The sequence below is a fragment of the Eurosta solidaginis genome, chromosome 1, assembly GCF_040869045.1.
Source record: "Eurosta solidaginis isolate ZX-2024a chromosome 1, ASM4086904v1, whole genome shotgun sequence".
In the NCBI taxonomy this organism is placed as follows: Eukaryota; Metazoa; Arthropoda; class Insecta; order Diptera; family Tephritidae; genus Eurosta; species Eurosta solidaginis.
The window spans coordinates 9,691,713-9,813,608 of NC_090319.1; the positions used below are offsets into that span (position 1 = coordinate 9,691,713).

At 37.5% G+C, this 121,896-nt stretch overlaps 3 protein-coding genes across 3 annotated transcripts; 2 read left to right on the forward strand and 1 right to left on the reverse strand.

Annotated features, from left to right (window-relative positions):
• Positions 1-32,162: 32,162 nt before the first annotated feature.
• Positions 32,163-34,978, forward strand: pch2 (pachytene checkpoint 2 protein). Its single transcript, XM_067763890.1, has 4 exons — positions 32,163-32,324; positions 32,382-32,565; positions 33,741-33,947; positions 34,013-34,978. Exons 1-4 carry the CDS (start codon positions 32,263-32,265, stop codon positions 34,832-34,834), a joined length of 1,275 nt encoding a protein of 424 aa, XP_067619991.1. The 5' UTR covers positions 32,163-32,262; the 3' UTR covers positions 34,835-34,978.
• A 3,965-nt stretch (positions 34,979-38,943) lies between these two features.
• On the reverse strand, positions 38,944-39,972 carry mRpS18A (mitochondrial ribosomal protein S18A). The gene is made up of 2 exons (XM_067779454.1): positions 39,781-39,972; positions 38,944-39,709 (listed from the first exon to the last, which is right to left on the reverse strand). The coding sequence occupies exons 1-2, from the start codon at positions 39,878-39,880 to the stop codon at positions 39,339-39,341; spliced, it is 471 nt and encodes a 156-aa protein (XP_067635555.1). The 5' UTR covers positions 39,881-39,972; the 3' UTR covers positions 38,944-39,338.
• A 3,065-nt stretch (positions 39,973-43,037) lies between these two features.
• kra (basic leucine zipper and W2 domain-containing protein kra) lies at positions 43,038-121,131 on the forward strand. The gene is made up of 10 exons (XM_067779458.1): positions 43,038-43,218; positions 59,173-59,244; positions 59,313-59,489; positions 59,575-59,675; positions 60,441-60,579; positions 61,014-61,179; positions 118,486-118,729; positions 118,802-119,021; positions 119,098-119,220; positions 119,720-121,131. The coding sequence occupies exons 2-10, from the start codon at positions 59,184-59,186 to the stop codon at positions 119,764-119,766; spliced, it is 1,278 nt and encodes a 425-aa protein (XP_067635559.1). The 5' UTR covers positions 43,038-43,218; positions 59,173-59,183; the 3' UTR covers positions 119,767-121,131.
• The last annotated feature ends 765 nt before the right edge of the window (positions 121,132-121,896 follow it).

The following is a 121,896-nucleotide window of genomic DNA, read 5'->3' on the forward strand; positions in this document are numbered from 1 at the left end:
CGTTGAGGGATGCTACAAAAAAAAAGGTCAATAGACCTTTTTCTTGCCTCGTCCAGCATAGTTGCAATATTATGGTGCAGGCATTCATGGTATGTCTTTCCTAATTTTTCATAGGAAGAGCCCTAATCCAAGTTTGTTGCATCATCTATAGGTGCGTAGGCTTTACTACGATAATTATATCCAAGGTCCTACTTTCCTTCTGCTTTGCTCGGTCCTTAGTGCTTCCTATAGGGTGGGGATACCAGCCTTTGCTATCATGACGACATCAACCCATGTCAATGCCAAATTAATATTTATTTATTTATTTATTTATTTAATTATTTAAAGTCAACTAACAAGAGTGGTCGACTAACAAAATACAAAGGAAAGTAACATAAAAAAGAGATAGCGTAAAAATATATACAAGTATAGAATTAAAAATGGAATAAATTAAAAATTTACAATTTCTTTTAACATTGAACAAGAACTAAAATTAAACTATCATTACAAATTAAACAAATAAACTTTAAGATATCAGTTGAGACTGAAAAGTATACCATTGCGTAAGGCAACAAACGAACATTCGATACTAATGCAATTATACAAGTCGTTATAGTACGAGCACCAAACACGTATAGGATCATTTTTGCCAAAATTTCTACGACAGAGGGGTAAATGGAAGGGCACGTAGTGTCTGGACGTCCTAGCAGGAACTGCAAAGCTCAATCGACTTAGCAGCTCAGAGGAGTCAACCTCACCTAGAATTAGCTTATGCAGGAACATTACCCCGAGTAATATTCTACGATTTTCCAGAGTTGGCAAATTAATGAGAAGAAGTCTACTTCTATAAGACGGAAGATGAAGATTTGAGTCCCAGTTAAAGGCCCGTAGAGCAAAAATTAAAAATTGTTTCTGCACAGACTCAATACGCTTTATATGAGTAATATATAATGGACACCAAACACACGAGCAATACTCAAGTATTGGGCGGACCAGCGAAGTGGACTTTGGTCAGATACGGATCCTTGAACTCCTTAGCCCAGCGTTTCACAAAACCAAGGGTACCCATTGCTTTATTAGTAATAGCTGAAATACGTGAGTTGAAGCTCAGTTTCGAGTCAAACAGAACCCCTAAATCGTTAATCGAAGATATACGCTCCATAAGAGTGCCATAAAGTGCATAAGACGACAGGACAGGCTTCACGCGATGAAATGTCATGAACTTACATTTGGAACAGTTTAGAACTAATGCATTTATTGTACACCAGCGTTGAAATGAGTCCAAATCAACCTGAAGTAGATTTGAGCGAGTTAACTCCGAAGGCAAGCATGTATAGCAAATTTTTACATCATCGGCATACATTAGAGCTCGTGAATGATTCAAAATCTGTGGCAGATCATTTATAAAAAGAGTAAAAAGCAATGGGCCTAAATGACTGCCCTGAGGTACACCAGAGGTAACATGAATTGATTTTGAAATAATATTTTTATAAAGCACCTTTTGGGTTCTATTAGAAAGATAGCTTGAGAGCCATGAAGTCAGACTCTTCGGAAAGCCCAGTAAATCAAGCTTCAGAATCAGAAGTTCGTGATTCACTGAATCAAAAGCTTTACTAAAATCCATATAAATCACATCAGTTTGCTTGCAAGCCAAAAAACCATCCCGAACTAAAGAGGTAAACTCAAGTAGGTTTGTGGTGGTTGACCTACATCTCACAAACCCATGCTGAAAGGGTGATAATATGGAAGTACACGAATGTTGACGCTGACAGGTAATTATTTGTTCAAAGGTTTTAGGAATAGCTGAAAGCTTAGCAATTCCCCTTATAATTCTCAATATTAGATCTACTACCCTTCTTGGGCAGAGGTATGATAAATGACTGTTTCCAAATTGATGGAAATGACGCCGATTGCAAAGATAAATTGAACAATTTTACGATCGGTTCTGTTAAGTTCACAGCACAGAACTTATGCATACAGCCAGGAATACCATCGGGCCCTGGAGAAAAAATCGGTTTCAGAGCTAAAAAACTCTGAAGTACAGTGGCACTATCAATGACTGGATTGAGAATACAGTTAGAACTAACTATCTCGAACGGATAACTACCGGTTTGGGTACAGGTTGACGAATAGGTCGATTTGAAAAAGTCTGCGAATAAGTCGGCAATATCATGGTCAAGGCTAGCATTCTCGCCACCCAAAGACAAAGATGATGGAAATCCCGAAGATCTGCGCTTTGAATTAACAAACCCGTAAAATTTTTTAGGATTGTTAAAAAACTCAATTTTGCATCTTGTTAAATACGAATTGTAGCAGTTTTGATTCAGGCGTTGGAAATTGGAACGGGCAACTAAATATTTAGAAAAATCTTCAGAAGAACCAGATCTTTTAAAACGCTTATAGAGCCTCGATTTAATATTGTTCAGGTTAGCAAGTTGCCTCGAGAACCAAGGTGGTTTACTACTCTTAGCCTTAACAAAATAAACCGGAACGCAACGATTAATAAAGTCACTTAGGTAACTATAAAAAATAGACGTGGCAGCCTCAACATCAGTACAAGCATAAAGGTCAGACCAATCGTGGGAAGCTAACAGTTGATTAAGCAAATCAAAGTTAGCCTTTTTAAAACATCTCGAACGAGAACGACATAACACTTCCATGAAATTAATCGTAGGCAGTAAATTGTCCAGTGTAACCTCAAGTGTAGGGTGCAAGGGATCTTCAGGCAGGGATAAGGCAGGGATTCGACTGAGTCCAGTACCTATTGAACTATCACCAAAAACTAAATCTAACAACTTATTTTTAGAGTTCACCACGTTATTAATCTGAACTAGCGGCAATTCCATAAGCGAACCAATGAAGTCATGCTGAGTAACAGGAGTCAAAAAGTTTGAATCATCGTTGCCAATCCAACTAACGTATGGTAAATTAAAGTCGCCAAGAACCACTAGGCGATCGTTATCACGCAAACGAGAATGTAGGCTGTGGATAACTGCTTTATGGCAATCATAAACGTACATATCTGACCGAGGCGGTATGTAGGAACAAGAAATATATAAGAAAAAATTCGGGAAAAAGAGCTTTACAGCTGTAAATTCAATGTCAAGCGCGTCCTCAAAGCTCAACAATTCAGTAGAAATACTGGACAATACAGCTATCAGGACCCCGCCTGCTCTCGATTGACGATCACACCGAAAAACAACGTAGTCATTTGAAAATAACTCTGAATTTAAATTATCAGGTTTTAGCCAAGTCTCTGTGAAAGCAATCACTTCCGCAGTAAAAGTAAAACTGTTAAGGTAAAATGCATTTAATTTAGAACGTAAACCACGAACATTCTGATAGTGAATAGTTACTTTTGAATCGTATTTGCAGGGCTGGTAATCAAGTTTTTTGAAACTATACGTGCGCGAGGCTCAACCTTCGACTTTGTGGTGTACAAATGTACCACCGAATGTATAGGCCAAAAAGATTTGTCAAGAACCATATCAAAATATACATCTGGAACTGATATTTTAAATGAAGAAAAATCCCTCACATACTTAAAAACAAATTTATGTGCACTAATGTTAATAGAACCTGTATTATTAATCTTAGCTAAGATATAATTAACGACATCAGACTCCGTCAGAGATGGATGCAATCTTGATACGAAAATTGCCCGTAAAACAAAAATGCTCGCTGGGTAATCTCATCCTTATCCACTCTAGTTGGCTAGGCGCTTCTCATCACTTGCATCGCTTGTAGCTGGTCGGTACGTAGATCTTTTTAGTATTTTATAACAGTTAGTGGACTTGTGTATTACGTTGTCGAATGCAGTGAGTCTTTGGTCCTTTCAAGCTATTGCTGCTGCCGCTGCAGATGGCAATCTAAGTGAATATCCACTCATGTAGTCATCGCACAATTCAATGTGTTGTTTCTAGAAATAGAAGGAAGTACAGGCAATAATCGAAATCAGCTTGCAACTCGGCAAACTCATAATGGTTGCCCCATTTTCCGGCTTCCTGTTTGTTTTTTTCTAACTACTTATACGTTTTTCATATTTGTGTTTTATACTATTTTTATGCGTATTTTCTTTGGCAATCGTTTTAATTCGAAGGTAGTATCATTCAAATGTTCCTTTCCTCTTCCGCAACTTTTTCTCCGCCAACTTTTATATTTACTTGAGCAAAAACATAAGTTGCACAAAATTGCGGCTACCATTTAAAATATGTTGCGAATGAGTGGAGTTGTTTTTGTTTTATTTAAGGTTTCCAAAAATGATATGCTCAATTTGGATTTTTTAGAATTTTTTATTGTGCTCTGCAATCTTTGAACAAATCGATTTTGGTCCTCAACTTCCGCGTATCAATTCGAAGTCAAGCGATTCTAGGTAGGTTGAAGATTGACTTGCTTTTAAAAAAATTGTGGTAACGATTTCAAATCAAATGGACTTAAGCTAAAGGGTGTCGCTTTTTTGACCGCCAATTCACATATTGCTCTGCTGATCCCTGTTGGTGATCTTGTGTTATCGCTAACTGATCACCGGACTTAATGGTGGAGTGGCAGCCCCTTATCCAACAAAATTTTTCTCGATCCGGCAGCCTATAATCTTCATTTATTATTTCTTCTCCTCGTCTTACCACCCATAAGGTTTCAATCCACCTTATTTCTACATCGGCTGCACCCTGCCAGTGGGTCTCAACCACCCAGTTCAATGGCTGTGGACGAACTAAGGGAAGAGAGTCTGTGTGCGCACCGTTCTCAAAACTATTAGCCCTATAAAGCCAGAACACCATATAGGTAACATGCCACAGCAACTCAGACACCGTCCCTCAATCATATTAGGTAATGATGAGATCCGTCAATACGAAGTACAGCGGTTTGGCTCACCAATATACCAATAGGCTGGAGTGACAGCCAATATTTTTGTCAGTCTTGTCCATTTGTTGTTCTACGTTTGTTAAATGTTATGCCACCTACTGAAAAAACCGTGCCCATCAATCAGACCGCATTTGGTTTGGGCAATGAATAAAATTTTGATACTTTTTTGAGGTCCGAAAGTACGAATCTGCCAAGAGGTTTAGCCCTCATGTAGATTAGAGCTAGATACACACACAGAAAGCGCGATCGTTTGTACGAATTTTTGTGTCGAAACCGCACTTTGTGGTATTGTTCTATATAAAACCCAAAATAGTTTGAATTTCGTTCGCAAGAAGTGCTGAAAAAAATATTGTAAACATAGAACTTAAGCTATAGAAAAAAAAAAATTTGGATATTGTTTCGACGGGGACTTGAAATATTTCCAATTAAAACGGAAACAAAACCAGTAAGGAAGGCTAAGTTCGGGTGTAACCGAACATTACATACTCAGCTGAGAGCTTTGGAGACAAAATAAGGGAAAATAACCACGTAGGGTGAACCTAGGGTAACCCTGGAATGTGTTTGTATGACATGGGTATAAAATGGAAGGTATTAAAGAGTATTTTAAAAGGGAGTGGTCCATAGTTCTATAGGTGGACGCCATTTCGGGATATCGCCACAAAGGTGGACCAGGGGTAACTTTAGAATATGTTTGTACGATATGGGTATCAAATTAAAGGTATTAATGAGGGTCTTAAAAGGGAGAGGCCCTTAGTTGTATATGTGAAGGCGTTTTCAAGATATCAACCAAAATGTGGACCAGGGTGGCCCAGAATGCCATCTGTCGGGTACCGCTAATTTATTTATATATGTAATACCACGAACAGTATTCCAAAGGCTTTTAATTTCGCCCTGCAGAACTTTTTCATTTTCTTCTACTCATGGGTCTCACACCCATATTACAAAGTTTTTTCTAAAGTTATATTTTGCGTCAAAAAACCAATCCAATCACCATTTTTTATCTCTTTTTCGTATTTTGTATAAAGTTATGGTATTTTTTTCATTTTTCGATATCGAAAAAGTGGGCGTGGTCATAGTCGGATTTCGCCCATTTTTAATACCAAGATAAAGTGAGTTCAGATAAGTACGTGAACTAAGTTTAGTAAAGATATATCGATTTTTGCTCAAGTAATCGTGTTAACGGCAGAGCGGAAGGACAGACGGTCGACTGTGTATAAAACCTGGGCGTGGCTTCAACTGATTTCGCCCATTTTCACAGAAAACAGTTATCGTCATTGAATATATGCCCCTACCAAATTTCACCCGGATTGGTAAATTTTTGTTCGACTTATGGTATTAAAAGTATTCTAGACAAATGAAATTAAAGCCACGCCCATTTTGAAAAAGTTTCTTTTATTATACTCAGATGAGCAGAGCTCACAGAGTATATTAACTTTGATTGCATAACGGTTGGTTGTACAGGTATAAAGAAATCGAGATAGATATAGACTTCCATATATCAAAATCATCAGTATCGAAAAAAAATTTGATTGAGCCATGTCCGTCCGTCCGTCCGATAACACGATAACTTGAGTAAATTTTGAGGTATCTTGATGAAATTTGGTATTTAGGTTCCTGGGCACTCCTCTCAGATCTCTATTTAAAATGAACGATATCGGACTATAACCACGCCCACTTTTTCGAAATCGAAAATTTCGAAAAATCGAAAAAGTGCGATAATTCATTACCAAAGACGGGTAAAGCGATGAAACTTGGTGGGTGAGTTGAAGTTATGACGCAGAATAAAAAATTTGTAAAATTTTGGACAATGGGCGTAACACCGCCCACTTTTAAAAGAAGGTACTTTAGAAGTTTTGCAAGCTGTAATTTGCCAGTCGTTGAAGATATCATGATGAAATTTGGCAGGAACGTTACTGCTATTTCTATATGTATGCCTAATAAAAATTAGCAAAATCGGAGAACGACCACGACCACTTAAAAAAAAATGTTTAAGTCAAATTTAAAAAAAAAAGTTAATATCTTTACAGCATATAAGTAAATTATGTCAAAATTCAACTCCAGTAATAATATGATGCAACAAAATACAAAAATAAAAGAAATTTTGAAAATGGGCGTGGCTCCGCCCTCTTTCATTTAATTTGTCTAGGATACTTTTAATGCCATAAGTCGAACAAAAATTTACCAATCCTTGTGAAATTTGGTAGGAGATTAGATTCTAGGACGATAACGGTTTTCTGTGAAAAAGGGCGAAATCGGTTGAAGCCACGCCCAGCTTTTATACACAGTCGACCGTCTGTCCTTCCGCTCGGCCTTTAACACGATAACTTGAGCAAAAATCGATATATCTTTACTAAACTCAGTTCAAGTAATTATCTGAGCTCACTTTGTATTGGTATAAAAAATGGCCGAAATCCGACTATGACCACGCCCACTTTTTCGATATCGAAAATTACGAAAAATGAAAAAATGCCATAATTCTATACCAAATACGAAAAAATGGATGAAACATGGTAATTGGATTGGTTTATTGACGCAAAATATAACTTTAGAAAAAAACTTTGTAAAATGGGTGTGGCGCCTTCCATATTAAGTAAAATAAAATGAAAAAATTCTGCAGGGCGCGATCAAAAGCCCTTGGAATATTGGCAGGAATACTGTTCGTGGTATTACATATATAAATAAATTAGCGCTACCCGACAGATGATGGTCTGGGTCACCCTGGTCCACATTTTGGTCGATATCTCGAAAACGCCTTCACATATACAACTACCACCACTCCCTTTTAAAACCCTCATTAATACTTTAATTTGATACCCATATCGTACAAACACATTATAGAGTCACCCCTGGTCCACCTTTATGGCGATATCTCGAAAATTGGTCCACCTATAGAACTAAGGCCCACTCTCTTTTAAAATACTCATTATCACCTTTCGTTTGATACCCATATTGTACCAACGCATTCTAAAGTCAACCCTGGTCCGCCTTTATAACGATATCCCGAAAAGGCATCCCTTTTAAAATTCTCATTAACACCTTTCATTTGATACCCATATCGTACAAACACATTCTAAAATCACCCCTGGTCTACCTTTATGGCGATATCTCGAAAAGGCGTCCACCTATAGAACCAAGACTCATTCCCTTTTAAAACCCTCATTAATACTTTAATTTGATACCCATATCGCACAAACAAATTCTAGAGTCACCCCTGGTCCACCTTTATGGCGATATCTCGAAAAGGCGTCCACCTATAGAACTAAGGCCCACTCCCTTTTAAAATAATCATTAACACCTTTCATTTGATACCCATAGAGTACAAACAAATTCTAGAGTCACCCCTGGTCCACCTTTATGGAGATATCTCGAAAAGGCGTCCATAGAACTAAGGCCCGCTCCATTTTAAAATACTCATTAACACCTTTCGCTTGATACCCATATTGTACAAACGCATTCTAGACTCACCCTGGTCCACCTTTATGGCAATATCTCGAAAAGGCGTCCACCTATAAAACTAAGACCCACTCCCTTCTAAAATACTCATTAACACCTTTCATTTGGTACCCATATCGTACAAACAAATTCTAGAGTCACCCCTGGTCCACCTTTATGGCGATATCTCGAAAAGAAGTCCACCTATAGAGCTAAGGCCCACTCCCTTTTAAGATACTCATTAACACCTTTCATTTGATACCCATATCGTACAAACAAATTCTATAGTCACCCCTGGTCCACCTTTATGGCGATATCTCGAAAAGGCGTCCACCTATAGAAATAAGGCCCACGCCCTTTTAAAATACTCATAAACACCTTTGATTTGATACCCATATCGTACAAACAAATTCTAGAGTCAGCCCTGGTCCACCTTTATGGCGATATCCCTAAATGGCGTCCACCTATATAACCATGGCCCTCCATTTCATACACATGTCATACAAACACATTCCAGGGTACCCTAGGTTCATTTTCCTACATAGTGATTTTCCCTTACTTTGTCTCCATAACTCTCAACTGAGTATGTAATGTTCGGTTACACCCGAACTTAGCCTTCCTTACTTGTTTTGTATTTTGTTGCACCATATCATTACTGGAGTTGAATGTTGACATAATTTACTTATATACTGTAAAGATATTAACTTTTTTTTTTTAAATTTGACTTAAAAATTTTTTTTTTTAAGTAATCGTGGTCGTTCTCCGATTTTGCTAATTTTTATTAGGCATATATATAGAAATAGCAGTAACGTTCCTGCCAAATTTCATCATGATATCTTCAACGACTGGCAAATTACAGCTTGCAAAACTTCTAAATTACCTTCTTTTAAAAGTGGGCGGTGTTACGCCCATTGTCCAAAATTTTACTAATTTTCCATTCTGCGTCATAAGGTCAACTCACCTACCAAGTTTCATCGCGTTATCCGTCTTTGGTAATGAATTATCGCCCTTTTTCGGTTTTTCGAAATTTTCGATATCGAAAAAGTGGGCGTAGTTATAGTCCGATTTCGTTCATTTTAAATAGCGATGAGATGAATGCCCAGGAACCTACATACCAATCATCAAGATATATCAAAATTTACTCAAGTTATCGTGTTAACGGACAGACAGACGGACGGACGGACGGACATGGCTCAGTAAAATTTTTTTTTCAATACTGATGATTTTGATATATGGAAGTCTATATCTATCTCGATTCCTTTATACCTGTACAACCAACCGTTATCCAATCAAAGTTAATATACTCTGTGTGCAAAGCACGCTGAGTATAATTAAAAAAATTAAATTTGCACGGCAGTGTATTCAAAAGAGAAGGAAACAAACATATCTTACTTGTAAACCTATACAATGTACAGTACCAGCAACCGCACATGCCCAAGGAGCATTAGGCCCTGGATCCTTAACGTCATTGCTTAAACTTCCCGTATTTAATTACGAAGCTTGCGACTCGCAGTCTGATCCTGTATTGGTCGGAATACCCTCCCAGGCTTTCAAATCAACCTGACTTGGTAGATACCTTTTGCAGTCGAACAAATTATTATAGCTCGTAACTAATATAACAATAACAACTTTCAACATAGCTACGACTCATAAAGGGTCAGGCACATTATACGACGCGACATGTAGTGACACGTTCCGACATAATATTCGCGGCATTATTTTCTCTCATATTTCTCTCATTTCTCATTGGACGAGTCCGCCCATGGCGGAACTAGGGTGAGGTGGCAGCCAGCCTTCTCTACAAACATAAAAATTTGTTTTTGTAAATTCGATGACAAATGTCAAAATTGTACTAAGAATACATGCAAAGAATATTTTGTCGCGTCGTACTTATAATGTGCATGAACCTTAAAATTTAAAAAATTTAAAAAAATGTTTCCCATCTATTTAGTCAGAATTCGATATTCTTAAGGCTATTTATGTTCATATAGTACATACATTCACTTAAGTGAATATTCTATTACAACGGAAGCTGTAATGCATTGTTTGTGAAAAATGTGAGCTTAAACTTGATTGAAGGATTTTCTAACACAAACATTCACTTCCAAAAATAAATGTGTTGCAATTTGGACGCGAGATTTCAGAACTTTTTTACTGCTTGAAAATGTTTCTTTTATAACAACCTCTTTTAACGTACTCAAGTTGCATGTACATTAGGGTGCACCTTATTAAGGTGGGGAGAACAAAGCAATCGTAGACTGAAAGTTTGATGGGATTTCGAGTAATGCAAGTCCCCCCCCCCCCCCCTGGTTAACATGTATCTCATATGGTCGGGCCACCATCGAGTATTAGCCCGACTGTGGAGTAGATACGACATGGTCACATATTGTTGTTATTGTAAGCAGTCCCGAAGGTTTATAGTGGTGTAACGTATGTGGGCAGTCCTTTTGCAGGATATGAAACTGGTACGCTTCGGTACTATCATCTTCTGGTACCAGCCCGACTACCGCGTGAACGTCCTTTGGTCCCTTCAGTATTTAAAAAACAGGTTTTCTAGGCGGGGTCCGAAAGCTTTTCTGCCATGAACAACTTCTTGGGGAAATGTATCTGCCTTGCAGTCGCCGTTCAGAGTCGGCAGAAAAGATATGCCTCCCGTCCCGCCAATTTATAAGAAAAATTGAGATGCAGCTCGGCACGACTACCTTGCAAAGTAAGGTGCAGCCTAAAGTGTAAAGCATCCATACATATGTATCGACGTCCAACGCAACAAACGAAAATCACATCGAGCCACTTACGCTTATCCGCCTACTTCTGTACCATAGCATGTATGTATGTATTTTTTTGTCATCCCCAAGAGTAAACAGAGATGCTACTGAAGAACTAGTGAATTCATCTCATTTTTCTCTACCTTCTGTCGTAAGAGGCAACTAAAATACGCAAGGGATACAAGGGGTTGTGTGAAGCGCAACCTTCAAGTGGTTGCGAGCGCTATTTATAGCTTCTCCAACCCAATTATCAACCTCATCTAGCCGTGGTGAATCCTAGCAGCTAAGGCTCTGGCGACCCGAAGTTCCTAATACAACTAGCGAGCGGGGGGGAATGGCCTACAAGGTTTAATGTGATCATATTAAATCGCTTGTAGGATGGTCGGATTTGTACCTTAATGGTGCTTGATCCGGGCCGTCCTGACTCTATATCCGGCAAAAGATCATCAACATCGATAACACTGCCGAAAACCTTGCATAACATTCTGTTTTGTTTGAGAGCAAAAAAAAACAAGTAAGGAAGGCTAAGTTCGGGACGTAAGCGAACATTGCGTTCCTCAGCTGCCAAATTACAGCTTGCCAAACTTTTAAATTACTTTCTTCTAAAAGTGGGCGGTGTCACGCCCATTGTCCAAAATGTTACTAATTTTCTATTCTGCGTCATAAGGTCAACCCACCTACCAAGCTTCATGGCTTTATCCGTCTTTGGTAAGGAATTATCGCACTTTTTCGGTTTTTCGAAATTTTGATTTCGAAAAAATGGGCGTGGTTATAGTCCGATTTCGTTCATTTTAAATAGCGATATGAGATGAGTGCCCAGGAACTTACATACCAAATTTCATTAAGATATCTTAAAATTTACTCAAGTTCTCGTGTTTACGGACAGACGGACGAACGAGCGGACATGGCTAAATGAATTTCTTTTTTCACCCAGATCATTTTGATATATAGAAGTCTATATCTATCTTGATTAGTTTATGCCGTTACGGGGTACCGCTATGCGAACAAAATTACTTTACTCTATGAGCGCAGCTGAGCTGTGTTTTTCTTTTACATCTATAGACGTTTACGCTTAAACTTTATATGGACTGCTAAGGCCCGGTTTATCAGCGGTTGGTTAAGCTAAGCTTAAACTAGCTTGCTTAAACTCTAGTCAAATTTAAACTCCAGTTAAACTACTAGCATTTTTTTAGTCACAGCAGTAACAGTTTAAGGCCGCGTTTGGGGTATGCTGTTTTGTGCTGCAACATTGTTTTTTTAATATCTATATAATTTGTAGATACGGCAACAGCTGTATTTTGTTTACCCAACAAACATGGAAAATAATTCTCCGGCGAAATATATATCGAGTTCCGGAAGTGATATCCAACATCATTATTTAATTATTCTTAAACCAGATAGTTCTCGAGTTGATATCCAACTTCATTCTCTAGTCACTATCCAACTTTTGAGAAATTTTGTAAAATTAAAAGTTTTCCAGTTGATCTCCAACGTCATTAATATTTTCCAATTATTATCCTAATTTCTAGAGATTTTAAGAAATGTACATTTCTCAAATGAATATTCAACCCATTTTTCCAGTTGATATCTTACATTATATATCGAGTTGAGGTGGAGTTGAAAAAAATCTCCAAGGTGGTACCACCAAAACCAACAGTTGTTTATTGTGAGAAATAAACACCTGGTTGATAGCAGTAATTAATCCAGAATAAAATATATAGGCGGCCGCCGTGGTGTGATGGTAGCGTGCTCGGCCTGCCACACCGAAGATCCTACATCAACATCATTGAACCGCAAGTTGTTAATTACATTTTTTCAACTTAAGTAATAGCACTTTTTGCTTTACAAAAAGTTCCCTCTTTTGCTGAGTACACTATGATTCTCGAGTTGATCCACTGTTTCGAAACAACTTTTGAGATTTTAGAAGTATGCCTAGTTATCAACATAAGCTCTAATTTTACCAAGCCCAAATGCTTGTTGGTTTTATTCGACGCCATTTCGTACGAACGCAAATAACTGATAGGTTAACTAGAGTTTAACCCTGGTAGATCGGCAGCTAAAGCTTAGCTTAAACTTCGGTTAAAGTAGATTGAAAAACTGCAGAATAAGTTTAAGCGTAGTTTAACTGCCAAACTGAGTTGAGCTTGTACTGAAAAACCGGGCCTTAGCGTCAAACTTTAAATACTCCTCTGAAATTGCTGCGCATAGAATTAGTACTACTAAATTTCCATACGCATTATACTCAGATGTAACTGAAATATGTGTCTACGTTTCACCTCTACACTAATTCTATGTATCACCTCCACAAATGACGTGTGTGCACAATTCATCGCAACTGATTCGGCTATATGTTATACACTATGGCCATCAGAGGGTTGTGTCTCCGATTTTCGGTACACCCTGTGTTGTAGCTAGTTGTTTAACCACTGCCGCTAGATGGGTATCCTAAGCATTATCTAAGCGAGGATAAGCGTTTTTTTTACGCGCAAACGTATATGTAAACAAGTAAGGAAGGCTAAGTTCGGGTCTAACCGAACATTACAACTCAGTTGAGAGCTATGGAGAAAAAGTAAGGGAAAATCACCATGTAGGAAAATGAACTTAGGGTAACCCTGGAATGTGTTTGTATGACATGTGTATCAAATGGAAGGTATTAAGGAGTATTTTAAGAGGGCTATAGTTCTATAGGTGGACGCCATTTAGGTATATCGACATAAAGGTGGACCAGGGCTGACTCTAGAATTTGGTTGTACGATATGGGTATCAAATGAAAGGTTTTAATGAATTTTTTAAAAGGGCGTGGGCCTTAGTTCTATAGGTGGACGCCTTTTCGAGATATCGCCATAAAGGTGGACCAGGGTTGACTCTAGAATGCATTTGTACAATATGGGTATCAAACGAAAGGTGATAATGAGTTCTATAGGTGGACGCCTTTTCAAGATATCGCCATAAAGGTGGACCAGGGGTGACTCTATAATGTGTTTGTACGATATGGGTATCAAACTAAAGGTATTAATGAGTGGTTTAAAAGGGCGTTTTCGAGATATCGACCAAAATGTGGACCAGGGTGACCCAGACCATCATCTGTCGGGTATCGCTAATTTATTTATATATGTAATACCACGAACAGTATTCCTGCCAAGATTCCAAGGGCTTTTGATTTCGCCCTGCAGAACTTTTTCATTTTCTTCTACTTAATATGGTAGGTGTCACACCCATTTTACAAAGTTTTTTTCTAAAGTTATATTTTGCGTCAATAAACCAATCCAATTACCATGTTTCATCCCTTTTTTCTTATTTGGTATAGAATTATGGCATTTTTTTCGTTTTTCGTAACTTTCGAAGGACAGACGGTCGACTGTGTATAAAAACTGTGCGTGGCTTCAACCGATTTCGCCCTTTTTCACAGAAAACAGTTATCGTCCCAGAATCTAAGCCCCTACCAAATTTCACAAGGATTGGTAAATTTTTGTTCGACTTATGGCATTAAAAGTATCATAGACAAATTAAATGAAAAAGGGCGGAGCCGCGCCCATTTTGAAATTTTATTTTATTTTTATATTTTTTTCCACCATATCATTACTGGAGTTGAATGTTGACATAATTTACTTATATACTGTAAAGATATTAATTTTTTTTTTAAATTTGACTTTAAAAAAATTTTTTTTTTTAAGTGGGCGTGGTCGTTCTCCGATTTCGCTAATTTTTATTAAGCATACATTTAGTAATAGGAGTAACGTTCCTGCCAATTTTCATTATGATATCTTCAACGACTGCCAAATTACAGCTTGCAAACTTCTAAATTACCTTCTTTTAAAAGTGGGCGATGCCACGCCCATTGTCCAAAATTTTACTAATTTTATATTCTGCGTCATAATTTGAACTCACCAACCAAGTTTCATCACTTTATCCGTCTTTGGTAATGAATTATCGCACTTTTTCGATTTTTCGAAATTTTCAATATCGAAAAAGTGGGCGTGGTCCGATATCGTTCATTTCAAATAGCGATCTGAGATGAGTGCCCAGGAACCTACATACCTAATTTCATCAAGATACCTCAAAGTTTACTCAAGTTATCGTGTGTAACGAAGCTTTTTTCCTGCCCGGTGCTTCTTCAATAAGTGCTTGGGGTATACTCGCCGTGTCCAAGGTTCACTTACAATAAATTTGTAATTCGGGACACCTTGCAAATCGCTTTCATATAAAATTCACTTTATTTCTTTAACTCTGTATATTTCATAACTATAATGAAAATAATGTAATAAAAGAAAGATGTATTTGTATTCTTCACTTCGCTTTGTGCTGTTCTATGGTTAGTGGGGGGCTAACGGTCCTCGTGTCCCGTTAGGATCGTCCCGTTAGGACGCCTTGCTGGTCCTTGCCTGGGTGTGTGTAAATGTATTTCTGTGACGCCCTGCGTCGGCGTTTCTCTCGTACGGCTAGCGACTGCGCTGTCTCTGCTGCGGCTGTGTGTAACTCTAGTATGGTTGACGTCGTGTATTTGCGTAACTCTGCTGCAGTTAACGTAGTATTCCTGCGTAGCGCTGTTGCGGCCAGCGTCGTAGGTTAGCGTGACTCTGCTGTGGCCCACCTGGTATGTTTGCGTCGCGCTGTTTTGGCCAGCGGCGTATGTTAGCGTAGTGCGGTTGCGTAGCGCTGTTGCGGCCAGCGTCGTAGGTTATCGTGACTCTGCTGTGGCCAACGTAGTACAATTGCGTGGTGTGTTTACGTAGCGCTGTTGTGGCCCGCGTCGTATGTTGGCGTAGTGCTGGGGCCAACGTAGTGTGTAGTGTGTTCGCTATTGCGGCCAGCGTCGTCGCAGGCGTGCGGACGTCGCCTGTACACTCTGCCGGATTTTTCTTCTGCCGTGGTGGGGGCTGTGCCCGTCCCCAGGTTGACTTCGTCAAACAATGCCCCTGGTAGTCGCGGCTGCTGTCCTTGTACGAGGAAAGCTGGACTGTATCCGTTGGACGCGGTCACACTGGTGTTGATGGCCAGCTCGATCTCTGGGAGAAAGTCGTCCCATCTGTTGTGCTGTGATCTGGTGAGTTGCGCTATGATCCTCTTGACTATTCTGTTCGCCCGTTCCGTTGGGTTTTTTTGCGGTGTGTAGGGCACCGTGAATTATTGTCGTATGCCCATTTCCCTGAGGTAACGCTGCCACATTGTGCTGGTGAACTGAACGCCGTTGTCCGATATCAGTATCTTGGGAGCACCAAACCTTGCGAGGGTGCGTTCTCTGAACGCGCGGCGAAGGCCCTTTGCTGTAGCACGCCTCATGGGGACCAATTCCACCCATTTGCTGAAGCGGTCGAAAAATACTAATAGCATCGTGTTCCCGTGTGTGGATATTGGGAGTGGTCTGACGAAATCGACGCATATCGTGGCGAATGGTTCTTGGGCCACCTCTGTGAGCATCTTTCCAGCTGGCTTTTGCTGCGCTTCCTTGTATTTCTGGCAAAACTCGCACCGTCGTACATATCGACTGATGTCCCGAAACATGCCGGGCCAGTAATACTGGTTGGCAATCCGCGCTACCGTCCGGCGGATGCCCATGTGTCCAGCGCTTGGGATGTCGTAGTTTTCTTCTAATACTTGTTGTCGCAGTGGTGTGGGTACACAAAATTTCCAAGGGACCGCTTCTTCATCGTGTGATCGGCAGGGAATATGGCGGTACAGTTGTCCATCTTGTATTATGAAGTCGGCGTATTTTTCCGGGTTGGTGCGTACTTCGCCCACGCGCTTGTGCCACCACTTGCATTGTGGCTCTGTTTTCGTTGGCAGTCATAGGGTCTCCAGTGGCTGTCGTGATAGTGCGTCCGCTACCAGCTTCAGCTTCCCTTTCCTGTACTCGATGTCGAAAGTGTGTTGCTGAAGTTCCAAGGCCCATCGTGCTATACGGCCTGAGGGGATTTCGATGGAGTTTAGCCACTTTAGAGACATATGGTCCGTGATTACCTTGAACCGGTATCCTTCCAAGTAGGGCCTCATCTTGCATATTCCCCAGACTATCGCGAGGCATTCCTTCTCGGTGGGTGAGTAGTTGGTTTCCGCCTTGTTGAGTTTCCTACTGGCGTAGGCGATCACGCGTTCTCCACTCTCCAAGTCCTGTGTCGATACGGCGCCCAGCCCGAAATTGCTTGCGTCCGTTTGTAAGGCGAAGGTTGTTCGGCCCCCCACTTTCGGTGTTTGCCCTTTTTCTGCAGGGTTGTGAGTGGCTGGCTGATCGTGGCGAAGTCGGGTACGAACCGTACCAAGATGCTATACCTAGGTATTGACGCACCTCTTTCACATTCCTTGGTGGTTTCAGGTCTTTGATGGCTGCAACTTTCTCGGGGTCGGTGTGAATTCCCCTGTCGCTTACTACGTGTCCTAGGTATCGGATTTCCTTCTTGAAAAATTCGCACTTCTCCGGATTTATTCTGAGGTTGGCGCGCTGCAGTCGTAGCATTACTTCTTTCAAGTTGCGAATGTGCTCCTCCAAGGTGGATCCTATGACGATTATGTCATCGAGGTATGCGAAAGCGTAGGGTTCCATCTCCGGTCCAATAACCTGATCTAGTGCTCTTTGAAATGTTGCAGGTGCGGAGTGTAGGCCGAACGGCATAACGCGCCACTGGTATAACCCGCGTCCCGGTACCGTGAAAGCTGTGTAGGGACGGCTCTGGGGCTCCAGCGGTATTTGCCAGTAGCCATTTTTCAAGTCCAAGCTGCTGATGTACTTCGGTCGTCGTAGCTTGTCCAGCATATGTTGTATTCTGGGTAGGGGGTATGCATCGGGTACGGATCGGGCGTTGAGCTGCCGATAGTCCACGCATAACCTCCACTTCCCGTTTTTCTTCTTGGCTAGCACGATCGGTGCGCTGTGTGGGCTACGGGACGGCTCGATGCATCCTTTCTGGAGTAACTCGTCGACTTCGTTGTTGATGATGGTCTGCATAGCTGGGTTGCGTGGGAAGTTGCTTGATAGGGCGGTCGTCCGTGAGGATAATCTTGTGCTCGGCTATTGTCGTCACCCCACTCATGCTCTCGAATTTCCGGAGATCTTTTGCCAGAAAACCGCGCACTCGCTCCGCCTCGTCCTCATCGTAGGCCGCGTTGATCCTGTTGATCCTATCATCAATGTTGTTGTGCTTGTGGTTACTACTGCTCGGTGGTGTTACCCTCTGAATGGTTCCTGACGTGGCTCCAGGGGCGTCGTACCTGGCATTACTCGTAATCGCTGGAGTTATACTCTGAATAGTTCCAGGGGTGTCGTACCTGGCGTTACTCGTTCTCGCTGGTGTTATACTCTGAATATTCCCAGGGGTGTCGTACCTGGCGTTCCTCGTACTCGTTCTCGCTGGTGTTATACTCTGAATAGTTCCAGGGGTGTCGTACCTTGCGTTCCTCGTACTCGTTCTGGCTGGTGTTATACTCTGAATAGTTTCTGACGTGGCTCCAGGATGCGGTGTGTGCTGAGCAAGGGGTCTGGTTAGCACGAGGTGGCCCTCTCCACATGATATGGTGGCTCCCATGCTTCCTAGCGTATCCAGGCCCAGTATGATGTCGTCAATCGCCTCGGGCATGACGTGTAAAACTGTGTGGAATGACGCTTCTCCGAGGCGTACCTCAGTCCTTATGGCGTCGAAGATTGTGGTGCGAGTCCCGTTTGCCATCGTTTTTTTGATGGCCACTCTCACCATTTCTCCGTTTCCAGAGTTTACTACATGTTTTGCAAGGCTGCTTGAAACGAAGCTTCTCGATGCCCCTGTGTCGATGACCGCCTCGGCTGATTCCGCACCGAGCCTGGCTACGGCGTAAAGGCGCCCATGCTCTTGGTAAATTACCACTGCCGATTCGTCGCTGGGTTCTTTGGGCTCACTGCGCCCTTTTCTTCGTGAAGCCCTCTGTCGTTTCCCTGTCGTCGACGGCAGCATTCGAATGTGCGTATATCACTGCGGCCACACTCCCAGCAAAAAATTGTCCGTGGGTTTCGGCATCTATTGGCGTAGTGTCCTTGTTCGCCGCACCTCCTGCATACGTTGTTGGGTTCGAACCCCTGATTGCCGGGAGGCGTATGGTGCGGTATGTTCGGTGGTGGTGGGGGTGGTGGTGCAGGTTTAGGTGGTGATACCAGGGTCGTGTCACTTGCGATGTGTAGCGTAACTTCACGGTGGTGCCCGCCTGATGGTCTTCGATAGTCCTCACGTATGCTCTCGTATTCCTCGGCAAGGGTTAAGAGTTCCGCGAGATTGGTAAAGTCCCTCCGGCGGATGTAAAGTTGGTAATCGGGGTGGCTGTTACGGAAGATTCGTTCCAATCGCTGTTCGCTGCTGTATTCTGCGTGTCTCATCAAGCTCTGTATCGCTAGGACGTAGTCCTTATACTTCTCCTTGTAATGCTGCCTTCGTTGGCGTATGTCGTCCTCGAGACGCTCGAAATACCTGACTGGTAGGAAGAACCGTAAAAAATCCTTTTTGATGCTTGTCCACCTTTCCCAGTGTGCATTGTTATTGCGATACCACTGCAGCGCGGGCCCCCTAGTAGTTCGGGCATGGTTTTTGGTAGGAGATCCACGTTTAGCGCGTTCACTTCCGCTAACTCCTCCACCCGTTCGATGAACGCTAACGGGTCCCGTCCACCTTCATATTTTACCGACCATTTTCTTACCTGGTCGATGATAGGTGCGAATATAACGGTCGGTGCCTGAGATGTACCGTTGGATGGTACCGCTTTTGCTGACGATAAGTACTGTTGTGGGGGTGCTGGACTCCTGGGAGGGAACGCGAACTGGTCTTGCTCTGCTGGTCTATCGGCGATGTTCATGGTGCCTCCTCCGTTCGATGGAATCGGTGTCTTAACCTCATTTAAATCACTCGTGTCTGTAGTTTCCTTATAAGTGGCTTCTAGGGATAGAAATTTTTCGCGTATTTCCGGGTCCACGTTTGCTCTCGAAGCCAGTGCTGCTATGCGCTTTGGGATTTCTCGTGTGGTAGCAGTCTGCTCAATACCCAATTCCTGTGTGATGGATATCAGCTACTCCTTTGGAATGTTGTCTAACCACGTGGTATCAATCTGGTCGGCCATTTTATGGTTAGGTTGCTAGTCAGGAATGTTCCTTCTGACGTTGGACGATTTGCGGGGTCCATGCTCGGGCGCCAATTATAACGAAGCTTTTTTCCTACCCCGGTGCTTCTTCAATAAGTGCTTGGGGTATACTCGATGTGTCCAAGTTTCACTTACAATAAATTTGTAATTCGGGACACCTTGCAAATCGTTTTCATATAAAATCCACTTTATTTCTTTAACTCTATATATTTTATAACTATAATGAAAATAATGTAATAAAGGAAAGATGTATTTGTATTCTTCACTTCGCTTTGTGCTGCTCTATGGTTAGTGGTAGGCTAAAGGTCCTCGTGTCCCGTTAGGATCGTCCCGTTAGGATCGTCCCGTTAGGACGCCTTACTGGTCGTTGCCTGAATGCGTGTAAATGTATTTCTGTGATGCCCTGCGTCGGCGTGTCTATCGTACGGCTAGCGACTGCGCTGTCTGCTGCGGCTTATGTCGATGCGTCTGCGTGCGTGTGTGTAACTCTAGTATGGTTGACGTCGTGTATTTGCGTAACTCTACTGCGGTCAACGTAGTATGCCTGCGTAGCGCTGTTGCGGCCAGCGTCGTAGGTTAGCGTGACTCTGCCGTGGCCCACGTGGTATGTTTGCGTCGCGCTGTTGTGGCCAGCGTCGTATGTTAGCGTAGTGCGGTTGCGTAGCGCTATTGCGGCCAGCGTAGGTTATTGTGACTCTGCTGTGGCCAACGTAGTACGTTTTCGTAGTGCTGTTGCGGCCAGCGTAGTGTGTTTACCTAGAGCTGTTGTGGCCCGCGTCGTATGTTGACGTAGTGCTGGGGCCAACGTAGTGTGTTCGCTATTGCGGCCAGCGTCGTCGCAGGCGGGCGGACGTCGCCTGTTCGCGGATGCGCGTTACTGCGGTGGGGCCGTTGCTTACGAAGTCTCAAGCGGTGTTTGGTGGTATAACCGACACATTCACCACTTGAGGCCACGACTCACTCCTATGAAACGACCTCTCCTGGTGGTATAACCGACACATCCGAGGGACGCTTCACTGGTAGCTCCGGTCACGACCACATAGAGTTGAGTCGTTTCGTTCTGAACTTGTTCAATTGACCGGGTCTCTCAACTGAACAAGTGAACTAGATCTTTGATTTCGGTTCTATTTGTTCTTTTAGTTCATTTGTTCTTTTAGTTCGTTTTATCTAATGCTATTATTTCTCACATCTCGTTCGCGAACATACATACGTAAATACATACATACATACGCAGAAATTCACAGAGAGCACGAATGTCGATGATGCCACTTACACTAAACATACATATGTGTGGTCATCGTTGTGTGTGGCACTGCTACAACAATATATGTATGGACTATTTATGAAAAACATGTTTTGTAAGAAACTAATTATTACATTTATTAAACTTGAAAAGTTCATATTTACAATTTGTGTATGTACTCTTTAAATTTCCTGGATCTTCCGAAATTTGTAATTTTTTTTTTTTTTTGAAGTTAATTATACATATATATATATTAACTTATTTATTCATAACACATTTAAATATACCTACACAAAGCATTGCTGCATACACACCCCAATCTATACTTGTTGGCTTTTCCGCGGGGGCGGGCAGCAGTGAACAAATTTGCTTGAAAAAAAAAGAACAAATGAACAAAAAGAACAACTTGTTCGTTCATCAGAAAAAGAACGAATGATTCGAATCTCTGAAATGAACGAAAAAGTACAACTCTACGACCACAGCTCCGTGCTAACTAACTGCTATACTGCTGTGTCGCTCTTTTTATAGCTGTTGTGTTTGGTGTTGCTAGCTCAAATGGTTGCGTTGCCATGGTTACCGTGTTGCTATTAAATGTTGCGAACGCTCGTTGTGTTGCTGAGACTTGTTAGTTTGTTGTGTTGCTATTAAGTGTTGTGATTGCCAGTCGTGTTGCTGAGACTTGTTGGTTTGTCGTGTTGCTAGGGCCTTTTGTGACTGGCTGTTGTTTTAAAGCTGTGTTGAATATGTTGTGGGGCGTTTTGTGTGGGTCAAATTGATGGTGTTTTATTTGGTCCTCACACGTGTTAACGGACGGACGGACGGACGGACATGGCTCAATCAAATTTTTTTTCGATACTGATGATTTTGATATATGGAAGTCTATATCTATCTCGATTACTTTATACCTGTACAACCAACCGTTATCCAATCAAAGTTAATCAGGCCTGTTCTGAATTCCGACTCGTTTTGAAAAGTAAAACGAGGCTGATTCCGAGTCGATTTCTTTTCGGTGTTCTCAATTCCGATTGAAACAAATCGATTCGAAGTCGATTTCGAATCGTTTCCATTTCGAGTCGATAATCAAGCCAAACAGCTGTTTTTATTTATTTTGGAATTGTGCAAAAATTTGAACAAAGTGCCAGAACCATGGTTTTCGGAAATGCAGAGGCAAGAAGACATGCAATTGTGCAAAAAAATCGCAAAAATCGATCAATCGAAATTGAGAACACGTCGGTTTCCTTTCGACCAGAATCGCCTTGTTTAGCTTGGAAACTTTTTGATAGGAATTTTCAAATTAAGATTTGTTATACTAAATAAACAAATAGTTAAGCAAAAAGTTGTTATAAATCTTTCAAATAAAATGAATAATTTAATGAAACTTATTTGTGAGAAAAATAATGTAATTGTCTGTGCTTAATAGGCTTATTACTTTCCATTCCGACTGTTCAGAGGCAAAACTTTTCAAATCGACCAAGTCTGGTCGGAATCGATATTCAGAACACCAATCCATTTCGATTCCGAATAAATTGGTCGGAATCGAAATTCAGAACAGGCCCGAATATACTCTGTGAGCTCTGCTCAACTGAGTATAAAAAAAGCACGGCTAATGATAAAATTGTTATGCGTGCCCCTGTTGTATTCACGTGGATATACTTATGTACATTTGGACGTTCATGTTGGTGCAAATAAAAGCATTTTTTTTTTTTTTTGTTTTTATGTAACTAACGCCAAAAAGAAACTAGCCGGAAGTCCTTGCTGTATAATCCAAATCAAGTCTCTTAAAAAAAACCAACGAAATGGTAATCAGCTTAAAAATAACAGATTTCCTCAATTGCATTGAGCACATGTACATACATACAATACTTGATAACATATTTCTCCCGCCATTCAATATTCTTTATTTTTTGAAACCCTAAGGCCCGGTTTATCAGTGGTTGGATAAGCTAAGCTTAAACTAAGTTTGCTTAAACTCCAGTTAAACTACTGAGCAGTTTTTCAGTCACAGCTTAAGGCCGCATTTGGGGGTATGCTGTTTTGTGCGGCAACATTGGTTTTTTATTATCTAGATAATTTGTAGATACGGCAACAGCTAAATTTTGTTTACCAACAAACATGGAAAAAAAATTTCCGGCGAAATATGTATCTAGTTCCGGAAGTGATATCCCATATCATTATTTAATTATTCTTAAACCAGATAGTTCTCGAGTTGATATCCAACTTCATTTTCCAGTCACTATCCAACATTTGATAAAATTTGTAAAATTAAAAGTTTACCAGTTCATCTCCAACATCATTAATATTTTCCAATTATTATCCTAATTTCGAGAGATTTGGAGAAATGTACAGTTCTCAAATGAATATTGAACCCATTTCTCCAGTGATATCTTACATTGCATATCGAGTTGAGGTCGAGTTGAAAAAATCTCCAAGGTGGTACCACCAAAACCAACAGCTTTTTACTGTAAGAAATAAACACCTGGTTAATAGAAGTAATGAAGCGTAATTAATCAAAAATAAATTATATAGGCGGTCGCCGTGGTGTGATGGTGGCGTGCTCCGCCTACCACATCGAAGATCCTACATCAACATCATTGAATCTTACATTTGAGTCCAGTTAGAGAACCACAAGTTGTTAATTACATTTTTAAACGATTTTATTTAGGTTGACTTGACAGGCTGGCTGGTTGGATGGCTGGCACGAATTTTGTAATTGAAATTTAAGTAACTTCCTGATAAGCTATAAGCTTGAAACTTGGAATATAGTTCAGAACCCGATAACAATGCAATAATAAGAAAAAAATGGCGCTAGGTGGCGCAAAGATCCAGGTGTTCACAAAAATCGTATTTGTGGTCCGATTTGGCTCATATTTGGAACACATAATACATACGAGAATAGAAAGCGACCTATAAAAAAATTGGCGGTGGGTGGCGCAAAGATCGAGATATTCACAAAAATTGTATTTGTGGTCCGATTTGGCTGATATTTGGAACACATAATAAATACGATAATAGAAAGCGACCTATGGAAAAAATCGCCGATAGGTGGTGCAAGGATCGAGATATTCACAAAAATCTTATTTGTGGTCCGATTTGGCTCATATTTGGAACACATAATACATACGAGAATAGAAAGCGACCTATAAAAAAATTGGCGCTAGGTGGCGCAAAGATCGAGATATTCAAAAAAGTCGTATTTGTGGTCCGATTTGGTCCATATTTGGAACACACAATACATACATGAATAGAAAGCGCCTATGATGTCCGATTTGGCTCATATTACGAACAAATATTACATACAGTCCGGTAGAAATGACATCAAAATATCTTGGAGTTGGAGGAGGGACAAGCATACGTGGCGCAGAGTCGAGTAAAGTCTTTGGAAGGATTATGTATTGAGAAATTATATTGTAACAAATTGTCAGGAAAGTCCTTGGAGTAATGAGTCACTAAATGAACTAAATAGATAGAAAAATAATAGGCCATTAAATAAAGACTAAAAACTTGAAATAAAAATAACTAAAACAAGAAAGGAAGGCTAAGTTCGGGTGTAACCGAACATTAAATACTCAGCTGAGAGCTATGGAGACAAAACAAGGGGAAATCACCATGTAGGAAAATGAACCTAGGGTAACCCTGGAATAGGTTTGTATGACATGTGTATCAAATGGAAGGTATTAAAAGTATTTTAAGAGGGAGTGGGCCATAGTTCTATAGGTGGACGCCATTTAGGGATATCGCCAAAAAGGTGGACGAGGGCTGACTCTAGAATTTGTTTGTACGATATGAGTATCAAATGAAAGATATCAATGAGAATTTTAAAAGGCGTGGGCCTGTTTCTATAGGCGGACGCCTTTTCGAGATATCGCCATAAAGGTGGACCAGGGGTGACTCTAGAGATTGTTTGTACGATATGGGTATCAAATGAAAGGTATTAATGAGTATTTTAAAAGGGAGTGGGCCTTAGTTCTATAGGTGGACGCCTTTTCGGGATATCGCCATAAAGGTGGACCAGAGGTGACTCTAGAATTTGTTTGTACGATATGGGTATCAAATGAATGGTGATAACGAGTATTTTAAAAGGGAGTGGGCCTTAGTTCTATAGGCGGACGCCTTTTCGGGATATCGCCATAAAGGTGGACCAGAGGTGACTCTAGAATTTGTTTGTACGATATGAGTATCAAATGAATGGTGATAACGAGTATTTTAAAAGGGAGTGGGCCTTAGTTCTATAGGTGGACGCCTTTTCCAGATATCGCCAAAAAGGTGGACGAGGGCTGACTCTAGAATTTGTTTGTACGATATGAGTATCAAATGAAAGATATCAATGAGAATTTTAAAAGGCGTGGGCCTGCTTCTATAGGCGGACGCCTTTTCGAGATATCGCCATAAAGGTGGTCCAGGGGTGACTCTAGAATGTGTTTGTACGATATGGGTATCAAATTAAAGGTATTAATGAGGGTTTTAAAAGGGAGTGGTGGTAGTTGTATATGTGAAGACGTTCGAGACATCTACCAAAATGTGGACCAGGGTGACCCAGAACATCATCTTTCGGGTACCACTAATTTATTTATATATATAATACCACGAACAGTATTCATGCCATCATTCCAAGGGCTTTCAATTTCGCCCGCAGAACTTTTTCATTTTCTTCTACTTAATATGGTAGGTGGTACACCCATTTTACAAAGTTTTTTCTAAAGTTATATTTTGCGTCAATAAACCAATCCAATTACAGTGTTTTATCCCTTTTTTCGTATTTGGTATAGAATTATGGCATTTTTTTAGTGTTTCGTAATTTTCGAAATCGAAAAAGTGGGCGTGGTCATAGTCGGATTTCGGCCATTTTTTATACCAATACAAAGTGAGTTCAGATAAGCACGTGAACTGAGTTTAGTAAAGGTATATCGATTTTTGTTCAAGTTATCGTGTTAACGGCCGAGCGGAAGGTCAGACGGTCGACTGTGTATAAAAGCTGAGCGTGGCTTCAACCGATTTCGCCCTTTTTCACAGAAAACCGTTATCGTCCTAGAATCTGAGCCCCTACCAAATTTCACAAGGATTGTTAAATATTTGTTCGACTTATGGCATTAAAAGTATCCTAGACAAATTAAATGAAAAAGGGCGGAGCCACGCCCATTTTGAAATTTTTTTTATTTTTGTATTTTGTTGCACGATATCATTACTGGAGTTGAATGTTGACATAATTTACTTATATATTGTAAAGATATTAAATTTTTTGTTAAAATTTGCTTTAAAAAAAAATTTCTTTAAAGTGGACGTGGTCGTTCTCCGATTTTGTTAATTTATACATATAGCAAAAGTAGTAACGTTCCTGCCAAATTTCATAATGATATCTTCAACGACTGCCAAATTACAGCTTGCTAAACTTTTAAATTACTCTCTTTTAAAAGTGGGCGGTGCCACGCCCATTGTTCAACTCACCAACCAAGTTTCATCGCTTTATCCGTCTTTGGTAATGAATTATCGCACTTTTTGTGTTTTTTGGAAATTTGCGATATCGAAAAAGTGGGCGTGGTTATATTTCGATTTCGTTCATTTTAAATAGCGATCTGAGATGTGTGCCCAGGAACCTACATACCAAATTTCATCAAGATACCTCAAAAGTTACTCAAGCTATCGTGTTAACGACCGTACGGCCGGACGGACATGGCTCAATCAAATTTTTTTTCGATACTGATGAATTTGATATATGGAAGTCTATATCTATCTCGATTACTTTATACCTGTACAACCAACCGTTATCCAATCAAAGTTATTATACTCTGTGAGCTCTGCTCAACTGAGTATTAAAAATGTTTAAGTTAAACAGTTTTATTGAAAACAATACTTACATGAAGTAATATTAATACTAAAAGCTAGAAAATAATTAGGTAGGTCCTAGGTACTAGTCATCACACTCCTCATTAATCTAGGGCGTTGATCAGACAATTAAATAAAAGCGTTGGACGCATCAAATTTCTATTGATAGTCATAAGTAAGACCAATTGACCTTAATCAGGTTGTGCTACGCTCCAATTTTAGAAATTCCACGCGCCCAACGCTTTGGTTGATTGCCTGATCTACGCCCTGGATTGATGAGGAGTGTGATGACTAGTACCTAGGACCTACCTAATTATTTTATAGCTTTTAGTATTATTATTACTTCATGTAAGTATTGTTTTCAATAAAACCGTTTAACTTAATTTTTTTTATTTCCACTTAAGTAATAGCATATTTTGCTTTATAAAAGGTTCCTTCCTTGGCTGAGTACGCTATGATTCTCGAGTTGAGCCACTGTTTCGAAACAACTCTTGAGATTTTAGATGTATGCTATTAATCAACATGAGCTCTAATGGTCCTCAAGCCCAAATGCTTGTTGGGTATATTCGTCGCCATTTCGTACGAACGCAAATAACTGATAGGTTAACTAGAGTTTAACCCTGGCAGATCGGCCGCTTAAGCTTAGCTTAAGCTTCAGTTAAAGTAGACTGAAAAACTGCAGAATAAGTTTAAGCGCAGTTTAACTGACAAACTGAGTTGAACTTGTACTGAAAAACCGGGCTTAAGATGCATATATACATCGGGGTTGTTCCTAAAGGCCGCGGCACAATGACATTTTTCATATAGATGCGTTTAACACATGCGTATGCATTCCAATAACATCGCCACAATCAACCAAGATGTTGCGTTTGTAAATATGTATGAACTTCAGACTTGGCAATTGAAGTTTTTTACGCCTTGCCCATTCGTATACAAAATTTCGCGAAGCACTGTTATAAACTTTCTCCCTATACAACAAAAATACTTGCTGACATATTTTGTGTCGTATTCGATTGTTATATTGCAATTTTTAATTGCGAAAAATGTTAGAAAATTTACCAACCAGTCGGAAAAATAATTTCACTTGCAAAGTGTGCCAACAACCTTAGCCAAAGCAAATGTCAAATTCTTCTTCTTATGATTTGCTTGCAAAAAATTTTGAGAGTTGGCTACTTTTCAATATCAGATGGCGCCAGTGTCGCTCCTTCTACCGTTCTCCATAAAAATACGTGCAATCTAATCATAATGCATAAGATTGTGTTAAACTCATCTATATGAAAAACTGCCTATGTGTCGAGGCTTTAAAACTCGAATGACCGATTTGGTTCAGTCTCAACCTTTGGCGAGTGTTACACGTTCAGGAAATACTATGATATTCGGATCGTTATTCACACTGAAAATATATATTGAACTGATGAAACGTTTATAAGTTGCTAAACTCTTTTCTAAATTTTGATGTTGCTTTGTCCGGTAGTTGAACCCAGGACCCCACGTATGGTATGGTCGGCCAAATACTGACAGTATTTACAAAACCAACAAAAGAAACAAACAATTATTTTCTTCTGTATTTTTATTTCTTATTCCACCAAATATCCTAAATAATTATTGACCGTATTGGTCATTAAATTGCTTGCAAAAAGCTGAATGAAATCCATTATATTTGCAATATTTTGCATCCATTTCATCAAATACTACTGATGGATTGCAGAGGTGCTACTCTTTCAATAAATATTCTCAATATTGGGGTCCATATTGACAGAGAACAAAATTTCTGGCTATTTGCGATCACAATCCATAAATATTCCTACTATACGTTCCATAGGTATTATGATCAAAAAAATAATGACAGTATTTTCTGAACGTGTAACATCCGCCTTTCAAACGATAATTATTTCAAAGCGTAAAACGAAAAAATATTTTTTTTTTATTTTCGGCGGCCACCCTAATATGCAATTATGAAATCTATATCGTGACTCGAGACTCCTCCTAGCAAGTTTTGGCTGAGCTTCTCTTCCAATTAGCGTCGAGCTCTTTTTTGATTTTCCTTAAAATTTGCAGGACGGGGCCTACATGTGTTATGACGACTCCAAACAGCATCTGCATAGCATATGAATTATCATTGAGAAGCTTTTCATGGCTCAAGCAGATTGTGAACTGTGCGAGTTAAGTCAAAACCTGATGTTTTGAAGCGATGCACACTACCAATATGGTAGTACTACTTCCGCGCTTCCCAAGGCAGCCGGTTCTATGTACCGGATCGACCCGGGAGTTTTCCCGACCAAGGGCTGTGACTTCAGTGTAACAATGCAGCTCCTGCCTTGGACGGTGGCACTTTCCGAGATGTTCTGATCTCAGCGACGGCAACTCGCCGAACCCGCGCCATGCTGCCAGACCGCAAACCCAACAACACCTTGTACTCCAATGTTTACCCAGGGACGTCCAGTCCCAGTGCCACAACAGCACTTGCGTCTGGCATCCCTCAACACAGGCGTAGTCACCCGTCACTTACCCCCAGAGTGACGACGTCTCCCCCGTTGCACTTAAGAATACTGCAGTTAAACTGTAATGGGTTAACTGGGAAGATCACGGAGATAGTTGATTTTATAAAGCGGCATAACATCCGCATTGCTGCGATCCAAGAGACGAAACTCACGGCAACATCTGCTTTGCAGACCTGCTCTGGGTATAACGTCCACAGAAAAGATCGCGAGAGCGGAAATTTAAACGGCCTCGCGTTTATCACCCACCACTCAGGGCAATATAATATATTTGATCCCGACATCGTCCGCAGGGACAGTGTCCTGGAACGTCAAGCCATATCTGTCCGGTCGGGCGATGTAAATTTCGAAATCATCAACAGCTACATCCTTCGTGTCACCTGTTGCCACCAGCTACCCATACCCCTTGAATCTATTTGGTATTTTAGTTGCCTCTTACGACAGGCATACCTACCGCGGGTATATTCTAACCCCCTAACCCGCTGGGGGTCATTCACGCTGGTAGTTTACGCCTCCTCAGGATATACTAACGCTGTTTACATACGGCAACTCGATCTTGGCAACACATTTTTCTTTTGCCGATTAAATGGCAAGAGGGTAGCGAATTTTCCGTAGTCTTCTCCCTTGTACTTCTCTCGCCCATCAAAGGTTAGAAGAGAAATTTGTTGTATTTGCAGTATTCTTAAGTGTTGGCGACAATTTCTATCCATGTGTGAACAGCAACCTCCAAAAACCTTTTGTCCACATGGTAGCACTACCTACAAGAATAACATGCTTGCTTGGGTACGTCCCGCTTTGTTTCTGAACATTTTTGCTTTTTTCGTCATAGGACCGGTTTTTCAGTACAAGTTCCACTCAGTTTGTCAGTTAAATTACGCTTAAACTTATTCTGCAGTTTTTCAGTTTACTTTAACTGAAGTTTAAGCTAAGCTTAAGCGGCCGATCTGCCAGTGTTAAACTCTAGTTAACCTATCAGTTATTTGCGTTCGTACGAAATGGCGTCGAATATACCCAACGAGCATTTGAGTACCATTAGAGCTCATGTTGATAACTAGGCATTCTTCTAAAATCTCAAAAGTTGTTTCGAAACAGTGGCTCAACTCGAGAATCAGTAGTTGGTTAAGCTAAGCTTAAACTAAGTTTGCTTAAACTCTAGTAAAATTTAAACTCCAGTTAAAGTACTGAGCATTTTTCAGTCACAGTTTAAGAATGCCTTTGGGGTAAAATTCCCCAGCAAAATATCTAGTTCCGGAAGTGATATCCAACATCGTTATTTCATTATTCTCAAACCAGATCCAACTTCATTCTCCAATCACTATCCAACCTTTGAGAAATTTTGTAAAATTTAAAGCTTTCGAGTTTATCTCCATATTAATTAATAGTTTCCAATTATTCTAATTTCGAGAGATTTTGAGAAATGTACAGTTCTCAACTGAATATTCAACACATGTTTCCAGTTGATATCTTACATTGCATATCGAGTTGAGGTAGAGTAGAAAAAAATCTCCAAGGTGGTACCACCAAAACCAACAGCTGTCTATTGTGAGAAATAAACACCTGATTGATAGCAGTAATGAAGCGTAATAATAAATAAAATAAATTATATAGGCGACTGCTGTGGTGTGATGGTATCGAGCTTCGCCTACCACACCGAAGATCCTAGGTTCACGCCCCGGGCAAAGCAACATGAAAGTTTTAGAAACAAGGTCTTTCAATTAGCATACAATTTTTCTAAGCTGGGTCACCCCTAGGCAGTGTTTGGCAAGCATTCCGATCGTATTTCTGCCATGAAAAGCTATCAGTGAAAACTCATCTGTAGGTCCCGTCCCTCTAATTTGTAAGAAAAATTAAAAGGTGCACGACGCAAATTGGAAGGCAAGCTCCGCCTAAAATCTCTTCGGAGGTTATCGCGCCTCACATTCATTTATTTTTTAAAAATATATATATTTCATTTTATACTCGTGAATATACTGTAGTATGGAATCTTACATTTCAGTCCAGTTAGAGAATCACAAGTTGATAATCAAATTTTTTCAACTTAAATAATAGCATTTTTTGCTTTATTAAAAGAAATTCTTCTTTTGCTGAGTACGCTATGATTCTGGAGTTGAGCCACTGTTTCGAAACAACTCTTGAGGTTTTAGAAGCAAGCCTAGTTATCAACATGAGCTCTAATGGTACTCAAGCCCAAATGTTTGTTGGGAATATTCAACGCCATTTCGAACGAACGCAAATCAGTGATGGGTTAACTCGAGTTTAACCCTGCAGATTGGCCGCTTAAGCTCAGCTTAAACTTCAGTTAAAGGGAACTGAAAAACAGCAGAATAAGTTTAAGCGTAGTTTAACTGACAAGCTGAGTTGAACTTTCACTGAAAAACAGGGCGTAAGTGAATGTAGCGTAAAGTCTACAATCATAATTAATTTTAGCAATATGGTAAGCCTGAACAAGAGTTGCATCTAACAACTCTGACGTTTGCCGAATGGTTTGCCGCATTCGCAAAATTTGTTTGAATTTTGTATAAACTGTTTAAATAGAGGACGAATAAATAAATAAAAAATTTAAGAAAGAAATATGAATTTATTAAGTGCCAAATGTACCATACATGTGGAAATATGCCTTAAACCAAGTGAAAAGTAAGATTATGATGTAAATATTACTGAAGAAATTAGCTAATTGCACTCTCTTAACAGCCGTCTAGAGATGTTGGAAAAATTGCTCGATGTCGCTGTGCGCGAGTATATTGCATTGGCAAAAGTACCCATTGGCGAGTCTGTAAAAATGGACACCAAAACGGTTGAAAGTAATGATGTACTTAAAGATCTTCAATTGGTGGAATCACTAATTCTAGAAAGTGAAGCCAAACGCAGTGGAGAGGTAAAGGCAGTGAAGCGGGTTAAACGATTTCTATTTTATCACATATTTACTGTAACTATGAGTCGCCTTCATCTAGTAAGCATGCCTACTTCGATACATAGTAGCTCGAAATCCATAAATCTGGATTAAATTTATTAAAACACAGAACCCCATCTACACAGTGAGACGAGACTACTCCCAATTAGGAAGAGAAATTAAATATTAAACTCGCAGAAAAGAACAGCATTCTCGCTACTGAGACGCGAGTCACTCTAGCTCGACTTCGATCTGGATACTGTAACAGGATAAACTCTTACATATCCAAAATCAACCCCGACATACCTAATGTACATATGTCCTGCATTCAACGTGTCCCCCCATGACTCCAACCATCTTTTCAAATGCAATGTGGAACCTACGGCTCTGTTGAAACTGTGAGTGGTCACAACTATTGGTGGAGGCGAAGCACTGCTACAACAACAGCAACACAAGAAAATGGCTCTAAAAAGCTCTTGAAAAGACCCGTTTCGATCTTCAATTTTAGAATACGGAAGCGAAAATTAAAAATGTTATTTCTGTCAAAACACATAAGCAAACAATCGGCTCAAATTTTCATGCGGTTGTTGTACTTTGGTCATAACCGTTTAAACGGTTAAGCGCCAATTTAGTAAGTGTTGTACTTTGCCAGATTTTTTGTATACACACACATTAATGCAGAAAATTGTCCTGCGCGGCTATAAATTTGATCCTTAAACCGGTGTTGAACCCATCTAGCATTATTTTTTTTTTATCGCGGCCAAAGGCCGCCAACACAAAGATGTTCTGTGCCAAAAAACTATGGATCGGGCACCCGACTTCGGACCCTCTCGAAGTCATTATCTGGTTTTTTGTAAATATCTTTCCACAGAAATTAAATTTTTGATTTCCGGATTCTAAAAACGAGGTCGAATCGCGTCTTTTTATCGCTCTTTTATAATTTTTCATTAAAATTAGGTGAGGCACCGTCTTGAAAAACATTACCAAAGGTCGTACATGTTGTTGATCTCGTAGGTGCAAAGACAGACCCCAAAGATTTATTAGCTTATTCACTTTATCCAAATAAAATGTGATAATATAGAAAATCGAAAGCCGTAAAATTAAAATTGTGATATGCGTAATATTAAAATTGTGATATGCTCCATTAACTCTGTTTGCAGTTCCTCAACGCAGTAGATTTAAAAAATGTGATACTACACTTCTATAGCCCACAGCGACGCCTAATGGAGCTCGAAACATTTGATGGTGATTCGGGTGAGGGGGAAGATGACGATGCAGTACCAGCATCAAGTCATTGGCTGTTGCCATCACATAGTTTTTTGCATTTATGGGAAAATTTAATTTATGAAGATGGTTTAAAAGAAAAGGTTTGATTTTTTATAAGTATATAATACTACCCAATGCCGTCATCACAAATTTTGCTTTATTGCAGCTCTTGAAATTCGCACTTTCTGCCTTAATATTCTCTCAGCATAGCGTTAATCCACATATAATATCCTGCAATCGTTTGATCTTACTACACGGTCCACCAGGCACTGGTAAGACGAGTCTGTGCAAAGCTTTAGCACAAAAATTGGCCATACGAGTACGTCGTACATTTCGTCATACACATCTGATCGAAATTAATAGTCACAGTTTATTTTCAAAATGGTTTTCAGAGAGTGGTAAACTAGTTATGCGTTTATTTGCGAAAATACGTGAAATTGTTATAGATCCACATAATCTCGTTTGTGTGCTAATCGATGAAGTTGAATCGCTGGCCTACGCACGCGATTGTATGTCAGGCCAAGAACCAAAAGATGCTATGCGTGTAGTTAACGCATTATTAACGCAATTAGATGCTATTAAGGAGCATCCAAATGTGTTGATATTGGCCACATCTAATTTAGCAGATACTATTGATTTGGCGTTTTTAGATCGTGCAGATATTAAACAATATATTGGACTACCAAGTTCTATTGCCATTAAACGCATTTACACGACAATGTTAATGGAAATGATGCGTATAGGCATAATAACGGAGCAGTCGCTTAGAGATGATGACCGTCATGAGGGTTTGTTGTCAGCGCTTGCTGAACATAGCATTGGTCTAAGTGGTCGTGCTTTACGAAAACTACCGTTTTTAGCGCATGCAGTACATACAGCGAGTTCAGATTTTGATTTAAATGGAAAAATTGGATTATGTGATTTTTTGGACGCTATGTTGGCGGCACTCGAGCAACATCACACCGATAAAAAGCTGATAAAGAAATAGAACTAAAGTTTTGAAATGTATGCCCAATAATTATGCCTTCTATTAAGCTGTCCGCGGCCGCGGGTGTTTTTTTTTTTTTCTAATACTAATTCTAACTGCAAGATTCAATGTAATTTTGATATATTCCTACATAAACGGTGAAAATATCCATGTTTGGATTTACAAAAGGGAAAACTGCAGGTGTCTCATACTACAGCTTAGCTGGTGTGTAATAGGCTGGAAGCCGTACTTTAAAATGCTGACGATGTTTGTCATTTGGTACAGTCGTTTCGAAGATATAGGATTCAACTGCATACACAAAAAGTTTTGTTAATAAGGACGTTTCTCAGACATTTTGATGATAAGGCCGTATTTGAGTGATGTCGTTAATAAAGTCTTATCTCAGGAGACCAGTTAAAAAACTTGTAACCAAACAAGGCTACAGGAAGGCTAAGTTCAGGTGTAACCGAACATTACATACATAGCTGAGAGCTTTGGAGACAAATGTTGGAGTTGAATGTTGATATAATTTACTTATATACTGTAAAGATATTCAATTTTTTGTTAAAATTTGACTCTAAACATTTTTTTTAAGTGGGCGTGTCTGTCATCCGATTTTGCTAATTTTTATTTAGAACACTACAGTAATAAGAGTAACGTTCCTGCCAAATTGCATCATGATATCTTCAACGACTGCCAAATTACAGCTTGCAAAACTTTTCAATTACCTTCTTTTAAAAGTGGGCGGTGCCACGCCCATTGTCCAAAATTTTACTAAATTTCTATTCTACGTCATAAGGTCAACCCACCTACCAAGTTTCATCGCTTCATCCGTATTTAGTAATGAAAAATCGCACTTTTTCGGCTTTCAAAATTTTCGATATCGAAAAAGTGGGCGTGGTTATAGTCCGATTTCGTTCATTTTAAATAGCGATCTAAGATGAGTGCCCAGGAACTTACATACCAAATTTCATTAAGATACCTCAAAACTTACGCAAGTTATACAGCCCAATTCTAAACGAAAATTCCGTGCAAGTTTTTTATTTGTACAAATTTGTGCTAAATATGTATTTACATTCTACCACAATATTCTCACTGTTAATACAACAACAACCACAATATTCTTTATTTTAAGTCGAAAAATATATCATAAGCAACGGAAGAGCTCTTCGCATATTTGATGCAGCCATCCAGAAATTGCGCAAGGATTTTTTAAGAAGGCTTAAATAGATTTTGGCTTATGGCGGAAGGCGTACTCAACTCGACTTGGCCGCCAGAAAATTGCTTTGCAAAATGAATGCAGGCAACTCCGGCGGATTTGTGTTATCCCGCCGGTCTTCTTCTTATGCTCCTCTGTTGATGTTGCTGTGGCACCAATTCATTACTCATTTCAGTGAATACCATATGAAATGCAATAATGTGCATTGTTTATACCTTATTTCTTAATTTCAAACAAATTGGCAACAATAATTAAACTTTACAATTTTTTAAACAAAATAAGAAATGCGCAACGAAATTTCAATTGACAAAACAGCTGACTTCGAAAATTGGAAATTCCTATTCCCCAATTATTCTTCTGCCTAGGAGAAAAGAATTGGAGGAATTTTTCCGCGGGAATAAAAAAATCCGCGAGAACAAAATTCCGCGAGAATATTTAGAATTGGTCTGATAGTGTTTGTGGACAGAGGGACAGACATGGCTAAATGAATTTCTTTTTTCGCCCAGATCATTTTGATATATATACAAAATTAATATACTCTGAGGTCTGCTCAGTTGAGTATAAAAAGTTATTTTGTTGTGAAAAAGCTTCGAAGGGCAGAGTCAGACGGAAAAAGCTTATTAAAATGTATGCAGATTCGACAAATTTAGGCAGGACAACGTCTGCCGGGTCTTCTAGTGAAATTATATAAATAAATTTGATACATCAAATGCCGGCGCATTACGATTTTGATATTAGTCCATCGATTTAGAAAAAAAGAGTACATGGAACTTTCATTTATGTTTCTAGGTATGTCACCGCGCTGTCACCTTGTGTGGTTCCGCCATGCATTCATCATATTCAGAGTACTGGCTATTCGAGTACCGAAGAAGATTTAATGATGAGCTGTACGAGATATACGCAGACATCAACATAGTCCAGCGAATTAAACCGCAGCTGCTGCGCTAGCTAGGCCATGTTATGCGAATGAAAGATGGCTCCGGCCAAGAAAGTGTTTCTTTCGGAACCCGCCTATGGAAGCAGAGGTAGAGGGCGGCCCCCAATCCGTTGGAAGGATCAGGTGGAAAACGATGGCGCCGGTTGGCGGAGCGAAGGAGCGACTGGCGCGCCTTGTTCGACGGCCATAACCGTTTAGACGGTAAGCGCCAATTAAGTAAGGCTATTCAAAAATAAAAAAAACGATGTCGTAGACATGATCTTTAGTCCAAACAAATTTTAAACATTTCCATATAATTACATTCAGCCGCCAATATTCGTATTAGAGGTTTACGCCGATCACTTTATCGGCGGCGGCGGCGTAGGTTATATTATATACCGGCGGCGTTGGCGGCGCGCAGGCGTACGCCGGTGTTCTTACTTTAAAAAGCTAAAAAAATAATATTTACAAAAGGTTTTGTTTGTATGTATTTAAGGAAATCAACGTGTTGGCCATTTCGAAAGGTTCGTAGTTTTTGCCTCAAGATCACGCAGACCGTCCAAAAATGTTCAGGCGCAGCTCCTTGCGGAGGGATTGTCCCACGTTCACTTACTCCAGAGAGGCTTCGAACCTAACCCCGGTCTTTGGAATTGGTACTGCTGCGTCTTCAGAAAAGAAATAGATATACATAAAATATGCACACTTTTGTCTGTATATCTCGTGCAAAGCGTAGTTTCACCTAGTGTTAACTCCTAATAATTGTCGCGAACACAATTTCTCTAAATCATTTGTGGCTCCTTGGCGGTCACGCACAAAGGCGACTTACGGTTGCTATTAATGGTCTATTAATACTCAATGACTCTCGTGGCACAGGGCGCCTCCAGTTTTTTCGGCTGTTTTTAAGAGCTACAATTCCCGATGTGCGAACAGTAGCAATCGATCACCAGTCGCTACCACGCCTCCTGACCCTCACACCATATGCCAGCACAGAAGCTATAGGACTGCGACTTCGAACTCATACCTTCGTCGCCGTCACTTTCCTAGAAGCTCTAGGTGTAGCTCCGAAGACTTTCCAACGAATGCTTTTGTCGCGCTATGCTGCCGAGCTACACCTTGAAACGTTAGGGAGTGACTATTCGGCCAAGGATGCAGCCCTCGAAATGATAAGCAGTCTAAGTGGATGTCATTGCGTAATGGGTGAAAATCGCATAACCCTCGGCACATCTACATAATTAAAATTTTACAAGGACCCTGCATAAAATTTTTAAAATTTAGACCAAAGTTTGCAGACGTTTGTATTCACAACATTGATTTCAATAGTCTTCGTTAAATCAAAACGATATTTTTTTGAAAGTCGACCGATTTTAACTTGAAAGATGTTAACTGCTGTTTTCCGGCCTTATGATATAAGAGCCCGTTATGGATGACCGCGTAGCTTCAGTTTTCAGACTAGTTCGACTGTCCACTACGTTAGGGTAGTAGCACACACGGTCATTAGTTCGACTGTCTTGGGAAAGCTTTTGCTTCACCAGGTAAATATATGTGCCTACGTATTCACATTTGCAAAAGGAGTCGTAACGTGCAGGTGATATTTAAACTTGGTTGATAGGCCATAATCAATGTGATTCACTCCAAGGGACTAGTTTTGGATAGGGCCGCCAACTTTAGGAAATGTCAAAGCGGGAGACTTGGGTGTTGAAGGATGAAGTGTGAAAATCAAAATTAACATTTCAGACGCTATTGTATAGTTTCGCAAATGAACAACAGATGTTTGAATGTAAACCCAAGTGATTTTTCAAACCCTTCTCATACGTACATAAATCATCAACTTAAGTATGAGGTAGGAATCATTTCAAAGGAGTGTTTATGCCCCTAGAACCTAGTAAAGAATTTGGCATCACCGATTTCGCTTATTCTTTCAGCCAATCGCAATGTAAAATTTAAAAAAATCGGCACCTTTTTGTGTAATTTGGTTTAGGGCAATTTGAAAACATGTTCGCCTTGGGTAATTTTATTTGAATTGATTGTTCATTATTAATTTTTTGAAAAAAATATCTAAATTTATAATCTAACTCTTCTTTTAGTGTTTTGTGTCTGTGTTAAGCTAGCATTGAAAGTGTCAGTTTTTTTAAATAACTTTTGAAAATTTAGAAAGAGTTAAATTTCGCAATTAGTTTCTTATAACTGGCAGCGATGCGCATCCGTTGATACACTTTCGGCCATATCCGACCAATTTTCGACATGAACAATAAATGGCCAGTCTTAAATAAGTAGAACATATAGTACCGCGCCGATATATTTAACATTCGGCGGCGGCGTGCGAAAAAATACCTAAATCGGCGGCGTATATCTCTAATTCGTATATGTAGGAATATTAATTAATTAGACTATTAGTACCTAATAGTCTCTTCTAAAAAGTATTTATTATATTTTTTCCATCCAAAGCGCTTTTTGGGATCTTTCTTACTTTTGGCTGGTGTCAAATTGGGCATCAAACCGGCCTTTTGTGCCATAGTAACCAATGCACCTATACGCTTTTGTTGCCTTGAGCATAATCCTGTTATACGTTTAGGGAGCATGCAACCGTCGGAACGCACATATTGTGACAGGATAAGCACATCGGTATGTTTAATGTCCAAACCAACCGTGCATTCTGGGCAGAATCGTTCACTGCAAGCTTCTTTTAGCATGCGGTCGGCGCGTGGTGATGGGAGTTGTACAGCCTGAACGACAAGAGTACTTTTATCCGTCTTTTCCTGAACTGCAATTTAAGTGTAGAAGGTTATGAAACAATGGTAATACATATACATAGAAGGCATGTGCATGGCTCACTTTCTTTGACGAATGACTGATTAGTTGTTGCTATGCTGCGATGGATTGGTATAGTATTCCGGCTAATAGAATTACACACAAATCTTATTAAATTCGCCATTTATTACCACAAAAGAAATTCCTTTTATTTACAAAAACATCTGATAAGCATTTGGTTTAACAGCTGTCACCTTGGTTTTTGACAGTCAACGGAAGCTAAATAAACACTTCTGCTGTTCAGCGATGCCATAGTGAGTTTTATCGATTTTTTAAATATTAAAAACATTGGCCCGTAATCATAGTCCCTGACTAAAATTACTCTTTATTTAAAATCTTGCCTAAATTAAAAATGGGATTTAAAATTTTGGTCTGTCATATACGTTTTAAAAACAGTTTTCCGCTAAAATATGCATGGACAGGGTATCCGCATGAAAAAAAGGTATTGATTGGCGCTATGAAGAAATTTTAAAAGTTCACCCTGTTCCTTATAAACGTGGTTACCCTACAAGAAACGCTAATAGTTTTACTAATCCACTCACACTTGTAATTGATAATGCTGATCCTGCGATGGCGTAAACATTGATACCCAAATTTATGTATGTTCCTTTGTTCGCTCACGCATGTCCGCATGTCCCCAACGACAGCCTATAATCATGAAAAAGGACTCAAACTGTGAAAGCTTCGGACACCTGGTGCAGAACAAAAGAACATAAAGCAGATACCATTATGCATGTGAGACAGATACATAATTGTCAGCGGAATTTTATGTATGCGAGAACAGTTTATCCGATTTAATCATGCTGTCACTACTGACTGTCATATGACAATCAAATGATTATCACGGTTGTTTTGTTATTTTTTAAATTCCGCCATTTTCAACCGACGAAAACCATATAAAAATAAGTTTAAAAAATGAAAAAGAGAGCATTTGAAAGCTCCATGCTAAAAGAAAAAAAATCGAAAATAATATTAAAAAATACCAAAAGCTGTCGGAATGTGTGGGGCGCACTCAAAAAATTGATACGCGAAAAATAATAGTGGTTAGTGGTGATTCATTTTTAATGTGTTTCCGCATGAGGAAAGCGCTCTTCTGTTGTTTTGTTGTTTTCTGAATTTAAATTGAACATTCTGAACTCGAATTTTTATAAAACTATTTATTTTAAACAAATAAGAAACACGTATGCTTTTATCACGTACAAAATTAAAAACTTAATGAAATAAAGTAAATAAAAAGCAAAAAGCATTGTTTCAGTTTTGGCGGAATATAACAATGGTCATTTATGATAGTATAACAGTTTGTATGAGGCGCTGATCGTTAGGTTGACATTGCTGACAATCAGATGATAGTCAGTATTCTTGTAGGGTAATGGACCTTTTACCATAACACAAAAATTTTGTCAAAGGACTAACTGAAAACGCAATTTGATCATAATCCGGTGGTGGATAATTATCATTCAATTCTATTTAAAAGTTATTAGCAAACGTTTTGTAAAAATTCGCTGTTTTTTATCAGCCGTCAATTTAAAATTGAGTGCACAATCTTCTAATTGAATATGAACATACTTATTTAAAGAAAATTTGCTTAATTTCGTTGTTAAAAACTTATTTAAATCCCGCAACATAAACGAATAAGTAGTTAAAGCGGATTTTGGCTCCTTAAAGCAAAGGAAGCAACCAGGCTATCCACTCATACACTCGTATTCATGTTGAATAATTTATATAGTTTGTAAGAATGTTGTAAAGAAAAGTTGTTTTCATTAAGACAGATGTGACGGCCAAAATAATGCAAACCTTATATATTAGGTGGCCCTAACCGTTAAAGCCGTTTAATTTAATATACCCGAACCCGAATAGGGATATCTCTACCCTCGATACTAATAAATATGCAGGACATTCAATAATAATCAGGTGAAATCAAATTTGGGTTTGTCTTCGCAAAGTCAGCATAAATAAAGGGAGTTTAGTATAGTTTTCCATAGGAAAGAAGTGACCTAGAATGTTGAGCCATTGCACATAGACCTGCAAAGTGTAAGTCCCTTTTACATTGCAAAATCATTTAACTCAGATCGATCATGACATAGGCTAAGAGGGTGATAAAGGGGGGAAGTAGTTCAGCAGAGCCCGTACCAAGCAATTCTTAAAATTTTTGTTGCTAATTCTTGTTGTAGTCCGTGTTTTATTTCACGCTTTCTTTTAAGAGGAATAGGCAAATATAAAGAGGAATAGAAGACACAAAAGGAAATGCCAACAGGATTGAATTCAATAATTCTGTAAAGTAATTCAATAATTAGAAGTCGGAAATAAGAAATTGTTCTTTTATTTATAGATATTCACAAAAAACGGAATAATTACCCTCAAACGGCTGCGAAACTGTTGAAAATTGTATCAGCGCAAAACGCCTTTTTAGTTAATTATTTTCTGTGTACAACAACATCACCAAAATTACATCAACCACATGAAAGTTTTACACTTTTTTTTTGCAAAAATGTCTTGACAGAGTAGAGGTATTACTTTGCCGCCATCGAATTATTGCTTCCGAAATTAAAACGCGTCATTTGACACCTCTTCCGAAATTTTTGACATGTATTAAAAATCGACGCCTGTGGTAAATAATTCCTTCCATTGAATATTTATTTCTAAATTTAATGCCAAAATCAGTATAGGCTGTTACTTTTTCCTCAAAAGATGCTAAAATATCAAAACTCACAAATATCTTTGATTGCGGAATAGTCTTAATTAAAGATTTCGCATATGTGGAGCTAAGTCCCACATTTTAAGATTGTGTAATTATCGTCACAAACATATTAATACGCATTCTAGGTATAATAAATTAGCTCCTGACGTATATTTGTTTGTCGGGGAAGCCTTTTTAACTTCCATTTATTTTCATCGCCTTTAAATAGCAAATCGTTTAATTTCTCGCAACTTTGGACAGCAGATCACCAACTTAAAACCTATTTTAAAAAAATTAAAATGGGCTTATGTCATTTTAAATTTAAAATACTTTTTTAGAGATAAAATAATGTTTAAGTAGACTATAACAGACTTAAAATGATATTTAATTTAGAACCATGTTTAATTAAACCAATAAAACTATTATTTCGACCATGATTACGGGCCATTGTATTTTAAATAATTGCATGGCAGCCCTCGAAACTCATTAAACACAGCTTGAAACGGTTTGAATCTTTGTTCACATTCAAATGACTGTCTAAGGTTGACTCGCTCTTACACACATTTTTTTAGATATTTCGTCTCGAGTTTACAATCATCTCTTCTGACAACTTTCCTAGTACGAACAGTACGAAGTCAAGCAGTAATAAAGTAAAAAATTTTTCGTGAAATTTCACTTCCCGTTCTGCATTAAACCAAAGTAGTGGTGTGTGTTAATAATCCAGATTAGATTTAAAAGTTTTATTACATTTTCTCGGCCGAGCTAAATTTTTTTTTGTTTTAATTGTAAGTATAATATACGTAATTGATATATAAATGAGTACGCTTTTTATCAAGATCTTGCACTTTGCGTAAAAGATAAAGAGCTGATTCACCAAGATGGAGGTCGAAGTGTGTCCATATAGGGTGCGAGTGTGTATGTGATAAAAACTTGTAGCAGTATGTCTTGGATGGCAAACTGAGTATCGATATAAAAAGAAAGGTTGTAAACGAAAGAGATTTTAATCAATTGGGGAAAAGATTGTAAGTTAATTACTGGTCCTAGGGTGGTTTGGTTGTACAGTGTTGAACTGGTTGAGACCGAGGGCCACGTTTTGGAGCCTACGCAAATGCAACGTTGCGTATTGGATTCGCACATTGAAAATGGCGGTGTGAAGCACGAATACAATCGGTTCATTTTCGAATATCGCAGGAGCTGCCAAATCTGTTTTCAGAGATAAATTCAAGGTGGCAGCATTCAAACGTTAGTGAAAATTCCATGTACTTTGTTATCAGCCGATTTCCCGCAGTTATTTCTTCCTGGCTCTTCCATGTATACATTTTGAGTTTATCAATGTTAATACGTATATTTTACAGAATTTCGGTTTAATTTTAAGGTAATAGTCTAGTTGAGGGGTCGACTGCTAATACGCTACCAAAAATATCGAGAGAGGTGTCAAAATACGCGTATTAACCTCGAGAACAATAATCCGAAGGCGGAAAAGAAATTTTATCTGTTGGGAGATATTTGCAGTTGAAGTTGGCGATTTTCATGTGATTGTTGTTATGTTACTACCCACAAACGAAAGGGTAATTGTGCAGTTTAGGGGCCTCACCCTAAAATTGGGCCTTTTTCTTTGAGTGAGATATCAAAAGACGCGTATTCACGTCTAGATCAGGAATCCGAAAGCGGAAGTTAACTTTATTTACCCGTTCAAAAGATATTAACGAAAAACCGAAAAAAGACCCGGGGGTGGGATCCATAGTATTTTTTCGCGGAACACCGTTTTGCGTTGGCGGCCTTGGGCTGCGTTTATAAAAAATAACCCTGGGCTACGCCATGCCAAGTCCGGGTGTGTGGTATAACCGTGGCTACCGCCACTGTGATGCACAATTTTTTATGTGGGTACAACCATATATATAAATAATAGTTACGTTCCATTGAGACTTGAGCGAGATACGGATAGAAATTTAACATGCAAATGCAACAACAACGTTGTGATCCTGATATTTATCTGGTTCAATTTCTGATCCGTATAGCAGTTCTGTTCGTTTCGTTTTCTGTAGTAGATTTTTTGACAGCTAACCACTTTTGAGTTGGTAGCACTCATAGCTCAACTATATGGTTGGCTCATCTCTACAGCAATAACATACCTTTGTTCCCATTGCCAAAATTAGCGTGTTGGTGTTAGACGAATGGAATGGAATGAAAACATAAAACTTAGCAGAATTTGTAAGTAGTAAGAAAATGTAAATTCGTTTGTTTCTTTTTAAGTTTGCCATCTCCTTCTGACAATCCCTACTCCAGTGAAATGAAAAAAATAAAATCAGCTGGTGAGATGAGCCAACCATATAGTTGAGTCATTGTAGCACTGAACTAAATACGTGTACATCTGTGAATACATAAAAGATCTCGCCATATTTAAAAGCAAAAACACTGAAAGAGTAAACAACTTGAAGATGATGTAAACAAAATAAATAGTTTGCTTACGTGCGAAACTATTTAAATGTTAATAATTCTATCAGTATCTTAAAAATTTTTTTACGTTTCTTCTTATTTTCTACAAAACAGATGTTTTATATTAGTGCTGCCAGCTCTCATAAAGTTGATCCAGATCGTTCCAATGAGATTTGAGCCAGAGCCAGAGCTCGATAAACCAATGGAACGGCCCAAATATTTCTATATAACTACTACTGAACTGTGCAGCCTGTCAAACATTACAGTACAGATATACAACGAGAGAAAAGACAAAATCTCAAGGCTGTCGTTAAATTTTTGTAAACAAGGGGTTTAAATATATGTATATTTCAGCAAGCCATCTTGCTTCTATCAATAGATATTGTATATTAGGCTATTTCGTTCTCAAAGGTTAGCAAATGTTTATGTTAATACGATGTTGGGATTGTCTGTATATGTGGACAATGTTGTTCGTTATATTGCTGGCTATGTTGTTTGGAAGGTACAAAAGAAAATAAAATGTTCCACATGTCTAGGGCAATTGATAGGTGAAGAAATGCCTTTACTTTCATCGCACAAAAATAAAGGTCCGTTTGTCGCACCATCTGTGAACGTATGTAATATTTGTATAGTGTCAGATAAAGCTTTAAGACAAGTTCTCAAGGCATGCCCAATGCAAAATTAAGTTTAATAAATAAATTTTTCAAAATACAAGAGATGCATTCTCCAATAGTATTATGGACGATCACATAGCCATCGAAAATTTATTTAACAATGACATCTCTAATAATCACCGGACACAGCTGTGTAAGGAAGTAATAAGTTTTTATTTGGATATTCGTTTGTGTTTTGAAACGAAAAAAGCACGGACGAAAAAGAGGTTGTTAGAAAAGAATTTACAGAATTGATATTATTTCAACACCAATAGCAGCCATCCCATGACTCATATTTTGTTTACTTCATCAAAAATTTACTTTATTAAAAAACTCAAAATAAGTAAAATTTTAAAAACGTTTATATATCGTTTGTTCAAGCTAATTCACTTTAAATTATTTTTGAAAACATTTAAAGAAATGCTTCTTGGGATGTATGTATAAGTATATTTTTATACATGTATATTTGAAATTTTTTCATTTCAAAAATATGAATTCTTCGCCTTGTTTTTTTTTTTTTTTTACTATTTGTGTAAATAATGTACTTTGTATGGCTGCAGCCCATGTTTAAATAATAAATACATCAAGCCTTGCAATGAATTTGTGGCCTTTTCATTGTTTAATCGACTAAACTGAGATTTATAACAGTATGCAGAAGTTGGGTAAAGGGGATAGTGACCCGTTGTAACCCCTTTAATACTTTTTTTTACACACGCTATTACAATTCACTAACTAACAAATCCCGAGCATGCGCAGAACATGCATTTGCACAGTTTCAGCAAATAATGATTGACAGAAAATTTGCACATTAGGAAGATAGGAAGGTTTTGATATAGAAGTATTATATATATGGTACAAACACAACAACAACCACATGAAAATCGCCAACTTCAACTGCAAATATCTCCGGACAGAAATAAAAATTTTCTTTTCCGCCTTCGGGTTATTGTTCTCGAGATTAATACGCGTCTTTGGATACCTCACTCGAAAATCTTAGCCCAACTTTAGGTTGGGGCCCCTAAACTGCACTACTACCAAAAAAAGTGTGCATCACCGTGCCGGTAGCCACAGTGGTAATAGTCTAGTTGAGGGATCGACTGCTAATACGCTACCAAAAATATCGAGAGAGGTGTCAGTATTAATAATCCAAAGGCGGAAAATAAAAATTTTAACTCGTTCAAAAGATATTAACGAAAAACCGAGAAAAGCCCGTGGGTACCTCCGAAACCGGGGATGGGACAACAACCACATGAAAATCGCCAACTTCAACTGCAAATATCTCCGGACAGAGATAAAATTTTTCTTTTCCGCCTTCATATTATTGTTCTCGAGATTAATACGCGTCTTTTGACACCTCTCCCGATATTTTTAGTAGCGTATTAGCAGTCGACCCCTCAACTAGACTATTACCGCCACGGATATACCACACACCCGGACTTGGCATGGCGTAGCCCAGGGTTATTTTTTTATAAGCGCGGCCGAAGGCCGCCAACGCAGAAAGGTGTTCTGCGCAAAAATACTATGGATCCCACCCCCGGTTTCGGAGGACCCGCGTGTCTTTTTTCGGTTTTTCGTTAATATCTTTTGAAGGAGTTAAAATTTTTATTTTCCGCCTTCGGATTATTAATACTGACGTCAAGACGCGTCGTTTGACACCTCTCTCGATATAGCGTATTAGCAGTCGACCCCTCAACTAGACTATTACCAATTTTAAGCTCTGGACTGATATTGGGTGGGATATAAATTAAGGGACCATTTGGTTTTATTCGTAAACCAAAGGGGTTTAACCTTTTATAACTCGCTGAAGATAGCATGCCTTTTGAACCGCCATAGTGAACATTTGTCAAAGCGCGAAAATCAGCCATCTTGAACATCCTTTAAGGCAGTTGACGGATAAGATCCCTGCAAAAATCGCGAGTACTCCAAGCATGCATGTATGGAGTACTCGCTATGGACCAAGCGAGTGCTCCAAAATTAACCACAATTCATACAAAAAATATGGTCCAAATAACATTGCGATGTCCTAGGACCGGACCATATACTCCAGCTCCGCATTACGTCAGAGTAATCCATGGAGTACCCACAGTCCAATAAACATCGTGTAGTGATTACAAACGTTAAAAACGAGCAATGATCGGCTTACAACATGTTCGTGTAGAAACATGAGTTGGTCCATCGCTGCATTACAGTGGAGTAGAATGGTAAGTACTCCAGTGGACCAGATGGTCCAACGATTTTTGCAGGGATATGAAACGTGTTTTGTCCACAATGACCAAAATTTCTATCACTCAACTGTCTTCATCTTTGACTGACTTCTTGCACACGTGTGTGTGATTTGTGGACTTCTTGTACCATACTACAGGTCTACAAGTAGGATTATGTAGCAGCACGCTCACCTGATAAAATGCTTGTTCGTTTTTTTTTGTGGATGCTATTTCGCACTGTTGTACTTAGGTCCAAGTAAAGTTTAGTAGCTGGTAACGAAAACTGCGTAAAATTTTTATTGTAAAATTACAAAGAAATATCCTTATTTACTTTCAAACGAGCACTTAATTACATCTCTCTTTAAAATCCATATTAACGTAATGGTAGCACCAAAGGGTGATTGAATTTTGAATGACCAGACTATAAAGTCAAAAAAAATCTTAACCCTTTCAGCAAATTTTTCAACATAGGTACTTTAATTTAAAATTTCTGGAAGATTTTTAAATCAAACATACTCATTTGCGATAAGAACATGGCAGTAGGGTACACGTACACTTAATAATAGTATTTCGCAGCTTACAAGCCCATCTTGTTGTAGTGATAAAGACACCCCGACGGTTTTGGGCACTGCTACTATATCAACATTCAAGTTGATATTTTAAAAAAATCTTTTATTTTGATTTTAAGTATAAAAATTTATTTTTGTTTATTTTTGAGTTTAGATATTTTCCAACTAATTAGAATTTTCTTTTTTTGAAGTTATTCAAAATTTTAAGTTAACACGAAAACTCAATTAAAATTATTTTAAAAATTAAAGTAAAGAGTACAAAGTAGTTAACAATATATCAACATTCAAGTTGATATTTTAAAAAAATCTTTTATTTTGATTTTAAGTATAAAAATTTATTTTTGAGTTTAGATATTTTCCAACTAATTAGAATTTTCTTTTTTTGAAGTTATTCAAAATTTTAAGTTAACACGAAAACTCAATTAAAATTATTTTAAAAATTAAAGTAAAGAGTACAAAGTAGTTAACACTATATTTACTCCCCCTCCAAGAAAATTTAAAACAAACAAATTATTAATTAATATTAAATGTAACCTTTTTTTGTTTTTTGTTGTTTAATGTATTTGTATTTAAATTAGTGTTAATAAGTATGTTTGCTGGTTTAAGTAAATCAATTGAAATATTTTTAATAGTATTTTTGTATTGAATTGTAAATGCTTTATGTTTCTTAGAGATAACTTTAAAAGGTCCTTCATAAGGTGATTCTAAATTAGATTTACGAAGAACTTTAACAAAAACATACTCACAATTTTCTAATTGTTTAGGAACGAAAAAATTTTCTTTATTATGATGAAAAACTTTAGAACGAACAAGCGAAAAATATTCTCTTATTTTATGAAGAGCGTCATTAGAAAAATCATGTTCTTTATTACTATTTGAAATAATTAATTCACCAGGTACTCTAAGTGTTTGGCCATAAACAAGTTCAGCAGATGAACATTTTAAATCTTCTTTAATAGAAGTTCGTAAACCAAGTAGAATGAATGGTAAAATGTCAGACCAATGAACCGAGTCGTTTGATGCTATAATTGCTGCTTTTAAAGTTCGATGAAATCTCTCTATCATGCCATTTGCTTGGGGATGGTAAGGAGATGTATGAATTTTATGAGAACCTAAAAGTTTAGTTAATTCTGTAAAAAATTTTGAGGTGAATTGTGAACCTTGATCTACTGTAATATTTAATGGTATACCAAATCGTGGTATATAATTTTGAATAAAAGCTTTTACTATAGTATTTGTTGAAATATCTTTAAGCGGATAAGCTTCAGGCCAACGTGAAAATCTGTCAATAATTGTTAAAATATAACAATTTCCATTTGAAACTGGAAGAGGTCCAACAATATCCATATGAATATGTTCAAAACGGCCTGATGGTATTTGAATTTTTTGGATAGGAGATTTAGTATGTCTTGAAATTTTGGATTTTTGACAATTGATGCAAGATGAAGTCCAATCGTTAATCTCTTTACGCATGTTAGGCCAATAATATTTATTTTGAATTAATTTTCTAGTTGTTCTTATACTTGGATGAGATAATGAGTGAATTTTGTCAAATATAATTCTTCTCATAGAATGTGGAACATAAGGTCGAAAAAGGTTGTAAAGAAGCATCACACCATATATTTAAATTAATAACTGGAATATGAATTTCTTTTAAATTATTTTTAGAATTTTGATCAGAAATGGTTTTTTTGTAAAAATGTATCAGTTTGCTGTTCTTTATATAAAGTTTCTAAATTTATATCTTGAGTTGAAATTGTATTTATTTCTGGAATACGGGAAAGTGTGTCGGCAACTATGTTGTCTTTTCCACGTATATATTGAATATCATTTGTAAATTGAGCAATATATTCAAGATGACGTAGTTGACGAGGAGATCTATCTACTTTAGAATTTAGAACATGAATTAAAGGTTTATGATCAGTATAAATTGTAAAAGTTCTACCTTCAAGAAAATGTTTAATTGAATTATAAATTGCCAAAAGTTCACGATCAAATGTTGAATATTTAGTTTCTGTTGTAGTTAATTTTCTTGAAAAATAAGCTAAGGGTTCTAGTATATTATTGCTAGTTTGTTGAAGAACTGCTCCAATAGCAACATTTGATGCATCTACTGCTAATGATAAAGTACCATTTTTGTCGAAATGTGTAAGTAAAGTATTTTTAGCAAAAAGTTTTTTAACATTTTCGAAAGCTGTTGTGGTTTCATTTGTCCAATTTAATTGTTTGAGTTTGTTTTTAATTGCATGTGTTAACATTTCATGCAGAGGACTAAGTTCTGTTGCTAACATTTTAATATATCTGTGATAGTAATTTATCATACCTAAAAATTTTTGTAACTTATTTATACAAATTGGTTTTTCAAAATTTGTTATAATTTCAATTCTATCTAAAGATGGTTTAATACCTTCGCCTGAAATTTCGTAACTTAAAAAATTTAATTTATTTACACCGAGAGTACATTTTGAAGGTTTGATATTTAAATTATATTCTTCAAGTCTTTTGAAAATTGATTTTAAATGATTTATATGTTGATCTTCATTATCACTGGCAATAAGAATGTCATCAATGTATGTAAATACAAAATCGAAATCAGAAAATACTTCATTAATAAAGCGTTGGAAAGTTTGAGCACTGTTTCGTAAACCGAAAGGCATTCTTACGAATTCAAACATTCCAAAAGGGGTAGTTATTGCAGTTTTATGAATGTCTTCTTCTGCCATTGGAATTTGGTGGTAAGCACGCACAAGATCAATTTTGGAAAAAAATTATTTGTTTTTTAAATCAATTGTTAAATCGTGAATATGTGGTAAAGGATACCGATCTGGTGTAGTAATAAAATTAAGTCTTCGATAGTCTCCAATCATTTGGTTCTTTTTTAGGAACGAGATGAAGTGGAGATGCAATAGGAGAATTTGAGGGTCTGCATATACCCGTTTTAACTAAAAATTCAAATTCAGCTTTAGCAATCTTAAGTTTGATTGGATCAAGACGTCTGGGTTTCGAAAATGGTAAAATACCTTTTGTTTCTATCCTGTGAACTGTATGGTGTTTAACTTTTTTAGTATAATCTGGTTCACACGTAATAGATGGAAATTCATTAAGTAATTTTGAAAACTTATTTTCGACAATAGGAATTTCGAGTGAGAAAATATCAGAAAATCCAGAAGATCCAGTAACTTTAATTTTTGTAGTAGAATCCATTATTTCTTTATTTTTAATATTGACAATAATTCCGAATTTTTCTAAAAAGTTTGCTCCTAAAATTGGTGTATCAATATTCGCAATAATGAATGGAAATTCAAAATCTCTTCTTAAACCTAAATCAATTTTAAGTAGTTTTGTACCGAAAGTTTCAATTGAAGAACCGTTTGCTGCGGTCAAAGTAAGATCCGAATTTCTTTTATAAATTTTAAATTTAGAAAAAGGAATAACTGATACAACTGCGCCGGTATCGATAAGAAAATTGAGTTTATTGAATTTATCAAATATGAATAGGCGACGAGTAGGTTTAATAATAGTTCCATTATCCGTCACCGTCATAATGGATCGTTTCAGTTTAAATTTTGTTCGCAATTTGAATTATGATTTTGATTAAAATTGCATGGGGGTATACATTTAAGAGCGTTATTCTTAAATTTTTTGTGATACCAACAAATAGTTGTTTGTGAATTAAATTTACGATTGTTTGAAAAATTTCTTGATCTTGAAAAATTTCGAGATTTAGATCTATCTCTATCTTTAGATCTTGAACGGATTTGTAATTGATTAATATCATTAGAAATTTTATTTAAATTTTGATAAATAGCCGTAGTTAATTCAGTTAAATTTTTAACGCATTGTTCTAAAATATTATTATTTATACTTGAGACTACAGGAGATTTGGAAGAATGAGGTTTATTGATTAAATCAAAAAGTTTGTCAGCTAAAATAATAATTTCATCTCTGTTTTGATTATTATTGGAAGTCAAATGAATTTGTATTTCTTGTGGTAATTTACGAATCCACAATTTAAAGAGTAATTCTTGGCTAACTATGGAGTCAGAACCTATAAGTGATTTCATAAATCTGAATAATTCAGATGGTGAACGATCACCAAGTTCAGTTTTTGAAAATAATTGTTCTAATCGTTTTTCTTCGCTAAGAGAAAATCTTTCACATAAATTTTTTTTGATTGTATCATATTTATTGAAAAGAGGAGGAGGGTTAATAACGTCAAAAATTTTAGAAATAGTATCTCGTTGAAGGGTAACTAGAACATTTTGAAATTTTAAATTATCATCAGTGATATTATTAATTTCAAATTGTCCTGTAAAAACCAGGCATCAGGAGAATCTTGCCAAAATTGTGGTAATTTAATAGATTTAGTAGAAGGAAAATTTGTAAAGTTATCTTGTCTTGAAGTATCTTGTGTTATATTAGAGATGTTGTTTTGTGTTGTATTAATGTTAGAATTTTGAGTTGTATTGTGAGTCATTGTGTTATTTGTATAATTGTTGTTTTGATTTTCCGAATTTGTAAACTTACGGGTTCGTATTGGTGAACGTAGAACCATATGAAAAAAAAAAAAAAAAATTAAATGAAAAATTTGAAAATTAGGAAATATTTAAGATTTTTTTTTTTTTTTTTGAAAGGGAGTTAACAATTTAAATAAAATATTTAATTTTATATAAAAAATAAGTAAATTTAAATAATTTATATTAAAATTGTTAAAATATAAAAATAATCTTAAAATAAATTTGAAAGTTAAAAGGTTTAAAATTTTAATTTAAATTATAATTGAAAAATTTTAAATTTAATATTAAAATAAAAATTATACTTACATAAAATTAAATTTAATAAAAAAATATTAAAATTAATAAGTAGTTGATTGATGATTGTTTAAAAATTTCTTGAAATTAATATCTGTATTGTTTGATATCGTAAAGCTTTTAAAATATGCAATGGCTTTGTTGTTTTCTTTGTAAATCTCTTAATTTTCATCGTGATGTCTTCATTTTTAATCTGTTCTTGTGTGTATTGCGTGCAAAATTGTTGTTGTGGCTTGGATAACCCAATCGTTGTAAATGTTTTTATTTTGTTTACACACACGTTTTTAGAGTTCTTTATTAATTAACAAATCGTAAACAAATTTTATTTTGTATTTTGTTTATGTTGCATAAAATTCATAGAATGCTTACTAGTAAATTTCTGTTATACGTACTTTTATGTTTTTAATTTGATTTTCAACACTTATTCTTTGTTTTAATGTTTCGTATATATAATTTACAGCGACTGTTATATGAAATTTGCACAGAATGTTGTTGTATTGCTTCCTGTTCACAAATGTATAGGGAACACAAACATAGTTAAATTATATACACAAGAATTTCAATAGTGCTATTTATTAAATTTTTTATTCAGTTAATTTTTCAGCGCGTACTGCATTATGATCACGTTACTATATATTGCGAAATCACATAAAAGCAAAATAAATTCGTCTATGATCCAAGTTGATTTTGGTTTTAAAGTTCGTTTAAAAGTTGTAGGATCATTGGTAGGATCGCCAATATATCAACATTCAAGTTGATATTTTAAAAAAATCTTTTATTTTGATTTTAAGTATAAAAATTTATTTTTGTTTATTTTTGAGTTTAGATATTTTCCAACTAATTAGAATTTTCTTTTTTTGAAGTTATTCAAAATTTTAAGTTAACACGAAAACTCAATTAAAATTATTTTAAAAATTAAAGTAAAGAGTACAAAGTAGTTAACACTATAGCTACAACAACAATAACGGTTTTGTGGAGTTTTTTCGAAGTTTATGGTCCTTTTCCGAACATAGATCCAGTTCGTTGCGGTAATAATCTGCATTAGGGTACAAGCCCGAACATTACGGAACGATTTAATATGACCACTTTGAACCTTTTAAACAATCCCACCCCTAGGTTCCTGGTGAGGTTGACGATTGGGTTGCTGGGGCCGTAAAGCTATACAGTTTTTCATTGCGCTTATTAACATATCCTCTTACAACTCCATTTAGATCATAAAAGGTAGAAATATGAAACATCACAAGGTGGGAAGATTGCGGGGCGTGTTACAGCAGCGAGACAGGAAAGTAGTCCGATGTTTTTTTAAAACGCAGCTTGTGGACAAAGACGGAAGCCATTTTCCCCGTATTCTCATAAATATTGCTGTCACTCAAGCTAAAATGCAAAAAATAAACAAGTGATAAAATGCTACATGCACCACATAGGGTTAATTCGTTTCTTTGACATAATAGTCTCCTACAAGAAAATCATATTCAACTGTCAATCACCATGATAAAAACACGACATATAACTAGAGTTGGGATTCTACCGGGTATTTACCATTTTTATAGGTAAATACCAGGAAAATACCCGGAATATTCCTCTTTTGTATCGTTTTTTAGGCATTTAAAAATCATTTGAATCGAGGCTGCTTAGAATTACAAATCAGCAATTAAATTCATTCATTTGAAATTAAAAAAATTTTCGTTTTGATTTTAAACAAACAACCCAGCAAACACTCGGAGTCAACAATTAGTATGAAAGGAGTCCAAACGTTCGATCGTTTGCACTCGTTATGAACTCAAGTCTTAGACAGGCCTTCCGACATCATATATGTATATATGAGCCTTATGGGCCTAATGTACTGCTAATTTTAAGTTCTTTAATGGCACTATTTCAGGACTTTTAGGAAGAATTTTTGACACATATCCGAAGCGGAAAACATAGAGGAGAAAATTGTTGTGATAAAACTCCCATGAGAATAAAATAGAAATGAAATAAGTATTCGTTTTTGTTCCGGAGCTGCCTAGTTTACTGATTTTAATATTTTTCGTTTGTTCATAATTTCATCAAATTGGAGTTGTTGTTGTTGGGAGCGGGATAGGGGATCAGAATATACCCGCGGTAGGTATGCCTGTCGTAAGAAGCGACTAAAATACCAGATTCAAGGGGCTGTGTCGCGCAATCCTTCAGGTTGCCAGCGCAATATATAGCTTCTCCAAACCCAATTGTCAACCTATCCGCGGCGAATCCTGTTTCACTAACAGACGATGCTCTGGCGACCTCAAGCTTCTCGTGGAACTTGGGGGTAGGGAGGGTGGGAATGGCCTGAAGGTTTAGTGTGGCCACATAAATCGTTCCCGAGATGGTCCGGCTAGCACCTTAATGGTGCTATGGTACCGGAGCGTACCGGATCTGTATCCGGCAAAGGACCATCACATCGATAACACTCCCCAAAGCCTTCGGGGAGCAACCTTATCGCTACAACAACAACAACAACCCCGCACCCACTCCCACAACCCCAACCCCCTCCCCGTGTATCCTTAATGTGTAGTCTGAAATGTGAAAGAACTGTTAGCCGAAAAAATATGTTCAGCGAATGTAGCGGAACAAATTTGTGCTCAGTTATTTGACGTAAAATCCCAACCAAAAATACTCAACGGTCCATTCAGAAAACATCACTCAACAATTGATCAACACCTACATACATATGTTCGCTGAAAGCACCCCATTTAAAGCACGGGTACTATAGGATAGAAATAATAAGACGTCAGTTCGTACTTTTTGCGAAATACATTTGTAATGTCCCATTTTCGCGCTAATTTTAATTTGCTGGTGGTTGGCGGACATACGTTTTTGGAATTTAACCTCGTCATTTAGCTGTGTTATAACCACTAAAGCGCTCCCAGAGCAAAAATCTTATATTCGATTAAAATTTATAAAGAGCGGATCTAGCCTGTATAATTTCGATGGGTAAAAACTCCACTTTTTTAGTGGTACCCTAATATATAAGTATGGAGGCACATTCCTATGCTATTAATTGTCGCTTTTGTGTGGAAACGTTGACCTCGTTTGTCTTTGCACATATTGTTTTCGTTTTATCATTTTATAAATTTTATTCAACACTCAGATTGCGAATTCGGTACAAAGATTAATAAATTGAAATGAGAATGGTGACAAATAACTCACAACAACATCATAGTCATATCGCTAAAGCAGCTTAGTGAGGTTAACTTGCATTTCTAACTAACTGCAGTATCATTTTGGGTTGGTGTAAAAATCACAGTTGGTAAAAATACTTGTTAAAATCTTGTGAAAGTATGTATTTTTGTTCTTGTGAATAAAGTTTGATTACTTTCACCTTGACGCTTAGCTATTCCGATTATAGCTATAACTATAGCTAAGCTAACTTAACCAAACTGAAGTGGGGTGAAGTGGAAACAGGTTTTCTCGCCGCATGTGTAGCTGCTGCGAAAAAAAAACAGCATTGCTCATATAAAGGCTTGGTTTTTCAGTGCGAGTTTGAGTTTAAACTCCCGTTAAAGTTGACTAGAGTTTAAACTTGCCACTGTTCGATCCCTGCAAAAATCGCGAGTACTCCATGCATGCATGTATAGAGTACTCGCTATGGACCAACCGAGTGCTCCAAAATTACCCACAATCCATACAAAAAATATGGTCCAATTAACATTGCGATGTCCTAGGACGGGACTATATACTCCAGCTCCGCATTACATCAGAGTAATCCATGGAGTACCTGCAGTCCAATAAACATCGTGTAGCGATTACAATCGTTAAAAACGAGCAATGATAGGCTAACAATATGTTCGTGTAGAAACATAATTTGGTCCATTGCTGCATTACAGTGGAGTATTATGGTAAGTACTCCAGTGGACCACATGATCCAACGATTTGTGCAGGGTAGTGATCGTTAAAAACGAGCAATGATCGGCTTACAATATGTTCGTGTAGAAACATGAGTTGGTCCATTGCTACATTACAGTGGAGTATAATGGTAAGTACTCCAGTGGACCACATGGTCCAACGATTTTTGCAGGGATAACATAAAATTTTGCTGCCCATCTCAGCCTAAGCGGCCGAAGTGGCAGGGTTAAACTTCAGTCAACTTTAACTGGAGTTTAAACTCGCACTGAAAAACAGGGCTTTAATATTAACTTCTTGGTTACATTCCATTATATATATAACAAGTAAAGGTGTCTAAGTTCGGGTGTAACCAAACATTATATACTCAACGTGAGCTTCAATTGTACATTTCAGATAAATTACTTTCCTACATAACACCTGGCACCGCCCGTTTAAAAGAAAAATGTCTCCCCATTTCCTCTTACAGTAAAACTTGGTAAGTGAAATATCATTCATTCAAAACTATTTTTTGACATGGCTCAATCAAATTTTTTTCGATACTGATGATTTTGATATTGAAAGTCTATATCTATCTCCATTCCTTTATACCTGTACAACCAACCGTTATCCAATCAAAGTTAATATACTCTATGTGCAAAGCACGCTGAGTATAAAAAACGGTAATTTACAAATGACTGCTGATTAATTTTGCATGTAATATTGTAACAAAAGTCAGCAACCGGACAGTTTTTACTTATGGCGTTTTCTGTTCTAAATATGTTCCCCTGTCAATTGTTCTCGGTTCTCAGAAGTATGTGTGTTCATTTCACGTAGTATTTTCATCTGAATAAGAAAAACATCACTTACCTACAATCCTAGCAGAGCGCCAAGTAACCCAATTCAAAAGTGAGGGTAACACCAGTGTAACACTTTTTCCAGAAAAGAAAACTCCATTAGATAAAACAAAAAACTAAATACCAAATTTATTCAAGGGGTTGTGAAGCGCAACACCCTTTCAAAGTGTTGCTAGCGCAAAATGTAGGTTCTCCAACCCAATTGTCAACCTCACGTACCCGTAGCGAATCCTGTTACTTTAACGGCCGGGGCTCTGGCGACTCCAAGTTCCTCATGGATCTAGGAGGTTGTTGTTGTTATAGCGTTAAGGACACTCCCTGAAGGCCTTGGGGAGTGGTAGGGCGGGATGGCTTTGAAGGTTTCATGTGGTCATACTAAATCGTTCCCGAGATGGTCGGGCTGGTGCCTTAATGGTGCTTGTTACCGGAACGTACCAGATCTGCAGCCGACAAAGGACCATCAACATCGATAACACTCCCCAAGGCATTCGGGGATAGTCCTTATCGCTACAACAACAACAACAACAACATTAAACCTTCTAGGCCGTTACTCCGCTCCACCTCCTAGTTCCATGGCAGACTTATGGTCGCCAGGACCTCGCCTGCTAATACATCATATTTTTAGTAGGATTCCCCTCGCGTAGGTGAGGTTAACAATTGGGTTGCGGAAGCTTTAGCTATAAAGCTTTGTATTGCGCTTATCAAACCCTTGAATCCCCAAATACTTAGATAAGAGCTTCTATCGTAACTTTTAAATGAGTGGAAAGAGTTAAATTTCGCAATTGGATTCTTATAACTGGCAGTTATGCGCATCCATTGATACACCTTTCGACCATATCGGACCAATTTTCGACATGAACAATAAATGGCCTAGACAGTCTTAAATTAGTAGAAAATATAGTAAAGCGCCGAACGCCGCCGCGCCGATACCCTATTATGGAATTACATATGCTTATCTCGATTACTTGTTGCCGTTGCGATCTACCGCTTTTTTATCTACCATTTTTGGAATAACACTCATTTGAACTACATTTCATACACACATCACATCACACACGCAAACTATAAGTGAAACAACAATCTTTCTTTTTAAATTAAAGCAAATCGCAATTGACCGAACCGTTATAAATTAGGAGCTATTTCGTTTGAATCTTTTAAAATTAGTCAACGGTTCGCTTATAGGAAACGGTTAAAATGAAAAGTGCCCGGTTACGGAGGGTTTTCCGATTACTGGAGTATCTACGCTAATATTAAATTTATTAAGAGTATGAATGAAATAGTTAAGAGAAAATGTAGTTTACTTGATTACATCAATGGCACCAAAAAGGTTAAATCAATTTCTAATAATTTTTATTTTTTTTATTTGCAGCAATTTATTGTATGAGTCAAAAAATTGAAAGACCAGTACTATCAGGTCAGCGCATCAAGACCAGAAAAAGAGGTAGTTTTTTTGTGCCGGCCAACGCTCTGCATAATATTTGTATTAATTTATATGTGTTTGTTAAATAGATGAAAGAGAGAAATATGACCCAACGGGATTCCGTGATGCGGTCATTGCTGGTCTCGAAAAAACTGAAGGTGACTTGGAACAAATCTCAAAATTTCTAGACAGCGCAGGTAACAAACTCGATTATCGTCGCTACGGCGAAGTACTTTTTGATATATTAATTGCTGGTGGTCTCTTAGGTGCGTCAAACAACTACATATATACATATGTATATATAAAATAATTTATATATTTCAATAAATAAATCAATTTTTATGTTTACAGTTCCTGGAGGATCAATCTCACAGGATGGCGAGAAGCCACGCACAAGTTACTGTATATTCGAAGCAAACGAAGACATTGAGACGATGCGCAGCCATGAGCAGGTATTGAAAAGAGTTTTATAACACATATTCATATTAGTATGCATTTAAATAGATCAAAATCTTCTGAGTGGTTCTTCAACCGAACTAAAGATCTCTTAGCTTGCGACAAGAATATTTGTCTCATTGAATTGTTTCAAATAGATCACAATTGTCAAAATAAAAGTTAAAAATGTACTCAACTAGCATACATATTAGAGCCATCTGCTGACGCGCAATTCAATTGCACAATGTTGCGGCAGATGGTGTCCATCGTATGCAATAATAAACGTAACATAATTACTTGTCTTTGATTCGTTTCATCAACCTGCTAATCGGAGATTTCATATGTTGCGACAAGAATATTTGTCTCATTAAATTGTTTCAAATAGATCACAGTTATCAAAATAAAAGTTAAAAATGTACTCAACTAGCATACATATTAGAGCCATCTGCTGACGGGCAATTCAATTGGACCATGTTGCGGCAGATGGTGTCAATCGTATGCAATAATAAACGTAACATACTTACTTGTCTTTGATTCGTTTCATCAACCTGCTAATCGGAGATTTCATTTGTTGCGACAAAACTATCATGTCGCTATTTTGTTTGAATAGTATCGTGAATAAGCATCGAAAAATTTTGTTGTTCATAACTTTGTTAGAAGAGCAACTTCTTTTTTGTTTAAAAAACAAAAACATCCTAATAATGAATTTATTCACACAAACCAGCGAAATAAATTCTTAACAACATATATTTAATCCAATCATCATGTTTTTTTCATTTCAGGTATTCGTCAAGCTTATGCGTCGATATAAGTACTTGGAGAAGATGTTTGAAGAGGAAATGAAGAAGGTACTTGTCTTCATCAAAGGTTTTACACCAAGTGAACGTACCAAACTTGCGCGTATGACAGCGCTCTGGTTAGGTAAGTGTTGCAACATAGCATTCGAAAGATTATAATTTTTTATTTTTTTTGGCTAAGTAAGGATCTGGGTTTTTTGAGCCTTTTTGTGGGTTTATTTCACCAACTATCCAAATTTGGTTCGAGCAGTTTTTATCCAATGTGGGAACTATTTACTAGTTGGAATAGTAAATATTTTTGGTGTACTGACTTTTGAATATTAACCAAATGCAAAAGATACAAACCCAAAAACATTTTTATTTACTAAACAATGATTTTAATTTATTATTTACATTTTCTGGTTTATAAAACTTTTACATTGCTCTTGAAGTTTATTAACTATGTAGAACTCGTGAGCTTGTATGAAAAGTCATAAATATGAGTATTGAAAAGTCCAGATGCATATAAAGTAACGCAAATACTTATTTTATAAATTAAATTTTTTTGCATATTTGCAGTTAATGGTTCTATACCCCCGAATGTGTTGTTGGTACTAAACAACGAGCATTTGATTAAAGATGGCATTGCTTTAGACTTTCTTATCGAAGTTTTTGTCGCTTTTAAGTTGGAGAAGGGTATGGCATATCTGGTACAAGCTCTCAAAAAGGGTGGACTAGAAAGCAAGTAAGTTAAATGTTTACTTATAAAAACTTAAATTAAATATGCCACATATAGCTTTGAAGGAAGTTAACTAAAAAAATAGACACCTAAGGTTTCCACGATTCAATACTGATCTATATGTGTACTCGAATCTATAATCATTTCTCATTTAACCGAGAAGTCTAGTAATAATGAATAAAATATAAATTTTTCAAATGATCGATGTTGAGATCTAGGTATGCCAAATGCCTAGCTCGGAGCTGTCGTGTTTGCTAGAGAGTACAAGAGAGTACTCGCTGTTGTTGTGGTTTTTGTTTTTTAGCGATAAACATTTCCTGCTAAATATGTATATGATGATACATTCATATATGTAACAAAATACCCCTCGCGTAGGTGATGTTGACATTTGGGTTGCGGAAGTTGTGAATTGTTCGCTCCGACTCCTTACTAACTAACATGATCGTTTGTGCTCTGAGGCCGTTTTAGGCATAAACTTATACCTTACAAGAATATATTGTATTAAGGAAATTAAAATACATTGTGCTCACTATTATAAACAATGAATCTCTCGATATTTCACATATTTTAATTAAGGCAGTTCAGAGTTTTGTGCATATGATATTGGAAACGTTGCAATAGCAAATATAAGCTACGAACTGTGAACAACTTTTTTCATTTTTAATTTTTTCTTTACACATTGTATTTTGCCCGAAGTATTTCAGGTTACAAATAATATTATCGTCCGTTAATTTCATTAATTAACTTTCCAGTAAAAAGTTTTGTTAGAGTATTTGGGTTTCAACTGAATTTCAGGCACACACATTTTTTGTTTTTTGTTTTGTTATATGGAATAGTAATTTCGCATACTAACTGCGGATGACTTTGATGCGTGTAAAAATATCGTTATATCAATTTCGTTGTACAAGTATGCAAGAGCAAATAAAAACATTTTTGGGTGGCCAAACTTCTTTTCACCATAGAAATATTGGCCAAAATCGTTTTAACAATGAAAACAAGAATCCACTCATGTATTGGAAAATTTAGTAGTAACTTGAATCATGTAGTAAACTGCTGGGCATTAGAACACCATACCCCAGCGGGTTAGGGGGTTAGAATATACCCGCGGTAGGTATGCCTGTCGTAAGAGGCGACTAAAATACCAAATAGATTCAAGGGGTTGTGTAGCGCAACCCTTTCAGGTTGCCAGCTCAATGTATAGCTTCTCCAAACCCAATTGTCAACCTCACCTAGCCGTGGCGAATCCTGTTACATTACCAATACAATACATTTTTTAGATGTTATTGAGTTAGAAAATTTCTCTATTAGTTAGTAGTGCAGTTTACGGTACCCACCCTAAAGTTGGGCCAAGATTTTCGATTGAGGTATCAAAAGACGCGTATTAATCTCGAGAACAATAATCCGAAGGCGGAAAAGAAAATTTTTATATATGTCCGGAGATATTCGCAGTTGAAGTTGGCGATTTTAATGTGGTTGTTGTTGTGTTCGTACCCACAAAAAAAATTGTGCATCACAGTGGCGGTAGCCACGGTTATACCACACACCCGGACTTGGCATGGCGTAGCCCAGGGTTATTTTTTATAAGCGCGGCCGAAGGTCGCCAACGCAGAAAGGTGGTCTACGCAAAAATACTATGGATCCCACCCCCGGTTTCAGAGGGACCCGCGGGTCTCTTTTCGGTTTTTCGTTAATATCTTTTGAACGGGTAAAAAAAGTTAACTTCCGCTTTCGGATTCTTGATCTAGATATGAATACGCGTCTTTTGACACCTCACTTGAAAATTTTGGCCCAAATTTCGCTGGGTACCGTAAACTGCACTACTACCCTCTATTATTCATCTCCAAATGGTGCAAAATTTGGAATTTACTGATTCTTTTTATAATAAACTCTTTAAACTCCAAAGTTGGATTTTGTGGCTCTGTCGCCGAAGCTAATGGTCGAACGTTGTCGCTGGGTTTTCGAAGATCTATTTGCCCAGAGTGTCTCAGCTTGAAATTATTATTGTCTGTTAATTTCATTAATTAACTCTCCAATAAAAAACAAGTTTCTATTACACTTGCGAAAACGTATGTATTTTATTCGGGCTTCAATTGAATTTCACACACTCGAAATTTTTTTATATGGAATAGTAATTTCGCATACTAACTGAGAATGACTTTGATGCGTGTAAAAATATCGTTATAACAATTTCGTTGTACAAGTATGCAAGAGCAAATAAAAACATTTTTGGGTGGCCAAACTTCTTTTCACCATAGAAATGTTGGCCAAAAATCGTTTTAACAATGAAAACAAGAATCCATTCATGTATTGGAAAATTTAGTAGTAACTTGAATCATGTAGTATAGAAATGTCATAGCAGCTAAAAAAAAGTAACAATTAGCTGATAAACTTCCACCATATTTATGGTTTTGGCAGAATGAAACTGTTTAGCTGGTTGAAGCGTTTTTTTCAGCTCGCTTAAAAAAAACACCTTATATATATTTATAATGTTTCGATTTGCTAAACTACCGCTTACTTAAAAATAGGTAATGTTTAATTTTATATAAGCTTTTGTGAATAGATCAGCAGGCATTTCAGCTGTAGGCAATTGTGTTGAAGTTAGTTTAGTTTACGCAACACTGTCACTCGTCAATATCTGCTAGAGATAGGTTTGCACAACGCTGTCACATGCTCATCTCTATCTTGTAATGTCATTGAAATAAATTTTGTACTCTGCCCTTAATACAACAAATCGCCGAAGAATAAATACAAAAGAAATTGACGTAAATAATGTGTTGCATATACCAGACTTGTCAGCCAACTTACTGTCAGTCCACAAAATGATAGAAGCAGGTAACAAAGTTTTTTTTGATAAGCATGGGTGCACTGTATACGATAATAAAGGAATTCCATACGCTAATTGCAAAGCAAAAGATGGTGTATACCCATTTACATCTGGTTCGTAGTTAATGTGCAGAAGTTTTGAAACTAATACAATAACTTGACATCGCACATTCCTTCCCTAACCCCAAATGTGAGTGGACGTGTCTGCGCTCTAAAAGCAAAGTGATCAAATAAAAAAGTAATAAGAGTGCCTAGACAAATTTTAAATTGAAAAAATTTTTTTTTCTTTTCTAATTGTGATCAAGCTGCATACAAGCTTTGTTGGCGGGTGGAGAAATAACACGTATTTTAAGCTGTATTACCTTGTAAAATTCATTTAATTCAGGTGTAATTCTGTACAAAGGAAATGATTAACTTATATTGCAATTATATGATTGTAAATCTAATTATAAGCATGGTCGTGGTCGTGATCGTGATCGTGATCGCTAAAATACTTGTGCTGCTCGTCCTCCTTGTTCAACGCCGCCAACGAAAAGAAAAAGAAAAGGCAAAGGATCCAATGCAATGCCTTAACGTCAGTTGAACTCGTGTAGGCGATTTACTTGACATACAGACACAAGGTTGCATTTTGAAGTAGAATAAATTTGTAACTTTAGGTACTCAAGGGTGTACTGGTTTGTTGCGCGCTAACATTCCCCCTTCCGTGAACTTCATGCTCTGGCGTGGGGTTCACCGATTTCAGATCGAGGCGCGCAAGTTTCACCACTGGGCGGGTAACCAAGCTGCTGGAGGTTTTGACCACTGCACTCCTGACTTGCCCGTCAGCGCTGCGTATGACATCTAGTACCCTTCCTCTTACCCATGTGTTCCGCTTTGTGTTCTCGTCTACGATTATGACGATGTCATCTGGAGCGATTGGTATTTCGGGGGTATCGAACTATTTTGCGCGTCTGGTTAGACCCGGTAAGTATTCACGGAGCCATCTTCTCCAAAATCGGTCCGCTAAGTCGCCGGCATTGCGAAAGCTTTCGTTCAGCTGTGTAGGAAGACCTACGTCGATGTCATCCTTTTCTCTTATGCCGCTGGAATTGCCGAGAAGGAAATGATTTGGCGTCAGAGCCTCGCTTTCGTGTAAGTCAAGCGGAATATATGTTAGTGGTCGCATATTGATGATGCTCTCAACGTCAGCTAGGGCAGCTCTCAGCACTTCTTCGCGCAAACCACCTTTTGGTAATATGTCTATCAAGACTGATTTCACCGAGCGAACCATGCGCTCCCATGCCCCGCCCATATGTGGCGCTGCTGGTGGTATAAAGGACCATTCGATTTCAGGATATTTTTGTATAATAGCGTCAGACGATATTTTCTCGATCTCTTCCGCCAGTATTCGACTGGCGCCTCTAAAATTGGTCCCGTTGTCGGATAGAATTCGCCTGGGAACGCCTCTTCTGGCAATAAACAATTTCAGAACGAGTAGAAATGAGTCAGTCGAGAGTGATGGCGCAAGCTCAATGTGAACAGCTCGAAATATAACGCCCCACCGTTTCTCATGCCTTCTTCCTGCCATCACGTCAAAGGGTCCAAAATAGTCAACCCCTGTGTATGCGAAGGGGTGAGTAAATGCTGCAAGACGATCTACCGGAAGTCTGCCCATTTCTGGTGGATTTGGCGTGGCCCGTTGGTTGCGACATTGTTGACAGACCTTTGCAACCGCTCTCACTAATGCACGTAATCCCGGAATGCAGAATCGCTGCCTCATCTCATTTACCACTATCTCGTTGTGATGGTGATGGAATTTGCGGTGGTAGAAGTCTCCGATGAGATTTGTAACGCTGTGATGCCGCGGGAGAATTATCGGTTGTTTTAGATCTGATGGCACTCCCCTTGCTTCGTCGATTCGTCCCTTTACGCGCAGCAGACCGTACTTATCTGTGAATGGAGAAAGTTTGTAAATTGAGCTTTTACGACTTACCCCGCCGGTTCTCAGTTGATTGAGTTCTTCGCTGTAACATTCGCGCTGGCACATACGAAATATCAGGAGGTCGGCACTTGTGCAAGTCGTATCGTACAGCAGCATCTGAGTTATAGGGTTTTTAATCGGAGCTCTTATAGTCAATCGAAGAAATCGGAGAACGCACATCTGTGCTGAACGTAGTTTCTCCCATTTGCTGAATCTTTTGGGATCTGGTGATGCACCCTCTTCAACCGAGATGTCAGCTGCTATGTGCTGTATCGTTTCCAGGGTGGATTGCGATTGTTGTATTTCGGATGTGTGCCAGGAAGTGTCCGGGAGTCTCAGAAACTCCGGTCCCGTAAACCATCTGTCGGCGCTGTTAACGTCGAGTTTGGGATTCCACTTAGTGGCGTCGTCCGCGACGTTGTGCTTTGATGGCACCCACCGCCATTCATTGACTTGTGATTCTTCTAAGATTTCGCCGACGCGTACGGCCACAAATTGGTGGAACTTTCTGGTGTCAGACCTTATCCAGCATAACACGTCCTTCGAATCGGACCAGAAGATACGACGGCTAATATGTATAGAGATCTCTTGTTGTATAAATTTAGCGAGCCGAAGCCCAAGAATTGCAGCCATCAGCTCAAGCCTCGGAATAGACAGCGGCTTCAATGGGGCGACTCTGGTTTTTGATGCTACTAGGCTGCACTGAACTTCGCCGATTACGTTGGAACGCAGGATTGCTACAGCCGCATATGCTGATACACCGGCGTCTACAAAAACATGCAGCTGGTTATCGTCACTACGGTTCGCCAAGACATAGCAGCGTGGAATTCGGATGTCGTTAATGTATTTCAGCTTACGCACCCACTGCCACCACGCCGATCGTTCTTTGTTATGCACGGGCTCGTCCCAGGCCACCCCTGACCGCCAAACATCTTGCAGAACTGCCTTAGCCTCGATCACAAAAAAGCCTAGCAGACCCAAGGGGTCGAATATCGTCATCACCACTCGGAGCATTTGCCTCTTCGTTGGTATGCTTGATTCGTCAAAAACATCCGGCTTGAAATTATGTTTGAAGGTTAACTCGTCACTGTTCGGCAGCCACCACATGCCGAGAACCTTTTGGAATTCCGAACTTGGCTCGTCAAAGCACTTGTTTATAGACTCTGATCCTCCCATGAGTGCCTGCACAACTCGCGCAGAATTTGACAGCCAACTCCGCATCTCGAACCCTCCTTCACCGTGGATGTGGCGGACATCATTAGCTAAGCGAATCATCTCATCTTCGTCGTCTACGCTATGCAGCCAATCGTCTACAAATGTATTTTGAACGATTGCTGCCACTGCTTGAGGAAGCTCTTTCTCGAAACGTTGCGCATTTTTGTCTTTTATATAGTTGGCTAAAGATGGGGAGCAAGACGCTCCAAACGTCATAACAGTCATAGTCAATACATCAGGCCGCCGGCTGGTATCGCCATCCCTCCAAAGAAACTGTTGCGCCACCTGGTCCTCTTTCCTTACATGTATTTGGTGGAACATTTCACGGATGTCCCCGCATATAGCCACCGGTCGTTCACGAAACCTCATTAAAACACCCACCATCGATCGTAAGAGGTCAGGGCCTGTAAGCAATACGTCGTTCAGGCTTGTGTTTTGCACCTTGGCCGCCGCATCCCATACGATTCGTCTCTTATTTTTGTTAACATTCATGACGGTGAACATTGGTATGAACCAGGACTTACCTCCTTTAGTGACTTCGTCGGCGGAAAGCTTTCGAGCGTACCCCTTGTCGATGTAGTGATTCATTTTCTCAATGACGAATTATTTCAACTCAGCGCACTTTTCCATCTTTCTTTCAAGACATTGAAGTCGATGATAAGCCATTTGGAAGGAGTCGGGTAAATCAATTATGTCGTATCTCCATAAGAGGCCAGTCTCCCACTTCTTCTCGCATGGTTTATATTTGACTGTATTCTGCATTATGGTATATGCGCGTTCGTCTGCCTTTGACCTGAGCGGTTTGACGGTGGGACTGGTACCTATCGATTCTATGGAAAAATATGTTCTCATCAAGCTGTCCACTTGATTATCTCGCGTACAGGGGCATACGTGCAACAAGCTTTCCTCTAATGGATGATCGGAATTTGTATGGCCATAAACCGACCAGCCTAACTTGCAACGCGCAGCTACTAGATCATCACCCTCGACTTCGTGTACCTCTATCGGAATGGAGAGCTTTGTGTTATCCAAACCTATCAACAAACGTGCTCTGCAATTAGTGTATGGTACAATAGGCAGTGGTCTCAAGTGATGGTGCTCTGCCAGCTCTTCGGCGTTTAGAGATTGTTGCGGTAGTTCTAGGTTAGTGATGGTGCGCACGTTACGCATACGGTATCGCGTTGAGTGTTCTCCTCTGCCAGATATTTCGCAGCCTACAAACTTCGAGTTAGCCTCTTGTTGAGTGATATCGCCTGTCCATCTCAAACAAAGTTCTTCGCTGGGACCGTCAAGCCCCAAGTGCTCGGCCAAGCTATTATCCATCAGTGTGCACGATGCTCCTTCGTCGATGAGGGCAAACGTCTCTAAAGTTGATTTCGGTCCATAAAGAGTCACCGGAATGTAGCGGAAGATTGTTCTCTTGAATTTGCGCTGATGGAATAGGACTGTGGGCCCGTCATTATTGTTCACCTTGCTGTTGTCAGCTCCAAATGATCGACTATGTAATAGTGAGTTGTGGGCCATTCTACAACCGTCAATTCCGCACTCTTTCTTGGATGCACAGCGCCGAAGCAAATGCGTTTCGAAGCAACGCATGCATAGTTTTTTGTCCTTCACCACCTGCCAACGTTCATTTCTGCTCTTTGCCTTGAAGTTTTGACACTCGGAGAGATTATGGTCGTTGCCACACAGATGACAGAGAGGTTTTGTTCTAGCATGCCCTTTGGAATTACTGTCGTGAATGAGGACTCTTTCCTTGTTGCCCCTTCGTCCCGCTTTTTCTTCCCCAGTCGTATAAGTGGGAGAGCTAAGTGGTGTCACTTGGCTGGCGCACGATGCTAGGCCGAAAAGCCAATCATCAAATGCTATAATGTCGACGCGAGCCGTGGTCATTCGACGGCGACCCCAATCTAGTTTCATATCCCCTGGAAGTTTGGCCAGCAACTCATTTATCAACATTGGATCATTAAGATAGTCGCTAAGACCCAACGCCTGCATCGTTGCCCTATAATTTTGAACGGCCAGAGCGAGATCGATTAGGGTGTGCAACCGATCAGTTTTTACTGTTGGCATTTGTCTCAACTTGCGCTGAAGTGTATCGTGGATTACATCGGGTCGCCCGAAAAACATGCGCAATGTAGCAATGGCAAGGTGAACGGTGGAGGGCATCATTAGTTTCCCTCTCACAGCTTCTAGAGCCGCCCCGCGTAGTGACTTTTGAAGTCGAATTAGATTTTCCTGTTCAGTGAACCCACAACGTTCAGTTGATTGCTCGTAGTTCGTGATGAAGAGCGGCCACTCCTCTGCTTTTCCAGAGAAGAGTGGCAGATCTTTACTAAGCACGTGTCGTGCTGCCGCTTGCGATGATGTCAGGCTTACGTCCAGATTGTACCGAGGCTGCGTGTATAGACCACCCCACGTGCTGTCGCTGACGGGCGCTAAACCTCCATGTGGTTGCCCGGAACAGCCGTGCACTGGTGAGACGGGTTGGTATGGTGCGGCAGCGCCATATGTTCCTATATATGCAGTGCCCACGTTAGCCTGTGGTGTATCGAATGGCAATTGCGATGCATGCTGGTCGTTACCCCTTTGAATGGATGTGAAAATGGTACTATTCGGTCCGTGACGGCTCTGACCGTACACGCATCCAGATGGGTGAGCAAACGTTGAGTTTAGCTGAGGTTTACCAATATAAGAGGGTACACCATTATAAAGATATTGGTTATGCATCATATGTGTGCTAGTATAACATGGCTGTTGACTTATGGGTACACCCAGGCCTCCGAGCCCGGCATGTAGCGATGTATATGGTGACATTTGGTAAGCACTATTCGTGGAAAATATTCCGGACACACTCCCTGGCATTGTGGTAGCAGGTGTTCCAATTGATAAATTACCCGCCGAAACATGTGATTGTGGATTACTGCTGCATGCACCAATAAGCGGAGGTGCATCACTAACAAGGGAAACTTCGGAATTTTGCAAGTCATTCATGGCGTGTTAGCAAATGGCGGATGCGTAGAAACAATATATTTTCCACAACGTGCTTTCGTTTGTCGTTTTCCACAAGTATTTTAGAATGTTGGCGGGTGGAGAAATAACACGTATTTTAAGCTGTGTTACCTTGTAAAATTCATTTAATTCAGGTGTAATTCTGTACAAAGGAAATGATTAACTTATATTGCAATTATATGATTGTAAATCTAATTATAAGCATGGTCGTGGTCGTGATCGTGATCGTGATCGCTAAAATACTTGTGCTGCTCGTCCTCCTTGTTCAACGCCGCCAACGAAAAGAAAAAGAAAATGCAAAGGATCCAATGCAATGCCTTAACGTCAGTTGAACTCGTGTAGGCGATTTACTTGACATACAGACACAAGGTTGCATTTTGAAGTAGAATAAATTTGTAACTTTAGGTACTCAAGGGTGTACTGGTTTGTTGCGCGCTAACAAGCTTAAAAAACCAAAATATTTAAGGCCCTTTGGCAATGACTAAAATAGCACAAAGGAAAAAAGTAATTTAAAGTAAGCTAAAAAAAAAAACAAATTTGCATCGCCACATTGAAGAATTAAGTGCATCAAAATTTCGTGTAAACCAACCTCAGGTGAGGTAAATATTTGGCCCAACCCAAACTGTGCTTAGCTGGTCGACTAGGTCATCATTTATTTGGCTCCATTTCCATTATGTTAAATCTTAACTCAAGAAAAAGCAAACTCGAAGCGGCGTCCTCGTTTTCCAAAACGAAGGCGCACCGGGAAAAGACAATTTGAATTTGAATGAAAGTACAGCCGCGGAAATTGTTCCTATTTTATGCCTTTTACCGTCATTAAGAGGGGATTTCAAAAACTCGAAAAATTTGAATGGTCCCCAGACAATGACAAGGATTACCTACAAATCCTAAAGGACCAAGTACCCATCTCCGAAACAATGCCAATAAACAGGGAAACAATCCCAGAAAATTCGCTTGCAATCAGCTTTGATGAACTAAAATCCATTCTGCTGAAAAAGAAAAAGAAATCAGCCGGTGGAGTTGACGGGATAACATATGCCACGTTGAGAGCCTTACTGGATCCAACAACAACATCAGAACAGTACTTAACAACGTTTTCCTAACAAACAACATCCCTGAAAAGTGGCGTACCACCAAGATAGTCGCGATCCCTAAGAAAAGAAAGGATCTAAGTGATCTGAACAACTTCAGGCCCATAGCCCTCATACCCGTCTTTATCAAATGCATAAATTTATGCATTAAAGACAGAATTTCCAACCTTCTAGAAGAAGATCAAATACTCCCTAAGCACTCCTTTGCCTATCGGAAAAACAAATCTGCAACTGTCTGTATTAATTACCTCTTGCACGAAGCTGCAATACTCAAGAGGTCTTAAAGTCCTCATATGCTCAACCGACATCAGCAACGCGTACAACTGCGTCAGCATAAAACAACTCAAAACCATTCTGGAACAAACCAACATCCACGATCAATATATCTGTTGGATCACAAATTTTCTGGCCTCTAGGAATCTTCAGTTAGGAAAAGAAAAAATCACAACTTACGAAGGACTTCCACAGGGAAGCTGTCTGTACCCGTGTCTTTTCAATATATATATCAAAAACCAACACACCATAGAAGACTCCAACACCAAACTGTTCCAGTTCGCTGACGATTTCATTATAATGTCGTTCCGCCACAACCTTGAACAAGCTTCAAATAACCTGCAAGCTAAACTCAATGAGTTTGCAAGCTGTTGTCAACAACTAAAGTTATCGTTCAACCCGGACATAACTAATGTCATGGCCTTAAGCCAAAGTTCCAAATCCATCTTTGACATCACATATCAAAATAGATCCCTTCAACAGGTACGAGTAATTAAATTTCTAGGACGAAGCATAAGTGCATCCCTAGCTGTTAGTGAGCACTATGATGTAATAAAGCACTGATGATGTAATAAAGCAATCCAGGAAAAACTCAAACCTCTTTAAATCAATAACGTCCATCAAGTCCGGGCTGCACCCTCAAGTAGCACTAAACTACGTCCACTTCCCATTGCGCCAAAACAACAAACAAAAATTCAAACGTACCAAAACAGCTTCCTTCGGAGAGGATTAGGCCTAACCCCCGCAACCCCTGTGCCACTTATATATGCAATTTCAAACGAACTCCCACCTACTGAAAGAGGAAAATGGCTCACGGCTAAAAAAATAATAAACATTGTCTCTCGAGACCCCAACTTCATGCAACTTCTAGCGAATCAGCCTAATGTTAAATCTAGCTATAGCCAAACATACCACGAATACAAAGAAATTTTCGACAGACTTGAAATGGTAGACACGTCTGTACTCTCTCCCAACCCCAGAGTAACAACATCAACACTACCCGATAAAAAGTCTAACCTGCCCTCAAGCACAATAAAATCTATATATGCCAGCATTCTAAACCATTACGTAACGTACAACTACAACATATTTTTCACAGATGCATCTGTTGGCACCACAGCCACAGGCTGTGGAATATATAACCATACTGACAAAGTTGAATCATCCTTCAAACTCAATCTTAAATCCTCTTCATGCTTTGGAGAAATTGTAGCGATATATATGGCACTAAAACAGGCTAGAGACAAACAATACAGGAACATCGCAATCTTCACAGACAGCCTAGGGGCGTGCCAACTCCTATGCAAAGTTCGCACACAAAACTGTTACATCTTGAAAATACATGAACTTATACAGGAGAAGTTTGACAAAGTAGACATAATCTGGACGCCCAGTCATAAAGGCATTATAGGGAATGAACAGGCAGACACACTCGCAAAAAACGCACTAAACTGTGATAACATAAAACTAGTCAAATCTATCTAAAGAAGAAGCCCTCAGAATCATAAAAAATCAAATAATGGACACATGGTACGAAGGAACCATAAATTACGCCAGACACAAACAAATCCTTTTCTCCACGCTTTTTCCTAACAGACCAAACAAAACATGGTTTCGCAATTGCAATTTAACGCCTAAACAAATAAAAACTCTAAACAGAGTTCTCGTTGGAAGCACGTATGACGGTGCTTACTTACATAAAATCAGCATAACACATTCTAACGTATTTACATGTGGACACATCAACAACTATATCCACAAAACCTTTGAGTGTAGGCTTTTAGAATACGCTCGCACAGGTCTAAATATTTTTACAGAGTGTACCAGCTTTGAACAAGTTTTCCAAGGGTTTGATCCAAATAAGATCACTCAGCTTGCAGACTTTTTCACCAAAGCAAAAGTAACTTTTTGAAATAAAATGTTTAAAAATTGAGAAGCAAAACAGAAAAAACATATGTACTATTATCAAACACTCATATCACCTGCAAACCGTTGGTGTACCAAAGATGCTAGTACCGTCCACCACATTTTATATACTCATCCTAATCTCCCAAAAACATAATTGAAAAAAAAAATAAATAAAAATAACAAGTAAGGAAGGCTAAGTTCGGGTGTAACCGAACATTACATACTCAGTTGAGAGCTGTGGAGACAAAGTAAGGGAAAATCACCATGTTGTAAAAAGAACCTAGGGTAACCCTGGAATGTGTTTGTATGACATTTGTATCAAATGGAAGGTATTAAAGAGTATTTTAAGAGGAAGTGGGCCATAGTTCTATAGATGGACGCCATTTAGGGATATCGCCATAAAGGTGGACCAGGCCTGACTACAATTTATTTGTACGATATGGGTATCAAATGAAATGTGTTAATGATAATTTTAAAAGGGAGTGGGCCTAAGTTCTATAGGTTTCGAGATATCGCCATAAACGTGGACCAGGGGTGACTCTAGAATGCGTTTGTACAATATGGGTATCAAATGAAAGGTGTTAATGAGTATTTTAAAAGGGCGTGGGCCTTAGTTCTATGGGTGGACGCATTTTCGGGATATCGCCATAAACGTGGACCAGGGGTGACTCTAGAATGCGTTTGTACAATATGGGTATCAAATGAAAGGTGTTAATGAGTATTTTAAAAGGGCGTGGGCCTTCGTTCTATAGGTGGACGCCTTTTCGAGATATCGCCATAAAGGTGGACCAGGGGTGACTAGAATTTGTTTGTACGATATGGGTATCAAATGAAAGGTGTTAATGAGTATTTTAAAAGGGCGTGGGCCTTAGTTCTATAGGTGGACGCCTTTTCGAGATATCGCCATAAAGGTGGGCCAGGGGTGACTCTAGAATTTTTTTGTACGATATGGGTATCAAATGAAAGGTGTTAATGAGTATTTTAAAAGGGAGTGGGCCTTAGTTCTATAGGTGGATGCCTTTTCGGGATATCGGTATAAACGTGGACCAGGGGTGACTCTAGAATGCGTTTGTACAATATGGGTATCAAATGAAAGGTGTTAATGAATATTTTAAAAGGGCGTGGGCCTTAGTTCTATAGGTTGATGCCTTTTCGGGATATCGCCATAAACGTGGACCAGGGGTGACTCTAGAATGCGTTTGTACAATATGGGTATCAAATGAAAGGTGTTAATGAGTATTTTAAAAGGGCGTGGGCCTTAGTTCTATAGGTGGACGCCTTTTCGAGATATCGCCATAAAGGTGGGCCAGGGGTGACTCTAGAATTTTTTTGTACGATATGGGTATCAAATGAAAGGTGTTAATGAGTATTTTAAAAGGGCGTGGGCCTTAGTTCTATAGGTGGATGCCTTTTCAGGATATCGCCATAAACGTGGACCAGGGGTGACTCTAGAATGCGTTTGTACAATATGGGTATCAAATGAAAGGTGTTAATGAGTATTTTAAAAGGGCGTGGGCCTTAGTTCTATAGGTGGACGCCTTTCCGAGATATCGCCATAAAGGTGGACCAGGGGTGACTCTAGAATGCGTTTGTACAATATGGGTATCAAATGAAAGGTGTTAATGAGTATTTTAAAAGGGCGTGGGCCTTAGTTCTATAGGTGGATGCCTTTCCGAGATATCGACATAAAGGTGGACCAGGGGTGACTCTAGAATGCGTTTGTACAATATGGGTATCAAATGAAAGGTGTTAATGAGTATTTTAAAAGGGCGTGGGCCTTAGTTCTAAAGGTGGACGCCTTTCCGAGATATCGCCATAAAGGTGGGCCAGGGGTGACTCTAGAATTTTTTTGTACGATATGGGTATCAAATGAAAGGTGTTAATGAGTATTTTAAAAAGGAGTGGGCCTTAGTTCTATAGGTGAAGGCGTTTTCGAAATATCGACCAAAATGTGGACCAGGGTGATCCAGAACATCATCTGTCGGGTACCGCTAATTTATTTATATATGTAATACCACGAACAGTATTCCTTCCAAGATTCCAAAGGCTTTTGATTTCGCCCTACAAAACTTTTTCATTTTCTTCTACTAAATATGGTAGGTGTCACACCCATTTTACCAAGTTTTTTCTAAAGTTATATTTTGCGTCAATAGACCAATACAATTACCATGTTTCATCCCTTTTTTCGTATTTGGTATATGATTATGGCATTTTTTTTATTTTTCGTAATTTTCGATAAAGTGGGCGTGGTCGGATTTCGGCCATTTTTTTACACCAATACAAAGTGAGTTCAGATAAGTACGTGAACTGAGTTTAGTAAAGATATATCGATTTTTGCTCAAGTTATCGTGTTAACGGCCGAGCGGAAGGACAGACGGTCGACTGTGTATAAAAACTGGGCGTGGCTTCAACCGATTTCGCCCTTTTTCACAGAAAACAGTTATCGTCCTAGAATCTAAGCCTCTACCAAATTTCACAAGGATTGGTAAATTTTTGTTCGACTTATGGCATTGAAAGTATCCTAGACAAATTAAATGAAAAAGGGCGGAGCCACGCCCATTTTGAATTTTTTTTTTTATTTTTTTATTTTGTTGCAACATATCATTACTGGAGTTGAATGTTGACATAATTTACTTATATACTGTAAAGATGTTAACTTTTTTTTAAAATTTGAATTTAAACATATTGCTGATTTTTGATAGCCTTGTAAGTACTTATTATTGTAAAAAATTTAATGAGCTGATAGGCCTTAGTTAAATAAAACAATATTTAATGTTTGTTTTAGTTTTACTTCGTCGATATTTCGATTTCAGTCTGAAATCATATTCAGGACTGTCAAACACAAATAGAAAAAAGGACTATTAGAATAATATTCTATTTTGCATATAGGTATATAATTAATAATTTGAATTTAAAAAAAAAATTTTTTTAAAAGTGGGCGTGGTCGTTCTCCGATTTTACTAATTTTTATTAAGCAGACATATAGTAATAAGAGTAACGTTCCTGCCAAATTTCATCATGATATCTTCAACGACTGCCAAATTGCAGCTTGCAAAACTTCTAAATTACCTTTTAAAAGTGGGCGGTGCCACGCCCATTGTCCAAAATTGTACTAGTTTTCTATTCTGCGTCAAGTTCAACTCACGTACCAAGTTTCATCGCTTAATCCGTATTTGGTAATGAATTATCGCACTTTTTCGAAATTTTCGATATCGAAAAAGTGGGTGTGGTTATTGTCCGATATCGTTCATTTTAAATAGCGATCTGAGATTAGTGCCCAGGAACCTACATACCAAATTTCATCAAGATACCTCAAAATTTACTCAAGTTATCGTGTTAACGGACAGACGGACGGACATGGCTCAATCGAATTTTTTTTCGATACTGATGATTTTGATATATGGAACTCTATATCTATCTCGATTCCTTTATACCTGTACAACCAACCGTTATCCAATCAAAGTTAATATACTCTGTGAGCTTTGCTCAACTGAGTATAAAAATACGCGAATTAATGCACCAAACAACAAAATAAGACACCATCTAAATGAAATATGGCAACATTGTTCCTGTCATTTTGCAATTAATGCAAATACGTTTTACAAACATTGATGTTCATCATAAATACATGGAAATATATCTATCTACACGTTCGTGTAGCAACAGGATTATAATAAAAGGAATCCAACCATCAAAGTCTGCATTCTCGTGCAGAAACTAAACGCAAACCATAAAGCAGGAGGAAAAACCTGGTGTGTGGGGACAAAGTCTCTGGCCAACAAACCCAAACCAAAAAAAAAAAAACTTGGCATCGCAGATTGGGTCATATAAATTTTCAAAGTTTGAACCAAATGAAGCATATTGTTGATGGATTAATATTTGATGACAAAACAATCGACATTTACTGCACAGTATGTGCACAAGGCAAACATTCAAGAAAACCCTTTCAGCATAGTAAGTCGAAATCAGAAGAACTTTTAGAGATCATACATTCTGACCTGGTAGGGCCAATGGAAACGCATTCCATTGGTGGAGCTAGATATTTCATCACGTTTATAGATGACTATAGTCACAAAGTATTTTTATACTTCTTAAAGCAAAAATCCGAGGCTATAGAAGCGTTCATAGATTTTAAAACGTATGTTGAGAACCAGACAAACCGTAAAATCAAAATTTTCCGCACAGATGGAGGGTCTGAGTATTGTAGTAAACAATTTTTGCAAATTTTTAAATCGTCAGGTATCCAACATCAAATGACAAATTCGTATAGCCCACAACAAAACGGTATTGCAGAGCGTATGAATCGCACTTTAGTAGAACGAGCTAGGTGCATGATTTTTGATGCAAATTTAGACGATTCATATTGGGCTGAAGCATGTGCGATGGCAGCGTATATTGTGAACAGGTCACTTTCTTCAGCATTAGTTAACAAAATACCAGAAGAAGTATGGTCTGGAACAAAAGTAGACATTTCTCATTTGAGAATCTTTGGATCCACAGTGATGGTTCATATTCCAAAACAACTTAGAACAAAATGGAATGCGAAGTCAATAAAGATGATATTTGTCGGTTTTGATGGTGACAAGAAAGGTTATCGCTGCATTGAACCCAACACTAAAAAACTCACAGTAAGTCGTGATGTAATTTTTGATGAGAGCCCTCCAAAAATGAACATGAAAGTGGATATTAGTACAACGATTGTTGATTCTGATAAAGTGAGGGACGTGGACTTCTCGGATGAAAATTATCCGACCCAATAAATTGAAAGCATGCAAAATGCGAAAGATAGTTCAGTCTCAGGGAGGGATGACGCATTAGAAACTTTTGTTGACGCGCATCCAATTGATAATACAGTAAGCAGTTTATTAGAAGTCGGTATAGATAATGAAACTAACCAATATGATAGCGATTATGTACAAAGTGACCCAAGTTATAAAGATTTGTCGATGCAAGAACCAAGAAGGTCTTCGCGTAAGCCAAAACCCAAAGTTTTAGATGGGTATGTTTCATACATATATATCACGAATTTTCAGACCCGGTTACGCTAACTGAAGCCTTGAATAGCAAAGATAATAAAAGATGGCAGAAAGCCATGGAGGAAGAAATTAATTCGCACAACGAGAACAATACGTGGACTTTAGCTGAGCTACCTAAAGGTCGAAAAGCCATAAAAGGCAAATGGGTATTCAAAACTAAGCGCGATGGCAACGGAGATATGTTGCGTTACAAAGCTCGATTTTTTGCGAAAGGGTGCGCTCAAAAGTTTGGTATAGATTACCAAGAAACATTTTCCCCCGTCGTTCGCTACACGACAATTCGTTTTTTAATTGCGTTAGCTACAAAAAGAGGAATGAAAATCGATCAAATGGACGCTGTATCCGCATTTCTTCAAGGAGATTTAGCAGAAGAAATATATATCGACAACCAGAAGGTTTTAGCGATGGTACTAGTAAAGTGGGCAAGTTGAATAGAGCCATGTATGGTTTGAAACAGGCTGGTAGGCAGTGGAATCATAAGCTAATTACAGCTTTAAAGTCCTTCGGATTGATTCAGTCGAAACTTGACCCATGTGTATTTTTTAATACAGAACTAAATCTCATGTTAGCAATATATGTGGACGATATATTAATATTTTGGAGTGATCCGACGGTGCTAGTCAAATTGAAGTCAGCACTTAGTACATGTTTTAAGATGAAAGACATGGGATCAGCTACGCATTGTTTAGGTATTCGAATAAATCAAACAAAAGATTTTATAGAATTAGATCAGTCGAATTATATCAATGAAATACTCGAGCGTTTTCATATGGATAACTGTAAGCCGATATCTACGCCAAGTGATCCGAATGTTAAGCTATCTAAAAATCTTGGATCAAACACAGACTCACTCAAAGAAATTAATCGCATCCCGTACCAAGAAGCAGTGGGTTGTTTGCTATATTTAGCACAAGGCACTCGCCCCGATATCGCCTTTGCAGTCAACGACGTGAGCCGATTCAACGCGAACTACAATTCATCTCACTGGTCGGCGGTGAAACGTATATTTAGGGAGCATACATTTAAAACTACGATATATCAAACAAATCGACGATGGCATATCAGGCTTTTGTGATGCAGACTATGCATCATATGTTGATAACCGACGATCATGCAGTGGTTACGTGTTCCAAGTAGTCCAACGCGGCAATTACCTGGAACAGCAAGTGTCAACCAACAGTGGCGTTATTGACAACTGAGACAGTATTTGGCAATGTCAGCTGCAGTGAGAGAAGCTATGTGGGTGAAACAATTTGTTAATGAAATCGATCCCATGCCTCAGAAGGCTATTCCCTTAAATTGCGACAACCAAAGCTCAATTGAATTAGCTGAATCGGTCAATTTTAGGAATCGGACGAAGCACATTGACGTTAGGCATCATCATCATATCAGAGACATGATTCATGAAGGTGTAATTAAAATAAACTACATTCCGTCCGAAGAAATAGCAGCTGATAACTTAACCAAAGCAGTACCAAAGGATAAACACTCTTTATGCGTCAAACTTTGCGGATTATGCTGAACTTACAAATTTCATATGAAATATATTCATTAAAGATATTCTATTGTAAATTGAAATATTTATTACATGCATATTGTGAATTTTTGGATTTAATACTTTGATGAATATTCTTTCATAAATTGAATTAGTATATTAATTTAATACATTTGTCAATTCACCAAGTGAGGGTGTTGAAGTTAGTTTAGTTTACGCAACACTGTCACTCGTCTATATCTGCTAGAGATAGGTTTGCACAACACTGCCACATGCTCATCTCTATCTTGTAATGTCATTGAAATAAATTTTGTACTTTGCCCTTAATACAACAAATCGCCGAAGAATACACGTGTTTTATTCACAATCTCCCAGCAAATTGTTTACACATTCTCGACTAAAATGGTATCGGATATCGATGTGCTTGCTCCTTTTATGAAGTATATGCTTTGCCGCTAGCTTCTGTGCGCTCTGATTATCATTGTATAAACTAATCGTGTACATATTCTTTGTAATTTCATATTGTAAATTTCTTAAATACTTGGCCTCTCTGCAGGCATCTGATATTGCCATATATTCGGCTTCATAAAGCTAATGTTTTTTGTTTCTTGGTCTCCCAAGAAATTATACCTTTGGACCAGGCATGCTTAACCAACGAACCGATATCATTTCGTTACGATAATTAACGTTAATAAACGAAACAAAGTCATTTCGTTTCGTTTATTAACGTTAAGAACGTCAAATTAACGAAATGATTTCGTTTCGTTTTCTGCCATATCAAAACGAAATCAAATCGTTTATGTTGATTATTAATTTCAAGCTATGCTGGCAAAGCTGATTGATGGCGGAGTCATTAAAGGTGAAAGCATTAGCCAAGCTGATTGCAACTTTTCTCATGAATTTTGACAGTACGAACATTTCTCAGAGTATTTTGACATTACCACCAACGAATTACACAAACAAATTACATGGAGTTTGTGTGTGTATGTCCGCTCGCTGTTGCCACCTTACGGCTTCATCATGGCTATAGCATTGCCAGCACAATTCAAACATAAAGTATCACGTTTTTGTTAACGTTTTTAACGTTAACGAAAGCTTTTCGTTTCGGTTAAAAACGAGATACAATTTATCTTGATAATTTCTTTATCGATAATATTTCGAAGTGTTTCAACGGAAACGGTGGAAATTTTTTGATAAACGATTAGCTTAACGTTAAGGTGCATCCCTGCTTTGGACAATGTGAAGCATATCCCACTATACGATCTCCTATCTACAGTATTACTTGCCCAGTCGGCGTCAACAAACCCTTCAATTTTTGAGTCTTTTTGATATGCATATTTTATACCATAAGTTTTGGTTCGATTTAAATATCTTAAATTCGCTTAGCATATGTACAATGCTCTTTTGTGAATGACTGATTAAATTGGCTAAGGAATCCTACTGCGTAAGCAATGTCTGGTCTTGTCAACACAGCTAGATACATAAGACTTCCTATTAATTGTTAATACGGAAAATTAGTTTCACAACATTTTTCTTGATTTAAAGATAATTTACTCTCAATTGGAGTATCTGCTGTTTTACAATCATATTAAATTTTTGTAATAGTTGATCAACATAGGTTGATTGCCATAAAGATATTGTTCTTTCAGATTTGTTCGTAATTACATCCATTCCAAGACAATTTTTGATTTCGCCTAAATCTTTAATTTTGAACTTACTTGATAATACTTTCGTTAACATCTTAGTATCAACTGTATCATTTGAAAAAACAAAAGATTCGTCTACATAAAGTGTAACAATGGTTTTTGCTTCATCTGTTATTTTTGTATACATGCATGGTTCTAATTCAGATCTTAGATAACCAATTTCCAATAAACACTCATCTACCTTTTTGTACCAAGCTCTTGAGGACTGCTTTAGACCATATATTGCCTTTTTTCATTTTAACACCTTGCTATTTTTATCAGTATTAGAAAACATTTCTGGAATTGTCATGTAAATTGTTTCCTCAAGATCTCCATTCGAAAAAGCAGTTGTAACATCGAGATGAGTCGCGTTAAGTCCAAGTTGAACTGACAGAGAAAAAAGCATTCTTAATGTAGTGTGCCCAACCACTGGCGAAAAGGTTTCAAAAAAATCTATACCTTCTGTTTGCGAATAGCCCTTGTCTACTAATCGTGCCTGGAAACGAACATCATTATTGCAATCGTATTTTTTCTTCAAGACCCATTTACATTTTACTATCGTACCTGTTTGCGTCCTTTCGGTTAACTCCCACGCGTCATTATCCTCAAAACTATGCAACTCTTCTTTAATCACTGCTTTCCAATTTTTGCTTTCAGGTCCTGATAAACCTTTTGAAGTGTTAAACCAGTGGCATCATCGTTAGCGACGTCATTAAGGCACAGGTTTGAGAAACCTTGAAAATCTCCCATGTAGCTTATATTGTCATCATTCAACGGAACATCTAATTCTGATTCGGAGGATTCTTCTTCTACCAAGGTTTTTTCTGATTCGGACGATTCTTCTTCTACCAAGGTTTCTTCTTTAACATCATCCCCCACTGAATCGACATTTTCTTTAGCCTCAATAGTGCATTCCGATTTCGATTCTAAATCGAGATTGTTTTCGTATTTATCGTTAATTTGAACTACACACTCTGATTTCATATCTGGTTCTATTATATTTACATCCCGACTAGTAAAGACAGTTTTATGTACTGGGTTATAAATTCTATATCCTTTAGGGACTTCCGAGTAACCCACAAGGATACATTTCTGTGATTTTCCATCCCACTTTCTTCTTTTTTCTTTCGGTATGTGGACCATTACTGTGCTACCGAGAATGCGAATATGACTAACGTCTGGGTTGGAACCATACCAAATTTCGTAAGGTGTTTTTCCGCCAAGTGCCGCTGCCACAGTACGCTTCTGCAAATATGTCGCTGTATTTGTAGCTTCACCCCAAAAACGCTTACCTAGAGTTGCATCGAAGAGTAAGCATCTAGCTTTTTCTACTATGGTGCGATTGAACGTCTCGCATAATCCGTTTTGTTGAGGTGTGTAAGGCGTGGTTTTCTGGTGAACTATTCCTTGATTTTTCAGAAAATTTTCGAATTCCAGATTACAGAACTCAAGACCATTGTCACTTCTTATGGCCTCAACCTTGGCCTTAAATTCTTTGAAGTATTTTAGTGAATCGCTTTTCTGCTTCATAAAGTAAACGAAAACCATTCGACTGTGATCGTCAACAAACAACAAAAAATATTTGGATCCACCTATAGAAGCATTTTCCATAGGTCCACACACGTCTGTGTGAATTATGTCTAGCAATTGCTCACGTATGTGTTCTGCGCTTTTGAATGGTAGGCGACACTGCTTACCTTCACCACGTACTGCAGGGATGCACCTTAACGGTAAGCTAATCGTTTATCAAAAAATTTCCACAGTTTCCGTTGAAACACTTCGAAATATTATCGATAAAGATATTATCAAGATAAATTGTATCTCGTTTTGAACCGAAACGAAAAGCTTTCGTTAACGTTAAAAACGTTAACAAAAACGTGATACTTTATGTTTGAATTGTACTGGCAATGCTATAGCCATGGTTGTTGTTGTTGTTGTTGTTGTAGCAATGCTCGCCCCACCTAATAGCCGCGACCGATCACAAATTGTCATCAATATCCTCTAACGGGAGTCCAAGGAAACTTCCGTTTCAACAGGGGTGGACCATAAGGAAAGGGGTGTTAGAGGCGTTGGTTCCACATTACAATTAAAGAGATGGTTGGTGTCATGTGGGGACACATTGCAAGCGGGGCATACATTTTGTATGTCGGGGTTGATTCTGGATAGGTAAGAGTTTAACCTGTTACAGTATCCAGAACGAAGTTGAGCAAGAGTGACACGCGTTTCCCTGGGGAGTATGCGTTCCTCTTCCGCGAGTTCTGGATATTTTTCTTCAAGTACTGGATTCACCGGGCAATTCCCGACATAAAGGTCCGACGCCTGTCTATGGAGTTCACCAAGGACCTGCTTGTGTTTTTTCGCTTCATACGGCTAGGTTCTCAGGTGCCGTATTTCCTCAAAATGCTTACCGAGATGACTCCTTAGGCCCCTAGGCGGTGCTGGTTCGTCAATTGGATGTCTGTTGGGATGCCCAGGTTTCTGGGTATTCAACAGAAACTGTTTGGTCAGCATCTCATTTCTCTCCCTGATGGGGAGTATTCTCGCCTCATTATGCAGATGGTGTTTTGGGGACATAAGAAGACAGCCCGTGGCGATTCTGAGAGCAGTATTTTGGCAGGCCTGTAGTTTCTTCCAGTGGGTAGTTTTTAGGCTTGGCGACCATATGGGTGACGCGTAGCACGTAATCGGCTAGCTAATTGCTTTGTATGTGGTCATGAGCGTTTCTTTATCTTTTCCCCAGGTACTGCCAGCAAGGGATTTGAGGATTTTATTACGGCTCTGAATTCTCGGAACAATTGCGGTTGCGTGCGCACCAAAATGTAGATCCTGATCAAACGTCACACCCAAGATCTTGGGGTGTAGGACAGTCGGTAGCGTAGTGCCATCGACGTGGATGTTCAATATGGTCGACATTTGGGGCGTCCATGTTGTAAATAAGGTCGCGGAAGATTTAGTCGGTGACAATGCCAGGTTTCGCGAGGCGAAAAAACTGGAGAGATCAGGGAGATAGCCGTTTATTTTATTGCATAGCTCATCGATCTCTGGGCCTGGGCCTGTGGCCATTATTGTGCAGTCATCGGCGTAGGAAACGATTGTGACTCCTTCCGGTGGTGAAGGTAGCTTAGATATGTAGAAATTAAACAAAAGTGGGGATAGGACACCACCCTGTGGCACCCCTTGTTTAATTCTCCTTGGTTTTGATGTTTCGTTTCTGAATTGCACCGATGCCTGCCGACCACCCAGATAATTTGCGGTCCACCTTTTAAGACATGGGGGAAGGGTACACCCTTCCAGGTCTTGCAGTAATGAGCCATGGTTGACCGTATCAAAGGCTTTTGATAGGTCTAGCGCTACGAGTACTGTTCTATGGTGGGGGTATTGATTCAAACCGCAATTTATCTGGGTGCTAATGACATTTAGCGCGGAGGTAGTGCTATAAAGTTTTCTGAAGCCTTGCTGATGAGGGGCTAGCTGCAAATGTGCTTGGAAATAAGGGAGCAAAATGGCTTCAAGCGTCTTTGCCACTGGCGATAGGAGAGATATCGGACGATATGACTCACCTACGTTAGCTGGTTTCCCAGGCTTTAGTAGCGGGACCACCTTGGCCATTTTCCATTTCTCGGGTATGGCAAAGGTGGAGAGAGACAGGTTGAAGACATGCGCTAAATATTTGAAACCCTCTTTCCCTAGGTTTTTAAGCATCGGCATGGCTATGCCGTCTGGGCCCACTGCTTTGGATGGTTTAGCGCGACCAATGGCGTCCTCAACCTCTCTAGCGGTGATGGTGATTGGTGACGCGCTGAATTTGTGTTTATGTGCGTGTCTATTGGCTCTCCGTCTATCTTTGTCGACCGTAGGATGCATTATATATTGTCGGCAGAAAGCGCTCGCGCATTTTTCCGCATCCGACAGCACCTTATCGCCAAAGGCGATGGAAACTTTGTCTTTGTGCTTAGTCGGATTCGATAGGGACTTTACGGTGGACCAAAGTTTACCTACACCGGTAGAGAGGTTACAACCTCTTAGGTGTTCTTCCCATTTCGCCCGCTTGTGTTCGTCCACAAGCAATCTGATGCGTTGGTTTATATCCCTTATTTGGGGGTCGCCTGGATCAAGCTGTCTTATAAGGTCGCGTTCCCTCGCTAAGCTCGCGGCCTCCGCCGGGAAGAGGGGCCGGATTTCGGGAATTCTCCCGGCGGGAATGAAATGTGCCGAGGCGGATTCAATGACCTTACGGAAGGCACCCTCCCCTTGGCGGGCATCAGTCGGGATAGGGAGGGCGCAAAGCTGCTGTCTGTTGCAGATTTATATTCTTCCCACTTTCCTTTTTTGAAGTTTATGAAAGTGCGTTTTTCGGTGACGATGAAGTCGGCGGTACGCTCGAACGAAATAAGTATGGGCAGGTGGTCGGATGCCAATGTTACCATCGGCTGCCAGTTGACGCAGTTTACGAGTTCTGCGCTCACGATTGAGATATCTGGCGAGCTATGACAGCTTCCTACCATACGTGTGGGGGCGTCTCCGTTTATTGTGCAGAACGTCGTTTCTTCTATTTGATCCGCCAACATCTCACCCCTACTGTCCGCCCGCAAGTTTGAATGCCATAGGTCGTGATGGGCATTGAAATCGCCTAAGATAATGCGATTGTTGGCAGTGAGTAAGGCCTCGATTTTAGGGCGGTATCCACTGGGGCAACAGGTGACAGGAGGGATGTAGATGTTGATGATTTCTAGATTTGCATCGCCTGACCGGACAGATAGGCCTTGACGTTCTAAGACATTGTCCCTGCGGTCGATGCCAGGATCAAATATATGATATTGCACAGAGTGGTGTATAATAAACGCGAGGCCGCCTCCATTTCCGCTCTCGCGGTCCTTCCTGTGGACATTATACCCAGAGCAGGTCTGCAATGCAGATCTTGCTGTGAGTTTAGTCTCTTGAATCGCAGCAATGCGGATGTTGTGCCGCTTCATGAAATCGACTATCTCCGTAATCTTCCCATTTAGTCCATTACAGTTTAACTGCAGAATTCTGAAGTGCATGAGGGGTGACGCCGCCACTCTAGGGGTAAGTGACGGGTGACTACGCCTAGGTTGTGGAAGGCCAGGACGCAATTGCTGTTGTGGCCTTGGGACTGGGCTCCCTTGGGCAAGCATTGGGGTACCCGGATGATTTGGGTTTGCGACCTGGCAACATGGCGCGATGAAACCCGTCGAGGGGTTGCCGTCGCGGAGACCAGAACATCTAGGAAAGTGGCACCACCCATGGCAGGAGCTGCATTGAGCGGATGTCGCAAACCTATATATTCTGTGCTGGCAGACGGTGCAAACGGAGGTAGGGACTAAGAGCCTGTTTCCCTGACCTGCACGATTGCTGCAGAAAAGAGGGGGGGAGAAGAAGACGGGGGCAGGGGCTGATGCTCAGCATTGCTACCAGCTCTACTACGAAGGTAGTAGTTATGAGTGGTATCAGCTGTTTGAGTTGTTGGCGCCGTGGGGCGCGAGCAGCAGCGGGTACTTGTTGTGGCTTGCTGAGCAGCGAGGCTGCTGGAAGGTAGTGGAGGGGCACTTAGGCGTAGACTACGGGACGCCCTTGGGCGTGAGCAGCAAGGAGCCACAAAAGATTTATAAAAGTTACGTGGACGTCGGGTTTTGGGATCAAGCCCAGAACAACCTGTCCGATGCAACCATCCCTTGCACGAGACACACTGAACAGAGTATGACCGTCCTAAAAAGATTCTTTTCTGGCAAATGCAGCAAAACCATTTCTCAGGACCGGGGTCAGGAGACGGACCCGGATTGGGTTCGATACCTTCCCGGAGTAAGAGAATATGTAGCAGTCCTGCTGCAAGGAGCTGCTGGGAGGATGACAATTTGTGGGAGGGACGAAACAAATTAAATGGGGTCACACTGAAATGACAGTCCTTGGTCGGGAAAAATCCCGAGTCGCTCCGGTACATAGAACCGACTGCCTTGGGAAGCGCTATAGCCATGGTGAAGCCGTAAGGTGATAACAGCGAGCGGACACAAACTCCATGTAATCATCAAGATAAATTGTATCTCGTTTTGAACCGAAACGAAAAGCTTTCGTTAACAAAAACGTGATACTTTATGTTTGAATTGTACTGGCAATGCTATAGCCATGGTGAAGCCGTAAGGTGATAACAGCGAGCGGACATACACAAACTCCATGTAATTTGTTTGTGTAATTCGTTGGTGGTAATGTCAAAAAAACTCTGAGAAATGTTCGTACTGTCAAAATTCATGAGAAAAGTTGCAATCAGCTTGGCTAATGCTTTCACCTTTAATGACTCCGCCATCAATCAGCTTTGCCAGCATAGTTTGAAATTAATAATCAACATAAACGATTTGATGGCAGAAAACGAAACAAAGTCATTTCGTTTCGTTTATTAACGTTAATTATCGTAACGAAATGATATCGGTTCGTTGGTTAAGCATGCCTGACATACTGCTCACGATGACTTGCTTACATCAATCTTCTCACTTAGGTCCATACCATATACGGCATCTTTCATTTCATTTAGATAATCTTTATTAACGTGACCTAACCTGCGATGCCATGTTACACCCGAAACAACTTGAGCCGCTAATTCCATTTTCTGAGCTAAATTTACTTTGTATACCCCATTTATTAATGTAGCCGTTGCTACTAAATCGCTGTTTTTGTTAAATACTAGACAGCCGTTGCCAGTGAATTTTACATTGTTACCCTTTTTTATGAGTTGACTCACAGAAAGAAGGTTTGTTGTTAAACTCGGGACACAAAGTACGTTCTCAACTTCTATTTCGTAATTGCATTTATTTGTATTTGTCGTTATTTGCACTTTACCTTAACACAAGACTTATTCTCTCGCTGTTCGCTACAACGATTTCCTTGCCTGGCTCGTACAATGCATTTATAACCCAGTCCTCTCTTGCAGTTAAATGCACACTAGCACCTCAGTCAATATACCATTCATCTTTATTAAATTTGCCGTACATGAATACCGCACTAAACGAATTTGATTGCACACTTGACTTTTGATCGTTGTCATTTGGACATTGATTTTTGTAATGGCCAGTCTTTTTACACCGATAACATTTTATTATCTTCTTCGACTTGTGCTCTGTGCATCAGCGTGACCTTTTTGTCTCCCTTTGAGTGAACTGCGAATGCACCTTCAATTTCGTTCCCTTGTACATTTGTCGTTTCCATACCTATTAATTTGCTTTTGATTGAGTCTTGACGTATTCTGAACTTATTCTATAATATTATTAAAAAATATACACCCCACACTGAAAAAGAATTTTACTATGTGAAATGCTATTTTAAAATTTAATATAAAAAATGCCATGTACTTTTTTTATGCTATATAGTAATAGAATGTGCTCTTTCAATATTGTAATTTATTTAAAGTATGCATTAAGAAAATGTTTAATATATAAATAAATAAATTTGTATACCTGAATGCTCGATCCCTATGAAAAACGTTCAGGTAATCCCGCTAGTAATAATGAACCAAACCATTCTTCGTTGATATTGAAACCAGTTCCATTCAACCTCTGTGCAGTATCAATTATTTGTGTTACATACGATGTCATCGAGCTACAATTTCCGAGACGTATCGATCTCAAATTACGCAATAAACTGATTCTTCTTGAAAAGCCGCTGTCGTCGAACAAATTCTTCAGCTTTTCCTACAATTCTTTCGATGATGTAACCCCTTTCACGTTTACGAACAATGATGGGTCAATTGTCATGATCAATTTCGCTTTTGTCTTCTCGTCGTCTGCAGCTTCTACTCCATTATCCGATTCTGGTTTGATGCAATGTTTCATCCCCTCTAGGACTAGAAAAACCTCTGCTGCGAAAAACCACTCGCCATAATTTTCTCGCCCTTTCAATTTTGGTACGTTCAACAAATATTTAGTGGCCATGTTTAAGTGAAAAAATTATTCTGCGAATTTAAACTGCGAAAAAAATGCAATCCACGACTATATGATTATTCTAAAATTGTAAAATATGTTCACAACTTATTTCATTTAACAAAAAACTTGGTATTGCATTCTGCGCCCATAACCTGAAATAAAAAACATAGTTATGCCGTTGAATGTGAAAAGGGAATGAGTATATTTCATATATGATAATTTACATAAGTGAGTGTAGACATAACAGGGTTGTATTGTTTGGTATATTTCAATAAATTTTTTAGATGTTTTTGAATTAGAAAATTGTTCTATTATTTATCTCCAAATGCTGCAAAATTTGGAACTGACTGATTCCTTTTATAAAGAACTCTTTTAACTGCGGAGAAAAAGAATTAATAGCGTCGTTAAAGTGTAGATTTCACTGGCCAAAGTTGGATTTCCTGACCTTCCCGCCGAAGCTAACGGTCGAACTTTGTCGCTGTGTTTGCAATGGTGTTTTCGAAGGTCTACTTTACCCGGAGTGTTTCAGGTTGAAATTAATATTATTGCCTATTAATTTCGATAATTAACTCCAATAAATAACGAATTTCTATTACACTTGCGAAAACGTTTATATCGTATTCGGGTTTCAAATTGAAACTTTCAATTGAATATCACACTCGAAAATTTTTTTAATATGGAATAGTAATTTCGCATACTAACTATGAGAATGACTTTGATGCGTATTAAAATATCGTTATATCAGTTTCGTTGTACAAGTATGCAATAGCAAATAAAAACATTTTTGGGTGGCCAAACTTCTTTTCACCATAGAAATATTGGCCAAAAATCGTTTTAACAATGAAAACAAAAAGCAACTAATCTATTGGAAAATCTAGTAGCAACTTGAATCATGTAGTAAACCGCTGGGAATTAAAAAACCAATACAATAAATTTTTTAGATGGTATTGAATTAGAAAATGTTTCTATAATTTATCTCCAAATGCTGCTTTTATAATCAACTCCTTAACTGCGGAGTAGAAGAATTAATAGCGTCGTTAAAGTGCAGATTTCACTGGCAGATGTTTGATTTCCTGGCTTTCCCGCCGAAGCTAATGTTCGAACGTTGTCGCTATGTTTTCGAATGTCTACTTTGCCCGGAGTGTTTCAGGTTGAAATTAATATTATTGCCTCTTAATTTCATTAATTAACTCTCCAATAAAAAACGAAATTCTATTACACTTGCGAAAACGTTTATATCGTATTCGGGCTTCAATTGAATCTCCCACACTCGAAAATCGAAAATATATATTATATAATAATAATTGGACGTTTTGAACAATGATACCAGGCTAATTATGTTCAATATATATATTTTTTTATTTATTAATTTTATAACATAATTTTTTTTATTTATTTTTATTTATTTTTTTAATTTTTTTAAGTTCGAAATTCATTCCACATTGTTTTCAAAGAAGAGGTTTGAGTGTCTTGTAGTGCGACAGGGAACACTAAAGTTCACTTCCTTCAGAAGAAATGAACTTGAAATCGATCCATTCAGTAGTTTTGTCATAAATATTACGCCAAGCATTTCTCTACGACTAGCAAGAGTTGGAAGATTGATAAGTTTTAATCGATTATTATAAGGTGGAAGATTAAATGAAGAGTCCCATTGAAAATTCCTTAAGGCAAATAGTAAAAACTGTTTTTGTATTGATTCGAGCCTGTCAGTATGGATTTGAAAACGCGGATTCCAGACTATTGAGCCATACTCTAATATCGGTCTAACCAATGTTGTGAAGAGGGTTTTCGTAACGTAGGGGTCGCTAAACTCTTTTGACCACCTTTTCACAAATGCTAAGACACCTTTAGCTCTATTGACAGTGACACTAATATGAGTGTTGAAGCAAAGTTTGCGGTTCATTGTAACTAGCAAGTCTACAAAAACATTAACACTTTCAAGGTTTTGGTTGTTAATTGTGTAAGAAGCTGGTTGTAAAGAACGTTCTTCAGTCGACACGTAAGTCTTAAAAAGTTTTACATCATCAGCATACATCAAGATTTTAGAATATTCTATAGTTGTCGAGATATCGTTTATAAATAGCAAAAACAGAATCGGGCCAAGATGGCTGCCCTGAGGAACACCAGAGGTGACACTAATGATACTCGAAAACATATTTTTAAAGATTACACTTTGTGTTCTGCCACAGAGATAGGAGGAAATCTGTTGAAATTGTAGCAATCTATGTATGTAATTCACGTTTATGAAGAAAAAAAAATTTTTGTCATATTTTTTCAGTCGAAGATTTTTCTTACCATAATTTAAACTGTTTTCTGTATCGCTTAATATAATTTCAAATAAATTATCTATACCTATAAAGCAATAAGAGCCGACCCAACATCCACACTTCAAAGGAAAAACAACAATATAATACTCGAACTATTCAAAGGAAAGCACATTAGCCTAAAAGAAAAAACAAATAACTAGCACAGCAGCTACAGCACCTCGTTTATATGGACTGCCAAAAATCCATAAGCCAGAATGTCCCTTACGTCCGATTGTCTCGTCTATCAATGTTCCATGTTATCACTTGTCCAAATATATAGGAACAATTCTTAAGTCGTTGATTTCCACCGAATATAACATTAAAAACTCTTTTGAGTTAAAAGAAAGACTGCAAAATTTAGCTATACGTGATGATGAATTGTTAGTGTCGTTTGATGTTGTCTCGTTATTCACTAATATACCAACAAATATGGTCTCCAAAATAATAATGCAAAAATGGGATGAAATAAAGGAAAATACGAATATACCTAAGAGCAAGTTTCACAATATTTTAGAGTTCTGCTTAAAAGACAACAATTACTTCGTGCACAACAACATATATACACAAACATGGACTGCCTATGGGCAACCCCCTCTCCCCAACCATTGCCGATATAATAATGGATGACGCGCTTTCACACACTTTTATTGAATTACAAAAACAACACAACATAAAAATAAAGTTCCTAGTCAAATATGTAGATGATATTTTCGCCATCATCCCAAGAAAAGACACAAATACAATATTAGATGTTTTAAATAAATACCTTAATCAACTAAAGTTAACGATCGAAAAAGAAGAAAACAGCAACATCCCCTTTCTAGACACACGTATACACAGGCTCAATAATAAACTAATATTGGATTGGTATTCGAAACCAACCTTCTGGGCGCCTCATAAACTTTATATCTTCACAGCCTTTCAAATACAAAATAAATACGGCGAAGAACTTTATAGACAAAATATTATCTATCAGCCATCAAAGTTTTCATGACGCAAATATTAGGAAAATTAAATTGACGCTTAAAAAGAATAATTATCCGGACCATATCATAACAAATTTAATAAATCAGAAACAAATGGAAATAGAAAATATAACCCAAAAAACACAGTCTTCAGATACAAATAACCAGACAAAGCGATACTTCAGTCACTTACATTCCTAGGCTCACAGAAAATTTCACACATGACTTGACAAAAACATCAAACACAAACACTACACTAGCATACAGGTCAAACTGCACTTTGGCAACGCAATAAACTGGTTCTTCTTGAAAATCCGCTGTCGTCGAACAAATTCTTCAGCTTTTCCCACAATTCTTTTGATGATGTAACCCCTTTCACGTTTACGAACAATGATGGGTCAATTGTCATGATCAATTTCGCTTTTGTCTTCTCGTCGTCTACAGCTTCTACTCCATTATCTGATTCTGGTTTGATGCAATGTTTCATCCCCTCTAGGACTAGAAAAATCTCTGCTGCGAAACACCACTCGCCATAATTTGCTCGCCCTTTCAATTTTGGTACGTTCAACAAATAGTTAGTGGCCATGTTTACGTGAAAAAATTATTCTGCGAATTTAAACTGCGAAAAAAAATTGCAATCCACGACTATATGATTATTCTAAAATTGTAAAATATGTTCACAACTTATTTCATTTAACAAAAAACTTGTTATTGCGTTCTGCGCCCATAACCTGAAATAAAAAACGTGGTTATGCCGTTGAATGTGAAAAAGGAATGAGTATATTTCATATATGATAATTTACATAAGTGAGTGTAGACATAACAGGGTTGTATTGTTTGGTATATTTCAATAAATTTTTTAGATGTTATTGAATTATAAAATTTTTCTATTATTTATCTCCAAATGCTGCAAAATTTGGAATTGACTGATTCCTTTTATAAAGAACTCTTTAACTGCGGAGAAAAAGAATTAATAGCGTCGTTAAAGTGTAGATTTCACTGGCCAAAGTTGGACTTCCTGACCTTCCCGCCGAAGCTAATGGTCGAACTTTGTCGCTGTGTTTGCAATGGTGTTTTCGAAGGTCTACTTTACCCGGATTGTTTCAGATTGAAATTAATATTATTGCCTATTAATTTCGATAATTAACTCCAATAAAAAACGAATTTCTATTACACTTGCGAAAACGTTTATATCGTATTCGGGTTTCAAATTGAAACTTTCAATTGAATATCACACACTCGAAAATTTTTTTAATATGGAATAGTAATTTCGCATACTAACTATGAGAATGACTTTGATGCGTATTAAAATATCGTTATATCAGTTTCGTTGTACAAGTATGCAAGAGAAAATAAAAACATTTTTGGGTGGCCAAACTTCTTTTCACCATAGAAATATTGGCCAAAAATCGTTTTAACAATGAAAACAAAAAGCACCTAATCTATTGGAAAATCTAGTAGCAACTTGAATCATGTAGTAAAACGCTGGGCATTAAAAAACCAATACAATAAATTTTTTAGATGGTATTGAATTAGAAAATGTTCCAAATGCTGCTTTTATAATCTACTTCTTAACTTCGGAGTAGAAGAATTAATAGCGTCGTTAAAGTGCAGATTTCACTGGCAGATGTTGGATTTCCTGGCTTTCCCGCCGAAGCTAATGTTCGAACGTTGTCGCTATGTTTTCGAATGTCTACTTTGCCCGGAGTGTTTCAGGTTGAAATTAATATAATTGCCTCTTAATTTCATTAATTAACTCTCCAATAAAAAACGAAATTCTATTACACTTGCGAAAACGTTTATATCGTATTCGGGCTTCAATTGAATTTCACACACTCGAAAATTTTTTTATATAATAATAATTGGACGTTTTGCCCAATGATACCAGGCTAATTATGTTCAGTATATATATTTTTTTATTTATTAATTTTATAACATTTTTTTTAATTTATTATACTCAGTTGAGCAGAGCTCACAGAGTATATTAAGTTTGATTGGATAACGGTTGGTTGTACAGGTATAAAGGAATCGAGATAGATATAGACTTCCATATATCAAAATAATCAGGATCGAAAAAAAAATTTGATTGAGCCATGTCCGTCCGTCCGTTAACACGATAACTTGAGTAAATTTTGAGGTAAATTGATGAAATTTGGTATGTAGGTTCCTGAGCACTCATCTCAGATCGCTATTTAAAATGAACGAAATCGGACCATAACCACGCCCACTTTTTCGATATCGAAAATTTCGAAAAACCGAAAAAGTGCGATAATTCATTAACAAAGAAAGCTAAAACGATGAAACTTGGTAGATGGGTTGACCTTATGACACAAAATAGAAAACTAGTAAAATTTTGGACAATGGGCGTGGCACCGCCCACTTTTAAAAGAAGGTAATTTAAAACTTTTGCAAGCTGTAATTTGGCATTCGTTGAAGATATCATGATGAAATTTGGCAGGAACGTTACTCCTATTACTATATGTACGCTTAATAAAAATTAGCAAAATCGGAGAAGGACCACGCCCACTTTAAAAAAATTTGTTTTTAAATTAAAATTTTAACAAAAAATTTAATATCTTTACAGTATATAAGTAAATTATGTCAACATTCAACTCCAGTAATGATATGGTGCAACAAAATCCAAAAATAAAAGAAAATTTCAAAATGGGCGTGGCTCCGCCCTTTTTCATTTAATTTGTCTAGGATACTTTTAATGCCATAAGTCGAACAAAAATTTACCAATCCTTTTGAAATTTGGTAGGGGCATAGATATTATGACGCTAACTGTTTTCCGTGAAAATGGGCGAAATCGGTTGAAGCCAGTTTTTATACACAGTCGTCCGTCTGTCCTTCCGCATGGCCGTTAACACGATAACTTGAGTAAATTTTGAGGTATCTTGATGAAATTTGGTATATAGGTTTCTGGGCACTCATCTCAGATCGCTATTTAAAATTAACGAAATCGGACCGTAACCACGCCCACTTTTCCGATATCGAAAATTACGAAAAATGAAAAAAATGCCATAATTCTATACCAAAAACGAAAAGAGGGATGAAACATGGTAATTGGATTGGTTTATTGACGCGAAATATAACTATAGAAAAAACTTTGTAAAATGGTTGTGACACCTACCATATTAAGTAGAAGAAATTGAAAAAGTTCTGCAGGGCGAAATAAAGAACCCTTCAAATCTTGGCAGGTATTACATATATAAATAAATTAGCGGTATCCAACAGATGATGTTCTGGGTCACCCTGGTCCACATTTTGGTCGATATCTGGAAAACGCCTTCACATATACAACTACCACCACTCCCTACAAACACATTCTAGAGTTACCCCTGGTCCACATTTATGGCGATATCTCGAAAAGGCGTCCACCTATAGAACTAAGCCCCACGCCCTTTTAAAATACTCATTAACACCTTTCATTTGATACCCATATCGTACAAACATATTCTAGAGTCACCCCTGGTCCACCTTTATGGCGATATCTCGAAAAGGCGACCACCTATAAAACGAGGGCCCACTCCCTTTTAAAAATACTTATTAACACTTTTAATTTGATACCCATATCGTACAAACAAAGTCTAGAGTCACCCCTGGTCCACCTTTATTGCGACACCTCGAAAAGGCTTCCACCTATACAACTACCACCACTCACTTATTATTATACAAACGTATTCTAGAGTCACCCCTGGTCCACCTTAATGGCGATATCTCGAGACGGCGTCCACCTATAGAACTAAAGCCAACTCCCTTTTAAAATACTCATTAACACCTTTCGTTTGATACCCATATTGTACAACAAATTCTAGGGTCACCCCTGGTCCACCTTTATGGAGATATCTCGAAACGGCGTCCACCTATACAACTACCACCACTCTCTTTTAAACCCCTCATTAATACCTCAAATTTGATACCCATATTATACAAACGTATTCTAGTCACCCCTGGTCCACCTTAATGGCGATATCTCGAAAAGGCGACCACCTATACAACTACGACCACTCACTCTTAAACCCCTTATTAATACCTTAAATTTCATACCCATATCGTACAAACACATTCTAGAGTCACCCCTGGTCCACCTTTATGGCGATATTTCGAGACGGCGTCCACCTATAGAACTAAGGCCCACTCCCTTTTAAAATACTCATTAACACCTTTCGTTTGATACCCATATTGTACAACAAATTTTAGGGTCACCCCTGGTCCACCTTTATGGAGATATCTCGAAACGGCGTCCACCTATGGAACTAAGGATTACTCCCTTTTAAAATACTCATTAACACCTTCCATTTGATACACATGTCATACAAACACATTCCAGGGTTTCCCTCGGTTCATTTTCCTACATGGTTATTTTCCCTTATGTTGTCACCATATCTCTCAACTGAGTATGTTATGTTCGGGTACACCCGAACTTAACCTTCCTTACTTGTTTTTTTATTTTTTTTTTTATTTATTTTTTTTATTTTTTTTTATTTTTTTATTTTTTTTTTTTGCCGAGTCATTGCTGGGCAGTGGTTTGTCAAGCGTCGAGATCTAAAACTGCTCAGCTACAGAAGAAATATCATCAGCTGAGGGTAAAACTTAAATTAATAGAATATAGAAACAAACATATACAGCATTAACGATTAAGAGAGATAAGGACTGTCTTTTTTTTTATAGAAAAAAGGGAGTCGGACATAACAAATGTGTTTGAGTGAGAGTTAAAATCTTGGCACAAACACCGGAAAGGTTCGTTAAGTTCGAAATTCATTCCACATTGGTTTCAAAGAAGAGGTTTGTAGTGTCTCGTAGTGCGACAGGGAACACTAAAGTTCACTTCCTTCAGAAGAAATGGGCTTGAAATCGATCCATTCAGTAGTTTTGTCATAAATATTACGCCAAGCATTTCTCTACGACTAGCAAGAGTTGGAAGATTGATAAGTTTTAATCGATTAGTATAAGGTGGAAGATTAAATAAGAGTCCCATTGAAAATTCCTTAAGGCAAATAGTAAAAACTGTTTTTGTATTGATTCGAGCCTGTCAGTATGAATATGAAAACGCGGATTCCAGACTATTGAGCCGTACTCTAATATCGGTCTAACCAATGTTGTGAAGAGGGTCTTCGTAACGTAGGGGTCGCTAAACTCTTTTGACCACCTTTTCACAAATGCTAAGACACCTTTAGCTCTATTGACAGTGACACTAATATGAGTGTTGAAGCAAAGTTTGCGGTTCATTGTAACTAGCAAGTCTACAAAAACATTAACACTTTCAAGGTTTTGGTTGTTAATTGTGTAAGAAGCTGGTTGTAAAGAACGTTCTTCAGTCGACACGTAAGTCTTAAAAAGTTTTACATCATCAGCATACATCAAGATTTTAGAATATTTTATAGTTGTCGAGATATCGTTTATAAATAGCAAAAACAGAATCGGGCCAAGATGGCTGCCCTGAGGAACACCAGCTGTGACACTAATGATACTCGAAAACATATTTTTAAAGATTACTATTTGTGTTCTGCCACAGATATAGCAGGAAATCTGTTGAAATTGTAGCAATCTATGTAAATCACGTTTATGAAGAAAAAAAATTTTGTGTCATATTTTTTCAGTGGAAGATTTTTCTTACCATAATTTAAACTGTTTTCTGTATCGCTTAATATAATTTCAAATAAATTATCTATACCTATAAAGCAATAAGAGCCGACCCAACATCCACACTTCAAAGGAAAAACAACAATATAATACTCGAACTATTCAAAGGAAAGCACATTAGCCTAAAAGATAAACAACAAATGACTAGCACAGCAGCTACAGCACCTCGTTTATATGGACTGCCAAAAATTCATAAGCCAGAATGTCCCTTACGTCCGATTGTCTCGTCTATCAATGTTCCATGTTATCACTTGTCCAAATATATAGGAACAATTCTTAAGTCGTTGATTTCCACCGAATATAACATTAAAAACTCTTTTGAGTTAAAAGAAAGACTGCAAAATTTAGCTATACGTGATGATGAATTGTTAGTGTCGTTTGATGTTGTCTCGTTATTCACTAATATACCAACAAATATGGTCTCCAAAATAATAATGCAAAAATGGGATGAAATAAAGGAAAATACGAATATACCTAAGAGCAAGTTTCACAATATTTTAGAGTTCTGCTTAAAAGACAACAATTACTTCGTGCACAACAACAACATATATACACAAACATATGGAATACCTATGGGCAACCCCCTCTCCCCAACCATTGCCGATATAATAATGGATGACGCGCTTTCACACACTTTTATTGAATTAAAAAAACAACACAACATACAAATAAAGTTCCTAGTCAAATATGTAGATGATATTTTCGCCATCATCCTAAGAAAAGACACAAATACAATATTAGATGCTTTAAATAAATACCATAATCGACTAAAGTTTACGATCGAAAAAGAAGAAAACAACAACATCCCCTTTCTAGACACACGTATACACAGGCTCAATAATAAACTAATATAGGATTGGTATTCGAAACCAACCTTCTAGGCGCCTCATAAACTATATCTTCACAGCCTTTCAAATACAAATAAATACGGCGAAGAACTTTATAGACAAAATATTATCTATCAGCCATCAAAGTTTTCATGACGCAAATATTAGGAAAATTAAATTGACGCTTAAAAAGAATAATTATCCGGACCATATCATAACAAATTTAATAAATCAGAAACAAATGGAAATAGAAAATATAACCCAAAAAACCCAAATAACCAAACAAAGCGATACTTCAGTGTCACTTACATTCCTAGGCTCACAGAAAATTTCACACATGACTTGACAAAAACATCAAACACAAACACTACACTAGCACACAGGTCAAACTGCACTTTGGCAACGTGCTTTACAAAAGCAAAAACACCCATAGATCCCCAACAACGTAGCAATGTAGTTTACGAAATTCAATGTAAAGGGAATGAAGAAGATAGCTGCAATAAGGTCTACATTGGGACCACAAAGCGGGCGCTCGGCACGCGGATAGCTGAGCACGAATCCGATATACGTAAACAAAAACAAAGCACAGCTTTAGCACAGCATGCAATAGAAAATAAACACACAGCTGATTTTGAAAACATAAAAATAATAGACACCGAAAGGAGAGAAAAAGCGCGTTACACCTTAGAAAGCCTAAGAATTTTGCAAAAAAGAGGAAACACGATAAACAAAAAAGAAGATGCAGACAATATCGCCGCCGCATACATATTATGTTTTTAATTTAGTTTTTAGTATGACAAGTTTACCGCATGTAGGTGGTATCGATTTTTTCCACTCTATTAACTTTCCACAATTTTTTAATTTTCAAATGTTTTTAAATGTTTTAGTGAAAATTGTGTTTTTCGTTAATTTCCATTTTTGTAAGTAAGAAAATACTTTTTGTGCAAACAATATTTATTTGCAATATTTTAAATTTTAATTCTATATGTATCTGATTGTGTTCTTTGTTGTTTTATTAAATAAATACAGTGTCACGCTCCTGAAGATGCCAAGGAAAATTGGCGAAACGTCGAGCTGAAAGGTGGAATAATCATTGTTTTGTTTGCACCCAACACAATAGATCTGCGTAGCTTAAAATATACATAAATATTATCCAAACAGATCGGAAGAAAATTATATAAATTATCTATATATTAATACGCTAACAAAATTTCCATACAATCAATTGACAGGCTGTTTCGCATACTTAGCATACGTAAAACCATATAAAAGTTATATGAATCGATTCGTATTGATCAGCCGCAGTGCATAGGCCTATTTTTGTTATATTACTCTATTTTATAATTAATAGAAAAAGTTTTTTGTAAATTCGAAAATCTGTGCAACTATCGAAATTGCCATCTGTAGGACGCATTATGTTCACAAACCCCCCTGAGTACAAAGCTCCAAATGCTCAATTGTGGCGTTGCTCAAATGTTTCATCTCTACATATGTATATATTTGTACACGCCAAACGGTGAGAGAACTACTGCTTCGCTCATTTTCAATTCAAATAAAATATCGTTTCCCATTGTTGCCAATTACCCATATTGGTCTGTACCAAAATCCTTAAAAAATTGTTCTAAAATAATTGTTAGCGCACAAAAAACTTTAAAGAGAAGTAATAACTTAATCGGCCTATTTTTTTGGACAAATTTTACTTACACGTAAAAGCATAGGTCTTTATTTAACAGATTCTTTGTTTTTCATTTTAGTTGCTTAAAAAAAAATTAAATCAGAAATAATGAGTCAACTTTTGTTCAAACTCACTAAATTTATTTATTTATAACAATTAATTGCAAATTTGACCCAAATGTTTTTTGCATTTCCAGATTTTATGCTCATTTTAGATATAGCACGTCTTATAGTGAACAAAAAATAAATAAATTTGCTACAAAGTTATTACATTAAAATTTGCATATTGTATTTTATGCTTATTTATTTTGATATTTCTTATTTTATTTTATTATATTATCTTTTATTTCAACTTAGTTTATTATTATTTAAATGCAATTTGATTGAATCGGAAAATTTCACGTTGTATATTAAACTAAAAAAACGACCCAAAAACGTTTTCGATTTAAGGTCGAAATATTGCATAGGCAGAATATATATATATAGAATTAAAATTTAAAATATATATATTTATTATTAGGCTAACTTTGTTTGATTATATGCCCATTAATCGGATGCTTAGATCCCATAATCCTAATTTGTTTATGTTGAAACTAAAGCAATCTTTGTTTTTTGAATTAAAAAAAAAAATATATATATATTGTCATATTTTTTCATTACGTAATTTTTCCTGTGCGTGTTAATACATATTTTCTTTAATAAATTTTAACTGCGAAATAGAAAGTTAATAGATTATGGGCGACTTTAAAGACCTTGGTATTCAGCAGTTCGCCGGCAACGACTTCGATAATTGGCAGTTCAGAGTGGTAATGCATTTAGAAGCGCTAAGCTTGGCCGAAGTTTTAACGAATAATCCTCCAAATGATGCAAATGAACGGGCAGAATTTTTGAAGAAAGACAGGAAGGCAAAGGATCGCTTGGTAGGATTTGTGCATAACGATTGCTTAGGCTATATCCGGGACAAAAATACAGCAAAAGAAATGTGGGAAAATTTGAATATGGTTTTTGCTAAAAAATCGATTGTAAGCCAACTTTTGGTGCGAAAGCAGCTAGCAACGCTTCGCATGAAAGAAGACGAGTCTGTAGCAAGTCACATTATTGTATTTGAAAACCGCGGGGGCTGTAGTAAGTGAAGATGATTTATTAGCTCAATTTTTCTTGACATTACCTGAAAAATATGATCCGTTGGTAACCGCATTACAAAACTTAAACGAAGATAAATTAAGCCTAAATTTTGTAAAGGAAAGGATATTGGCTGAAGAAATAAAAATGTCGGATCGTCATAGTAATGACATTCAGAACACAGCGTTCTCTACTAAGAAAAGTTTCAAAAAGAAAGTTAAATTCCAAGGCAAATGTTTTAAATGTGGTAAATTTGGCCATAGAGCTAAAGATTGCAAGCAATCGACCGAAGCTAGGAGTGCTTCCGAGAAAAAGAAGACTGAAAGTATTTGTTTTGTTGCGGGTGGGGGAAATGATACCCAAGAAAAGGACAATCGGAAAATTAAATTTAAATTGGATTCGGGTGCAAGTGACCATTTGGCGAAAGAAAAATGGTATTTTCAAAATATTTTGAAAATGAACAATCCAATATTCATAAATGTGGCAAAAGACAATCAGTGCTTGATTGCAGAGTATTCTGGAGAAATAAGTGTAGTAAGTAACAAAGGAGTTAAACTGTTTATGAAGGATGTGTTGTATGTGCCGGAGTTGCGCGACAATTTGCTATCAGTGAGGAAACTAACGAACGCCGGTGTGGATGTAATATTCTGCAAGAATAAAGCAAATATAAAAGGTGGAGAACTGATAGCAACTGCTTATTTGCGAGATGGACTCTATGAAATGGAAGTACATATGGAATTTGTTGCGGCACTTATGTGTAATGAAGATAAAGTTGAGTTGTGGCACAAGCGTTTTGGACACATTGGACAGCAAGCCTTTGATGAAATAGTAAATAAAGAACTCGTATTGGGATTAAACTTAAAGCAGATAAATCCAATTTTGTAATGTGTGTGTAGGAGCAAAACATAGTCGTGATCCATTTAACGGACATCGTGAACGAAGTAAGAGGCCACTTGAGAGAATTCATTCAGATGTTTGTGGACCAATCGATCCAGTTGCATGGAATGGGTCAAGATATTTCTTAACGTTCATTGATGATTACACACATTTTAGTTTTGTATATGCAATTAAAAATAAGTCGGATGTTTTTAAGTCAATGAAGGAGTACGATGCAAAATTCGACTCGTCAATTTCGAAATTAACAGTTGATCAAAGACGGGAGTATTGTTCGAAAGAACAAGAGGCGTGGTATAAGCAAAAGGGCATTGAAGTTGAACCAACGGTTGCATATAGTCCTCAACAAAATGGTGTTGGGGAACGTTTCAACAGAACATTAGTTGAAAAAGTTAGATCGTTATTGTTTGAAGCCAATATGCCGAAACGGCTGTGGTGTGAGGCTGTGTATACAGCGGTTTATTTAATCGAAGTCCAACAAAATCATTGGATAAGTCAATAACGCCTTCGGAGATGTGGTATGGTACTAAGCCGGATGTTAGTAAATTTCGAGTTTTTGGTTGTAAGGCATACGCATGGATACCTAGTCAAAAACGAAAGAAATTAGATTTTAAAAGCCGTAAATCAGTTTTGGTTGGGTATGCTCCAAATGGATACCGACTTTGGGACATAAATGCGCAGAAAATTTTCATTGCTCGTGACGTAAAGTTTGACGAGAATGTTTTTCCGTTTGAAAAAGAAATATCTAAGGAGACAAAAAATAAGCAATTGTATATCAGATGCAGCCATGAGCGAGAAGGGGATGATGATAATGATGTCCTCATGGAAGATGGAGTTTTAAATAATGCAACTACAATTTCTGAAAATTTAATATGTGATGAAAGCCAAGTTGAATCTGATCATGAAAAAACAGAAGCCAACGATTCATATGAAGATGCGATAAATGAGGATGTTATCGAAGTTGCGCTCCCTTCGCATAACAGTGAGTCTCTGCCTGAAGCTTCTGTAAGACGTAGTGAACGGGAGCGCCGGCGAAGTTTATTGACTACTTTACTGGGTATAGAGCAACTTCTGCTGTTTGTATTGCAACATATCATCCCGAAGCTTATTCAGAAATCGCTAGTAGGAGAGATGCTGCAAAATGAATGGAGGCCGTTAGGGATGAGCTGAAGTCAATGAAGAAAAATGAAGTCTGGGACGTAATATATCCACCAAAAGGTGTAAAACTACTTAAGACAAAATAGGTATTCAGAATAAAGGAGGATGAAAATGGTTTACCAATGCGCTATAAAGCACGTCTTGTGGTAAAAGGTTTCCTACAAAAGGAAGGGATTGACTACTCGGAAACCTATGCTCCTGTTGCAAAACTTACAACAATACGGGTTGTACTGGCAGTTGGTGTAAAAGAAAAGTTATTGTTTCACCAACTAGATGTAAAAACTGGTTTTTTACATGGTGATTTGAATGAAGATTTGTATACGGCAATACCAGAAGGGGTTGACGCGGAGTCAGGTAAGGCGTGCAAATTCAGAAAATCTCTATGGGTTAAAGCAAGCTCCAAGATGTTGGAATCAGAAGTTTAACAAATACTTGCTGCAGCTTGGCTTTACAAGGTCAAATCATGATTATTGCCCATACATAAAATTTTCTAGTAATTGTTACCTTATAATTATTATGTATGTTGATGATCTACTTATTGCTGGAAAAGAAATTTCATCAATTAACTGCTTAAAAAGAACCTTAAGCGAGAAATTTGAAATGTCTGATTGTGGAGAACTGAAATTTTTCCTTGGCATAAAGATAGAAAATTTCAGTGAGATCATTTTTCATTTATTTATTACGACTCGAAGAGCCTAGCTTATACAATTGAAAAAAAAAAAAATTATTGCATTAATTAACAATAGATACAGTAGTTTAACAATAGGTACATCAGTTTAAACAGATATATGTATATATATATAAACGAGGAAATTTGTAATTTTAGAATTAGACATATAAATTAGGAATACGTATCACAAACCAGCTCAGATCTTAGTATTTATTTTATCCTCATAGATTTGACGTAAGTGTATAACCTTTTTTTAAACAAGTTATTATCACTATTTTTTATGTATTCAGGTAGTTCATTGAAGCATTTTAAACCTTTGTAAAAAAGACTATTCTGTTCAGATTCTGTTTTATAATTAGGTAATTTGAAATCATTTCTTTGTCTTGTATTTCTTCCATGGACATCATAATTAACTCTAATATTTGTTCTTAAGTATTCAGGTAAATTTCCGGTTTTTATATTGTATATAAACTTCATCGTAAAGAAAAATATTTGTTGCTTCACGCTCATCCAATTTAAACTAAGTAGCATATCTTTTATTGGAGTATCATAACGTTTGTTTAAGATGAATCGCATAGCTTTATTCTGCATTTTTTGCAATTTATCGATTTGCGAATCTTTCATAACAAATAAAATTGTAGAGCAATATAAAAAGTAAGGTTCAACAACGGATCGATAAACTTTAGTTTTATAGTAATTACTTAGGTTTTTGCAGGTTCTTTGCATAAACCATATTTTAGTTGCTATTTTATTTGTTATATAAGCGACATGGGCGTTGCTTTTTAATTTACAATCTATTAAGACACCAAGGTATTTAATAGAATCTACGTTTTCAATTTCTGAATTATTTATTTTGAGAGTACCAATATCGGAAACATTCTTTCTAGTTATTAACATGTATTTAGTTTTTTCGATATTAAGTTTAAGTTTGTTAGCGCACAACCAAATATAAAGGGCATTTAAGTCACTTTGTAATTTATTTCTTAAATCTTTTTCGTTTCTACCACTTATCCAAATTAGTGCATCGTCAGCAAACAATTTTATTGAACTATATTTCAAAATTGAATTAATATCATTAATGTAAATGTTGAATAGAATTGGAGCGAGGACAGAGCCTTGTGGAAGCCCAACCCTAACATCCACTTCATCTGACAACGATGAGCCAATGATTGTTCTTTGCTTACGGTTGCTTAAAAAACTTTTAAACCAGTCTAGTTCTAATCCTTGAATGCCTATGTCTGATAATTTTTCCACTAGTATTTTTATATCTATGGTTTCAAAAGCTCTTTTAAGATCAACAAAAACTGCTAAAATCGACATTTTATTACTAAGATCATCTTTCCATTCAGCTAAAACCATATTTAAGGCTGTTTCACAGGAATGATTTTTTCTAAAGCCTGATTGTTGATGTATAAGTATCTTATTTTTTTCTAAGTACTGAACCAATTGGTTCTTTACCACACGTTCTATAATTTTTTCATCGCTGGGCAATGAATTTATGGGCCGTAACTCCTCTGCTTTAATAGTATTTTTAACTTTCTCTATAGGAACAATTGTTGAAGTTTTCCACATACTAAGCACTATGCCACTACTTAAACTTTCATTTACTATTTGAGAATAGAAGAAGCCTAAATAGGGGGTTGTATCTTTCACCACACCATCTGATAATAATTTTTTTCCACCTCTCACAGCTTTGAACTTACTCACAAGTTCAGCGATGTCATCTGATCCAACTTTGACAAATTTAAAAACGCAGTTTCTTTGATTAGTTATATATACTTCTCTATCAAATACCTCTATATTATTACAAATATCAGTAATACTATCAACAAAATATTTATTTAAGTTGACAGCAATTTCCGATTCGCCATTGTATATTTGACCGTTTATTAAAATCTTCTTTATTGATGTATCTTCTTTTCCCATACTTAGGCCTGTTTTAGATATTTCCACATCATTTTGCTATCATGACTATTTTTATTTATATTATATTCCATATACTTAACTTTTTTAATTTTTACCAACTGTTTGTATTTATTTTTTATATACCGGTATTCGTCCCAGTTTCCTGAGATTTGAGCCAGTTTAAAAGTTCAAATTTGAATTTGTTCATATTGGCTAGCTCGTTGTCATACCATTTATTATGTATTTTTAAATGCACTACTTTTTCTCTGGTAAGATTTTGCATGATATTTAAAATGCTATTATTAATCAGCAAAACCTTACTCTCTAAATCAATATGATCAAAATTACTGAAATCACACAGACTCAGTTGGTGAAGAAGTGATTCATTATTATAATACTCCCATGATGTTGTTTTTCTAATACTTCTCATTTTTAATTTTGGACTACTTTTAATTTTAAATTGGATTGTTTCATGATCAGTTATTTGATGTTCATCTAACCTTTCGCAAACAATATCATTATTATCCGAAAATAGTAAATCGATTTTTGTTCTAGATATATCCGTTATACGAGTATCGAAATCAATTTTTTGATACATAGAGTATGATTTAAACAGATCAATTAGTTGTGTAATATATGTTGATGTATTATTTAAATTAATATTAAAATCTCCTACAAGAATATTGTATCCAGAATTTTCACAAGTAATACCCAAGACATTACGTAAATAGTTTATAAAATCTGAATCGCTTGTGCTGGGTGAGTGATAAATCACACCCACTTGAATTTTTGGGTTAAAGTGCTTCAATTGGATAAAAATATACCACAAGTTTTTATCGATTTCTTTATTATGTTTAACGCAGTATTCAACTGAATCATGTACATAAACAAAAACGCCACCAGTATGCCTACAATGGGAGTCACAACGTACTAATCTGTAGGATTCTATTTTCAACTCTTGATTTGTTGCGACATTTGTGGTACATGTTTCAGCGCAAAATACTATCGCTGGATTTTTAATCTCGATCAGTCTTTCTAATTCATTTTTATTACTTACAATACTATTTATATTAAGATAAAGACAAATTAGATTATTTAATTGCTACTTCCTAGTTTTGGATTTGCTTTGAATATATCTTTTATATGCTGGGCATTCCTTACTAAACGCAGCATGGTGTACATCAGTCTCTATCAGATTTTTCTGGACTAGCTCACAACAGTTTATACAATTATATACATTTGATACACAATCTCTGAAATCGTGATTGCCTCCACATCTACTACATGCTTTTTTATTGATACATTCCACAGCTTTGTGATTAAATCCCAAACATTTAAAGCATCTAAATACTCTTTCATAATCAGTAATTATGCAAGAGTCCCATTCTACATTAATTCTCTTTTGTTTAATAATATTTTCGTATGTTTCTATATCTGTTTCAACAAGAGCATTGAAGCATTCCTCTCTTCGACTGAAATGTTCAAAAACCTTTACAACTTTGAATTGTTTACCCTCACATATGCTATTTTGTTTTGTAATACATTCTATACACTGCTAAGCCTCTCAGTTAAACCTAAAACTTTAAATATTTTTTTAATCTCTCTCTTGTCTTTTGTTTTTTCCATATCGTATTCATTCCCAATTTGTTCCGCTATCTTTTTCTGCAATAGTACTTAAACTATCCGAGGCAATTACCGCCCGTCTGTTGTTAGTTGCTGCGTGATACAGCGCGAATTTGATTGCTGATAGTTCTGCATTAAATATACCAGCATGTGGCGATACAAGAGCTTGATGGGTTGTTTTGTAGGTCCCGTCAATCAGCTGTTCTACTACGCCGTATGTCGGTGTTTCTCCAATAAGAGACCCGTCGGTGAAATAAAATAGAGTTGGATGTCTTGCTTTATAGTGTAAGAACATTTGGTTGTACACCTCCGGAGATGTATCGTTTTTCTTTGCGATGCTCAATGAGAGGTTAATTGAGATGTTTGTGGTGGTTTCGTACTTGTCTGGTGGTTTTGGTGGTATTGGTGTGTGGATGTCAAGGTCCTGTAGGTCTTTAGGTTTGTCTTTGGCCTAGTTAAGAAACTCCAGAATGCCTTGTATAGTGGATGAGAGGTAGTTACAATGGCTTTGGCCGCTAATTTTCCTGAACGACTATGCACAAGCCACTGAAAGTCGTTGTAGCGTGCTTCGAATTTGGCGGATATAGTTGGTGTGGCTTTCAAAAGGCCAGCTGCTTTTTTAAAGCAATTATTACGGCTGTACTCATTTTTTTTATATTGGTATCGGAGGTATGTCCGTAAATTGTGATGCAGTGGTTTATAACTCCTTCCGTTAGTGCCCTACATATGCCTATTGCAATGTCAATGTGAGGACCGTTATTCCTGGTGCATATTATTTTAAGTAAATTATGTACCCCGCCGAGTTTTGCTATGATTGTTTTAACATGATCATTCCACAGCAGATTTCGAGTGAAAGTCACACCTAGGATTTTCATTTTTGATTTAAGTTCTACATCAACGTTCCTCAGGGTGATGGAGGTAGTACTACAATTTCTCTTTCTGCAGATGTGCAAAGCTTCAGTTTTGTTAGCTGAGATGACCGCTCCTGTTCCCAGCGCCCATTCATAAATGATTATGTCAAGTTCATTTAGACTTTCCCCTACTTTTGCGGTTGTCCCTGATGCAAGTGCGAAGATGTTATCTGCGTATATAGCTATGTATTGTAAGTGATTCATTATTATAATACTCCCATGATGTTGTTTTTCTAATACTTCTCATTTTTAATTTTGGACTACTTTTAATTTTAAATTGGATTGTTTCATGATCAGTTATTTGATGTTCATCTAACCTTTCGCAAACAATATCATTATTATCCGAAAATAGTAAATCGATTTTTGTTCTAGATATATCCGTTATACGAGTATCGAAATCAATTTTTTGATACATAGAGTATGATTTAAACAGATCAATTAGTTGTGTAATATATGTTGATGTATTATTTAAATTAATACTAAAATCTCCTACAAGAATATTGTATCCAGAATTTTCACAAGTAATACCCAAGACATTACGTAAATAGTTTATAAAATCTGAATCGCTTGTGCTGGGTGAGTGATAAATCACACCCACTTGAATTTTTGGGTTAAAGTGCTTCAATTGGATAAAAATATACCACAAGTTTTTATCGATTTCTTTATTATGTTTAACGCAGTATTCAACTGAATCATGTACATAAACAAAAACGCCACCAGTATGCCTACAATGGGAGTCACAACGTACTAATCTGTAGGATTCTATTTTCAACTCTTGATTTGTTGCGACATTTGTGGTACATGTTTCAGCGCAAAATACTATCGCTGGATTTTTAATCTCGATCAGTCTTTCTAATTCATTTTTATTACTTACAATACTATTTATATTAAGATAAAGACAAATTAGATTATTTAATTGCTACTTCCTAGTTTTGGATTTGCTTTGAATATATCTTTTATATGCTGGGCATTCCTTACTAAACGCAGCATGGTGTACATCAGTCTCTATCAGATTTTTCTGGACTAGCTCACAACAGTTTATACAATTATATACATTTGATACACAATCTCTGAAATCGTGATTGCCTCCACATCTACTACATGCTTTTTTATTGATACATTCCACAGCTTTGTGATTAAATCCCAAACATTTAAAGCATCTAAATACTCTTTCATAATCAGTAATTATGCAAGAGTCCCATTCTACATTAATTCTCTTTTGTTTAATAATATTTTCGTATGTTTCTATATCTGTTTCAACAAGAGCATTGAAGCATTCCTCTCTTCGACTGAAATGTTCAAAAACCTTTACAACTTTGAATTGTTTACCCTCACATATGCTATTTTGTTTTGTAATACATTCTATACACTGCTAAGCCTCTCAGTTAAACCTAAAACTTTAAATATTTTTTTAATCTCTCTCTTGTCTTTTGTTTTTTCCATATCGTATTCATTCCCAATTTGTTCCGCTATCTTTTTCTGCAATAGTACTTAAACTATCCGAGGCAATTACCGCCCGTCTGTTGTTAGTTGCTGCGTGATACAGCGCGAATTTGATTGCTGATAGTTCTGCATTAAATATACCAGCATGTGGCGATACAAGAGCTTGATGGGTTGTTTTGTAGGTCCCGTCAATCAGCTGTTCTACTACGCCGTATGTCGGTGTTTCTCCAATAAGAGACCCGTCGGTGAAATAAAATAGAGTTGGATGTCTTGCTTTATAGTGTAAGAACATTTGGTTGTACACCTCCGGAGATGTATCGTTTTTCTTTGCGATGCTCAATGAGAGGTTAATTGAGATGTTTGTGGTGGTTTCGTACTTGTCTGGTGGTTTTGGTGGTATTGGTGTGTGGATGTCAAGGTCCTGTAGGTCTTTAGGTTTGTCTTTGGCCTAGTTAAGAAACTCCAGAATGCCTTGTATAGTGGATGAGAGGTAGTTACAATGGCTTTGGCCGCTAATTTTCCTGAACGACTATGCACAAGCCACTGAAAGTCGTTGTAGCGTGCTTCGAATTTGGCGGATATAGTTGGTGTGGCTTTCAAAAGGCCAGCTGCTTTTTTAAAGCAATTATTACGGCTGTACTCATTTTTTTTATATTGGTATCGGAGGTATGTCCGTAAATTGTGATGCAGTGGTTTATAACTCCTTCCGTTAGTGCCCTACATATGCCTATTGCAATGTCAATGTGAGGACCGTTATTCCTGGTGCATATTATTTTAAGTAAATTATGTACCCCGCCGAGTTTTGCTATGATTGTTTTAACATGATCATTCCACAGCAGATTTCGAGTGAAAGTCACACCTAGGATTTTCATTTTTGATTTAAGTTCTACATCAACGTTCCTCAGGGTGATGGAGGTAGTACTACAATTTCTCTTTCTGCAGATGTGCAAAGCTTCAGTTTTGTTAGCTGAGATGACCGCTCCTGTTCCCAGCGCCCATTCATAAATGATTATGTCAAGTTCATTTAGACTTTCCCCTACTTTTGCGGTTGTCCCTGATGCAAGTGCGAAGATGTTATCTGCGTATATAGCTATGTATTGTACCCCGTTCGAATACGCCTTCCAGCTTTCCACCAATTTTAAACAATAACTCCATCTTATCACATCCTGAAGAGATAGCAAATGATTTTGGCGAGGCATGGTGCTCAATAGCCTCAAATGAGAAATTTAATAGAAATATAATACAAGAAAAGATGAATTTCGACATCGATAGATGGAGAACATTCGGAAATGAGCTAGATAACATAACAGATCAAGTAACATTGTTCGAATTAAACCTGGTGCTAAAGAAAACTAAAGGAACAACACCGGGTAGAGACAGAATTACCTACAAATTGATCAAAAACTCATCAATAGCTCTTAAAACCAAATTATGTGAACTATACAGCAACATCTTGAAAACAGGAACCTATCCACACGAATGGAAACAAGCCGTCCTAATACCCATACCAAAGGTCGGTAAAAACCAAAATTCCCCCGAAGGTTGTCGTCCCATTTCGCTATTGTCCGTACTGTCGAAACTTTTCGACAAAATCATTACACATAGACTATGGAAAGCATGCGAAGGAAAAATCTTAAAAACACAACACGCCTACAGGGAAAACAGTGGAGTGCATATACTCTGTCATCAGATTGAAACAGAAATAAAGAAAAATTTAACAGCCCAAAAGCACTGTGTACTTATATTCGAAGACCTCGAAAAAGCCTTTGACCAGGTGGTCTACACTTACGTATTAAAAGAACTTCACGAATGGGGCCTACCCAAAACTCTCCTAAAATTAGCTTTATCTTTCCTTTCCAATAGAAGAATTGCGGTCAGAATAGATGGCTATACATCTAGGAGCTTTAACCTTGACAACGGAGTTCCGCAAAGGTCCCCTCTTTCTGTTTTTTTTTTTTGTTCAATGCCTATACCAATTCTTTGTCAATCTCTTGTTTTGCACGAAAATCAATTGTGAGCCAGCTGTTGGTGCGGAAGCAGCTAGCAACGCTCCGCATAAGGGAAGACGATTCTGTGATCAGTCATTTGAATATTTTTGAAAATTTGGTGAGACAACTGAAGATGGCGGGTGCTACAATCAATGAAGAAGATCTGTTGGAGCAGTTATTTTTAACGTTACCGGAAAAATTTGATCCGCTTGTGACTGCTTTGCAAAACTTAAGTGATGCTAAGTTGACGGTTAGTGTTGTAAAAGAAAGATTGTTGGCAGAAGAGATCAAGTTATCTGATCGTCATCAAAGGGATTATTCCGAGAAGACAGCATTCAGTAGTAAGAAATACGTGAAAAAGTCTTCAAAGTTTCAAGGCAAGTGTTTTAAATGCCGAAAAGTTGGTCATAGAGCCAAATATTGTCGGCAAGTTGGAGCTAGAAGCGCAGTAAATAGTAAAAAAGTAAATAGTATTTGTTTTGTCGCTGATCGTGGGAACGATTTGAAGAAAGCGTACGGTTCAAACCTTAAATTTAAACTTGACTCTGGAGCGAGTGACCATATGGCTAATGAGAAATGGTATTATAAAAATCTAATTAAATTCAAGGCAAATCAGTGCGTTGAGTAATAAAGTAGTAGAGTTTATTATGCAAGATGTCCTGTATGTGCCAGAGTTAAGGGACAATTTGTTGTCAGTTCGAAAACTTACAAATGCCGGTGTTGATGTAGTATTTTGTAAAAGCAAGGCAAATATAAAGAATGGAGAACTCTTGGCAACTGCAATCTACGAAATGGGTTGTATGAAATTGAAATAGAGGTTGAGCGGTCTTCTATTTTTTGTGACGATGAGCGGTCGTCAGCATTAATGTGTAATCAGGATAAGGTTAAACTTTAGCATAAACGATTTGGTAAATGGGTTAGAAGTAAATAGAGAAAAATTAAATTTTTGCGATGTTTTTGTTGAAGCTAAACATTCTCGAGATTCTTTCAATGGACATCGTGTTCGAGCTAAACGGCCACTTGAAAAGATCCACTCTGACGTATGTGGACACCCTTTGATCCTGTTGCATGGAATGGATCAAAGTACTTTGTTTCGTTTATAGAGGATTATACGCATTTTGCATTCGTCTACAATATTAGAAAGAAATCCGATGTTTTTGAAATATTGAAGCAATATGAAGCTGTGGTAACTGCTAAATTTGGAACCTCTATATCGAAATAACCTGTTGATCAAGGTAGGGAATACTGTTTCAATGATCAAGAAGGTTGGTACAAAAAGAAGGGGATTCAAGTGGAATCAACGGTTGCCTATTCACCTCAGCAAAATGGAGTTGCCGAGCGATTTAATAGGACTTTGTTGGAAAAAGTTAGATCAATGTTGATTGAATCTAACGTGCCAAAGCGAATGTGGTGTGAAGCGGTATATACAGGTGTATATATTATAAATCGTAGTCCAACAATGACACTGGATGGTTTCATTACACTAGCTGAGATGTGGTATGGTGTAAAGCCAGATGTAAGTAAATTGCATATATTTGGTTGTAAGGCATTCGCATGGATACCCAATCAGAAGAGGAAGAAGTTAGATTCGAAGAGCTGTAAGACCGTAATGATTGGTTATGTTGCTAATGGGTATAGACTGTGGGACATACAAAGTCAGAAGATATTCAGACCAATTCTAAATATTCTCGCGGAATTTTGTTCTCGCGGATTTTTTTATTCCCGCGGAAAAATTCCTCCAATTCTGTTCTCCTAGGGAGAACAATAATTAGGGAATAGGAATTTCGAATTTTCGAAGTCAGCTCTTTTGTCAATTGAAATTTCGTTGCACATTTCTTATTTTGTTTAAAAAATTGAAAAGTTTAATTATTGTTGCAAATCTGTTGGAAATTAAGAAATAAAATATAAACATTGCACAGTATTTATTGCATTTCATGTGGTATTCACTGAAATGAGTAATGAATTGGTGCCACAGCAACATCAACAGCGGAACATAAGAAGAAGACGGCCGCATAACACAATCTGCCGGAGTTGCCTGCTTTCATTCAGCAAAGCAATTTTCTGGCGGCCAAGTTGAGTTGAATTCGTCCTTCATCATATGCCAAAATCTATTTAAGCCTTATTAAAAAATCCTTGCGCAATTTCTGGATGGCTGCATCAAATTTGTATACCAAGAGCTCTACCGTTGCTTATGATATACTTTTCGACTTAAAATAAAGAATATTGTGGTTGTAGTTGTTGTATTAACAGTGAGAATATTGTGGTAGAATATAAATACATCTTTTAGCACAAATTTGTACAAATAAGTGTTCTTTCTTAAAAGAACCAATTTCCTTTAACTATTTTGATACATTCCCTTTAATTTAACAAGTGAAAAAACTCCTATGAAATGGCAGAGAAATCTCCCTCTCCCTCACATTCATAATACCTTCTTTTCTCCCATAACCGGTTTCCGCTTTTTCGAACATTGTTCAGAATAGGAGGAAAGGGAGAAGTGAAAAAACTCACAAGGAATTTTTATTTAGAATACGAGGAATGGGAGAAGGGAAAAAACTCGCACGGAATTTTCGTTTAGAATTGGGCTGATTAATTGCACGAGATGTCGTATTCGATGAATCAGTTTTCCTGTTTAAAGAGGAAGTATTTAACAAAGCTGATAATAAAGAAGTACGTATTAAACGCTACCACGAGCAAGAAGGGGAAAAATATGATGAGGTTCTCGTGGCAAATGGTGTTTCTGATTGTGTTCCAGTACGCAGAGAAATTTCCAGCGAAGAGATGATACAGCAACAACAACAACAACAACAAAAGCCACAGCAGCAAGAACTATAGCAGGAAAATGAAACAAATAATTTTAATAACGTTGTAAATGAGAATGATGATGAAGAAATTCCTTCAGAGAATAACGATGTTCTAAATGAGGATACTCTTAGGCGTAGTGAACAAGAGCGCCGAACTTCACGTAAGCTGTTTGATTATTTTATTGGGTATAGAGCTACTTCGGCTGCCTATACTCCTACAGATTATCCTGAAACATATAGAGAAATTGAAAGTAGAAGTGATGTGATTTATTGATGAGGAATTGGAATCTATGTACAAAAATAATGTCTGGGACATAGTATCTCTTCCGAAGGATGTTAAGCCACTTAAAAGTAAATGGATTTTGAGATTTGCTAGGGAGCCTAATATGCTTTGCCTAAGACCTGATATTTGTTTCTCAATTGGCTACATGGGGAGATATCAGCAGAATGCAAGTGAAGAGCATTGGCAATGCCTAAAGAGAGGTTTGAGGTATCTCAGAGGCACCAAAGGAAAGAAGTTTATATTCGAGGAAACTCTTAACAAGCCACTTATTGGTTTCGCTGATGCAGATTGGGGAAGTGATGTGACTGATCGGAAATCAGTGAGCGGTTTTGTATTTCAAGTATATGGATGAACGGTTTCTAGGTCAAGTAAGAAACAACCGACCGTTGCGCTTTCTTCTAGCGAATCAGAATACATAGCATTGAGTGCGGCAGTAACTGAAGCAGTATGGTTACATGGTTTATTGAATGACCTAAAACAAATCACAGATCAAGCAATAGAAATATTTGAAGATAATAACGGATGCATTGGAATGGCAAACACTTTGGAAATTAAACGCACAAAACATATTGACATAAAACATCATTTTCTAAGAGACATGATTGCAAAGTGCATGATAAAACTGACTGCAATCAATTTCGAAGACCAGTTAGCAGATTTATTTACAGAAGCTTTAAATACAAGTACATTTCATAATTTATGTTGTAAGCTAGGATTACATGATTGAGAAGGGGTGTTGATATTGTAGCAATCTATGTAATTCAAGTTTATGAAGAAAATTTTTTGTAATTTTTTTTTTCAGTCGGAAGATTTTTTTTACCATAATTTAAACTGTTTTCTGTATCGCTTAATATAATTTCAGATAAATTATTATTATAAAACCGTGAGATTATAATAAAATCCAACGAGTGAGATTAGATTGAAACCCAAGCATGTCGAGTTTATATACAAGTAGAGAGTGGCATACTTTTATCGAATGGAATAGTAATTTCGCATACTAACTGAGAATGACTTTGATGCGTGTAAAAATATCGTTATATCAAATTCGTTGTACAAGTATGCAAGAGCAAATAAAAACATTTTTGGGTGGCCAAACTTCTTTTCACCATAGAAATATTGGCCAAAAATCGTTTTAACAATGCAAAAATCAAAATTGTATGCCAATTTCACACAGAGGCTTAATGAAATAATTAGGCAAGTTTTCTACATTAAAGCCCTAATGGAACTCAATCTTCCATACAAAATACAAATTCTTAATTATCTCATCATTGCTTTATTGAATGAATCGAGTGAAAAATCCATCGGCTTTGCTTGGTGCTTCGAATTTTATTGTCAATGTAACAAATGACAATCAAAAATAAATTATATTAAATAATTTACGAAAAATAGAGAAACACGAAAAAATTCAAAATTTAATTTTCGCTGCATTTGCTGCAAAAGATTATATGGCTTTTTCGAAAATACGCCCATATTAGGTTAGGTGCAACATCTATGGGTAGTTCCGCATGCATTTTATTTTGATTGTATTTAGTTAAGAAGGGAAGGCTGCTTTCCATTTTAACTATTTTTTGTAAAAACGAAAAATTTTTTGGGGCTTCTGACAGATGTTCGCATAATGAAGCAAAAGGTCCTGTATGAAAAGGGAAACTTAATTATTTCATTAAAAGGAATTGTGATTCGATTAAGTTTCCTGTGAAAACGGTATTAGCTTTCTTAGCAAAAGTGTTGCCTTATTAATATGCTCGTATTTGTTTTTAAGTAATAATTCTTATAGATCTATTAAAACCGGTTCGAGGTCAGCGGGCTTATACTATAACTCGATCGGATGACCTAGAAACTTTTCTGAAATGGTCGGGCTAACACCTTAATGGTGACATTGTCCTGATCAATAAGAAGAATATCGCGCAAATCCAAATATCTCTGACTATGTTTTCATTTGACCACTCCGATGATGATGAGTCCTAGAAATCCATATGTCCCTAATAATGAACTCAAGTTGAAGTCACTGTTTGTGACCGATAGTATACCCCCCAGCGGGTTAGGGGGCCAGAATATACCCGCGGTAGGTATGCCTGGTAAGAGGCGACTAAAATACCAGATTCAGGGGGCTGTGTAGCGCAACCCTTCAGGTTGCCAGCGCAATATATAGCTTCTCCAAACCCAATTGTCAACCTCACCTATCCGCGGCGAAGCCTGTTTCACTAACAGACGAGGCTCTGGCGGCCCCAAGCTCCTCGTGAAACTCGGGGGTGGGTAGGGAAGGATAGCCTGAAGGTTTAATGTGGCCATATAAATCGTTCCCGAGATGGTCGGGCTAGCACCTTAATGATGCTGTGTTACCGTACCTGTATCCGGCAAAAGACCATCACATCGATAACACTCCCCAAAGCCTTCGGGGGCAACCTTATCGCTACAACAACAATAACCGATAGTATATTTGCATATGCCACTTAGTTCGGGTTCAGGTTGTTGTTGTTGTTTGTCACTGATGATGGCTTCAGGTAATCATAGGATGATAGGTTTTTAATAGAATTTAATATAATCAAAGAAAAATTGCTGGGAAACCAAGTTTAGAAGTAGTCTTACTCGGATTTTTTGTTTATCTTGTGTATATGTAGTAAATAAAATACAATTTCTTCAACTAACTTCCTGTTTTTCTACGTCTTTCAGACTAATGGACTTTTTCCCACCAAACAAACGTACTGAAGAATATTTAAAACAGGTTTTCCTTGAAAAGGATTTAACTGAAATCATAAAACTACATAAAGCGCAGGCCAGTCAAGAGGCCAAGCGTGAACTTCAACAAACTCTCATCGATGACATTAATGACGAGAAAGCACACTCGGAAATCACAGCAGACATTAAGGAATTCGCACAGCGAAATAACATTCCCGATCATGAGATTATTATCATTGTGAGTTCACATATTATATTAACATGATAACTGGGAAGTAAGCTAAACTTGTGTTATAAATTTCTTGTATAGATTTGGTCGACTATAATGTCACTCGGTGAATGGAACAAAAAAGAAGAATTGGTTACCGATCAAGCGGTGCGACATCTCAAAGCATATTGTCCATTGCTGCAGGCATTCGCCTCAACTGACCGATCTGAATTGGCATTAGTTTTGAAGGTGCAAGAGTTCTGTTACGAAAATATGAACTTTATGAAGGCCTTCCAAAAGATCATATTGCTGTTCTATAAAAGTAAGTGTATTTGCTTTTCGTCTAATGTTAATTGTACAAAATTTTTAACTAATGTTTGTTGTATGTTGCTTTGTAGCTGAAGTTATATCAGAGGAAAGCATACTGCGATGGTACAAAGATGGTCACTCTAGCAAGGGTAAAATGCATTTCTTAGAACAAATGCGCAAATTTGTTGAATGGCTGCAATCTGCTGAAGAAGGTTAATATATAAAGCATTCATGAGTTTTCTTTTATTGTGAAATGGCATTGCCGAAAATGAATGTGTTTCGGATTGCAAATCTATTCAATACCTTCATTGTTAAACATTAAAATGCCAGAACAAATATAGTTATTGCTTGCCTGAAAGTCTTATTTCAATAGATTTATTAGGCCAATGATAACTATAACAAAAACGCCGACAATAAAAATGTTTTTTTTTTATTGAATAACGAGTAAACTTATAAACGTATCAATAAAATTGAAATAAAAAAAGTTCCGTAAAAATGGGACAACTGATTTAAACCTTATATGCAAGTTACTGGGTTAGTGTTTTTTTTTTTTTTTATTTCGCTTCTACGGAAATGTTATAAGTTTTTCTTTTAATCACACAAAAAGTTCGTTTTTTTATTGCCGGCCGTTCATATAAGTAAAAAAATTTTTTCACAATTTCTCCAAGTATTTACATGAAATTTCAACGCGTATATAAATCTCTTTTACAGAATCAGAATCCGAAGATGAACAGAAGGCACAAAGCAATGGTGAATAACATAATGATTCGGCCATTTTAGATTGGATATAGGATTATAATATAGCAGCATACAAATAAATAATGGACGTAACTCGTTTGCTGTTAAAGTAGTTCTAGTTAGAAGATGAAGATGAAAAGTAAGAAATCACCTCCAACGACATCATAAACTGGCATAAATATATCAAGTAATATATACTATATACTTACATAGCAAACACATAAAACAACTCATCTTTAACACCATAGCAAAATGTTTACAACTATGTTTCAAGCATATTACATATTTAACAAGCAATTGAAAATATATACTATATTATACATTGAAATACATTTCTATATAAATCTTCAAAAAAAGAGGAAAAGGAAACGAACAAATGTTACTAAGTGATGATTACTACTAAGTGTAATAAGTGTGATGATTTGTTCACACATTAGTGCATCATATTGTATATATATATACATTAGGGCGGGTCAAATTGTATGGGGGAAAATCCAAATTTGACATTTATTTTCATGTATTATATTTGTGAGAGCCGCTATTCGGATTGGGTTATAAAATTTTCTAACAAAATTAGGGAGGATCGAAATTCATTTCAGACCTATGATCCCATGGTCCCAGAAACTGGATGTGCACCTCAAGTTTTTTTTCCCCATACAATTTGACCCGCCCTAATATACATATATATAATATACTTGCATATATGTATCTATCTCTACGTATGTATGTATTCGGGCTCTCATATTAAAAGATGGTAAGAAATTACAACCATATACATACATTGAACCCAGTTCTAGAATTTGTGTGCATATATAAAAGTGTTTTTGCTATTTAAATAATCAGAGTATAACTCAGATTAAAATATAGAAATATTTCAAAGTGAGAAAATTTAAATCATTTGCGGGCACGCATGCGTTTTTATAATATACATATATGCATAACTAATTTTAATTTCCAAATATTAAACAACAAAACTAATTATAATACAAAACAAGGCATCCAACAAAAGTAAAAAAAAATTAAATAATTTTTATTGAGTGTCCTAGAAGAAAATGCACCAACTAAGTAGTAACAACAATGGCGCTTAAGCTGCCCATGGAAAGTGAAGACAAATTTGAGAAATTGAAATTAAGTTTGAGAGATTAAACATCAACAGCGAAAAATAAAGTTGTAAAAATACACGTATTTATAGAAAGAAAGGAATATATATTTGCCTGTAAGCATAAATAAAAAAATTAACTCGAAAGATTAGCAGAAAGAAACTTAAAATTAATTTCTACACAAAAAAATGACGACCATGTGTTAACCATAAAAATAAAACAATTATCATTCATATTTCCAACAAAAATTTATTAAATGCAAATATCGGGATACAAGGTGGAAAATGTGTTTATATTATTTATATATTTTGGGAAATAGGTTGATAGTTGTTGATAGAGGTTGTGAAGGATTTGCTGTATAACACTATGCAGAAATGCATAACCAGTCGGTTCTATGTACCGGAGCAACTCGGAATTTTTCCCGACCAAGGACTGTCATTTCAGTGTAACCCCATTTAATTTGTTGCGTCCCTCCCACCCCCCATTTGATTGCGGTAAAGAATAAAAAAAATGTTGCATCGCCTTCATGAGTTTAATTTATACTAAACTCATAATGGCGATTTTCGTATTTCTCTTTTAAATCAAAATTGACCACTGTTTCCCGAGTCGATACCGTCGCCTACTTAAGGGTCAAATCCATATGTAACTTGACTCCTACAACACCACCATACGATTGCGCCATCTACGCGATTAAGTTCATGCCAAAAATCATGCAACTTCCTCGATGATAGGTGACTAGCCGCAGTGTTCTAAGTTCCATGGTCGCCACATTAAACGCGGCCAGCAGTCTACAATGACGTCCTTATCGCTACAACAACGGCGCTCGGACGCTTTCCAAGGCAGCCGGTTCTATGTACTGGAGCGACTCTGAATTTTTCGCAACCGAGGGCTGTCATTTCAGTGTAACCCCATTTAATTTGTTGCGTCCCTCCCATAAATTGATAACCCCCCACAGCGCACAGTGGTCTGGATTTTTTGGCTTTCAGTGGACTTGAAATGGGAAAAATATTAGTTAAAACAAAAACTGTGATGGGGATCGATTTTAAGTCT

What these genes read in the sequence shown, in the direction of transcription:
- pch2 (XM_067763890.1), top strand. Translation starts at nt 32,263, where the DNA reads ATGAATTTATTAAGTGCCAAATGTACCATACATGTGGAAATATGCCTT. An exon ending in AAGCCAAACGCAGTGGAGAG is followed by an intron (nt 32,566 to 33,740) that starts GTAAAGGCAGTG and finishes CTCTGTTTGCAG; the next exon opens with TTCCTCAACGCAGTAGATTT. An exon ending in AAGATGGTTTAAAAGAAAAG is followed by an intron (nt 33,948 to 34,012) that starts GTTTGATTTTTT and finishes GCTTTATTGCAG; the next exon opens with CTCTTGAAATTCGCACTTTC.
- mRpS18A (XM_067779454.1), bottom strand. Translation starts at nt 39,880, where the DNA reads ATGGCGAATTTAATAAGATTTGTGTGTAATTCTATTAGCCGGAATACT. An exon ending in TCAGTCATTCGTCAAAGAAA is followed by an intron (nt 39,710 to 39,780) that starts GTGAGCCATGCA and finishes CTTAAATTGCAG; the next exon opens with TTCAGGAAAAGACGGATAAA.
- kra (XM_067779458.1), top strand. Translation starts at nt 59,184, where the DNA reads ATGAGTCAAAAAATTGAAAGACCAGTACTATCAGGTCAGCGCATCAAG. An exon ending in CGATGCGCAGCCATGAGCAG is followed by an intron (nt 59,676 to 60,440) that starts GTATTGAAAAGA and finishes TTTTCATTTCAG; the next exon opens with GTATTCGTCAAGCTTATGCG. An exon ending in GCTGCAATCTGCTGAAGAAG is followed by an intron (nt 119,221 to 119,719) that starts GTTAATATATAA and finishes TCTCTTTTACAG; the next exon opens with AATCAGAATCCGAAGATGAA.